Consider the following 144179-nt stretch of genomic DNA (forward strand, 5'->3'; position numbering starts at 1 on the left):
TGTGTCTTTTGTTGTTCATGGCTTCTTATGATGGACCCTTGGTTCTGTTACCCACCACAGAGCCTCCATTGACATTTGTTTCCCTTTTACCTCACATCATGCTTGCATTAGTGGCCACATCACCTTTTGTGCCTCTGGCTCCACCAGTCTCTGCCTCTGCACCTGTGGCTTAAGTCTCTGCCTCTGGACCCATAGCACTCGCTTTTGCACCCAGGGTTCTTTCTTAAAGAATAGCATCTTTTCAGCAAAGTAGATCTATCAACCTATTTTCTGCATATAGCATTTTGGGAATCCAAAAACCGTCTTTCATTTCATACTTTCTGTGCCTTTCAATCCAAACTAGCAGTGTTTCTGCTTATGTAATATTCTCAAAAAATTTACAGGCCTCCCATGCATGTCACAGATCTACACTATTAGACAAGAGGGTCCACCACAGATCTCTACTGATAATCCTATCTCTATCCCTTACTTCCGCTAAATTGGTTGACTGGATCCATGTGTCACACACCTAATATCTTCAACAAAAGGTTGTTCAGCCACACCCTTGGCGCTCTCTCTAGAACATGCCTTTTCAACCGTGAATGTCCTAATTTTATCATCCTTTTTAATCTGCATAGGATGAGAAACTCCCTAATCATCAAGTATTGATCCCTTTCTGTATAGCTATTCTTTTCTCAATTTATCTCTTTCCCCTCTCGTTTTTACTATAAGCAGCAAGGACAATCCAGGTTTTACCTTCAACACTTCGCTTAGAAATCTCAGCAAACTCTTCAAGTTCATTGAGTACAAGTCCTGCTTGGTTTGCCACAGCATAACTCCAATGTCTGACTCCATTTTCATGTGTCTCCTCTGTATTCTGTTTTGTTTCTTGTAAGGATATTTATCATTAGATTTAAGGTCCATCCTAATCCAGGATGATCCCAATTTGAGATTCTTACCTTAGTTGCTTCTCCAAAGATCCTGTTCCAAATAAATTCACATACTGAGGTTTCTGGATAACATGCTTTTGGGAACATACTGTTCAATCCACTACAGTTATTTTTAAGTAATGATTTTTAAAATGTATTTTGGGTAGATATAAACTCATTTTTATTGAAAAAAATCAAAATCAACCTTATCCATTGCCTTTACTTCTTTTCTTTCCCTCTAAAAGTATAAGAGAAAGATGAAAGATTAAAAATTGATAATAAACAATACATAAAAATTCAGGTCTGAGGATTAAAGCTAAATAAAGTAAAAGATAAGGGAGTTTTCTAGGTTTTCTCTTTCTAATATTGCAATAACATTTTAATTACATCCTAGTGGCACAGATAGAAAAATATTCTAACAATATGATAAGACACAGTGAACACAAATGATTATGGTCTAACAATGTGACTACCTGAGAATACTGAAAGCAACAAACACCATGCCACCTAGTCACACTAAGCTGCAACATTCTTGAAAATATATTTTTTTTAATGAGCTGCTACTACTTCAAGGTACTCAAAAGGGTGCCAGTATAAAAAAGGATATTGGTTGTTTTTTCCTTAAATAATGAAAAGTTAAATGGAACTTCCTTTTGCTCCCACTTCAGTGCCTACTTAATGTGAATGTGAAATGGATATCATAATGGCCTTCAACATTATGAACTCTTAAAGCTTTATTTGGCACATGTCCATGAAATTCTTATACTGTTGATAGACAGTGAATCCTAATGAGAATTGACTAGGTTGTGGTTGATTTGAGAATAGCACACAGTGTGAGGAGGGTGGAACTTGTGATGAATTAATTGTTTTCATCCTCATTAGCAACTCTAAAACATAGCAATTGAATGGCATGGAAAATAAATTATGACCGATGTTTCTCAATGGTAAACCCTGCCAGTTCCAATGAACTAATGCACATATCTAATTTTGACCACATCAATGTAGAGAAATTTACCGTCAGATCCAGTCCTAGGGAAATGGGGAGTTTATCTTTGATACCCAGTAATAGATGACACATTGTTTTCCCCACCTTGTGTTGATTTTACTGTATATGCCATTCTAACCTAGTCTTTTTATGCTATTCCTGAGCAATCCATGGGATATGGGACAGCACCCATTCAAACAGCTATTCTTCCTATTGGATTCCCATCATTATTATTCTCTTCTGTTACAGGTTTCTTTTATTTTTCCTTGAAATACAGAAACCACTTCTCCATCATCAATGTTCAAAAACTAATTTACACTATAAATTTTTAAATACTAGCTAATTTGATAAACAGTAGTTTTTCAAGTGTGGGTAGGTTCAGGAGGGAGGAATTACAAAGGGGAATGTGGAAACTTTGGAGGGTGATGGATATGTTCACTAAATTGATTGATGTGATGGTTTCACTAATGTGTGCATTATTTATGTTTGTCTATCTATCTGTATATCTATCTATCTATCAAGATAAAGAAAGATAATCTAAACTTAACAAATTTCACACATTAAATCTGTAGATTATTGAGAATATATTATATCCCAATAAAATGCAAAAATAAGTTTAAATTAAAATTCCATTCCTTTGTCACACTAGTCATATTTCAAGAGCTCAAAAATAACATAGTAGCTAGCATCTGCCATATTGGACAACACAGCTAGAGAACATTATCATCATTGCCAAAAGTTTTATTGGATCACACCGCTTTCAGTAAGACAGAGTCTCCATATAATTTATCAGCTTAGCATAGATCTGTCAGCTAAGAAATATGGGAAAGAATCTATGAAGGTAGCATGGAGAGATGAATGAGGATGGGGGATGGTCAGAAGACTGAGGCAGAAGAGAAGTCTAAAAGGAGACAGGTAAAGAAATATTATAAAGATAAGTCAAATCATAGTTAATACTACTTTCCTTCATTTGAAATCTCAGGACTGTATGTTTGCATATGTGTGAGTTTTTTGTAGACTATTTTGTTTCATAAGTCTTTGCACTTAATAATACTATGCAATTTTAATTACAATAGCTTTTACAATATATCTTGAAATTTGATAATGTAAATCTTCCATTTTTGTTTTTCTTCAAGATTGCCTTAGCTATTCTTGGCCATTTGCACTTCCATATAAATTTTAGGATAATCTTGAATTTCCACAAAACATCTGGGATTTTTTCCCAATATTGAATATTTGCATCTGTGAAAATGATATATCCCTCTATTTATGCCTTCTAATTTCTGTCAATATTTTGTACTTTTCATTCTAGAGGTTTTTTCACATATTTTGTTAGACTTCTTCCCAGGTATTTTTTGCTTTTATACTATCATAAGTTATTTCATTTAAGCTATATTTTCTATATTTATATAAAAATGCAATCAGTTTTTACATTAACTTTGAATCTAGAAACCTTGCCAAGATTATAGGCCATTCTACACACTCTTCTTCTTGACTAGAACTTCTGCAGATGTAGGAGACTTACCTCCTGGGGTGATCCAAACACTCTTCCTGTGAGAGGGGAGGGCTGAGTCCTTGCTTATCTAATCCTTGTTTAGCATACCCTTATCAAGATATGGTGGCTGCAGTTAAAACTTAGAACTTGTCACAGGAGTACTAAATATTTCTCTCAGTCCCTTTATGAAATAGCAGCCCTTCTTCCTCCTGAAAATTAGGATTACTTTAAGGTAACTCCTTTCTTTGCTTGCTGATCTACTGGCATTAGGAGCTCTAACTGACCAGTAGGCAGAAGTAGCTTTAAGTTTAATGGGCCCCTTACTTTGCCCCTTCTTGAAGCAGTCTTCCTCTAGGTACCAGGACCTCTAGAGCTACAGAGTCTAAAGTTACATGGAAAAGAAGCACACATTCCACAAATGGGTAACTTTGGAGTAATTGTGAGCTGTGCCTCTTCTACTTCCAGTCCTTGGTTCTAGCAGTTGTGGACACAAAACCACAGTAATGGGTTTTTGAAGGAGATTACTCTATATTCACAGGAATCTCCTCCAAGCTGGTTCCTAGTTGCACTTAAGAGAGGCCATTGCACCACTGCCTCAGGCAGATAGATTCTGGATAACACAGAATATTGTAGGAGCCATTGTCACCAACCCATGGGTACACCTCTTTTGCTATAAAATGTATCCCTTTATGTGATATAATATTAAGCAAGATTAAATGTCGGAATATCAGATACTCTGATATTAACACATAGTGTGGCTAAGGAAGGGGAGGAAATACAAAACCATATTGAAATACATGTCAGTCCAGGCATGGGTTTGCATAAGGGTAGAGTGTGTCTTATTACCAAGTATCTGGTTAGTGTTCATGTGGGTGGCATATCAAAGACTCAGTGTCAGTCTCTGTTGCTGGCAGGCTGGACATTCAGCAAGAGCAATGACTGGGTCATCCTTTACAGTCTCCGCTTGTGACACCGGCTATTCCAATCATGGGCTCATTCTTAGGCACAAAGAGAGAGGCTGGCTGACACCTACTGGCCAATTTATATTCTCTACTTGATTGCCTAATGTCTCTCCTGGAGGGTCTCATAATTTCCTGAAATTCTGGTTTGAAGGTACAGAAACATGTTCTTAAATATTTTGACAGGAAATAATGAGAGAATTTTAATTGCCCTTTCAGGAGATAATAGCTCCATCGTGGTATCAAATCAGAAGAGTATTTTTAGTAGTTAAAAATTGTACTCAGAACTGGGTTCCTGGCCAGTGGTGCTCTGTCGTGGTCCCTAGGGGAGCAGCGACAGTCTCCCAGGTACAGTGGCGGGGACCGGGAGGGAGTGAGGGTTCAACAGTGAGCCCCTGATGCTAATGACTATGCTTGTGAGCTGATAAACCCAAAATAAGAACAAGGCCTAGAACAACTTTGTGCCTGGGAATTTCCTCCTGTCAGCCTTCATGTTACTCAAATGTGGCCAGTCTCGAAGCCAAACTCAGCATGTAAATGCAATGCCTTCCCCCCAGCGTGGGACATGACACCCGGGGATGAGCCTCCCTGGCAACGAGGGACCACTATCAACTACCAACTGATGATGCAACTGGAAAATGACCTTATACGGAAGGTTCAATGCGGATCAGCAGAATATCCATGTCTACATAAAATACCATGACTTTAAAATGCTGTTTGACCTAAAGTAAGGGGGAAATGGAAAGGAGAAATGAGTTTATATGGCTACGAGTTTCTAAAAAAGAGTCTGGAGGCTGGCAGAAGTTTTGCCCTCATGCACAACTGAGCAGAGTCAGAGAGACAGATAAAGCAGATACAACCCCCAGATATTGGTTCCTTTGAGGGCTAAAGAGACCCACGGGAGTTATGGTCATGGCCGATGGGGTTAACTACCAGTGCAGATGGCCCCTCTATGGAAATGGTGTTTATGTGTGATGAATCTGGACTCAGATGGGATCTCCCTTCATAAGACTTTCATGCCAATGTGCTGGAGGTGCAGTTAATGTTGGGGTTTAAGATATATTTAGGGGATTTGAATCTCTGGACTGACAATGTGATAGCCAGATCCTGAGCCTCAACAGATTCCAGCACCTACAATCTGATTTATTGGACTTACCACACTCAGCTAAGATGGAGTTGAAGAAGGACAACCACCACACCATGGAGCCTAGAGTGATTACAACTGAAAATGGGAGGATTGCATCCAGCATCCAGGTGGAATCTGACCCTCCTCTTGACATAGAGGTGCAATGGACACAACCAATCCAATGTCCACATAGAAGAGGTGGCATTGGAATGGGAAAAGTGGACATAGTGGACGAAGGGTATGGGGAAAGGCAGGAAGAGATGAGAGGTGGAGGCGTCTTTGGGACATGGAGCTGCCCTGGATGGTACTTCAGAGGGAATCACCGGACATTGTAAATCCTCACAGGGCCCACTGGATGGAATGGAGGAGAGTATGGGCTATGATGTGAACCAATGTATATGAGGTGCAGAGGTGCCCAAAGATGTACTTACCAAATCCAATGGATGTGTCATGATGATGGGAACGAGTGTTGTTGGGGGGGGGGGAGAGGGGGGGTGGGGGGATGGGGTTGAATGGGACCTCACATATATATTTTTAATGTAATATTATTACAAAGTCAATAAAAAATAAAAAAATTAAAAAAAAAATTGTACTCAGAATGAGCAATGGAACCTAGTCGACCATATATTTTGGTTTCTTTGTGATTATCCCCTAAATTCTTAGCAGCACATGTGACTATGTAATGAAGTTAGATATAAATATCAAAAGACATGAAGCCTAAGTCATATGTCAAAGTAGTGCCTGTAAGAGTAACTACAATGCAGTGATCAAACATTTTTTGAAGGCAAAATCACAAGGCAATTAACATTGCAAATGAAAGCAAATATACTATAACTATCCAAGTAATTTACTTCACCCTGCCCTTGGTAATTGATAGCTGATTAGGAATGAAGAGAAGGATAACTTGTTTTGTTTTGTTTTAACAAGAATGGTTTTTTGTTTTTGTTTTTGTTTTTGTTTTTTTAGGTACCAGGGCCTAGGGATTGAACCCAGGACCTTGTATGTGTGAAGCTGGCGTTCAACCACTGAGACACATTGGCTTCTCTGAGTTGGTTTTTTTCAATTCTTTTGCTTGTTGTTTGTTTTTGTTTTTTTCAGGAGGCACCGGGAACCAAACCTGGGACCTTCCATATGGGAAACAGGTCTGCTCCCATTTTTTTTGTTGTTGTTCAGAAGATTTTGTGATTTCTAGAAAGTTAAGTATAGTTGCTTTTTTTTGTTTATTTTTGTTACTTTCTTTATACAAAAAACAAATCAATTTTATTGATATGTATTAATAAAGCATACAGTTCACCCAAAGTGCATAATCATTGGTTTTTGGTTTAATCACATAGTTGTGCATTCATCACTTCAATCATTAGTAGAGCATTTTCATTATTTCAATAATAATAATAAACAAAAACCAGACAATCAAACAAAAAAATTCCTCATCTTTCAATCTCTCTATGTATCCCTTGCTGTATATAACTATTTCTGCTATTCTTGCACAATTATTTATTTGTATATTAAACAATTTTATTGATATATATTCACATACCCTATGATCTATCTAATGTGAAGAATGAATGGCTTTTAGTATAATCATAGTGTTGTACATTCATCGCTAGAAAATTTTTAGAACAATTTTATTACTCAAAAAAAAAAAAAAGACTCCATACCCCATAGCATTCTTTTCTCAGCCCTTCAAAACCATGCATCTAATTTCAGATTTATAAATTGGTTTATAATTATATTTTATATAAATGGATTCATGCATTATGTAGTACTCTGTGTCTGGTCTTCACTTGGTATAATGCTTTTTTTTTTTTTTTTGTCAGATACTAACGTTTTGTAGTATTAACCTACACATTGTTCAACTTCAAAGTAAAAAGGTCTTATATATGCAAATTTACCCATATTCATATATCACATAATATATTTATGTTTCACATAATGTATTTAGTTCATAATAGGGTAGTCATACAGTATTTGTCCTTTTGTATCTTTCTTGCTCCACTCAACATAGTGTCCTCCAGGTTCATCCATGTTGTCATATGTTTCATGACATCATTTCTTCTTACTGCTGCATAATATTCCATTGTGTGTATAGTCCACAATTTGTTTATCCATTCATTAGTTGATGGACACCTGGGTTGTTTGCAACTTTTGGCTATTGTGAATAATGCTGCTGTGTGCAGGTGTCCATTCGTTTCCCTGCTCTGAGTTCTTCTGAGGATAGCAAAAGTATTTCTAGGTCCCATGGCAAGTCTTTATTCAACTTCCTTAGGAAATGCCAAACTCCTCCAGAGTGGCTATACCATTCTACATTCTACATTCCCACCAATAGTGAATAAATGTTCCTATCACTCCACATCCTCTCCAACATGTACAGTCTTATGACTTTTTAATAGCAGCCAGTCTAATATGTGTGAAATTATATCCCATTGTAGTTTTGACTTGCATTTCCTAATTGCTAGTGATGCTGAACATTTTTTATGTTTTTCTTCATCATTTGTATTTCTTCTTTGTACAGTTATCTTTTCAAGTCTTTTGCCCATTTTTAATTGGATAGTTGGTCTTTTTATTGTTGAGCTGTATGATCTCCTTATATATTTTGGGTATTAATCCCTTTTCAGATATGTAATTGCCGAAAATTTTCTCCCATTGAAACAGCTACCTTTTAACCCTTTTGACAAAGTCCACTGAGATACAAAAGTGTTGGATTTTGAGAAAGTTCCATTTGTTTATTTTTTCTTTTGTTGCTTGTGCTTTGGGTGTAAGGCTTAAGAAATTACCACCTACCAAAAGATCTTGAAGATGTTTTCCTTTATTTTTTTCTAGGAGTTTTATGGTTGTTTTTATATTTTGGTACTTGATCTATTTTGAGTTAATTTATTGTATAAGATGTGAGATAGGTGTCTTCTTTTCTTTCTTTTGAATATCGCTATCCAGTTCTCCCAGCACCATTTTTTGAATAGACTGTTCAGGCCCAGCTGGGTGGGCTTAAGAGCCTTATCAAAAATCACTTGACTGTAGATGTGAGGGTCAATTTCTGAGTTCTTGATTCAGATCCTTGGTCAATCTACCTGTCTTTATGCCAATACCATGCTGTATTTACCACAAAGGTAAGCAATATGCTTTAAAGTCAGGAAGTGAGAGTCCTCCAACTTCGTTCTTCTTTTTAAAGACATGTTTTACTATTCGGGGATGCTTTCCCTTCCAAATAAATTTGATAATTGACTTACCCATTTCTGTAAAAAAAGGCCATTGAGATTTTTTTTTTTGATTGCATTGAATTTGTAGACCAGTTTAGGTAGAATTGAAATTTTAACAATATTTAGGCTTCAGTTTGTGAACCTGGAATGTCCTTCCCTTTATTTAGGTCTTCTTTGGTTTCTTTTAGCAATGTTTGGTAGCTTTCCAAATTCAGGTCCCTTATATCCTTGGTTAAGTTTATTACTAAATATTTGATTATTTTAGTCAATATTATAAATGGAATTTTTTTTATGATTTCCTCCTCAGAATCCACATCAGTAGTGTATAGAAATGCTATTGGTTTTTGGATATTAATCTTGTATCCCGCCACTTTACTGAACTCATCTATTAATCCAAATAACTTTCTTGTGGATTTTTCAGGATTTTCTAGATATGGGAACATGTTATCAGCAAATAGTGAAGATTTTACTTCTTCCTTTCCTATTTGGGTGCCTTTTATTTCTTTGTCTAGCCTAATTGCTCTAGCTAGAATTTCTAGCACAATATTGAATAATAGTGATGACAGTGGGCATCTTCTCTTCTTCCTGATCTTAGTGGGAAAGCTTTCTGTCTTTTACCATTGAGTACAATGCTAGCTGTAGGTTTTTCATATATACACTTTACCATATTGATAAAGCTTCTTTCTATTCCTATCTTTGGAGTGTTTTTATCTAGAAAGGGTGCTATATTTTGTCTTGAGGTACTGAGGTTCGTTGCCTAAATATTTAGTATAGTTATTTCTTCTTGCTGAATTGTCCCTTTTATTAATATATAATGACCTTCTTCATCTCTTATAGCAGTTTTGCATTTAAAATCTATTTTTTCCATTATTGGTATCACTGCTCCAGCTCTTTTTTTGATTACTCATTGCATGAACTATCTTTTCCCAATCTTTTTCTTTTATCCTGGTTGTGTCCTTATGTTTGAGGTGAGTCTCTTGTAGACAACACATAGATGGTTCATATTTTTTAAATCTATTCTTATCAGTCTATGTCTTTTCATTGGGGAGTTCAAGCCTTAACATTCAGTGTCATTACTGTAAAGGTATTATTTACTTCATCTATTTTGACCTTTGGCTTTCTGTTGTCATATCGTACTATTGTCTATCTTTTTACCCTTTAATTTACCCTTTCAAATAATCTTCATTTCTGCATTCTTCTCAAGTCTCTTGTCCTTGCTTTTCCTCTCAGACTGCAGCACTCCCTTTAGTATCTTTTATAGTTCTTGTCTTTTGGTAACATATTCTGTCAGTTTTTGTGTGCCTGTGAAGACTTTGAACTCTCCTTCATTTTTGACAGGCAGCTTTGCCAGATACAGGATTCTCAACTGACAGTTTTTTTCTCTTTCAGTACCTTTAATACATCATGCCACATTTTTCTCTTCTCCATGATTTTAGATGACAGGCCAGCTCTTAATCTTACTGAATTTCACTTATATGTGATGCTTTGCTTTTTTCTTGCTGCTTTCAGAATCTTCTCTTTATCTCTGATATTTGTCATTCTGAATAGTAGGTGTCTCAGGGTATATCTATTTGGATTTATTCTGCTTGGGGTGCATTGTCCTCCTTGGATATTGATATTTATGTCTTTCATAAGGGAAGTGAAGAATTCAGTCATTATTTCCTCAGATATTCTTTCTGCACCACTTTTCCATTTTACTCTCCTTCTAGGACACCAATAATGCTTATGTTTTTAATTTTGTGTTGTCATTCAATTCCTTGAGACTGCACATTTTTCCCACTCTCTTCTCTCTGTTTTCTTGTCTTTTCCAGTTCATATGTTCTTTCTTCTAGATCCCTAATTCTGTCTTTGAGCATTTCATATATGCTCTTATGTGCCTCTAATGTAGTTTTAATCTCATCCAACATGTCTTTCATTCCCATAAGGTCTGTTACTTTTCTTTGCAGACTCTCAATTTGGTTTTTGTGCTCACCCAGTGTCTTCTTAATATGCCTTATCTCTTTAGTGATATTTCTTTGAATTCTCTAAATTGATTTAGGAGACATGTGTGATTATCATTGATTAATTGTTTTAAATCCTGCATCTCTTCAGGATACTTGGTTTGTTCCTTTGGCTGAGTCATCTCTTTCTGTTTCCTAGGATGACTCATAATTTTTTGCTGTTGCCTAGGCATCTAAATATGTTGGTGAATTTACTCTGATGGCCAATTACTCTGTCTTACCTTTTGCTAATATTTTTTCACAGCTCTTCTTTATTATTTCGTTCAATTTATAGTAAGTCTTTAAAATTGCTCAGCTTAAGTTATCAGAATCTTGCTAGGGACTCATTAGTCAGGCACAGATTTTCTCCCAGAAGTTAGAGAACAGAAAGACCCAAGTGCAGTTTTTGTCCATGCAATTTCCACACAGCCAGCAGATGGCACTCGCTGGCACAACTTTCCATGGAGATGTCAATTGCTCAGTTTTCCTTTGTTTGGTCTGGACAGAGCTGAGATTCAAAATAATATCTGCTAGCCAAATTCACTGAAGAAAAGCCTCCCAACCCCCCCATTTCCCTTTTCTCATGTAATAGCTGACAGTGAAGAAGACATCTCCTTCCCTCTCAGTCAGCTACAATGAGCTAGGGGTTTTACCCAGCCTAATATCTTGGGGGTGGGGCCAGGAGGTTTAATAACTCACAGGTTTTCATTTTGGGTTCATCATCTCTTTGTCCCTCACCCTCCTGGAAGTTGTGAAGCACTGTCCTGGTCTGCGGTCCCCCAAAACAAGTCCTTTGGATAAATTTGGTTCTTTCTCCATTGTTTTTGTGAGAAAGCTGAGCTTTGTCTGCCTAATCCAACAGCATCTTCTTACAATCTTTCCCCCCCGACCCTTTTTTTAAAATATTGAATTGATATAACCATTCTAGAAGAAGCTTACAAATTTCAGGTCTTTAAAAAGTTCTACGGGTCAGATATGCTATCTGTCCTTAGAATAAATCATACAAAATTTCTCAAAACTTCCAGCAGCTTGTAAAAAGAGCATAAGAGGTAATTTATGAATAAATGCTGAAAACTTAAAGAACAGGGATTTTAGTAGGAATGTGAAATGATAAAAATGAAAATTTTTGAAAAATAGTTTTGGTGATGGCACAGTGAGTTGAGACCAATGGTGGGAAACTAAATAGAAGTTATTACAAATATCCAGGAAGTTATTGCATATGTACTGATGTGTGAACTCTAATTATAGGTATATAAATGAGACAGGATAGATAGATGCAAGAGACATTGTGGAAGTTAAACCTGTGTGAGTACTAAGATTTAGCAACTGACTCAAACTGGAGAAGACAAAAAGTGAAAAATGTAAAGTGGTGTACTAAGCCTGAGAATATGGACTGATGACTTTGTAGTTATGGTAATAGGGAATTCTGGAGGAAGATACCATTTGGAGAGGAAAATTATGACTTTTGTTTCATTCTTATTAAGAAAAATACATGTATTAACACATATTTTAAATACATCATCTGGGGATATATGTTCCACTGCAGTTGGAGTTGTGGGACAAGACAAGAAGCAGGACCCTGGTTTTAAAATGAGTTTTGAAGTAACAAAAACCTAATGGGATACATATAGAAGATAGTATAGAGGAGGAGGAGAATGGAAACCAACTGGAAATTTTGGGAAATTCATTATTAGGGAAGAGAGTATGAAGAATCAGAAAAGGAGATGAAGAACATAAATTCACAGGAGAAAAAGTAAAATCCTGTGCCTCTAAGAAAAAAATTAAATAGCTTTTATCTTCTGGTAGTGATTACAGTTGAGTGAAGTATTTGTAAGCAAAATTTCAAGGATAATAAGGACATATACAGTAGTACAGGCTGAAATATAAAAGAAAAAAGAGAAAGATATAGTTTGAAGACAGTAGAAAAAAATGCATGGAAGAAAGTGAATAACTGAAGGAACAAGAGATAAATTGTATATATGAAAACAGGTAGAATAAATTTTGGCACTTGATACATCCAAAACATACCATTTTAAAAGTATATTTGTCCATATACAGAGACATGCTATAAATAAAATATTCAGCTAATTTTAGAGAAGCTTACAAAAACGTATAAGATATAGTTCCTGCCACAGAACTTAAAATTCAGCTGATGTAGATGTGAACATCTGAAAAGTTCTTTAATGGTATTTGAGTTAAAGAATTATTTTAGGATACATATATATATATATATAGCTGTCGTAAGACTGCAGACTATTAACGAACTAATTATATGAGCATTACCTGCTATAATTTTTAAAAATACAAACAATTTTAGACGTTCCTCCAAAATAACTCTTTATACCCTACCCTCCACCTTTTTTAATAGACCTTAATGTCTGAGTTTGAATCTTAGGTGGGCATTGTATTTTCCTGTCACAATATCTTTCTTACTATAGAATAAACATTAAAGTCACCTGATTTTCTAGGTGGATCAAGTAGACTTAAAAATTACCTTATAATAAATAAGCCAACTTAAAAGATTGAACTTATAATGCAAAAGATATCAGAAAAAGACAGAACAAGATTATAAAAATTAGCAGTGTATTGAAAACATCCTTCATTGGGGAAAGTTTTAGAACTATTTATCATAAGATTTAGCCATCTAAGATTAAAAATCAGAACCATTTTAGTGAGCATGTAATGCATTGGGACAAAAAGTATCATGTTTGAAATTGATGAGCTGATCAAATCCTCCCAGGATCATTCCCTAGTTATTTAGAAACCATTTAATGGAGATTCAATATTCACTGTACTGTAATGTCAGGTGTGTAAAAACAGTGGATAATTCTGGGTAAAAAAATATAAGAATTTAGATTCAGATAGCATTTTATAATATTCTAAGTAGTTTTATATATACTTTCATATATTAGTAAACTACCTTTTATAAAATTTGTCAATTTCCTTTTGTCCAGTCTTCTGCTCCCTCTTACTTCCCCTAATCTCCCCTAATTCTCAATCTCTCTCTTCTCTCTCTCTTTCTCTTCTTTTCACTCTCTCTATCTCAAACACACATGTGCACAAACACCCTCAAACAGACACATACACACACACGGATAGAGATCTAATATACAAACATATACTAAGGTATAATTATTTTCTTAACCATAATACCAAACTAGTATACTCATATGTGATTTCCTCTTTGATTGTTTTTGAGAACACTTGCATTATTATTAATTCTGATTTGTCTGTTTTGATAAGACTACCTGGAGAACTAGGCTACTGCCTGGAGGATTTCAGTTAAAAAAAAATGAAAGCAAAATATATCTTTGGGTTTATTCATTTCTCTATAAATAATTCAATAGCATTTATTAGATGCATATGGTGGCCAAATACTGTCTTTTTTCCCCAATGGGTGAAGAAAAGAGAAAGATGGACTTTGACCTCAAAACTTTCATAATCTAAGTCGATGAAATCATTAATATTGCTCTTCTGAACCAAAGCAAAGCCTTATTCAGAGCTATCGCATTTCTGACAGGTCAACAACACTGTTCTTTGAAAAATAAATATACATAGTTTTAGCATACAACAGAGTAATAAATGCATAAACAAATGTTTAAAAATATGGTAGCTTCCTTTACATTACAATAAAGTCCTGAACCACAGGAATGATTTGATAACAGTTTTCATAAAATCATTTTCTGAAAAAGAACTGAGCCTACTTGCTATTAGTAGATGTGGTTAAAAGATGTGTGCAGTGCATTTTCTGTAATATTTGAAAGAACAATAGAAGCAGAAGCAAAAATAATAATGACTGTTTAATGAGAAAGTATTAGGTGCTAGATAAGCATAATGCATGCATTATCTCACTTAGAGAAAAAGAGCAATGAGCTGAAATTGCTTTAATATTTCTGCTTTCAAATTTTTATGGTTTTTTGGTGAATTATCTTTCATATAACAACTAAGTCTATCAAGTAAGAAAGATGATTGACAGTTGATAGATGAAATATATAGAAATAGAGATAGGTATACACACAAATAATTTTTAAAAATAGTACTAGAAGAAAAAAATTCTTAAAGCATAATGGGACAAATTAAAAACTTAAGTACATATTGGATAGTTTTATTACATTTATCAGTTCTCGACTTATATTTGCATCTCCTGAGTTTGGCTTGAAGTAATAGGGACCAGATTTATCCTCAGGCTTAAACAACTAAAAAACTGAACAAATTATTTGAAACATTGGCTTTCAGATTCTTTACAACAGATAGAACAGGCTCATGGCCCCAGAAAGAAAGGAAACAAATGAAGTTAGCCGTACAGTTGAACCAATTTACTGCATGTACAAATTTCCCAGACCACAGAGCAGGAAGGGGAACCCAAACAGATCCTGGAAATTTCCTTGAATTGAACACAATGTTAAGAATTTGGTTAGGTACAGGCACCAAGAATTCACAAGACACTGGAGAGAAGAGAGATGTGTAAGACCAGGGCCTCAACGATGTACAGATTGTTCCCTTCAAGTCAGCAGCTGAATACTGACCGAGGCATGCATATAAGGAAACAAGGGCCAGGGAAATATAAAGGTAACAGCAGAACAATCTTCAGATCTCACAATGGGTTGGGATTAGTATATGCTCCCAATGTTCAGAGAGGAGAAACTTCATTATAAATAGTGTTTATGTGCATATTCGGGAGGGTATTGCTTCTTCAATGATAGGACTAAATTTACCCCAGAACAGGGGTTTTTAGCCAGGAGGGGCTCCATGGAAAGATTTCAGGGAGTCCGTGAGCTTGAATTGAAAAAAATCAACTTATTTTCTCTGCCCTCTAACTGAAATCTAGCATTTCCTTCACTTATGAATGTATGCAATGAATTACAGTAGTATTGATTTCATATCGCAATACAGTTGTTGCATTATCTCGAAAAATTGCTTATTCTCATCCATACTTTGAAATTATGGAAGTTGTTAGACCTGACGCTAGTTTAGTGTCATAAAATTATCTGCTGCTACATTCTGAGAAGGAATCCGTGGTTTTCACCAGACTGGCAAAGGAGCCAGTGAAACAAAAAAGGTTAAGAACACCTGCCCTAGAATAATGCCTTTTCTAGTGTCTGCTAACAAAGCTTAAAAGTAAACCTCAAAAGGATAAAACTATTTCCAAGTAACCTTACTGCATCTAGAACAAAGCTGAATCATATTCAAAGGAATACCAAAAAAAATCCAAATACAAAAACCTAAAATTAGCCATGTCTGGTATTCATTCAAAAATTAACAGTGTGCAACAAAGTAAGAAAATATGAGCAGTGATGAGAAGAAAAAAGCAACCAACAGAAAAACTCTCAGAAATGACAGAGATGATAACACAATTAGATAAAAACATTCAAACAGCTATTATGAACACTCCGTATTTCAAGAATATAGAGAAATGCATGAGCTCATTAAGGAGATATAGTAAATATATGTAGCAGTTTAATATTGATGAATTCCAAAAAGAAATATTGGATTATGATTGTAATCAAATCTATATCTGGGCATGATTGAGTTATGATTAGGGCATTCACTCCCCACCCCTTGGTGGGTGGGGACTCACAGATAAAAGGCATGGCAAAGGACAAAGTTGGAGCTTTTGATGAGAGGGCTTTTAATGTTGGAGTTTTGATTTTGGAGTTTGATGCTGAAAATTTAAAACTAGAGCCCTTGGAAGTCAGCACGCAGACAAAAGAGAAGCCAGCCCCAAGAAGGAAGGAACCTTGAAGCCAGAGTAAAGCAAGCGCCAGGAATGTAGGAACTCAGGAAGCCTGAACCCTCACAGCCTTGGGCAGCCACTTTGCTCTAAATAGACTTTGGTGAGGGAAGTAACTTATGCTTTATGGTCTGGTATCGGTAAGCTCCTACCCCAAATAAATATCCTTTATAAAAACCAACCAATTTCTGGTATTTTGCATCAGCACCCCTTTGGCTGACTAATACAATATATAGGAAGAAAAAACAAATTTATTTTCTACAGATGAAAACATACAATGTCTAGGATAAAAAATATACTGCATACAATTAACAGCAGATTAGTCCTACAGAAGAAAATATTCTTGTATTTAAATATTTAGCAGTAGACATTATCTTAAATGAAAATGACTGAAAAATGTGAACTGATAATGAGGGAACTTCATATAATTGGAATTAAAGAAAGTGAAGCAGGGGGAAAGAAAAAATTGTTTGAAAAAATAATCACAAAACTCCAAATTTGACAAAACCTTAGAATCCACCAGTGTAGTGAACTCCAAGAAGAAGCAACAATATACATCATAATCAAAAGAAAATCAGTGAGAGAAAATCTTAAAGTCAGTGGAGAAAAGATGCATTACATAGAGAGGTATGATGATAAGGATGACTGTAGACTTCATAAAGGAAACAAAGCAAACCCTAAGACAGTGGAGGAATATCTCTAAAATCTTGATAGAGAAAGGTGGTCAATCTAGAATTCTACACCTAATGCAAATATTTTATAAAACTGAAGGTGATGTCACAGTCACCCCAACCTTCAACAAACACCAACCTGATCAGTCAACAGTCATCAGCCTTGAATCAAACCCCTCCACCAGAAAAAAGAGTAGGACTCGCTGAAGGCGAGGTTAGCATTTTTTTAGCAATTATTTTTAAATTATAGTTTAAAAAAACCAAGCAACTGAAGGTGAGATAAGACTTAAAAAAAAAAAAAGCTGAAAATGTCAGCACCAAGAGAGCATACTAAAAAGAAATTTTAAAAGAAGTCCTTCAGGCAGAGGGGAATCTAGAACTAATCAAAGGAAAGAAGAATACTATATATGCTATATATGTGAGCAAATATAAAGAACTTTCCTCATAATTGCAAGATTTCTTTAAAAGGTAATTGTCTACTTAATGCAAGAATAATAATATATTGTGGCATTTATAACATATTTAGAAGTAAACTGTATGACAATAATAGGATAAAGGTTGGAAGGGGGAAATGAAAGTATATTCTTAGAAGATTCTTATACTGTATGTGAAATTGTATAATACTTGAAGGGAGACTGTAATTACTCCATCCAAAACATAGAATATACAAATGTTTCGAAAGCACAGAGAACACTTATTAAGATAGATCATAAGATACACCATAATATAAATTTACATAAGTTTAAAAAGATTTAAATCATGCTACTCAAACTAAAAAATCAGTAACAGAGTATCTGAAAATCCTTAATTATTTGAAAATTAAGCATACTTATTATGCTTCTAAATAAACTATAGGGCAAATAAGAAATTACAAGGGGAATTAGAAACTATTTTGAACTGAATGAAAATGAAGATATGACATATCAGTATTTTCAGAATGGAACTAATGTAGTGCTTAAAAGGAAATTTATAACAATAAACACATATGTTAGAAAATCCTCAGATAAATGAGCTCAGATTCCACCCTTGGAAACAAGAAAAAGAGATGAAAAATTAAATCCAAAGTAAGCAAAAAAAAAGTAATCAATATTAGAATAGAAGTCAATAAATAATCAGTACAAATAAATAGAAAATGGAAAAACAATTGAGAAAATCAATGAAACCAAAAATTGGTTCTTTGATAAGATCAATAATATTGATAAACCTTTAGCCAGACTAATCAAGAAAGGAGTAAAAACAAAAATTACCAATATCAGAAATAACAGAATATTTCTAGAGTTTATATAGACATTAAAATACTATAAGAATATATTATAAAGAGCTTTATGCCAGTAAATTTGAAAAGAGTTGGAATTCACAAATTTCTTTCAAAACATAACCATTAAAACTCACTCAAGAAAAATTAAATAACTTGATTAGCCCTATATGTTTTCAACAAATTGAATTTGTTGGTAAAAACCTTCCCAGAAAATATACTCTAGGAGCAGATGACTGCGTTGGTGATTTCTACCAATCACTTCAAGAAAATGAAACTATAGTATAATCCATAAACACACTTGCAAAATATTCTTAACAGAATTTTAGCCACTTTAATTTAGCAAATAAATAAAAAAGAAAATATGTCATGAATTTTCCTGATCCATAGTCTCTTAACCTGCAAAACTGATCTTGGAAAAAGAGAACATACTAAACACTCTAATCTGCTAGCTGAGAAATTTTTCTGATAAAATATTTCATGATTTTGTGTATCCTGAAGTCCTCAAGGTGTGAACTATTGTTCTAATTTTTTTCAGTTCCTAATTAGGAAAACAAACACATAAAAGTATATCAAGGATCTTTTAGATTTTTAGTTTGGTTTGAGGAGTTAGGGCTGACATAAACTGATTATATTTAAGTTCAGTGTTATTTAATTCATGTATACAACATTACTCCATCAAGTTGTCACATATTATAAATCTGGAATTGTGATCCAGGGTCAGCTTCTGGCCAAAAAGGGAAATTGGGAGGAAAAAATGGATGGCAAGAAACTCAAGGGGCCTTGTATCTGTAAAGAGATAAAAGTTAGCAAACATAATTTTTTTCTTTTTTCTCTTCTATTTTTAAACAACAGCAATGAATCGTGACATAGGGTTGCTGAAAGAAAGACAGTTTTCCTGATGAGTGAGTAATGCCTTTTCTGGAATTCTTCTCATTTATAAATATCTGAACAGAGTGAACCGGGTCATTGTATATCAGCTAATTATTTCTCATGGATTCCATCCTGCATGGGCTGCTATCCCAAACTAGACTACTTCCTGCTGTGTCTTGTTGCAGTCAGTTACTACACCAAGGCTTCAAAAAGATATTAACCATCCTCGCCTGTTCTGGACTAAATTGCTCCACACTTTATGCTTCTGAAAAAAACTGTTTATGGATGGTGATAAATGCAAATACAAGTCTCTGCACCTTTTTTAATTGGTATTTTGGCATTTGGAAATTTTTTTCATTTGAGATGCAGCAAAAACGTATTTTCTTCTCTTAATAAATATCAAACTCAAATAATCAAGTGAATTTTTAAAAATGCACTCCTATAATATGTTGCACTTTTAAATAAATCAAAGTCCGTACATGAGAGGCAAAAGTAATGGAATCTAAGGAAGTACAGTAGAAACTTAATTCCCAATTTTCTCCTATAATCATTAATATAATAACAGTATATATCTATTACATACTATTTATATTCTAGGCACTGGACTAAACAATCCATATGTAATGTTTCTTTTAATCCTCAGACAACACATTGAGGACGTTATTATTTCCATTTTGCATATAGCAAAATAGAGATTTAGTGAAGTTAAGTAGCTAGCCTATGGTTGCACAGCAAGTAAGTTAATATAACTGGAAAGCAGATTAGTGTCCGGTCTGTCTGGTTTCTAAGGCATGACTTTAACTAGTAGATTCTATTGTCTCTTCAGAAGACATCCGATACAAGTACATCAAATATGAAAAGTTCAAATATAAAGACAAAGACAAATTGTCATACCTAAGGACACATGGTTTCTGAATGGCTGCAATTAAAATGATTTCCACATATAATCAACTTTATATGTTCTTTCTTATCACATGCAGACAAATAATAAATCAGCGTTGAAAGTAAGTTGTACACAACTGATTTATAAAAATGGCATCATAAGAGTATTGGTGCTTTATTCTATTTTTTTATTACTTATATTTTATTCACTATCTAGTTTCTTCTCTCTAAGCATCTCTATTGAATTTTTTACACCACCACCTAATTTATTCACCTGAGGTAAACAACACTTCACATTCCATCAAGGATGAATATAATTTAAATAGAAACTTGCACTAGGCATCACCCCACATTTTTTGTGTCAAAATTAAATGTCCTGTTTGTGAGCTTTCCTGTTGTATTAATTCTCTTTTTCAAGTGATTCTGCATGTGTGTATGTGTGTTTGTGTGTGTATGTATTTTAGAGATTCTATCTTTAATACAGTTTATTAATGAATATTAAAAAACAAAGTTTCTCCATTCTACATATATGTGTACAGTTTATTTATCTTACTAATCCTACTGAATATGAAAAGAGATTATTTTTTAACAAAAAGGGTTTCTGTTTAACTGCATCTAACATAAGTCTGACAACAGTGCTGTAAGTAAAAAGATATTTATCTCGTTCAAAAAGAAGTCTGTGGATAGACAGGCAATGATGGTTCAATAGAGCCATCAAGAAAGCAAACCCTTTTAGCTTCCTGCTCTGCTGCCCTTAGCACTGCCTTCGACTTCTCAAAGCATGGCATTTGTTCTAGGAAACAAGGAATAAGCTAAAAGCAACATAAACTGCTTCCATTGCATTAGTCAAAAATAAGTAATATGACCATGGCCAGACCCGACTTCAAAGGAAACTGGGATATGTAATTTTTATTTTGTTTTGCTGAGCTTGTCAGCCATCAAGTAGAAGAAAGCAAGCAAGAAGGGAGAAGGATGCTAGATCTGTAAAAGCATCTTCATAAAATAATTAAAACAAAATGCTATGGCATGTAAGTTATTCTTGGTGCTATTATAATCTGATTAGTCAGTTAATGAGACAAAAATTTAGGTCATTTGGTTCATCACCCGCCTGATTTCACACCTTAAATTATAAATGCATGTATATATCTATATATTACTTATGTGTTTTTTGAGATGAGGCCAAAGGACTGAGTCTTGGAGCACTCTGATTTTAGAGGTCTGGAAAATAAGGAAGCATAAAAGGAAAATGAGACAAAATGGCCAGAATAAGACTTCAAGAAAATGCACGTCTGAAAGGTGTTCTGAAAGGAAGAATTGATAAACTTTGTCAGACATTACAGATAGATCAGGTAAGTTGTTGACTGAAAATTGCCTATCAGTTTGGCATCTTAGACATCATTGGTGAACTTGATAAAACTTTTCCAGTCAAAATACTGGAATGAAGCAGAGAGTGGAAGGAAGAAAATTGGAGTGAAAGCAAAGGGGTCCTGTTAAAAAGCCAAAACTTCCAAAGTACACTCCAAATTCTTCCTTTAGTGAAACTTGCCAAGTCTTTCCATAGCCCTAAGCTATGTTTGGAACCTCATTTCCTACAATTTCCCTCTCATTTTCAACCATAATTCAAACAAAAACACCAAGCAACTCATAGCATTTGCACTTGCTCTTCCCTCTTGGAAAGCTCATTTCCAAGATATCTTCATGGCTTCTCCCTTAATTCAGACAAGTCTCTGCTCATATCTCTCCTCATTAGTGGGAACTTTCTTGCCCACAGATACATAGTACTATACTTTTGACTACTTTCTGTGCCTTTCCCTGGCTTATTCTTTATAACCTATTATAATAAATGTGTATTTATTTTGCTAGTGTCTTTTATGCCTCCTCTGAATTGGAAGTGCCTTAAAGGCACTAATTTTTAGGCTTTCTTCAAGGATATTTATACCCCTACCTTGTCCAGTGACTAGTATATAGTTAGTAATTGATAAGCAGTAAGAGAAAAGCATGAAAGGGAAGGATGAACTGAAGGAGATAAACAGAAAGTTTCTGATAAGGCAGCTCAATTTTATTAGCATGCTCAATTTTATAGTCCTGTTGGTCATGGCAAATGCCACAAACCTAATGAAAATTTCCTTCAGTGGTAAATGTGGTCCACCAGAACAGTCCTGATATGAATTTCATTTTCCAAGGTCATTAAAAATGTTCAAGACATAGGAAATTTTATTGAAGGGTAACTAGAGAATGCTGCCCCCCATCATTTTAGAAAGAGCCATTTTGTGAATTCAGTAGACTCTTAACATCATTCTGGGCCACTGGGAAAGTTCACCATTAACCAAATAAAACTTAGCTTTATGCAAGCATGGATCTCTGTCCAACTGGAACAATGTTGGTGACTACAAAGCCATTCACCAGTAACCTACATGTGGCAGTGACAGGAAAATACCCTTGATTACAAAATTGCCCACATTTTCTCTCAAAGAATCTAGCAGTATAAATGTGTTTTATGTTTCCACTTCAGCAAACACTGTCAGGAAGACAAAAATGGAATTCCTCATTCTGAACCTGGTACTGTATGTTCTGGAAGGCATACTTCAGGGTTTTTTTTTGTTGGTTTTTTTTGGGTTTTTTTTAAAGATTTATTTTTATTTCTCTCCCCTTTCCCCCTGTTGTCTACTCTCTGTGTCCATTCGCTATGTGCTCTTCTGTGTCCACTTGCATTGTTAGGTGGCACCAGGAAACTGTCTCTTTTTTGTTGCATCATCTTGCTGTGTCAGCTCTCAATGTGGGCAGTGCCACTCCTGGGGGGGCTGTGCTTTTTTTTCACGTGGAGAGGCTCTCCTTGTGGAGCACATTCCTTCTGCATGGGGCTTCCCTACTTGGGGGTATCCCTGTGTGGCATGGCACTCCAGGTGGGTGGCAGCACTGTGCGTGGGCCAGCTCACCACATGGGTCAGGAGGCCCTGGGGATCGAACCCTGGACCCTCCATATTGTAGGCAGACACTCTATCAGTTGAGCCACGTCCACTTCTGTTTAATGCTCTAATGGCTTGTAGCCTAAATATTTAAGTCACCATCCAGCTACTTCTAAAGGAGATCAATTAGGTATTTTAAAAAATAATGCGCAAACTTATCTCTCCATTTCATCACCAATAAATCCTAATATGGGACTGTAAGCTGATTCACTTTTTTTTTCAATCTTTGGTCCAAAATTTAAAATGTACAGTCCACGAAATAAATAATACCCAGTAGAAAGAGAACTAATTTTGGAATCAGGATATTCAGGTTTATATCTCAGTCTTACAACTCTCTATAATTCCAGAATATGATCTGAGGAGGATTAACCTCTTTTGCTCAATGTAATAAATTAAGTACATATATACCTGGTAGGATGGTGGAGAGGATCAAATTAGTAAAATGACAAGCAAATTCCTGGCACAGTGCCAAGTACTTTGATTATATTAGTTAAATTTTCTTCTTTCATTACTTAACATCACATTCTAAATTATTCCATGGAGCCAGATGGTTTAAAAAAAATAGACAATAAGGAATCAAGCAAATTTAGCTCTCCTCTACCTCTTCAGGTCACCACTAGCAATGTGCTTTCTCTTCATTGATGTTTTATGTACTTGAAATTCACTGAGAACCCTGGTTTGTTTAAATGATCCATGATGAGTACAAATGCATTGTGAAATGACCTGTTGATAATACAATGGTATTCCCTGGGAGAGCTCTTCCCAAAGCATACTTTTTTTGTTCATCTGAAAAGGTCTGTTATGCAATTTATTATTTTTATTGCAAAAAAAAAGTGCTGGAAAATAATTCCCTCGCTTACTTCCTCAATTCTCTTTATATTTTCAAAAGTCATTAGAGTGAAATTATAAACCACTGGTAGTCTTTGGCTGATTTTGGAAGTGGCCTAGCTCTCTTTCTCAGTTTGCTTGGTGGTGATGTGCCAGAAAGGCTAAAGAATATTTTTATAATCACAAATATGCTCTATGTGGCAGAGACTTCTTCTGGCTGCTGTTATCTCAGAAGACATCTTAGAAGTCCACTCTCTAGGCTCATTGCACTTCAAGGCCATCCCTTTTCATATTAAAGCTGACATGAAATAATGATTATTAGTGAAATATACATAGATTGGCTCTACTTGCTATTTCCTAGGAAGTAATTTTTCTCATTAAAGAGAACCTTCTGCCCTTCAAAGGGAAATTCTACAGCTTCAGGTTCTCTGATCTCCACTCACCTTAGCCTCAGTCCATTTACTACCTTATCTTTACTCACAAGTTTCATCTCATAAGGGATAGTATCACCAGCAAGATCCCTCCTTTGGAAATTAACAATGATAGGTTAACTTCTATTTATGTTAATGGGTGTTCATACTTATATAGGTGTTAAAGATATATGCGGAATAAAATTTAACTGTATTTGTATGTTATACACCTATATGTTTATCATTCTATCCAACAGTAAATTATCAATAAATATCATCATCATAAGCTATACCACCGTATGCTAATCAATGGAGGAGAGACATAATTGTTTGAGGAACTCCAGAGGTTATGTGCAATTATGGTTTTATGCTTGCCAGGCTGCCACCAGTCCCTGTATATTCAGATGTATATATTACTACACCCTGTACTTTTCCCAGGTAATCTAAAGAGGCTTTGTTGATACATCCTTGAAAGTAAAGTTCATTCAGACATGTGTTTCCCTTGCTCAAATAAAGTACCCTTAAAAGACAAAATGTGCACATGGCTTGGCTGCTTGGAAAATGTTCTTGAAAATACTTATTCTTTACATATGCCAGGCCCACAGTCCTATGAAATTCCACTGGATGTAAGACTTAGTTTCCCATGATTAATCTTTAAATCATACGATTATTTGCAAAAATGTTGTGGTATTTAATATGAGGACCTGTTTCTAAAATATTATGGCATTTATAATTTTAAAACAATGTCAGTCCTTTCAGTGTATTCCATAGTTGTTTAAACTATACTTTATTTCAGAATTTTATTCTAACTCTGCTTGTATCATTTCTAATTTAACATTTTCAGTTGTTTAAACAGTATGTGCATGCTTTGTAACAAGTAAGGCATCAGGTATATAGAAAAGAATAAGGCATAGTTCTTGTTCACAAGGAATAAGTAGTCTGAGAAATGAAATAAAGAGTAACTTGTGTTAGGATAGGAATATTAAGAGTACATAGGAGAAAAAAAGAAGGGGCATTATATCAGAGAATTTTTGATAAAACATATAGGGAAACTATATTAATATATGAAGAATGGTGGGCGAAGTTTATTTAGCATAGAGAAACAAAAAGCACAATAGAAAAAAATCAAACTTCTCAGTTTGTGATTATTCAAAGAATATGCAAATATAAATGATGCAGACCTCATTCTGTCCAACTCAGGAATAAATGGCCATCTTTTCAGGCTTTATGCAAAGTCCACAAATTAAGTCTTTGGATTCCAAAGCTCAAAGACCATGCTCTAGAGATATCAAAGTTCTAATAAAGAAAGGTTGCATATGTTGTCTTTTTTTGTCAGTTTTTTCTGTTACCATAATCCATGCCTCCCCATTCTCTTCAGACAGTATCTATTTCCCACATCTTGTCCACTGCATTACTTAGGATGGAGGAAAGTTGTTTTGTTTTTTCTTAATTTCCCAGTCAAAATCAACCCTTGTTCTTTTATTCTCTGATACAATCTAATCTTTGCTAAAGTGAAAACAATTAATAAAGCGCTTAAACTGTTAAATTTCTTATACTTCCTAGTAGAATTTAATCTTAACTGAATCCCAAAGAATCTCTAAATGATGCAATTGTAGATAGACTGTGAAGCCAGTATAAAATGAACTTGCCAGGAATACTTTTGTTTTAGTTGGAACTGTTGAAATAACTATCATTTCCATTTTATTTGCAAGGCTTTCCTTTCATACCAGGTAAATAATGAGATTGTATCTAAACATTCTATCATTAACTATCACAGTCTATGTAAAACATTGAAATAGAGGTCCCAGATAGTATACTGAATGTTTAAAGAAATTAAAGTTAAAGTAGTAGAAAGAAAAATGTAAAAGTTATCTACAGTTAATGTAATTGTTTACATAGAAAATTCAAAAGAATCTCAAAACTTAACTGTATTACACCCACAAAAATAGTTGGAGATTATACTTAAAACAGCAACCAAAAATTTCCTAGAAATTTATCTACAAAATTTTTACAGTATCTTTATTGACACAAATTATAAATTGCATTGAGAGGTTTACAGAAGATATAAATAAATGAAAAGCTTGTGCTTTGTTCCTGGATAGGAAAACTCAGAAGTCATTTTTCCCAATTTATCTATAAACGCATTGCAATTCCAATCAAAATTCCAGCAGGTTTTTTATAGACTTTGACAAGCTGCATCTCAATGTTATGAATGAAGCATCAAAGAGCCAAACATTAACAAAGCTCTTCTAAAGAAGTGTTGTAAAGGGACTTGTTAAAATAATTACGAAGAAATTAAAAGCTGTAATAATATAATGTCTGACTTGTGCAGGGTTGGCCTGCTGGACATGCGGAAGAAAGAAATCACAAAAACAGATCAATATATATGAAACTTGACTTGTGACAAAGGTGGCATTGCAGATCACAGGGGAAATGACAGATGATAAAAGGTAATGATGCAATTAGTACCAATCCACAAAAATGAATCCATGTCTTACCAGCTACATGAAAATCAATTCCAAATATAGTAAAGACTGAAATGTGAAACAAAACTTTCAAAACTATAGAAATACCTTTAGAAGAATATTAGAGGAAATAATTTCTTAAGCACAATACAAAAAGCAATAAAGGAAAAAAATCTCTTCACTAAAAGACATGAAGAGAGTGAAAAGATAAGTCTCAACTGAGAGAAAATATCTACAATGTGTATAACCAAAAAAGTCTCACATTTTATGAATCAACAGGACTTCTCACATATGACCAGTGGGACTGTAAATTTTAGGTACCATCGATTAGACAATTTGGTCTTATCCACAAAATTCAGGCTGAACATATGCTATGATTCTTGTTTAAACTCAGGTAAATCTCCAAGGGCAAACCTTTCATATGTTCATGGCATCATATTTTTCCATTATTAAAAAAACACCTTGTTTTCATCTAAATATCAGTTAACAAGATAAAGAAATAATAAAATGAGTTGTATGCCTAAGTAGATAATTACTCTGAGGCATATTCATGGATGAAAGACAGTGACATCATGATGAATGAGAAAGCAAGATGAGGAAGAGTGCATAGACCATATCATTCACATAAGATAAAATAATATAGAAATAAATGCCAGATTGTTAAAGTTCCATATAAATGTAGAAAACTCTAATGACAAGCAAGGTAATAACAAAGATAAAGATGGGAAGCATGGAACTCCTAGGAGGGAATGAAAGTGATTAAATAAATAGGTACACAGGCAACCATATATAACTGTTCTACTCTATTGAACAGAGTAGATAGATGGTGGTGGGTACATGGGCTTAATTTTAGCAGTATTAGCACTATTTTCATGTCAGGTATGTTTATTTGTATTTATTAAGTGCTTCATCATAATAAAAAATTTTAAATTCTACAGTATTCTAAGTAAGGGCCTCAGAACATCTAGACATGATATGGAGGCAGTGGCCTCCAGAGGTTTTTAGGAGAGGGAGAGGGGAAAAATAGGTATATTGGGGGCATTTGCAACATTGGAATTGTCCTGAATGACCTTGCAATGACAGATACAGGCTATTATGTATCTTGTCATAGGTTACAAAATTATGCAGGAGAGAGTGTAAACTATCATGTAAACTATAATCCATCTTAGTGGCATGCTCCAATATGTGTTTGTCCATTGTAACAAACGTACCACACTAATGAAGAATATTATTAATGTGGGAAAGTATGGGAGGCATAAGGAGTGGGTTATATGGGAATCCCCTCCATTTTTCATGTAACATACATGCAATCTAAGCTTCTTTAAAAAAATAATTTTAAAAAATTATAAATAAATAAACATATAGATATAAGAACACTACAGCCTGTGTATTAGTCTGCCAAAGGGTGCTGATGAAAATTAACTAGAAATCTGTTTGCTTTATAAAGAGTATTTATTTGAAGTAAAATTTACAGTTCAAGGCCATGGAAAGTCCAACTCAAGGTATCCTAAGAGGTACTTTCTCACCAAAGTCAGCTGCCACATGTTGAATCAAGATGGCAGATGATGTCTGCCTTGTCTCTACATAAGTCTCTAGCATAGGGCTCATTTCTTTCCAGGCCTTCTCAGCAGCTCAGCTGCTCTGTTCAAACCATCAGGTAAATCACTCATCTCTCCCCAGGGCTCCAGGGTCAAACATGACAGAGCTCTCTTTTTGTGTCTCCTTGAGTGAGTGCCCATTTATATCAGCCCACCAAGGCAGCGGGGACTCAACCTGAATCACACCATACTGACAGGGTCAAATCAAGAGCCCTAAATTGATTTTATCAAGTAAACTTAAAACCTTTGAATTTAATACAATCAAAGCGTATCACACCCAAAAGGAATAGATTTGTTTAAAAACAATCTTTCTCTTTTTGGAATTCATGAATAATCTCAAACTGCCACAGCCTTTTTAAAAGTTAGTAACTCTCAACCCTATGTTGATTTTCATTTATACCACTTCCATTTCGTTGAACATATGCTATACAGAAAAGTAAGGGCCTTTAATAGGGCAGGCACATTATCTGGTAGATATTTTTACAGTTGGCAGTAAAATTTGAAAGAAAACAAAAACATTAATAGCAAAAACAATAAGAGGGAGACTGTCTGAAGGATTTTGCTTCATAGATTTCTCAATGTCACTCCCTTCACATGAACAATCACTTTTAAAATATTTTGTATTTTTCATAATTTCAGATGTTTTTATGTTGTTAAGACAATGTATAATTTCCTACTGAATAAGAGGATTTTGTTTATGCACACTTACAATTCTGAATACTAAGAGATATATTTAAATACAGAAGAGTCTCTTTCCTGATTAGAGTGACTTAGAAGCCACCCTACCTAAGAAGAAAGAATTAGACTAGATGATGTTTTAAGGTCACTTCTTAGAGCTTGACATTTTATGTCAAAGGGAATTTCATTTTGAGAAAAAGAAGATGTGTATAATGTAATGTTCTGTGAACTATGTGAAGGAAGAGCTACATGAGATACCTGTCAATGTCATTTATTAGTGCTGTAACTTGGGGCAAGTAGGTTCTTCCCTGAGCCTCAAATTCCTCTTCTGTGCAGTGGCTTTCAGAAATCAAATAAGGGAAGCAGATGTGCTCAACTGATAGAGTGTCCATCTACCATATAGGAGGTCCAGAGTTCAAACCCAGAGCCTTCTGGCCCATGAGGTGAGCTGGCCCACGTTCATGCTGCTGCGTGCAAGGATTGCCATGCCACACAGGGGTGTCCCCCATGTCAGGAAGCCCCATGCACAGTGAGTGTGCCCCACAAGGAGAACTGCCCCATGCATAAAAAGCACAGCCCTCCCAGGAGTGGTGTCGCACACACAGAGAGCTGATGCAGCAAGATGATTCAACAAAAAGATACAGATTCCCAGTGCCTCCGAGAATGCAAGTGAACACAGAAGAACACACAGCAAATGGTCACAAGAGAGCAGACAATGGGGGTGGGACAGGGATAAGGGCGGGAAGGGGAGAGAAATAAATAAAATAAATCTTAAAAAAAAATCAAATGAAATAACATTCACAAACTGTCATAAATTATCATGTTCCTATAGGAGTCAGGGATGGGCTAGGTTGTATTGTGGTAACAACAACCCCACAATATTAGGTCTTAGCATTATTAAGGTTTATTTCTCATATATACAAAGATCAGTATGGGCCTGGACAATTTTCCAAGGTAACTATTTCCCATGCAATGACTAAGGAATCCAGGTTGCTCTGATTTTCCAGCTCGCCATCTCAATACAAATCTCCTTATTTGCAGAGATAAGGGAAAATGAGGGCTGAAATATCAGCATATGACCAATGTCACTTCTGACAATAGTCCACTGGTCAGAACTGGTACACAGCCCTGCAGAACTGCAAAAGGGCTAGGAAATGTAAGGACGAGTGTGGAATTTTAGTAAACATCACTGCCTTTACCACAGTTCTAAAAAAATGCATTGTAGTGTTACTATTTCCCCTTGTTTCAGAAGTGAGATAATACATAGAATATCTAAAAATTCATTTCTGTTTTTTTCATTACACTTAAATTTAAATATTTGTTTCTTGCATTTGGGTCAATCAACACATTCCAAAGCCAATAATCAAACTAAAATATTTGATTGAGCCAAAGAACTGGCTGTAACCACAAATAAAAACTGTTTCTTGGGTAGTCAGTAGGCACCTTCCTCTCTTTGGATTTTGGAATGGTGTAGAAAAGAATATGAACAGTAAAATGATATTATAGAGATTGTTCTACAACAGTCTTCAAACCTTACTTCTGTTAGTACTTCTCTGCCCAGGAATCTTGTAGGCTTCCTTCTGTGATGAGAAGAGACAATATTTTCACCAAATGTCAGTGCTTGCCAAAAGGACACATCATGTTACATATCTATTGTCTTCCTGAATATGAGAAATACAGATTAGCAAATCCCCTCAGCAACAGTGAACAAATTTAAGTCAAAGGACAAAGCACACAGAAAGAAAACTCAGCTGAATCATTCTGAACAAATCAACAATGTTGTGTGTTAAACATGGTTTGTTATTGCCCTTGCTAGTGCTTCAGGGATGTCAGAAAGAGAGTAAATACTTCAAAGTACTCCAATCAGAAGGTCAGAGAAGTTGGAAACCTTTGCACTCTTGTCAAATTGAGGGATAATATTCATTATTGACTCTTGAGTAATAAAACCAAAATACCACATATGATTGGATTGATTCTCACAGGTTTGGTATAGCTTTAGTTAATAGCTTATGGATTGTTAGAGCTCCAGGCTCTTCTGGAAGAGCCTGTTAAGTTTGGCAGTGGAAACAGAAGATTAAAAGGCCAGGTCCAGGTGAATAGATTTCCTCATTCAGGTAGGGAAAGCACTTCCTAACAAGATATCCTACTTCTTGAAACCCAGATAAAAGCAGTCACACATGCAATGAGATCATAAAAAAGTACATGATGATTTCTTATAACTGGGCCTCTGTGACTAAGGAAGTTTGATGTCACAGGGTGCTGGTGGTGCTGCTTAGGGCACAAATAGGAAGACCTGCACCAGGGAGTCAGAGCAATCTTGCATGGACTACACAGAAGTGAGCCTCATACTTAATTCAGTGTGTTTCTGCCATCTCCCTGCAACTATTCAGCTGAGGGGGAAAGTTCTCTCTCTCTCTCTCTCTCATTCTCTCTCTCTCTCTCTCTCTCTCTCTCTCTTTCTCTCTCTCTCTGTAAGTATGTATTTTATTAATGGTTAAATGTAAAGGTAATAAAGAAAATAAGAAAAATGTAAAATTTGTGAATATTTTGTAAGGTCTTCTCAACTTACTAGCAGATATAATCCAGTAATTATAATATGTAGATGAAGAATTTGAATGACTATAGGATAAAAAGAGAACTTTTTTTCTCAAGGACACCCTAATAATATATTCAGAACTCTTGTTCAGCATTCTATACCTTATTCCATAAAGAGGATCTAAAAACAAATTGTTATGATTTTAAGTCATAGATAGAAGAGTTGATCCAAACATAGCAATGAAAAATCTCCATGATCATTCTGTGTCTATCTGTAACCATAAAGGGTTGGGAACACTATGAAATACACAAGATTCCCAGGTTATGAAATGCTGCTTTTGGATCTCTATCTTTGAGCTGTCCACATGATAAAAACTCTGGCTTGGTTTAAGAAAGAAAATTTCTTAGCTCAGAAAACTGTGATACCCAGGAAAAAAAGGGTACTAAATCAATAAAATACACAAAGCAATATATTGAATTAAGCCATATCTTACTAACATAAAACTGATATTTGCATGTTTATCGTCTGAATGCATAACTATATCATTTACTTAGGAAGGCCCGAGTAATATTAGTTAAGCACTTAGAAAAAATCGACTCCAATAAAAACATGTCGTACACCTAAAAAGTAAACAAATTGATGGAAAATTTATTTCTTGCGAATTCTTTCATGTTTTTATTGTATTGCAAAAATGTTCCAAACAAGCATAAGATATAGGTTTATGTAAAACTAGATGGCAAGTGATAACCCACTCTATTGCCTCTTAATGGTTTGGAATGATGTCTTGATGATCTTACAACTCATCTTTCCTCCTTTCAGGATTCATGAGAGGTTATATACAATCAAACAAGAAAAAATATACCATTTTATTGATAATGGGCAGATACTTAATATTCTCCAGTTTAGGGATTCAGTGGTAAACTGTGATCCACCAATAAATAAGAGTACTCTTCTTCCTTTCCTGAATAGTTTTGGAGAGATGAAGATGACTGGTTTGTTTCCAGTAATCAGTTATTTAAGAATAATTTATAAATTATGCTCTGTAAAATATAAGATAGAGAAAATAGTCTTACCCAATATATCTGGGTCAATAAAATAAACTTTTTATGGCTTAAAGAAATGAATAATTTGTAGAAATATTATGTAGACTTTGGCATGTGGCTTTGAAAGTGATGCTTACTAAATGAAGAGGACAAGAAATATGAAGGAAAACCAGTTATAATCTCAGAAATTGGTGTGATCTCACTTACAGTGAGGAACAATGCACAAGAGTGGTCGTCTATCGCTTTGGCACCACATCAGAAGATGGTACGTCTAAAAGACACTTTAAGATTTCTATCTCAATAACAAATTTTTTTATTGTACAGTAGGGCTTATTCTATTATAAATATAACCAGAGAAACATATTGGTTATATGAAAACATTGACCAAAATATTAATGAGAATAGGCCATTCTTGTACTTCCTCTGTCCATGTATCACACGCAGATAAAAGATAGACATTATCCTATAAGGTAGATGAAGTCTATACATGCTACAGTGTATAAAACTGATTAGCTGCCATTTTATATGAGTGTATAGTGAATATGAATTGGCATTCAAAAACTCTTTAAAATCTCCTTTCTCCGTCTCGTTAGTTCTGATTTAATAATTAACCGAAAAATATTTAAAATACCATGTAATTTATATTAAACATACAGTTTCTTTTAAATCAGGTACAAATATATAGATATTTGTTTGGAATCTAACATGTGTCCTATATTGATACAAGGTTCTAAGCAATTTTTTAAAATGTGAAACGTTTCTTACGCTTAGCCGCTTTCAAATACAGTTAATGAGGCTGTGTGAGAATGTAACAATCTCAACCATCAAAGAAGAGCGCTCAGAAAAGATAGATAACAGCAATTTAGAGAAGTAATGTGTCAGGTAGTAGGGGGAGCCCAAGTAAGTGAGCTGGCCAGTGGGAAACAATCTGCTATGACAGCAGGGAAAAAGGGAAGGAAGAGAATTAATACTCGGCTACGGGAGCACTTTTCAAACTGTTGCCTCAAAACGAAGTTCAGAGAACTGCTATTAGATGTTCCACAGAGAAAGTATTTAATTGGCAATGAATTTGGGAAATGCTACAGGTTCATCCACTCTTGATTCAGGTTTATTAAAATGTTAAAAGTTCTGAGATATACTAAAGTAAATAAATCTGTATACCCTTGACATAGTTTCCATATTATTTGACCATTTTTTTTCTCCCTCAGAACACTTACTAATATCTCAATGGATGTCTCAATGCACTCAATGTAAGAAATTCTCATCTAGGGTCTATAGAATGCTAAATGGTTTCATTTAATACTTTCACACCACATTTCATATACGAATAAAGAAAGCTCAGGGCTTTATTAATTTGTCCTAATTCACACAGCAGGTAGGCAAATGGGACATCATTTGGCAGGATCTCTGATTCAAGCACAAGATTATAATTTTTGAGAGAAGTATCAAAAGAAAAGGAAACAAACTAAAAGCAGGTTAGGATCCCACAAGCACTGAGTTATGGTGTAAGTCACAGAGAATAAGGCAGAAGCCCATTTATGGGAGGTGGGGCACATATTGGAGACCAATTCTTGTGAATAAGGTATAATGAACTCATCTGCCTGGAAACAAGATTAGGGATTACCTAGTAATTAGAACTGCAGTTCATTGCACTAGAGTCCTTTAAAAAAACTGCCTAAAATTCTGGATTGGTCCAAGAACCAATGGTCAGATCCAATTCTATGAGAGAGATAAATTTCTCTGGCTATTGGGAGATGAGGAATCCAAACTATCAGTAGGAATTAACATTGTGTTTGAAGACAAGCCGAGGACATTTATGAGGGGACTTGACAATTTATCAGAGATATCAGGACTTGCTTTAGGAGGTAGATGGTAAGGAAACACTGCATATTCTTAAGTAGAACTGACTTGATGAAGGATGGGTTATAGGAAGATTTTCAGGACCTAGTTCAGTAGAATGGAAGAAAGATTAGAATAAATGCAGAAGTAAAATACCTGAGAGATTGCAGGTTAGAAGATTTACCTAATGTTTTAGTTTGCTAAAAGCTGCTGGGAACAATACACCAAAAATAGGTTGACTTTTATAATGGGAATTTATTAGATTAAAAGCTTACAGTTTTGAAGCTGTGAAAATGTCAAAATCAAGGGATCCTCAGAGATGTTGTCTTACTGAAAGTCGGCTGCTAGCAATCCTGGACTCCTGCCACGTGGCATGACACAAGGGCGATTCTCCACTCTGGGTCTCTGCCTTCCCTTCCAGGCTTACTTTCCCCCTGAGATCAACTGTGGGCAATCAGGCATAAGACTCATCTGTCTCCTCTCCTCCAGGCCTCAACTCTTCCATCCTCACAGGGAACTCTTTCCATGCATCTGTGCTTTGCTGATTCCAGCCTCCAGCCTATAGGACCTCTTTCTCAGCCTCTTGTGGTTTCTCTGTTTCTGCAGCATATTTCTGTGTGTCTGCTGCTTTAGTCCTCCTTTTATAAAGGGCTCCAGTAAGAGAATTAAAACCCACCTGGGTCCCAAAATCTTATCAAAACCATTAACTGAAGTGATCTAATTAAAACGTCCCATGGATCCTTGGTAAAAAAGGACTTACAGGCACAGGAATGGATTTGTTTTAAAAACAGGATTTTCTGGGGTCCACAAAAGAATCAAACCTATGACAGAAGGGTGGGAATGAAGAGGGGTGAGTGAATCCTAGTGCATTTCAAAAGAACTGCCAAAACAGATATTAAATGAGTTAACTCCAAAATGTCCTACAAAAACTTCGAAATATTTCCAAAGCCAAGCCATAGAAAAACCAATATGAAGAAAAGAAGATAACAATTGAAGTTGATCTTGGACACAAATTTGAGGAAACACAAGATCTCCAAGTATTTTACGTTGTCTCCTGAGTGGTAAGAATTGAGTCTCTGAAAGTGGATGAATTTATAGTTAACTGAGAGAGAAATTGCAAAAATACAAGTGGCAAATTAATTTTTAATATTTTCAGTTATTTCACTAATAATTGTCAGATAAGTCAGATTTACTTAAGGATAACAGATACATTTAAAAGAAAGCAGTGTATATGGTGAAGACTAGCTCACAATTATATTAATAAAGCACATCAACATATTTTAGGATGTTATGTCTGAGAATAAATTTAAAAATACTGTTTCACACCAACATCATGTTATTTTTTTGTAAAAGAACTAGAGTTTTAAAAATTCTCCGAAAAACAACAAAAGGCAAAATAAAGGCAAAACACTTAAAGCCTCATACTTTGAATTAGGATTCAATGTACATTGCTTCTGTTATAATTTTCTTGTCTATCATTCACCAGATCCCAAATTAGACTTAATTGGCCCCATGCCAGAGGATGGGTCTTTAAATCATAATGACATTCAGCTTTTACATACAGCAGTTTTTGACAATCTGAGCAGCAAAACTGGGCAGTGTTAGAATGAAATGGGCAGCAGATGTAGTTCCAATTCTGGCAGAGTAACTTAAAAAAACACTCAATTTTAAATACTGCTTAAAGAAATTAGATATACACTAACCATTGGTAGGGGGAGTTGGCCGGTATGAGAAAGATAGATAACACCTAATTAAAATATTTTGAGAAAAGACATTTAAAATGGCATGCTTTTTTTATTCTGTATAATAAGATTTATGTAGTTAAATACTCAGAACAGTTTTTAGAAAGGTGATAAAACAGTTGACCTTAAAAATGTGAATATGTTTTATCTAATTGTGGGTTAGAGTTAGTACATGATTTTAGCTATAAAAATCTCATAGGACATCTCCACTTTCAGAAAAAGGATCTACCACTGTGCTCAAATTAAACCAGATGCCAGGAGTAAATAATATGACTTTAAAGAAAGAAAGCATTAATATGTGTTTGAAGTTTAAGAAAGCAACTGTGGAAAGGGAATATTAGAGACTGGTATCTCACTATTTTTAAAATGGAAAAAAAAAATCCATTTGGTTTAATGACTTTTACCAAAAAGAGAATTTCAGATTTCAGGACAGACTTGTAACTAAGAAGTAATTGAATAACATCCATACTTTGATTAGTATCCATTCAATTAAGAGCTTATTTAACACAAATATAACCTTCTTCTATGTTTTGGGATAAAAAAGGTAGTATGTATAAGTATGCATGTTTATGTTGCTATAAATACTCCCATAAATTATTTGGTAGCAGATTTTCTGTGATAGTGATAAACATATTCTTTGCTATTACTTATGTACACAAAATATAAGGACATTTACCATGAAACAACTGGTGAGGAGGAGTCCCACTTTGGATATGTCACCACATACCTTGATGACAAATAAGAAAGGGAAAAAATGCCTCTGCAGGCATACCAAGAATATTTATCATAATGATGAAGGTACTATGGGTATCTCTAGGAATTCCAGCACTGAGAAAGAGGAATGCTTTGGCCTTGTTTTAACCTCATTTTAGGGGACTCTTGACAGTGCAAACATGTACACCCTAATTTTGTCCAGAAAATGGACCTTTTCAGACTCAGTAGATGCTATTTAATTGTCATAATGATAAATTCCTTGGCCCCAAATACTTCCCATATATTTTATTATTTGCTGTTGAGAAAAGGATTAAGAAGTACAGAACAATATTCAATATAAAATAATAATATCAATATAACAATACCATGTGTACAAATATTTGACTTGTATGCAAACCACATTTTGGAGAATCGCTCAGGCTGAATTTCCCTGTGTACTATTCATATCTTGATTTGACATCTAAACTGTTTTGAAATTGTTTTCAAAATGTAAACAGGATTAACAGGGGAATGATCCTTTAAGAATAATCTATGTAGGACCCCTCCAAAGATTTTATTGAACATTATTCCAGAAAACAGAATAAATAAGATGCAATATACAATCCATATATCTTGGTTATGTAAACTGAATTTCTTTGAAACATTTGTAATATAAATGATTTATTAATCTTTTTATAATTTCTTGTGTATATATGTGTGTGTGCACATAAAAACTTCAAACAATAGCTCTGTTTTGATATGTTTTAATGTCTTGGTTTGGATTCTCCAAGAAGCTAGTGTAAGACAATGTTTCGAGTGAAAGTAGCTTATATGAGAAGTTCAAGTTATACCAGAAGAAAAGTGGACATGTGAAATAGGGAAGAAAAAGTAATCAATAAATACGTACTATTAAATCAGATATCACCCAGTGTGAACCCAGGGAAACTCTGGGTAACAGGGTAATATGTGTCTCAGATTTGTCCTACCAAGGGGTGAGGAAGCAACTCCTCAAATCATTTTTATAGCTTTGCTGGGAGGGGGTGTTGATTTTTCAGCACTTACAACTTGCCATGCACATGACAGTATGGCTTTCTGCAGCTGCTGTGGAAAAAGAGTCGCCAGACTTAGAGATACAGATAGTGGCAGTTAGAAGGTGGCTGGAATACTCTGAAAAGTCCAGGGGATACAGGTAGGGCACCTCTGCTAAATCTTCCTTCCAAAGAGAATTTCAAATCCCTATGCTTTTTTTCATGTCTTTGCCACTCTTTAATTCTTGAGAAAATCAGAAAATGTTTAGAAACCGCAACTGAAGTTAGTCAAATTTAATTGATCCAGTTTAAAGCATGAAATCCACAAAGTCAATTCTCCTCTATAGAATAGATAAGGAGATTATAACATAAATTTCCATGGTTTCTTCATGATGGGGCATAATATTCCATATTTAGGTTGATAACCCTTAGGCCCAATGTTTTTTAGTTTCCTAGCCTGCTCAACCAAATACCATGAAATGGATCAGGTTTAAAAATAAGAATGTATTTACTCATGGTTTTAGGCTGAGGAAACTTCCAAATCAAGAACTCTTCAAGGCAATGTTTTCTTCTGAAGACTGTGGCTTTCTGAGGCTGGCTGCCAGCAATTCTTGGTCCTTAGCTTGTCATGTGGCAAGGTATATGTGGTCTCCTGATTTCCACCTTCTTTCCTGGGTTCTGTTGATATTCAATTACTTGCTTCCTGTGGCTTTCTCTCTGTGTCTAAATTTCACTCCATTTATAAAGGACTCCAGTAATAAGAATAAGATCCATCCTGATTGAGCTGGAACACACTTTAACTGAAGTGACCTCTTTAAAAGGTCCTACATACTTTGGTTTCATACTCACAGGAATGATTACATTGAAGAACAAGTTTTTCTGGGGGTACGTGTAGCTTCAAACCACCACATTCAATAAATACCATTTTAATATATAGCAATTTTATCTCTTCCCAAGTCCTTGAAAGTACAGTTAATTTGAACAGAATGAAAAACGGAAAAACAATTCCCATAACTCATATTTTTATTATGTTTTCTAATTGAAAATACACAGACTTTAAGTATACAGTTTGTTGTTTAGACAAATTTCTCCACCACTCAGCCACTGTCAACGACGGCGTCTGGCCCGCAGACCCCCTCAGCCGGACGGGTAAGGACGGCAGAGCAAAGAAGCACACACAGTGACCCCTCTAGAGAGGCAGGCTGGTGACGCAGGTCTGGTTTATTGAGGAAATGCAACAGCTTTCATGGGCATCTAAAGGTAAGTTAGGCGGCATGCAAGTACCTGATTGGTTACGTTAATTCAGCGAGGCTGGTTGGCTCATGGGATCTTGTTGCTGAAGCCCAGGGAAGAAACGGGAGTGGCTTACAGTTGTTTACTGCGAGGCTTGGCACCATCTTTAAAGAGTGGCGCCTACAGCTCACTCACAAGCCACCACATAAATCAAGTTATAAAATATTTCTATCATCTCAAAAAGTTTTCTCATACTACTTGCTAATTAATGCTCCCCTTCCCTGCACCCATTGCTCTGATATCTATTACCTTATCTTAATTTTGCCTGTTCTAAGACTTGATATAAATAGAATTATATTGTATGTATTATTTTGTGTGTTACTTCTGTTACTCAATATTTTGAGACTTATTCATATTGTTGCATGTTTGTTCCTTTTTATTGCTCAGGAGAATTCAGTTAAGTAAATATATAACAATTTGTTTATTCATCATCCCGTTGATAGGCATTCAGGATATTTCCATGATTTGGCTATTAAAAATAAAAGCTGGTATGAACATCTTTGTCAAGTCCTTGGTCAACATGTGTTTTCATTCTCTTGTAATGAAATGGCTGAATCATAGTGTACGTCTGTTCAGTTCTGTTGATCCATTTATCTATCCTTATCAAATAGTGCTTTCTAGATTACCATAATATTAAGTGAGTATAACTCCTCAAACTTTGTTCTTTGTCAAGATTGCTTTGACTCTAAAAGTCATTTGCATTGCCATACAAATTTTTTAATGAAATTGCATATGCTGTAAAAAGACCTGCTGAGATTTTTATTTGATGACATTGAAATTGAGATAAGTTTAGGGGAATATTGCTATCTTAACAGTATTTAAAAAACAGTATTAAAAAACAGCTTTAAAGATGGTATTTGTGCTGGTTTGTTTTTTGTAGACCCCAGAAAATTATGTTTTTAGGCTAACCCATACCTGTACCCGTAAACAATTGCAGTGTTGATGGGGACTTTGATCCCATTACATTCAGTTAAGGCTCCTTTGATTAGATCCCTTGTTTAGATTGCTTTAGGACTTTTGATTAGACTATGTCAGTGAGGTGTGACCCACTTTTGGTCTCTGCCCACTTGGTTTTATATAAACTGAGACCCCAGAGAGAGAGATGAAGAAAAGAAACCACTGCCATTTTTACCAGCTATGAGAGAGAGAGGACTCCCATTTTACCTACAGCTGCAGAAAGACAGAGAAGCCCAGAAAGGCTCAAGGAGATGAGGCCCACGGAGAGATTCCTGGTCACCTAAAGCTGAGCTCTGGGAGAGAATCTAGACAAGACTGGCAGAGACTTGGCTTGCCCCCTGGCAGGACTCTAGGATCTACCAGCAGCTGACCTTTGATGAGAAAGCATCTCTGATGATGCCTTGATTTAGACATATTTTCTGTCTCAGAATTGTAAGCTTTTATCTCAATTAAATCACCTTTATAAAAGCCAACCCATTTCTGGTATTTAGCAAACCAAGACAGTATATATCTCATTTTATGTAGGTCTTCAATTTCTATTAACAGTGATTTGTAGTTTTCAGTACAGTGTTTGCAATGCTTGTAGTTAAGTAGTTTTCCAGACCACCTTAACTACATCCCCAAATTTTTAATATGATGCTTAAATTTGAATATCATTTTGTTACAAATATTTTCTAATTGTCTTGTGATTTTTGTCTTTGACCTGTGGATTTTTTAGAAGTGTGTTGTTTAATTTACAGAAATTTGGAATTTATTTTAGATATATTATTGAACTAATTTTAATTTCATTTCTATTGTGATCAGAGAACATATTCTATATAGTTTTAATACATTTAAATTTGAGACTAGTATAGCCCAGTACAGTCTATCTTGATGACTGTTCTAGGTCCACTTGAAAATGAGGTTCTTCCTATAGTTTCAGTTTTAGTGTTTTATAACAGTCAGTTAGGCAAAACTGGTCCCTAGTGATTGTTCAAATATGCCATTTACTTATTATTGGTTTGTTTTGTTTACTTGTTATATCAATTTCAGATGGAATGATACTAAAATCTTCTGTTTTCATGTTCTATGTATTTCTCTGTTTATTTCTAAGATTAATTTCATATAATTTGATGTTAATAGTTAGGTGTATATGTAGATATTCCTAATGAGCTGAACTTTTTATCATTATGAAATGTCCCTTTTTAACCCTAGTAATCCTCTATGTCTTGAATTCTACTAGGTTATTTGTACAGCCTCATCAACTTTCATATGCCTAGTATTTGCATTATATATTTTTTCTATTATTTTACTTCTGTCCATCTTGTTTTATATTTAAAACTGCCTATAGCACATACTTGGGTCTTGCTTTTTATCCAGTCTGACAAACTCTATCTATTAATAGAAGTGGTTTTTTTTTCCATTTGCTTTTAATGCAATAATTGATCAAGTTTGATTTAAAACTACTGTCTTGCTGTTTGTTTTTGTGTGATAAATATAGCATCTCTTACTTGATTTTCATCAAGTAAGGTCACCCCTGCCCTCTCCATTCCTCAGGCATCCCTCCTCATAACTCTTTGAAGGTTTGCCAGTCTTTAGGCTCCTATAACCTTCAGTGCTACCCTGCCCCAAGTTCATCTTGTTTTAAGAAATGAGCACATACCAAAATGTTTTCCCAAAATTTGCATGCAAGCCCCTGGCATTTAGTCACTTTTGTTCCCCACCCCTATAAAATCTACAGAATGGTTGCCACAGGCACAAACATACTCAAGTGAACAACTTACCATCTTGGTTGTCCATTGTGGGTAGCTGCAGCTCTCTGTAAGTTCTTCTTATAAATGGTTTTGGACTAATAACCCTGGCATTTAATACCCCTTTCTTGAGAATCACAATTAACTCCCAATGTAAGGTGATTTGAGGTAGTACCAGATAGGTCTTCCCCTGTTTCTTCTTTCAGGGTGAGTTATGCTGCTGGTTCAGTGGCAAGCAATAATTTTCTACTTGTCTCTTGTGCTGTTTGATCTTTTGGTCCCCTTTTCTCCTTTTCTTACTTTAGTATTTCTTCTCTCAGGCTTGGTTTATTTGAAAATGCCCTTATTTATGTTTCACTTTTTTTTAATATACTTTATTTTTTTTAAAAGATACTTAGATTACATGAATGTTACATTAAAAATATAGGGGATTCCCATATACCCCACTCTCTACCTCTCCCACATTTTCCCGTATTAACAACATCCTTCATTAGTGTGATACATTTGTTAGAACTGATTAGCACATTTTGGTGTATTGCCACTAAGTGTGGATTATAGTTTACATTGTACTTTATACTCTCTCCCACAATTTTGTATGTTATGGCAACATATATATTGGCCTGTATCTATTGTTGCAATGTCATTCAGGATAATTCCCAAGTCCCAAAAATGCCCCCATACTACACTTATTTTTCCCTCTCCCTTCTGTCAGAACCTCCAGTGGCCACTCCCTCAACATCAATAATATAAGTTCTTCTGTTGCTAGAATCACAACAAATCTATAGTAAAATACCAGTAAGTCTATTCTAGTCCATCATTCATTCCCCAGTCCTGAGGATTTTTGGATGGTGATGCCCACTCCACCTCTAATTGAGAAGGGACTTTGATCCCATGGGGCAGATGGATGGGACTATCTTGCTTGCAGTTGCAGACTCTGTTCCTTTGGATAGTTGTTATTCATCATCATCTCCTTCTGATTGTCCTGGGTGAGTCCAATAAACTGGAGAGTTCGTGTTATAACTCTGTTGAGATTCAGAGCCCAGCTGGCACTTGGAAAGCTCAAAGATTTAAGTCTCTTGGACATACACCTATCAACGCTAATACTAACTATAGGTTCATAAAGAAGGGGCAGAAGAGCCATGTGTAGGGAAAGCACAACTGAGTCCAACTCTGTCACACTGGGGATCATAAATTCCAAAGTAAGGTTCACTGGCAGGGCAGAAAACTCCTGAGCTGTCTGCCCTGCCTATAGTGTCTGGATGTCTCCAGAGCCCTCAGGGGCCCCGCTATTTGAGGTAGTATTTACTTTGGACGTCAATAAGATCCTGCTCAGACATGCATAAGCATAACTTCTGGAATCACCTCTGATTCATAATGGGTTGTATCAGTGGGTGGAGACCCACATAATGAGCGGGAAGGTGTTGGACTCCTGTCCTGGGAAGTTCTGCTATGTTCTCAAATAAAGGGAGAGGAATCTCTCAAGAGTATAGGCAGTGCCTAATAGAGGAAGACAGGCCAGTGTGTCAAGCCCTCAATGTTGTTGCAAGTGACTATGAATCTTGTTCTTTGAGGAGTAAAGCTTGGTGGTTGCCATGGGTCCTGAGTGGAGGGGGAGGGAAGAATAGAATAGATGGAACATGGAGCATTTTAGTGGCCATGGAATTGTATTACATGATCTTACAATGATGGATACAGGCCATGTTAAATTTCATCAAAATTTATAAAATATATGGTTCAAAATGTAAACCATAATGTAAATAATTGACCATGATTAGGAATAATGTTTCAGTATTTGTACATCAACTGTAATAAATGTACCATCCATATGTAAAATGTTATTAATAGGGGAAAAGAGGGAGGATGTTGGGTGTAAGTGAATCCCTTACATTCTGTGCATCACTTTTCTGTAACCTAAAGCTTCTTTGAAGACAAAATGAAAACACAAGGCACTGGGGGACTAAATGGAAGAAAATGTCACTGTACAGTGAAGACAACAGATCATTCAATGGTAAAAGACGTAATGCCAAAAAATTATTTTTAATTTTTTTCAGTATTTTTTATTCCACAATTTTTTAAAAAATTTAATTTTTGTTTCTTATTTTAAAAACTATCATTATTATTTCATTTCTTATTAATTGTATTTTATTTTGTTGGCTTCATTTTTTTTAGTTTTTTAAAAAAATAATGTCTTTTTTATTTTTTAAAGATCGTTAGATTACATAAATGTTACACAGAAAATATAGGGATTCCCATATGTCCCATTCCCCACACTCCCATACCCTCCCACATAAACAACATCCTTCTAGTGTGTTGCAATTGATAAACACATCCTGGGACATTGCCACTAACCATGGACCATAGTTTACATTGTAGTTTATACTCTCTCCCACACAATTCTGCATGTTATGGAAAGATATAAAATGGCCTATATCTGTTGTTGCAGTGTCATTCAAGATGATTCCCAAGTCCCTAAAGAGCCCCCATATTACACCTGTTTTTCCTTTTTCCTGCCCCCAGAGCCTCCAGTGGCCACTGCCTCCACATCAATGTTGTAATTTCTTTCACTGCTAGAATCACAATATATCTATAGTAGAATACCAGTAAGTCCACTCTAGCCCATAGTTCATTCCCCAATCCTGAGGATTCTGGGGTGATGATGTTCACTTCACCTGTAATTGAGAGGGGCTTTGTTCCCATATAGCCGATGGATGGGACTCTCAGGCTTGCAGTTGAAGGCTCTCTCATTTCCTTGGTATGATAGGTGTCAATCCCCACCTCCTTGTTAGTTGTCCTGGGTGAGTCCAGTGAACTGGAGAGTAGGTGTTGCAACTCTGCCAAGTCTCAAGGCCCAGTTGGCACATGGACAGCTCAAAGATTCCAGTCTCTTGGATATATACCTACAAACTTCAGCATGAAGTATAGGTTTAAATAAAAGGGACCAATGAGCCTAGTGTAGGGAAGCCATAACTGAGTCCAACTCTGTTGCTCTCAAGAGCACAAACTCCAAAGTAGGGCCCATTGGCAAGGCACCAAACTCCAGAGCTTTGGATCACAGAAGAGTTACAACTATGACAGGGGAGGATCATTGGTGTGGAGTGTCAGTGATGGGGGATGTTTGAGAGGAGATTCACCTGGGACATACCTATAAGGCTTATAAATGTATTCAAGTGTTCATGGGGCATTGTCATGGTGGATGGAAATCCACACAGTAACTGAAAGAATATCAAATTCCCATCATTGGCAGCTCTGTCACATTCTCTAATAAAACAGCAAGAATCCCCTGAATACAGGGACAGTGACTAGTGAAGGAGAATGGTCCATTGACAGGCCCTTGGTATTGGTGACTATACTTATGAACCTTTACTTTTGAAATTGAAACTTTGCCTAGTATTTTAGGATGCCTAAGAGTTACCTCCTGAGAGCCTCCTTGCTGTTCAAATGTGGCTTCACTCTAAGTCAAACTCAGGATATAAATGCATTACCTTCCCCCAGGATGGGACACAACTCATCAAGCACCAACTAGCAATGCACTTGAAAAAAGATCTTGACCAAAGGGGGGAAAAGGTAAGACAATTGAGTTTTTATTGCTAAGAGACTTCAATATCCTTCCCTTTTAATTTTGTTTTTTATTTATTTTTTCATTAAAGGTAAAATCCTGGGAGATATTTTTTCCTTTTCTTTTTGTTTGTTTCTTTCTTTTTTTCCCCATGAACCTCTATTGACACTGTTTATTGTCTCTTGACCACTATTGTTCCAAACTAAAAGTTAGCTGTTATCCGTATGTAATACGTCTTTCTTTCTCTGGTTACTTATAAGATTTTTTTCTCTATATTTGCTTTTCAATCGTGTGATGTGTTTAAATTTTATTTCCTTTGCATGAATTCACTCTTCTTGGAGTTAGTTGCACTTCTATATCTGTTAGTTCTTGTGTTTAATCAAATTGAAATTTATTTCCGTCAATATTTTTTCAAATCCTTTTTCTTCCACTCTGTTTTTCCTTTTCTGGACCTCCTAGTGCACATATTTCTTGAATTTCTTCATCTCTTAAACCATTATATCCATCTTTTTCCATATATGTTTTCATATATGTTTTATTACATTGTGATTGTTTGAAGCTGTATGGACCCCCTGAAAAGCATGTTCTTAAAGTTAATGAATTCATGTGGGCATGGACCTGTTTTAAGGAGGATCTTTTGGTGAATAGGAGCTTAAGTTAAGATGTAACACACCTTATTCAGGGTGAGTTTTTATCCTATTACTGGAATCCTTTATAAGAAAATGGAATTCAGTCAAAGAGGAAAGAAAGCCACAGAAGCAAGAGGATGGAAGCAACAAAACCCAGAAGAGAAGGGAGAGACCAGCAGATGCCACCATGTACCTTGTCATATTACAGAGGAGTCCAGGATTGCTGGCATCTAGTCTTCAGGAGGAAGGTATCATCTTGATGATGCCTTGATTTGGACATTTTCACTGTCTTAGAACTGTAAGTTTTTAAGCTGATAAATCCCCACTGTAAAAGCCAAGCCATTTCTGGTTACTTCTGACAGCCCAACAGACTGGAACAGACTTACAATAAAGCTGTATTTGTTAGGGTTCTTTCAAAATCTTTAAGTATTAAGAGAGTTTATAAAATTGCGTCATCTAACTGTGGAAATGTGCAAGTCCAAATTCCATAAGGCAGTTTGCAAACTCAGAATTCTGATGGAGATTTTCAATGAATTCCCTGGTAAAAACTGGCTGACTGAAGTAGAGATGGAAATTCTCTTTTTGGCTCCTGAAATCATCTCTTCCTCTTTTAAAGTCTTCAACTGATTGGATGAAACATCTCTCATTGTTGAAGACAGTCTCCTCAGTTGATTGTAGATGTAATTAGACATAGATTCAATCAACTTACTGATGATTTAAGCCCACTAAATGGTCTCACAATAATAATCAGACTAGTGCTTGTTTAACCAAACAATTGGGCACCATTACTGGACCAAGTTTTCACATGAACCTAACCATCCCATAGATGTATATTTTATTACATGCTTAACAGTTAATTTAAAGTCCATTCTGGATGATTCCAATATTGGGGTCATCTATATTTCTTTTCCTTCTGACCCATTTTTGGTTGTGGTATTTTAAAATATCTTTTAATATTGAATGATATTATGTAGAGCATCTGAATTCTGTCATCTTTCCCTAACGAGTATTGGCTTTTGTTTCATCAACCAATTACATTACTAGTCGATCATCCTGATCTAGCAAAGGTTTCGTTTCTGTGCTTTGTAAGGAAGGAATCTATTTTAGATTTTTCCTTAAGCCTAGGGTTCCTCTAACTTGCTGAGAGCCAAATGCCAATCTCTCTTTCATTTATAGAGAGCAGCTGCTGAAATTTCTGCTTAGGACTTTCATTTATTCAACTTTTGTTTTACACTGGGCAACTTGGAATCTATGCTATTCATGCACAGTTCAGTATCAACAAAATATTTGAGGTGTGTTTTATGCAGATTTGAGGGGTCCCCTTTCTGCAGCTTCCTCATTCTCTGATATAACCTACCAATTTCTAGTTGTTCTTCAGCCACAAGAGCCAATCATTGACTCTTCAGGTAATATAACTGCAGCTTTCTGTTTGAGCTCTACTCTTAGCTTGTCCTATCAATGCAACTATCACTTGGTGTGGTTTTTCTTGTCAATTATTAAATATTCTCCAGTTTCTGTCTGCTTTTGGTCAATCTGCAGTGCCTGCAAGGAACAATAACTGTATGTGTGTGTATGTGAGTGCACATACAGATCTTATATATTCTTTGTCCAGAGCATATAATTGTTTTTGACAGAAGAGTTACTTCAATACATGCTACTCCACCTTTACCAGAAGCCAAAATTTTGTTGTTGCTATTCTTTGTGGGTAACTTCTGTGTGTGTATTACAAAATATATAACAATGATAATATAATATCTAGACGATGCATTAGGAAAATTCTGTACAGATATGTGTTAATCCATCAACTGCTTATTCAAATTCACAGAAGAGGTTAGCTTTCCAATGAAATTTTTGTCACGATTTATAAGTAAGTGATTGCTGATGATAAATATAGCAAAAGAAGGTCCTACCAACGACGATTTTCTAATGAAAAAGACATAGAACTATTCATCCAGTTGGAGTCTATGAAAAGTAGATAGTAAGTGAATATAAATGATTGAATATCCATTTATTTCCTGAGCGCACACAAATGCCATGAGACATACAGGAATAGAGATAGGCGAGTTCACTGCAATCGAATTGTGTGGGTGGGTTAAACTACATGTGGTCAAAACATACCACATTTAGATAGAATATTGTATCTGATGCAGTGAAATATGAAGGTGAAATGAAGTAAAATAAAGTACTGGCTATGAAATTGTGGGTAATAAAAAGAAATGTGCTTCAAGAACAGAAATCACAAAATGACAAGCTGATGAGGGATCAAACATTGCTTAGGGAACCAATTAATCTGCATTAATTTCTCTTCTATAATCCAGAAGCCTCTAAATTAATGTCTTCTAAAAAATTACATCTTTTTTCCACAAGGCTTAGTCCTTAAAAGGAATTATTATTTTTATGATATACCATAAATAATTTAATTTTGGTTTTTATAGAATAAATGGTCCTGAAGCTCATTAAAAAATAATTATCAATGTAATGAATGTGCCACATTGATGAAAGAGGTTATTGATGTGGGAGGAATGGGGGTAGGGTGGAGAGTGGGCTATATGGAACCTTTTATATTTTTTAATGTAATATTTTGTGTGATCTATGTATCTTTAAAAAAAGACAAAAAAAATTTGCTAGAAAGAAAACACAAACATAAAAAACCAAACAGATAACTAAAATGCAGGCTTGAAGGAGTTAAGTAATTTAGCCCCAAATCACAAATCCTGGTAGAGTGAGAATTTGAACTCAGGTCAGTCTGACTCCCGGAGCTAACAGTTTTTATCACACTGTGAACAAGGCTTTGTCCTTAACTGGATGCCACTGAAAGAGTTATTTGGTTTTCTCTGCCATAATTTCCTTGTTGTAAAAGGGGAACAAAATAATTTCATGTAATTGAGGTAGTGTGGATTAAATTATATAATGGATATAAAAAAAGAATTACAATATGATTTTCTAATTATGTACTTAAGAGGAAAACAGTAGAAATATTTTGGAGGAAACAACATCAGAAATGTATGGTTCATTCATTGTTTTTTAAAAAAATATTTATTTATAAAAAATAAATAAAACCCTCTACTCTTACATCCATTACAAGCTTGATTTTTGCAGAGAAGTATGTAATGAAAATAGGAGAGACACTTTGGATCCACAACCGAATTTCATTGATATTTCAAGGTTCCTTTCAGAAAGGCCAATATTCCCAAAGCTTTAATTATAGTACTTTGCTTTCCCTCCATGTCAATTTAGATTTCAAGCAACAGTTATGCCATTAACATAAATTTGCATACAAGTAAAGATTGCATAAATGTCACTACAAAGCTATCGCAAAGCAAACAGAGAGAAATAGATGAACTTTTGGTTGAAATTCCTTTCAACATCCTTTTAAACAATAGCAGGTTCTAAACTGGCACATGAACTCCTTCGATGAGAATTTACAGCTAGCTTCACCTAGTTGGACATAGAATGTATTTATGAACTTGGAGCTCTTCTATGCACACTCCCTGCATTTTGGGGTCCCAAATACTTTGTTCTCCCCTCTATTTTCTCAACTAATAAGTAAAGGGAATGCAATAATATAAGTTCTGTTTATGACATTGTTCTAATTGCACAAATAATTCACAAAACCTTCATAGTAATGCCATGCCTGCCTTAGCATATCAGAATCTCCAGGATTTTTATTTATTAGTCTTGCCCAAAATGCTAATGCCATCCTTTGCTTTCCTTATCCTCAGCTTCTTCCTGAAGCCCTTGTATTTTTTGCTATGGTCTTGATTCCCATTGTGATAGAGAAGGCAACCATAATATATCAAATATATCTTTTCTTTTTCATTTATTCCCCACCCCCTCCCTTGTTTTTTGCACTTGCTGTCTGCTCTGTGTCCATTCATCTCCCTTTTTGTTGCACTGCTGTATCAAATCTCCCAGTGCAGCCATCAGCTATCCATGGCTTGAGCCAGCTTGCCTTCACCAGGAGGCCCTGGGAATTGAACCAGGGTCTCTCATAAGGTAGCCATGAACCCAATTGCTTGAGCCACATCCGTTTGCCTATCAAAACTCTTAACTTGCTTCTATACAAAATTATCTTAGGAGATCTATTAGTCTAGACTTTATCCATTAGGATTTTAAAGATTATTTCCTATATGTTGCTTTCACCATCCATTTTGTATTTTCATGGTACTGTTACATTTTAAAACTATATGTAAGCAAATTATTTAGCTTCCTTTCCACACTCCACTGAACCTACTTCTGTCAATATCACAAAAAAACCTCAATTCAATGGCCTCTTTTTTTGCTTGTTCAATTATTGGCAATATTCAATAGAGTTGGTATCTTTGACACTCTACACAACCATAGACAGTCTCCCTAGCCATTCTCCCAATTGTCTTTGCAGGTTTGACTTTCTAAGATCTACATTTCTGACAGCCAAAATCTCAGTGCTGAGTACGGTTCCATCTGTGCTCTTTGCTGAACAAATATCCTCTAGGCCCATGGAATTTAATAATACATTTTCTGATACTTCCAAATTTATATCACCAGCCCTGACCTCTCCCCTGAGCTCCAGAATACTGTATCTATTTTCCCTTATAACATCTCCACTTGAATATTTCATAAGCATCTCAATATTTATATGTTCAGAACCAAACTCTTGAATTCTCTCTGAAATCTATTTTTGCTGACTCTTTTTCAATTAAGTAAATTATGTCATTATCTACCCAGCTGCTCAGGCCAATAATCTAGAAATGACGTGTGATTCTTTTTTATTTTTACCTTTGCCCTTCTACTCTCCATCAGCAAGTCCTGATGGATCAACCTCTATAAATGGTCAAATCCATACATTTCTCAGCACTTTCACCACTCTCACCCTAGCCCAAGCCATTATTATTTCTCTTGTAGACTACTGTAATAGTGGCTTAGCCAGTATCTCTGCATTCTCTCTTGCTTCTTTTTAATCTATTCTTCATCATCAGATTTAATTTTATAAACATGTGCCAGGTCGATTAACCATCTTGATTAAAATACTTCATTAGTGGAATAAAATTTGTAGAATATTATAGAATAAGATTTCAAACACTTATAATGTTGCATAAGGCTATGGGTGATATGATACTTGTCTAGCTCTCTGAGTTCATTTTCACTCATTACTCTCTTGCCACACAGGCATGTCTTTCCATCAAATACATTCCTTCTTACCTCAGAGCATTTGTTCTCACTCTTCTTCCTTGAATAATATTCCACTAGATTTGCTCAGGGTTTGCTCTTTTACAATATGTGGATCCTATCTAAAATGTCAAGGAGTCTTGACATTTTATTGACTCTTATTTTTCAAATTACCTGGACAATCTGTATCAATACACCCTGATTTATGGTCTTCATGGAATGTATATACATATAAACCTAATGTGCTTATTTTATTTTTTAATTGCTTTATAGTTGCCTACCTCCACTAGAAAATAAACTACACAAAAAGCAGAGGTTTTGTGTTATCATTATAGTACCTAGAACTGATTGACAATCAGTAGATGCTTAATAAATACTTCATTAAATGGATGAATGCATTTTATGAATAAGAAAATTTACTGAAATTATATTTATTGAGATAGATATCTAGTAAATAGCAGAACCAGGACACTACCTATAGTGCATGCCATGACAATATTAATCTGGCAAAAATGTGTGATTACAATGCAGAGATCTAGAGGCTCAGGCATAAGATGAGAAGCAGTTTTGACAGGAAAGAAAAAATTCAATGATGCTTAAAACAGGGAGAAAGCAATAAGAATGTAAAGTGAAAATGTACACAAGAGACATAGGAGAAGCAGGTCTTACTAGAATTGTCAGTTTATCAAAGTTCACTCAAAGGTTTCTTATCTAAGTGAGAGTAAAAATCAGGAAAATCAGGATAAAGCCTAAACATGAGATATATATATATGGGATTTGGTATGGAGATATGTTTCCAGATTGATAGTATATACAGGTAGAGATGATCTGGAAGTACAGTTCTTGTGTACTAGAGAGAGAAAATATTTTTTTCTTTTTAGGTTGGGATTTGAATACAATTTATTTAAAATAAAATTCACCACCTTTAAATGCAAAAGTTAACTGTTTTGACAAATGTATCAATCATATAACTGCCATCCCAAGAAAGATATAGAACAGTTTTATCATCTCAAAAAGTTTTCTCCTTGGTCGTCAATCCCCTCCCTGCTATACCAAGCCCTGGCAACCACCAATCAGATATTAGTTCCTAGAATTTTGTCATGCAAATAGAAGCTAAAGCTTTATATTTGTAGTCTTGTGCTTAGTATAATACTTTCATGACTCATGTTGTTACATGTTTCAGTAGTTATTTTTGTTCATTGCTGAGTAATATGTAATGACATGGCCATATCACAATTTGTTATAGACATTTGGGTTGGTGGAATGTATGGGAAGTAAAATTTAACTTTACTAGAAACTTTCAAATTGTTTTCCAGCATAACTATATCATTGTGCATGTCCATCAATAACTTACGGAAGTTTAAGTTGCTCTACATCCTTGCCAGTATTTGATTTGTTCCATTTTTTTAAATATTCTGCCCATTCTAGTAGGTGTGTAGTTTAATTGTGGTTTTAATTTGCATTTACCTACTGGTTAATGATGTTGAACATCTTTACATGTGCTTAGTTGTTATGTGTGTATCGTTTTTTGCTTAAATGCGTCTTCAAATATTTTATCCATTCCTATGGCTGTGTTTTAAGAGTTCTTTTATGTATTATGGGTGCAAATCTTTCATTAGATATATGTTTAATAAATATTTCCCCAGTCAAAGCTTGCTTTTACAATATCTTAACAGTGTTTTTCAAAGGCAGACATTTTTCATCCTGAAGAAATCAGTTTATCAATTTTGCTTTTATGATTTATATTTTGTGTCCTTTTCTATGAAATATCACCCAATATCACATTGATTTTCTTATCTATTTTCTTCTTGAAATTTTATAATTTTAGCTCCTACACTAATGTCCTCTACTCCACTCCTTTAACTGTGCATGGTTGAAATTGAGATCCTTTTTTATTTCTTATAGTGATGTCCAGTTGATAAAATATGACTTACTGAAAAGAATATCCTTTCTCTGTTGAATTATACTGGAATCTTTGTATAAAATAAAGTGACTATGTATATGTACATACATCTATATCTATTCCCTACATCTGGGATCTATTTCAGACCTATGTTTCTATCTTTATGCTACTATTTTACTGCCATGATTTCTTTAGTTTTATAGTTAAGACTTAAATCTGGTAATGTAAGTTCTCCAACTTCTTTTCCTTGTGCATATGAAAAGAATTTGTATTCAATATTATTGGCTAAAGTGATCAGTAATGACAGTTATGACAAGTTGGTGGATGGTGCTCTTAAGATCTTCTTTAACCTTACTCTCTGCCTACTTTTTTATTAGTTTCTGAGAGAGATGTTGAAGATTCCAACTATAATAGCTTATTCATTCCATTTTTAGTTACAGTTCTATTTACTTTTAATTATGAATTTTGAAGTTCTCTATTGACTATTTATCCATTTATGTTTGTTATGCCTTCTTTATAAAGCAATGCCATATTGTTAATGTTCCCCTTTATCCCAGATAATATTCCTTGCTCTGAAGTCTACTTTGTTTGATAATTATATAGTCACTTCAGCTTCTTAAGTTAGTGTTGAATAGTATATATATTTCCAACCTCTTATGTTTGTCCTCTTATTTTTAACCTGTGAATATCTTTATATTTTAAGTGGATTTCCTGTAGAAAGTATATAATTGGACTTATACTTTTATCCAATCTCATAATCTCTGCCTTTGTATTGATGTGTTTAGACTACTTACATTTCATAAATTATTAACATAATTGAGTTTAAATCCATCATCTATTTAGTTGTATTGAATTGTCTCATCTGGTTTTTTGTTTGTTTAAATTTTTTCTCTAGGCTTCTTTTGAATTAATTGATTAACTTTTAAGAATCAATTCTACGTCTCTATTGATTTAGTAGGTATTTTTTTCTATTCTTTTTAGGTTTTCTTTAGAGTTTACAGTATATATCTATGAGGGATTGAATCAGGTCCCCCACAAACAGCATGTTCAGATCCTAACTCCTAGTTCCATGGGCATGAACTCATTTTTAAACAGTACCTTTGAAGATGTTGTTATTAGATGAGATGTGACCAAATATAATGAGTGTGGACCTTAATCCAATATAGCTGAAGTCCTTGTAAGCAAAGAAAATTGGATACAAAAAGAAAGCCTCAGGATGGAGCTGGAGACTTGAAGTCAACTGAACCCAGAAGAGAAATGAATGGACGTCACCATATGACAGGACAGCCAAGGAAAGCAAGAATTACCAACCAGACAGAACACTACCAATCATGGGAGGAAGCAAGCATTCTAGACTTGGAAACCATGAGCCAATAAAGTCCTACTATTTAAGCCAATCTATTGTATGGTATTTTTCACAGCAGCCTGGAAACTAAGACAATGCTTCAAATTTCATAGTCTTCCTTCAAATAATATACAACTTCATGCACATAATAAGAAACTTACAATATTATACTTATATTATATATATATATATATCTTTTTTACTATTATTGTCACATTTTTATTTCTATATACCTTATAAGACCCACAATACATTATTATTTTTTGCTTTGGAGAGCCCATTTTTAAGGCAGGTAAAAATAAGAAAAATGCATTTCTTATTTACCCTAATTTATTACCATTCAAGTTCCAGGTGTTTTTCATTTCTTTGTGTAGATAGACATTTCCATTCTGTATCATATTCCTTCTCCCTGGAGAACTTTCTTTGGTATTTCTTGTAGTGAAAGTCTGCTGGTAATGAATTTTTCAGTTTTACTTGTTTGAAATCGTTTTCTTTTCCACTTTCATTGTAAAACATATCTTTGCCAGGTATGTAATGCTGGGATAACAGTTTTGCTTTTTTCTCAGTATTTTAAGGATTCCTTACTCTCTTCTGGCTTATATAGTTTCTGACGTGAAGTGTGCAAAATTTTTTATCTTTATTCCTCTTTATGCAATGGTTTATTTTCTCTGACTGTCTTCAAAATTTTATATTTATCTTGAAAGCTCAGTACTTTGGATGTGTCTAGACATGTGATATATGTATATATTGCATTTTTCTTGCTTGTTGTTCCATGTATGCAGTTTACATTCCTTGATCCAAATAATCTGTGGATTATTGTATTTCACTATTTTTGGAAAATTATTGCACATTATCTCTTACAATATTTCTTCTGGCCTATTCTATCTCTTTTCCTTCTTGGAATCCAATTATATATGTCTATTAACTGTCTAATATTGGCAGGCTGCTTTGGTTTTTTTTCACTATTTTTCTTTTGGACATTCAGTTGGATATTGTCTGTTAATCTATATTTAAGAGCACTGATTTTTTTCTTTACCTCTGCCCCATCTGCTAATAAACCCTTTAATTTTCATTTCATGATTTTTATGCTAGAATTTTTATTTGAATATTTTAAAATATTCAAGTTCCTGCTTAAATTTTCTATCTGTTGATGCTTTTTCATTTTATTGATGGTTATTTGAAATGCTCTGGTTGATAGTTCCATCAACAATGTCATACTTGACTTGGGTTCTGCTCTTTCATCTATCGAAATTTTTATTCTTTTAATGTATTATTATTTTAAATATTTTAATTTTTTATTACATCTAGTGATACTTAACTGATAATGGGATGTGAAGTAACAGTAGAAACTGAGGTAACTAGGATTTATGGCTTCAAATGTACAGAACCCTTCTGTCAGGCTGCTAGCAGAAGTTGGAATCAATTTAATCAGTAGTTGAACAGATTTTTTTTTTGTTTGTTTCATTTCATTGGAGTAGTTCTGTCCATGTGTAAAAATTGTTTCCATTTATTTTGTCACTTACATGGCTGGTTAGTGAAATAAGAATGGCATAAAGCTGAATTTTTAGCACTTACATATGAGTGAGCATGTTTACATGGACGGAGTGATTTAATCTTGGTGAGGGATTTTTATTTTTTTTGAAAGATACTTAGATTATATGAAATGTTACATAAAAAATACGTAAGGGATTTCCCTATGCTCCACCCCCCTCCCACACCTTCCAACACCAACAACATCCTTCACTAGTATGGATTGTTACACTTTCACATTTGTTACACATTTGTAACAATTAATGAATATATATTGAAGCATTACTACCAACTGTGGACCATAGTTCACATTATACTTTACACTCTGTCTCACACAATTTTATAGATTATGACAAAATATACAATGGCCTGCATTTGTCATTGCAATGTAATGCAGGACAGTTCCAACATCCTGAAAATGCCCCTGTATTACAACTACTCTTCCCTCCCCCTCCTCTCAGAACCTCTAGTGGTCACTGCCTTTATATCAATGATACAAGTTTTCCCATTGGAAATGGGAAAATAAATAATATAAATAATATTATAAATAATAAGTCTATAACAGAATAATAGTAAGTCTACTTTAGTTCATTGTTTATTCCTCAATATTGAGGATTTGGAGGTGGCGATGCCCACTCTGCTTCTAATTGAGAAGGAACCTAGATCCCATGGAGCAGAGGGATGCATCTATCTTGTTGGCAGTTGCATACACTCTCTGTTTCTTGGGATAGACATTGCCCATCATCATTTCTTTAATACTTGTCCTGAGTGAATCGAGTGAACTAGAGAGTAGGTATTGCAACTCTGCTGAGATTCAGGGCCCAACCAGTATATGAACAGACTAAAGATCTAAGTTTCTAATACATACATTCAACAAATATAGTGCTAATTATAGATTCAAACAAAGCAGCAGAAGAACTATGTGTAGAGAAACTATAAATGAGTCTAACTCTGTTACACTGGGGAGCATAAATTCTACAGTAAGGTCCACTGACAGAGTGCTGAATTCCTGAGCTTGTCTGCCCTGCTTCTAGTGTCTCAAAGTCTCCAGAGCCCTCAGGATCCCCACTATTTGAGATACCATTCACAGTGGCAGTCAATGAGATCCTGATGAGATGTGCATAAGAGTAACTTCTGGAATGACCTCCCAACTCATTGTAAAGTCACTTAGCCGTAAAAATTTATTTGTTTTTACCATTTCCCCCTTTTGATCAAGGTCTATTTCCAGATGCATTGCTAGTTGGTGCTTGGTACCAATCCCTCAGTGCCAGGGAGGCTCATCCACCAGTCATGTCCCATGCCAGGGGAAGGTAGTATGCTTATATGCTATGTTTGACTTAGAGAGAGACCACATTTAAGCAACAAGGAGGCTTTCAGGAAGTAACTCAGGCATGCTATAATACTAGGCTAAGTTTCAATTTCACAAGAAAAAGTTAATAAGTACAATCATCAAATTCAAAAGCCTGGCATCATGATCTGTCTTCCTTCACTAGGTACCACCCTTGTACTCAGGAGAGTCTAGCCATCCTATTAGAAAATGTTGCAGAACTCCACAGGATGGGAATTCAATATTCTTTCAGTTATTGTGTAGGTCTCTACCTATTAAGACAGTGCCCCATGACCACTTGAACATATTTATATACCTTAGAGACATGCCTCAGGTGAATCCCTTGCCATGCATCCCCACATCACCAACACCCCACACCAGCAATCCTCCCCTACCACAATTGTGACCCTTCTGTGATGTAAAACCTCTCCAAAAATGAAGCCAACAAAATAACCAAATAAAGTTAATAAGAAAATGAAATAATAAGTTTTAAAAATAATAAAACAGAAAAAAAATCTTTAAAAATTGAAATGATAAAAAAAATTTAGGCTGTGTCTTTCATCACTGTAAGATCCATTGTCTTGTATATACAGTGACATTTTCTTTCATATATTTCCCTAGTGTCTTATTTTTTTTTTATCTTTAAAGAAGCTTTAGATTACAGAAAAATCACATAGAGAATATAGGGGATTCCCATATACCCAACACCCTCCCTCCATTCCCCTCTCTTCTATTTTAACATTTTACATGGGGATGGTATATTTGTTACATTAGTATTGCTCTTAACCATGGTCAATGGTTTACATTGTGGTTTACATTTTGAACTGTGCAATTTTATAGGTTTTGACAAAATTTAAAAAGGACTGTATCAATTGTTGCAAAATCATGTAGAACACTTCTAATGCCTTAAAAATACCCTATGTTCCGTTTATTCTAGTCTTTCCTACCTTTCCCCTCAAAATCTATGGTAACCCCTAAGTTTCCATTTTTGAAGAATAAAATTCATAGTTATTTGCAATAATATTGAGAGCTTAACATATTGGTCTGTTCTTTTATTAGGCACTGCCTATAGGTTCTCAAAGAAGTCTTGTCCCTCTAATTGAAAACACAGCAGGACTCTACAGGATGGGAGTTTAATATTTTCCTGCTTATTGTGTGGATCTCCACCCACTGAGATAACATACTATAAGATGAACACTTATATATTCCATAGAAGACTGCCCCAGGTGCACTCAGTCCCATATAACCCACACACACACATCTGACACCCTACAATAGTAACCCTCCCCTGCTATATTTACCTAAAGAACATTTGCTACATTGTAGTTTTAACCACCACCCTCAAGTCCCCAGTGTTCACCTGCTCCTTCCCCTATTCCCTGTGACTATGAACATTGATGGGCACATGTCTGCTCATGTCCCTGATTTCAATTCCTCTGGAATTGATCAGGTGGGATTGTTGGATCATATGGCAGTTCTATAGTTAACTTCCCGAGGAACTGCCCATCTGTCCTTCACACTGCCTCCACAATTCTACATTCCCAACTGCAGTGGAAAAGTGTTTCCTTTCTTCTGCATCCTCTCCAACACTTGTAGTCTTCTGCTTTTTTTTTTAATAACACCAGTCTAATGGGTATAAGATGATATCTCACTGTAATTTTGATTTGCATTTCCCTGAAAGCTGGTGATGTTGAGCATCTTTTCATGTGCTTTTTAGCCATTTGTATTTCTTCTTTGGAGAAGTGTCTATTCAAATCTATTGCCCATTTTTTAAATAGATTGTCTTTTTATTTTTGAGATGTAGGATTTCTTTATATATACTGGATATTAGGCCCCTATTGGATAGATGGTTACCAAATATTTTCTCCCATTGAGTAGGTTGCCTTTTCACTTTCTTTAACAAACTCCTTTAAAGTACAAATGTTTTTAATTTTGAGGAGTTCCCATTTATCTATTTTTTCTTTTGTTGCTTGTGCTTTGGGTGTAAAGTACATGAAACCATTTCCTACTACAAGTCCTTGTAGATCTCATAGATGTTTCCCTACATTATCTTCTAGAAGCTTTATGGTCTTGGCTCTTATATTAAGATCTTTGATCCATCGAGTTAATTTCTGTATAAGGTGTGAGATGAGTATCCTCTCTCATCCTTTTGGATATGGATACCCAGTTCTCCAAGCACCATTTGTTGAAGAAGCCATTCTCTTCTAGTTGGTGGCCTTGTTGAGTATCAGTTAACCATATATGTGAGTATCTATATCAGAACTCTCAGTTCTGCTACACTGATCAGTTTGTCTATCATTGTGCCAATATCATGTATTTTTGACTAATGTAGCTTTGTATCATGTTTTAAAGTCAGGTAGTGTGATCCCTCCAATTTTGTTTTTCTTTTTCAATATGTCTTTGGCTATTCAGAGCCACTTGCCATTCCAAATAAATTTCGTAGTTATCTTTTCCAATTCAGTAAAAATTCTGGTAATTTTTTGGGGATTTTGTGAAATTTGTAAATCAATTGGGTAGGACAGACACATTAAAGATGTTTATTCTTTCTATCCATGAACAGGGAATATTCTTCCATTTATTTAAGTCTTCTTTGATTTCTTTTAACAATGTTGTATAGTTTTCTGCATACCAGTCCTTTACATCTTTAGTTAGGTTTATTCCTAGGTATTTGATTCTTTTAGTTGCTATTGTAAATGGAATTTTTTCTTGATATTCTCCTCATGTTGATCATATTGGTGTTCAGAAATGCTACTGATTTTTAAATGTTGATCTTATATCCTGCCACTGTACTTGAACTCATTTATCAGGTCTAGAAACTTTGTTGTAGATTTCTCAGCACTTTCTATGTATAGGATCTTGTAATCTGCAAATATTGAAATTTTTACTTCTTCCTTTTGTATTTGGATTCCTTTTACATCTTTTTCTTGCCTAAGTGCTTGCACAAGTACTTCTAACACAATGTTAAATAAGAGCAGTGACAGTGAGCATCCTTGTCTTGTTCCAGATATTAGAGGGAAAGTTTTTAACATTTCACCAATGAATATAATGTTAGCTGTGGGTTGAGGATGTTTCCTTCTATTCCTATCTTTTGAAGTGTTTTCATCAGGAAAAGGGACTGTAGTTTGTCAAATGCTTTTTCTGCATGAATAGAAATAATCCTGTGATTTTCTTCTTTTGATCTGTTAATGTGGTATATTACATTGATTGATTTTCTTGTGTTGAACCAGACCAGGGATGAAATCCACTTGGTTGTGATGTACAATTCATTTGCTGTATTGTTGAATGTGATTAGAAAGTGTTTTGCTGAGGATTTTATCATCCAGGTTCATTAGAGAGATTGGTCTTTAGTTTTCTGTACTTATGGCATCTTTGTTTGGCTTTGGTATTAAGGTGATGTTGACCTCATAGAATGAGTTAGGTAATGTTTCCTACACTTCTACTTTTTGGAAGAGTTTAAGCAGGATTGGTGTTAGTTCTTCCTGGAATGATTGGTAGAATTCACCTGTGAAGCCAGCAGGCCCTGAGCTCTTCTTAGTTGGAAGGTTTTTGATGACTAATTCAATCTTGTTACTTGTGATTGGTCTGTTGAGTTCATCCATTTCTTCATTCATCAGTTTAGGCTGCTTATGCATTTCTAGATATTTGTCCATTTCATCTAAGTTATCCTTCTTGTTGGCATATGATTTTTCAAAGCATCCTCTTATAATACTCTTTATTTCTGTGGAGTCAGTGGTGATATCCCCTCCCTTATTTCTTATTTAATGTATTTGCATCTTCTCTCTTTTTTTCTTTGTTAGTCTAGCTAAGGGTTTGTCCATTTTATTAATCTTCTCAAAGAACCAGCTTTTGGTTTGGTTAATTTTTTCTAGTATTTTCTTATTTTCAATTTAATTTAGCTCTGCTCTAATTTTTGTTATTTCCTTCTTTCTACTTCTTTTGGGATTAGTTTGTTGCTCTTTTTCTAATTCCTCCAGGTGTGCAGTTAGCGTTTTGATTTTAGTTCTTTCTTCTTTTTTAATATAGGCATTTTTGGCTATAAATTTCCCTCTCAGCACTGGTTTTGCCCATAGGTTTTTGATATGTTGTGTTGTCATTTTCATTAATTTCAAGGTAGTTAATTATTTTACAGTTTCCTCCTTGACTCACTGATTGTCTGAGAGTGTGTTGTTTGACTTCCATATCTTTGTACTTAATATGGTTCACTGTCTCTTATTGATTTCCAGCTTCATTCCATTGTCGTCAGAGAAGTTACTTTGTCTAATTTCAATCTTTCCAAATCCATTGAGAGTTTTTCTATGACCTAGCATGTGTTCTATCCTGGGGAATGACAATATGTGCTTGAGAAGAATGTATATTCTGCAGTATTTTGGTGTAATATTCTGTATGTCTACTAAGTCTCAATCATTGGAAAATTTAAGAAGTTTTTGTCTTGGGGTAGACCTGTAGGATTTATACTGTTTAGGATGTGCTGCATTTCCTGGACATGTATGTCCATGTCCCTCAAAAGAGTTAGGAAATTTTTATCCATTATTTCCTCCAACACTTCTTCTGCCCCCTTTCCCTACTCCTCTCTCTCTGGGATGCCTATAATATCTATGTTTGTGTATTTTGAATTGTCATTCAAATCTCTAAGTCCCTGTTGGTGTTTTCTTTCTTTTTATCTGTCTGTTCTACAAACTGTGTGATTTCAGATGTACTGTCTTCAACATCACTGATTCTTTCCTCTGCCTGTTCAAATCTGCTGTTATGTGCTTCCAGTGTATTTTTGATTTCTTGGATGTGCCATTCATCACCATCAGATCTATTATCTTTTTATGTATGTTTACAATTTCTTCACTACATTTCCCAGTGTCTTCTTAATATCCTTTATCTCTTCCTTCACTTCATTAAGTTGATTCATGATATTTGTTTGGACATCCCTGATAACTATTCCACATTCTGCATCTCCTCCTGTTTTTGTTTGTTCATTTGACTGGGCCATGTCTTCCAGTTTCTTAGTACAGCTTGTAATTTTTTTGTTGGTGTCCAGGCACCTGTTTATCTTGATGGGCTTATTTGGTTGGTTATCTTCTGTTTCTACTCTAGGGGTTTATTTTGCTCTGTGTGTGTGTGTGTGTATGGTAAGACTCCTTTTTGACACTTGGTTCCTCTTATTCTATTTCCTTGCAGTTGTCTGTGTTCTCTTGAAAAAAAATAATTAAGACCATGGAAAAGGAAAGAGATGAGAAGAGTGAATTGAGCTTCTAACAGTTTTCCTGAGTCAGACTAGGCTGGTTATGTGCCTGTTTCTGCCTCCTCAAAAAAAGACCCCAACCAACACTGAAATGGATGCAGGGAGAGTGGAGGGGCTATTTGATCAGGCAGGCTGTGACACCCAGCTGCCCAGGGCATCCATTTCAGTGTTGGTTGGTTTTTTTGTTTTGTTTTGTTTTGTTTTGTTTTTGTTTTTGTTTTTTTTTTGAGATTAAAAGGAGATTGGTTGGCCATACTCACTGAAAAGAAACCACTTTCCACCCTCTTCTAGATCCCTTTTTCCTCTCAGGGAATTCTCCCTCTCACTCAGTTGGCTGCAGTAAGGCAGGGGTTTTACCAAGGCTGTTTGCCTTGAGGGTGGAGTATATGTGACATTTCCAATCACAAGGGCAAGTAAATCATGGTTTTCCTTTGGCCTTTTTATCTCTTTGTCTCACTTTCTCCTGGATGATGCACAGCACTTTCCTGTTCTATAGATCCCCCAAAACAGCTCACTTGGGTAGGTTTTTGCCTTTCTCCTTTCTTGTGTGTGTGTGTGTGTGTGTTGAGCTCTGCCTACCTACTTTGATGCCATCTTCCCAGAAGTACATTCATACTTTGTTTTTAATATTGCTGAAGTTAGCTTCAGTGCTCCTCAGGCTACAAGTGTCTCTAATGGTAGACTGCCATTACCTTTTGTTTAATGGGCAGCTTGTGGCACTGATAGGTTTTTCTCAATGTTCCTCCTCCACCCTTTGCTTTTAACAATACCTTTAAATGGGTGCCCCAGAAAGAGGGCATCTTTCCACAATGATACCCCTTCTCCAGTAGGAGACCATTGTTGTTTCTCAGTGCTAGATGACACATGGTGGGAGTAAGGCATTTCATCCTTCTCCTGATCCAACCATTACTGTAGATAGCCCCTTGCATCCTGCCTACGGGGATGGATATTACCCAATGTTCTTACCTCTTTACCCCAGTAACAGGCAATCTCTGCCTTGTATCTGAGGGTTTCTTGCACGGGAAACTATTTCCTGTCCTTTCCCCTCTGTAGCAGACCCGTGCAATGGAGTCCAATCTTTTCTGCCCCTGCCTCAGGAGCATGCATATTTTGCTTCTCCCCTTTACTCCAACAGGTTTTAACCTAGTCCTGGCAGCTGAAGATTTTTCTATCCCATTTTCTGAGTCAGTTGGGTTTTGCTACTACTTCTCCAAAAGCTGTGGTTCTTCCCCTGGGTCCTAAGGATGGGGGAATTTCCTGCCCTTCCCCAGAGGATACTGTTTTGCTTCATTTGAAAGAAATTTTAGAAGAATTAGACAGGGTTTGAGCCCAGTTCCAAAATTCACCACATGTGTATCTGCACCATCTTGGGAAGGTGAGAGAATGGAGGAGAGTCATGAGAATGGAGGAAGAAGCTCTCCCAAGTCTCCTGCCCTGACCCCAGTCTTTCACCAGAGAGGGCTCTGTTGAAGGCATGTGGAAAAAGACCTGGAATGCATATAAGTCCTCTTGCATCTGGAGTTCCCAATTATTTTAAACTTTAACACTAATGCATATTTGACCTTTAAAATTTTGTTAAAATTTTAGCTGCTTTTAGAGTAATCACAACTTTTTCCTTGCTTTGTCAAAGGCAAAACAGATTTTTTTTTTTAATTCAGCAGTCTCTCTCAGAAGAGATTTTTTTTTCACTCTTTGAATTTATTTCACTTGTTTGCTTTGAAATCTCTGATGGGCTTAAGATGCTATGAGCTTGTAGATTATCACAGCTTTTTGTCACTATTAGGGTGAGCAGGATATTCTCTTAGAGCTTTTTATATCCTAAGTGGAAGTAGAACTCTCAGAGATGATATTGTTAGGCAAAATTTTATGCTTCTCTAGAAAAAGTTGAACATTAAAGGAGTTGGAATAATTAAATCACCAGTCAAGAGAAAATGAGCAGAGGAGATGTAAATTTTGATGATAAAATTTTAAAGAACACTTAAATTTAGTGACAACAATACAGAGGAAAGATGAAGAAATGTATTGATGATGATTAGTATGAAAATCAGAGTGGAACACTGCTGTGTGAAGTTGTTGTAAAGTTTCATTATGGGCAAGAGTGTTCTGGTTGTTAAATATTCCAGGGAGTTCAAAAAGCATAAGAACTTAAAAAGGGCTTTAGAATATAGGTCACTGGTGGTTTTTGAAAGTCATGTGGAGACAAAAGCCAAAATAGAAGAAAATGAATGGATTGTAAGGCAGAGAAAACTTTGTAAATAGTTCATTTTTTAAAATGCCTTATGGTAGAAGAAAGATTCAGTAGCTTTATGGATTAAATATCAGGAACAATTTTACCAGGATGAAGGAAGAACTAATTGTAATGTCAAAGGATAGGAAATGTTTTAGCTTGCAAAAGGGCAGCCAATGCAAAATACCAGAAATGGGTTGTCTTTTATAAAGGGGATTTATTTAGTGTAAAAGTTTACTGTTCCAAGGTCATGAAAATTCCAGTGAAAAGTCCAAACCGAGGCACCATCAAAGATGCTTTCCCACCAAAGTCAGCTACTGTTGATTCTGTTGTCCAGGGATGTTTGCAAAGCAAGATGGCTGCTAATCTCTGCTGAAGTCTCCACTTTTCTGCAGTTGTGGGCAAACCTGCCGTAGTTCTTTCTCTACTAGGCCTTCACTCTCTCTTTCTGTCTCTGGGCCTCAATTCCTTGAATCTCTTGGGGGCTTCTTTCTTTGCAGCTCAGCTGAGAGTGAAACCTCTCTAACATGGCAACATCAAACATGGCTGTTGATTTTTCCTGGGTCTGTCTCTCTGTCTGTCCATTTATATCAGACCTAGCAAGGGGTCAGAGACTCAACCTGAGTCAAACCTCACTGGTGTAATCAATTCAAGAGACAACTTGAGTCACACACACCTCACTGGTGTAATCCAATCAAAAGCCCTAAGAGTGAGCTTATAAAGTAATCTAATCAAAGGGCCCTCAACCCAATTTAATGCAATCAAATGGTGTTACAGCCACAGAAATAGATTTATTTACAATCTTTTGCTTTTTGGGATTCACAAAATTCATACTGCCACAGGAAACAAACTAAAATTCTGTCTTAAAAGATATTTACATAAGGGATTAATTCAGTGCAGAGAAAATACAAGTGAAAAAGTTAAACAGCATTATCTCAGTATTTTCCTATAGCAAGAGCATGTCTGTGTTCAAATAAAACTTTATTTACAAAAACAGTTTGTAAGCAAGATTTGTCTTGTGGGTGGTAATTTGCCAACTTATGTCAGAAAATTCAGGAAGGTATGAGATAAAATTCTGGGGCAGAAGGATGAGAGCAGAAGAGTTACCTAATGCTCTTTGCCACTTGTTCTTTTCCTGTTTGCAAAGACTTTTCCCACCTTCCCCAATCATCCTACAAAATTTTTTATCAAAATCAAACTACATCAGAAAGTAATCCTTTTTTGAATCATGAATTCCTATATTGACATTTACTGCACTGTTTTGTCATATATGTATACATATCCATCTTTCCTAGCATAACATGAGCTCTTTAAGAGTAGGTGATATGTCATAGTCATCTTTGTCTAGATACTTTAGAGAATGTAATTATAAGACTGGAAAAAATGAAAAAAATCATATGAACAATAATAATGTATCAAATGTTAAACAGTATTCATTTATTTGTAAGCAAATTAGCCTCATTTTATTATTTTCTTGAGCAGTGATGGGCTGTGAGAAAAATGTAAGAATTTTTTAGTTGATGGTGTGAGAAGAACCTAAAGGAAGTAACTTGGAGTTCAAAAGATTGGACCTCAAGTGGTAGGTGTCCTGGGCTGGCAACAGTGGTAAAGACAAGAGGAACTAATAATGCTGTGGAGATAATTCTGTTATCTACTGTGGAGATAATTCTGTTTTATGTGTAGCTCTTAAGGAAAAGTAAGATTAAGTTACTGTATGAGAAGAAAAGAAAATTACTAATTTCTCAGAGGTGGAGAATGTTGTCTCTACTGAACAGTGATAGTTATTTAGGAGATCTTCAATAAAAGTGTTTATTGATGGGCAAAGAGTCTCCTCCCTCCAGGAATTTCCAATTGTTTTATCTAGATTGTGCCAACAGAAGGGATAAAACAGCAGGGAAAGCAAAGACAGCATTTTCAGCTACAATAACAATTGTCAACACTGTTGCTACTGACAGAAGAAAAAAATTCGGGTGATACCTGTCAGGTTCTTCAAATTTAGGAAATGTGTTCAATATAAAGTGAGATACATATTTCACAAGGTGTTTTTTATTTCCTTTGAGCAATTCAAGGTAAATAGATCTAAACTTTTTTTGGGTTTTTTCTCACCATTCCAATTCTGACATGTTTTTTTGTATTCCCAAGTGTTGCCCTGTTTCCAGACCTTTCATTTTTCTTCCATCTTATCTCAAGGCTGAAAGAAGTTTATCATATTATCAGATATCAAAGGAGAACAAAATAATATATCAAGCCCAGCATTCGATATTATTTTGCAGAAAACACCAGGTGAATTTTCTTATTGTGTCATTGTAGAAACAAAAGGGGATGTCCCAGGTATCATATTTCCAAAAGAGAAAAGAATTGATGTGCCTGATTAATGGCAAAGGAAACAAACAGATCTTATAGCAAGTTGATTAGAAAGCAAGTAATTAAAACAAATATTCAAAGCTTAAGTCCTTAGAGCAGATATTTATTAAACCAACTTCAGGAATATGTAGGGGAGAAAGGAATTCTAACATGATGTATGAATTGGACACATAATAGAAAATTGTTTTCAATGATACAAAATGGGATTCATTTCTTTTATATATAATAAATACTGTCACTCCACTAACATAAATTCATGTTAAAATTTAATTCCAGCAACCTCACCTATTTTGATCATTAACTAGCTCTATTAATTTATGAAGTTAAGTTCTCTCTGAAAAAAGTAGATACCTGAAATTTCCATAACCACATCTTTCCAAGGAAAGGTAAAAAATAAAATTAAAAAAAATTAAACTTTGTTATCATAAAGCCTTTTCGGATGAACACTAACATGAAGAAAATTATTTGTTGTTATTAACCAAATAAAGTTTTAAGAAAAATTAGTATCAATATTATTAAAGCTTGGGAAATGAATATTGGTCTTGTTTCATATTCAATTTTAGAAATGAATTCATTTTTACTATCATTTGTGAGACTAATCTGAACTAAATTTCTCACATTGGGCTTAAAATATGTGAGAAAGTTTGTCTTGGATATTTATGGTTATAAAACACAATTGCCGGGATCATTCAGCAACATATTTTGGACAATTATTACATGCCACAAGTGGGTATTATAAGGCACAAGAGACACAACCCACATGAGAAATGTAGTCATTTTCTCCACACACAAGACCTGAAGCATCATCTGATTATAAAATTCAATGAAGCCACAATCATGAGGTAGGACTCTGGGCATGAGCCAACCACCACAGCAAGAGGTTCTACCAAACACAGTGATGAGCTCTGTGGCAACCTGACTGCCTTCAATTTTTACCTTTAAGCTTATGTTTTTGGTCAGGTGATAATAATGCTCCTGCTTGTAGGCCTTTTTTTTCTTTTTTACATGGCAAGGAAATTATTTACTGGAGGGCACAAGTTTAGTGAGGGCAGTGCCAGCAAAGCCTTCACAAGTGCAGGGCCTGCCACTTATCCAGGGTGCCACAATTGGGGATGTTTTCACCACATAGCCATCTGAAATGAGGCCCTTCTTGGACACCATGTCTTTGAACTCATCAGCATTGAACTTGGTAAAGATCCACTTCTTGGAGACATGGATTTTTCTGACTTGAACTTTGCCCTGCTCAGCGCCTTGATTGCATGCCCCTTGTTCTGAAACTTGGTACAGATGGACAGTATAATTGGTCAATGTGGACCCGGGCCGCTGAACCCTGGGGCTTCCCAGAGGCACCTCACATACTTTTCTGTAGCCTGGATTGGGGATGGCAGAAGGTCAGACAGGACCATCAACAGGCAAGTGCCATCTTCAAGGTTCTTTCAAGAAACAGGCCACGCACACTACCAAGGAAGTTGCTGTCCAAAGCCACAATAAACTGGGCCCCCATGGGGATAGTCTAATGCTTTTTAAATTGTCATAATTCTTTAAGCATGCTTCTTTTTCCTTAGCAAGTTTTGTCATATATGTTATTATATATACAAAAGACTTGCTTATAAAATAAAGAAGACTAACACTTTAAATGGACAACTCTTGCCTCAATTATTTCTGTTGATTGAATGTGTTAAATTCTGTCCAAAGTTACTCTCATGGAGTTTGTTATCTAATAAGGAAAATTGAGTGAATTATAATATTTACAGTAAAGTGAAATTCAGATTAGCCATTGAAAATTCTGAGTCACTGAAATGACAGAATTTTAAACTTTTAAAATGTAAAATGCTGTACTGTTACTCTGAACCATAGGTAATGAAAAGAGGAAAATTCCATTGTTTCATGGGTGTTGGTTTAATAGAGATTATTTCTTACATTAAGACTACTAATTTTTAACTTACAAAATTAAATGTTTCTGAAATACTTAAGCCTTTTTAAAAGTTTATTCTGTTTACCTTACTAACATTAAACATTTAGCAAATAGAAGTTACCTGAGAAATTGTATTCACATTGCTAATCTACATAACCATCATTTTCTATCTCTTGAATCTGTGTATTTCTTAGGTAGGATAAAAGAAGACGCCAGCACGTATAAATGGGAAAATATTTGGAATTTTCTGAGACCAACAAGTTATTTTCAATTTAGCTGGGGTTAAGAATTTTTGAAAGAGAGGCAGGGTTAGGCTACCTGGAAACCTCACAAAGTTACAAAGATATAAGACCTGTTCATTGGGAATAGAGAAGACTGAAATGACTGGAAAATTTTGAGTACTGTGTGACAACTTAAATATTTTTTCCCAGTGATGCAAAATTTAGTCCCAATTTGTTTGTTTGACACAAAGCATACAGAGTCAAGCCAAACTGCTCAAAATAAGAAGAAAAGCTTTGTGACACTGAAAGAAGCTAAAGTCCTTTAAAATCCTTTCAGCGTGTAAAATATATTTCAGGGCTGCTTCTCCTGGAGTAAGCTAGCTTATGCATGCTAAAATTGTCCAGTCTTATTTTCCACACTAAATGAATTTGAAATCCTTGACCATACTGTGCACAATATTAAAGTAGAATAGAACTCCAGAAGTAGCTTTATATTTTCATTCATAGTGTCCTTGCAGTTGAAATGACAAAAGTAAATGGAAAGTTTAAATCAATTTTTCATAAAAGAATTTTCGAAGCTACAAATTTCCATTGTTCCGTGGTATAGTCCATATGTTAGTGCTTTCAATGGGCCAACCGGAAAACAGTGGAATAGAAAGCCATATATTATTTTCTTCCTCAATATCAAGCTACTTATTACTGTGTTGTCTCCATTAGCCACATCTATTATAGGAAATAAATCATCCTTACTGTTCATCTTACTTTCTTGTTGAATTTCATGTGGAAGTTTCAGTCTATGGAAAGTACAGTGCTACTAAACTCAGAATCTTCATTGTAGCTGTATCAAGATTTACCACATAATCAGAGTTGAAATATTAGTACTCCTGTTCCACTTAATCCTGCCATATATTTAATTATTACATGCTTTAAAATTAATATAACAAGAGACATGTCCAAAAGGAATGTATTTTTACCTCAAATGTTTAACTTGGGACCTTTGAATTGGAGTTATATTTTATTGACTCCTCAGATTTTCAGAGCAAAGATATCTGCTATGGAATATTTCAACTTTAGTAGAATGCAAAAGTCAAACCACATTGCTGGAATTTCTGTAAGGCTAACTAACTTCATCATGGAGAAAAGTTAATAAGTGTCCTTTTCATTGGTCCTAAAAATAGACATACAAACCTTTTCAGAAATTTCTACTAGATATACCGAAAGGTGTTAACTTTCAGTAGAGTCTTCCTATAGGATACCAATGTAGAGTACAATCGTTTCCATAGGAAAATCTTCTATCACTCCAACCATTGAATAAACTGGTTTTACAAAGTAAAAACCTATAGTTCTATCTCCTTTAATACCATTTTTTGGTTCAAGGGGAAGAAGTCAAATTTGAGAAGTTCCTTTCCCTCAAAACTATAGCTCTCCCTATGGTAATTTTACATTGTTGAGACGGTCTCTTTCCCAGAGACGTCTTTTAATTGCTAAAATTTTGTTTAGAATTTTGCATCTATATATGTGAAGGTTAGTGGTCTGTAGTTTTCCTTTTATGTAATGTCTTTGTCTAGATTGGTATCATGGTAATATTGACCTCATGGAATAAGTTGGGCAGTATTCACTTCCTTTTCTATTTTCTGGAAGAGACTGTGCATCAATGATGTTATTTCTTCCTTAAAAGTTTTGGTGTAATTCATTAGTGAAGACGAAGGATCTGGAGTTTTCTTTGTGGAAAGTTTTCTAACTGCAAATTCAATGTCTTTAATAGCTATGGGCCAGTCCAGGTTTGTGTCTCTAAGGAATTAAGTTGCTTATAACAATCCCTTAATATTCTTTTAATACCTATGATATTGTGTTACCTTTCTCATTCTTTATATGGGTAATTTTTTTTGTCTTTATTTTTTTTTTAATGTTACATTCAGAAAATATGAGGTCCCCATATACCCCTCACCCCCCTCACCCCACTCCTCCCATAACAACAACCTCCTCCATCATCATTGGACATTCATTGCACTTGGTTAATACCTCTCTGAGCACTGCTGCACCACATGGTCAATGGTCTTAATATGGGTAATTTATCTCATTCTTGATCAGTCTGGCAAGAGGTTTATCAATTTGTTGATCACCTGAAATAATCAACATTTGGATCAATTGATTTTCTGATTTTTTTTTTTGCTTTCTATTTTACTGATTTCTGCTCTTTCTTCATTATTTCTTTTCCTCTAATTATTTTGGATTTAATATGTTTTTATTTTCCCAGTGTGTTAAAGTAGAAGTTGAGATAATTGATTTCAAACTTTTCTTCTTTTCTAATGTAGGGCATAATTGCTAACAATTTCCCACTGGTTCAGTTAGCTCTGTCCCACAAATTTGATATGGTTTGTTTTAAGTTTTACTCAAAATTCTTTCAAAGAGATGCTTTGAGTTCTCATTTGATCTTTGGTAATATAAAAATAAGTTATTAAGTTTCCAAAATTTTGAGTATTTTCCAGATTTCTCTTGGCTATTGATTTCTAATTTAATTCTAGTATGGTTAGAGAAAATATCTTATATTATTTGAATCCTTTTAAATTTATTGTGAATTATTTCATGGCCCAGAATATAGTTTATTTTGTTCAATGTCTTGTGTATACTTTTAAAAAAATGTGTATTTTCTTGTATTTTTAGGAAGTATTCTATAAAAATATTAATTTAGTAATTTTGGTTGTGAGTTTATTTCTATATATTAATAGATTTTCTGTCAATTACATAAATAGGCATATTAAAATAAATGATTCATTTGTGGATTTTTATATATTTTTAAATTGCAGTTTTGTCATTTTTGTTTCATCAGTTTTGAAGCTCTCTTAAATGCATACATGTTGAGGATTGTTCTGTCCTTTTAACACTTCTAAGAATGTTGGGATGATGGCCACACTTTACCCAATCGATGGAGTAGAGTCTCAACCCTCTTATTACAGTGAGGTAGTTGCAAAATTCTCCCTGATCTCTGGTATATGGGTCCAATCCCCTCAGAACAGTGAGTTGGTGACCTGGACTTTCCTAATCTATGGGAACCAGATCTAGTCCTATCAGAGCACTAGAATGTTGCTCTCACTCTCCCCAACCCTTGAAAAATGTGCTCCACCCTCTCTGTAGCCTGGGGTGGCAAAACTCTCCCTGAACAGCAGTCTGGAACATCCCACCTCTTAAAATGTCAGAGCAAACCTACCCTTTCCATACACATGGTTGGGGTCCCTCTCTTGGTCCAAGGAGATGTCTTAATTCCAGACCTCAGCATCAATATTTTTCTTTTTAAAGCTGTTTTCCCTTCCATCTCTCCCCTCCATGTCCCTTTTAGTCCAGGATGACAGTGGTTTTGTTCATACAGTTCTCTAAAAAAACTTGTTGGTTTAGTATGCAGGAAGCAAGAGTCCAAGCCATCAGACAGTAAAACTTTCCACAAGTCTCCATGGGAAAACTGCATCTTCAATCCTGGTCTACAAGTTCCAAAGTTTAGTTAATTCCTCAAATGGAGAACTATCATCTGGGTGCTTGATTTTCAGAAGCTTAGAATTTCTGGAATCAGTTTATAGTTTCTTTGTGCCCAACAACTCAGTTCTCAGCTTATCTCTTTCCTCTAAGATTTCGCTATAAGCTGCAGGGAGAAGCCAGGTGGCAGTTTCCACATTTAGCTTGGAAATCTCCTTGGTAAAATGTCCAAGTTCATCATTTTCAAATTCTGCCTTCCAGATAATATCAGGAGTCAATCTTGTTAAGTTCTCTGCAAGTTTGAAACATGATCACCTTTCCTCCAGTTTCCAATAATAATTTCATTTTTTTTCCTTTAAGCCCTTATTAGAAATAACTTTAGGCTCTATATTCCTACCAACGGTCTCTTCAAAGAAGTCTAGGCCTTTTCCATTAATCATCTGAAATTTCTCTGAAAAACACCCCTTACTCATTTGTAAAACTGTTCCAGAATTTTTGGTAATTGCAACAGACTATACCCCACTCTCCTGGTACCAAATTCTGTATTCTTCAGGCAAAGAAGAGCTGATGCAAAATAAAAGAATTCTCTTGGCTTTTATAAAGGACATTTATTTGGGGTATGAGCTTACAGTTACAAGGCCCTAAAGAGTCCAACTCAAAATACCATAAGAGGTACTTCTTCACCAAGTCTGTTGCCACATGTTGAAGCAAGATGATGGGTGGTCTCTACCTTGTCTCTCAGGCCATAGCTGTCCTGCTGCTCTGTTCTTTTAGCTACAAGCTCTCAGACAAATGACTTATGTCTCTCCAGGGCCACAGGATCAAAGTTCTCTCCTCTTCTGTGTCACGACAAAGTTCTCTCCTCTGGCATCTATGGGGCTCTTTCTCTTTTCTCATGTATCTTCTTCTGTGTGTCTTCTTGAATGAGTGTCTGTTTATATAGCCCACCAAGGGGGACCGTGACTCAACCCTAAGTTATACCTACAGACATGGTCTAATCAAAGCCCTAAATTTAACATAATTTAATCAATGACTTCTCAGCTGAATCTAATACAATCAAAGGGTGTATCACCCAGAGGAACAAACCAGTTTACAAACATAATCTTTCTGTTTGGAATTCATAAATAATCTCAAACTACCACAGTAGATATTTTAATGTTGTCCCAGGGTTGAACCATGTACAATTATTGTTCCTGGAAATAAAATTAAAATGATAATGTAAAAGATGATAATACTGAATACAAACTTAGATGTATATCCTGTTACTTCTGTTTCTCTGGAAAGCTCTTACCAATAGATATTATAATCATGTAACCAATGTGGTTATGTGTGAATAGTGGATTTGGGGGTTACTTTTATTTATTCTTCCTATTTTTCTATATAATCCGAATTTTTATATTGAGCATGCATTATATTTTAAAAGTTTAATGGAATTATGTTTTAAATAAGAAGATATTTGTCCTAAACAAGAAGTGTAAATAGGTATATATGTTACCAGTCTCACACTCACACTCAGTCTACCCATAAATTGGTCATGTAAGATCAACAACAGAGTCATGATACAGTTGAGTGGTTGATAGAGATTTACTCACCAAGAGTAACACTGCTTAAGTTCAGAAAATATGGCATGGATGGCAAAAATCACTATGTGTTTCTCAAAGTTTAAACATATAGTTGACCAATTACGCATAGTAATGGCAGTTCATATCTATGATATATATGTATATATATATCAGCTCACTGAACATAGTTTACAGAACTGAAATCACCCATTTAAAAAATTTTTAGTCATTCATTTAATCATTCATTTTTTCATTTTTTAAAATATTCTTGATAAAAAGGATATAGTTTATTATCTATATTTTATGTAAGAAACTATAGCATTAAAAATCCAAAGACAAAACAGTAATGAGTTCACAATGCAAACCAGCATTTTTCATATCTGAACCAATTTTCTGCTCCCAATATGAATAAAAACAATGCATCAGCAATGCAAAAAAACCCTTCTATTTTCCCAATGTGTGTGAAAAGCAAGGGACTGAGGGTGGATATTTGCAAGAATTTTTGGCTATTCTAGATAATGTCCAAACAGGGTCTAATTACAGGAAACAATATTTGCCAATTTTGGAATATAAAGCTCTATACTGTCATATTAGGAAGAATATTCAGCAATTTCAAAAAAGACTTTCTCATTCATAAAAATCATTGTGTAAAGTGTGACTAAAACTGATCTTCATTATAAGAGATAATCAAATCCTGTCATATTTCAAAATATTTGTTGAGTTTCAAGCACTTTAACATTAACTGAGAGGCACTACTTATTTTAATGAATGTAGAACGGAATTTAAATGATTATTGTCAAAAGAAAAGTCCCTCAAAGTTCTAATTAATTAAGTCAGATTAGCCTATGTTTTTTTAAAAGATTTATTTTATTGATTTATTTATCTCCCCCCCCACACACACTTGCTCAAGCTGTCTGCTCTCTGTGCCCATTTGCTGCACATTCCTCTGTCTGCTTGTCTTCTCATCTTCTCTTTAAGAGGCACCAGGAACTGATCCCAGGAGCTTCTGACATGGGAGAAAGGCCCTCAATTGCTTGAGTCACATTAGCTCCCTTTCATTGCCTTTATCAGTGTCTCTTTTTTGTTGCACTATCTTGTTGTGTCAGCACTTTGTGCAGGCCTGCTTGCCTTCACCAGGAGTCCTCAGGAACTGAACCCAGGACTCTACTATGGTAGACGGGAGCTTGAACCACATCCACTTCCTTAGCCTATGTTTTAATCATAACATGTATTTTAAAAGTTATAACACAGTGTCAGCTCAAATGACTCTTAGGTGCTTTAGTAAGGGTTCTGCAGTTTTGATGAACATAATTTAAGACTTTTAGCAACTGAGGTTCATTGAGTAGTCAAAGCGTATGCCTTATGTCTTCAATTTGAGTGTGCCAGCCTATAGACACAAACTTTCTTTTGTAAGTGATTGTAATTTGCATATCACTATACCCTTAGTTGCCCAGAAATCTCCAAGTCACCCTAAAATTACTGAATCAAATGTAGGGGTCTTCTGAAGAATTCGAAGGACCCAACCCATTGCCTTGGGCAGACAAGTATTTAAATTTTCCAAGTAACTCAGATCTGTTTCTCCCTTTAGTCATCTGTAGATACGCCCTCATGCTTTCTTTGCTTCAAACAGAGAGAATATTTTTGCATTTTCACTTATAAAATGAATGATGCCTTGAATATTTGAATCAACCTTTACCTTTTCTCTTTTCATTTGCTTCCCAAACTGTTAAAATTTTAAACCAATAGCATGTACCATTTTCCTCTATCACAAAAGGAGAATAGTTTCTTTATGCATTTAATGTTTTTTTCTCCTTTACACATTTCAAAATCTCGATTATTTTTCTCTATAGTTAAATTGCTATTGTCATTCATTATTTTTAACCAGCTTAGGAAAATAAAAGTGTTTTTTACATTCATTTATGTTTTGCCATTTCATAAATCTTGAACAGAAAAAATATGCAATCTGTGGTAACATTTTTTTAGGCTAGTGAAAAGAGGTAACCTCCATTTCATCTATTAAATGATCACAGTTTATAGTTTACATTATGAGGTTTAATGAGACTACCTATGTATGACGCACATTGTTAAATTATGTAAATCTCATAAGTTTATCTGGTAATATGATCAGAACAACAGACAATGGTTTGCTTGAAGACCATGATAAACACCACAAAATGCTGGAAGGAACATAGCTTTAAATCTTCTTTTTTACAGTAGGAAAATTAAAGGGAACATTTTATATATAACTTGTGTGCACAACTCTTACACTGGGCTTTAATCTCCTTGATGCACTAAAGGAGTTGTTGGCTTCACATTCTATAGAACTCGAAAATTAAGAAACTTTACATCACAACAGCAAAGGTTATATGGGGGTGGGGGGGAGGAGGAGGGAGAGGGCAGAAGAGAATGGTCCAAAAACTGAGCTCAACCCACAGCCAGATGTTACAGTTCTCATGAGAATAGAAAAATCCACCGTCTTTGCAGAGTGAACACTTGAAAACATTAATGCTTTAAGCCAACTGAGAGCTGTATTATTTAGGTCAAGCACCTTTCATGTGGGCAGCTAAGATGACTGAGACAACTACCTTAGTGGTACTATTTGAAGGGTGCCGAAATGTAGTCCCCACTCCTCTGTACTAAATTTTATCTTCCCACCAGTGCACCATAATGTCTAACATTAACTGTAATTATTACAAATAAAGAGGAAATCTGGAAAGTGTAACACATTCGTTAGAATGGTAAGCTGAATATGGCCCCCAGAGATATCCAGACCCTAATTTCTGGAAACTATGAACTTCATATGGTAAAATGGACTTTGCAAATGTGGTTAAGGATTTTGAGATGGATAGAGTATTCTAGATTACCCTGGAGGGCCCTAAATGTTATCACAAGTGTCCTTAAAAGGGGAAGCAGGGGGAGATTCGACAAAAGACGAAGACAGCAAAGTGATGATTGAAATAAGGTTCTATGTTTCTGGTTTTGAAGGTGGAGGAAGAGGCCATGTGTCAAGGGATGCAAGGAATGAGACTCTAGAAGAAGGAAAATGCAAGGAAACAAATGCTACCTATTACCTCTGGAGAGAACATGAAACTAATTTCAGATTTCTGACTTTAAAACCATGAAAGAATAGATTTGTGTTGTTTTAAGCCATCAGATTTGTGGCAATCTGTTAAAGAAGCAATGGGAAATTATGTTTCCCATTTCCCATAGGAGCCAGATGGAAAATTTTGTCATTTGAATCCCACCTTTGCTGCTTTAAATAAGATGGAACTTCAAGACACAATGGACAGGTGGCACTTGAGAGGTATCACAATTCTTATCTCACATTTCAGTTTTGTATACCTTATTTTATTCTGACCTAATGAGTATTATGGCACTTGGTCATATAATCTTAATTAAGTAAACAACTTCTGACTTGATAGTGAAATGGAATTTCACTCTCTTGTTCCTCCTAGAGGATCCACAGAGAACAGTCTCTATAATATTAATGCAAAAAATAAATGCCATAACACTTCCTTTTCAGAGAGGTGGAAAATCAACCTACCCAATTCAGGTATTCAGGGGTTTTCATAGTTTTTCCTTTTCTTTTTATTTATGTCATCCTCAGTGCCCCTTTCCTCACATGTACCCACACAAAAGGGCTTGTCCCATGACTTTTTGTACAATGAATACAGAATAATGACATAATGCTTATGGAGATACACAAAAGAAGTTAGACAATAATGATTTCGGTATGAAGGTAATTATATTCTTACTCTAATCTAAATAAATGTGACATTACAATCCATACTGAGTTTGAAAGGTAAAGATACATGTACCTATATATCTTAAACATCCTTTCAGACCAGCCTATCATAAATACAATTTAACTTGGTGCTTACAAAGGTAACACATTGAAGGGAAATAATTGAATACAATTAATCAGGAAAGAATCCTGCAAGAAGTGAATTTTAAGGTACGTTTTAAATAAAAGACTCATCAATTGGCAAAAGGGAAAATAGAAATTACTGCAACTGCTGAATCCAGAACCAAGAGGAAAAGCACTCACATCATGAAAGAAGAGGGATTTGCCCACAAACCAAAAGGAGGTAATAATGCAAGTGACACCTCTTTGGTTTGAGCTGGATAGAGCAAGTAGAATCTGAGTACATTTTACACCCCATTATGGTACTTTGTTTAATGGCAAGTGTGAAGCTCCTCTGCTAAATCATTCCTGGCATAATCAATGTAGTCACTGCCGTGTCTAACTGCATTTTCATAGGTTTGCTGCCTTAGCACATTTCCAGAGTTATTCCTTCCTCTCCTTCACCAGCTCGCTACTTAAATGCTCTGGTAATCATCCTTTACTGAACTTGAAGGCTGTGTCCTCTTCAGAATGCTCATCTACCCCGATGGCCTTCTGAGTTTAATGGCATGTAATTACTGTTCCCTCCTTAAAAACTGTGTAACTTCTGTAACTGTAAAAGTAAGCAGTATTCTGCCAAAATTTCCTCCCTCTAGGAGAAGCAAGAAAGTGAAGCAAGGTTATTGGTATCCATGCCAAACAGAAAGGAACTGACAAAGCCAATTCATCCCCTTGTCTGCAGGATCATATTAAAGACACAAGCCAAGGCTTTCCTGGAGCCTTGACCTGGCTAGGGCAGTGTAAAATAACCTTATTTCTCATCTGTGTCAGTTGAAACAGGGTCGTTTTGAGAGTGAGCCAAATTTGGGCTATTTATTTCTTTTAATACAATCAATTATTATGACAGTTCATCAGGGTTGGGAGTGAGTGAAATTTCTAAGGATGTTAGGTCTATAAGAATTCTGTTACAAGCATTTCTTTAGATTAGTGTCAGCACACATATATTCAAACATCCTTGACCTCATCGCATATAAATAAATCCAAGTGTAAATATCAGTCAGTCAATATATATAATATGTCAAGTTCCCATGCAATGTTCATAACATTTATGTAGCTTGTCTACTAACAAAGCAAAAAAATTAAAGTATTTGTAGAAACATTGACAAATATGAGTAGTGTTTTAGGTAGAGGTTGAACAAAAAATAAAAATGCTGATGAATATCCACAGAGCAAATATCACTAAAATATTTCTAAAGTGAATAAAATCTGTATAGAAGAGTAAAATTTTAGTCTAAATATTTACATTTGAATATTAATTTTGATAATATATGACATAAGCAAAGAATAAACAAATAACAATTATTACTTTGGCACCCTCAGGGTATCCTACATATTTTTGTTTATGTGTCTGACATAAATAAGACAATAAAACCTTCTGCTTCCCTGCTATACATCAAACCACAACCTTCACAAAGGAGGAGGAATTAGAATTTCCAAGATTAGAATTTTCCCATAATTTGAATGTATCTCATGTTGTCCCTTTCCCTCTGTCAGTTGAACTAGATGTATTCCAGCCCATTTTTCCCTCTCCTGGGTTCACTTAAATATCTTTTGTGGCAGCCATGGAGGCACCCTGCTCAGATCTCCCTTAAAGAGAGCCTGCCGTGGGAAACATACCTAATTAAGGGCTTCCAGAAGCTATACCTCTGAATCTCTGAATTTACCCCAGAGTTCACACTCCGCTTCTCTTCCTGGGCTGCATCCGGCCAGTGACTGAGCATGGCAGGGAGAGGGAGGGTGTATTAGAACCTGGCCATTCCTACCCGGTATGAGATTCCCTTAATGGGCAACTTTGACTCAGGGTCTTCTCATTGGCCTGACTAGAACTTCCACAGGTTTCTACTGTGTTCTGAGGCTCTCTATCTGGCACTTCCTTTCCTCACTTGCAACTGAGATGTGGAGCCTCCCCCTGACTACTCTTGCTTCCGCTTCCTTTATTTTCCACAGGCATTTACTCTAATAAATTTCTTGCACTCTCGTCCAGTCTTGGCTTTTTAGAGGATACAAATGACACAGATGGTTCCAAGATTGGAATGATGGAAAGAATGATCCTTACACATTATCACGCTCAGTGATCCACCTGGAACTTTGGACTAGATTCCTTATGCCTAGGAACCAGCAGGCAAGGAAGAGTCATCAACTTGGCAGAGTAAATTGACTGAACAGCAAGACGGTGTAGGTCTGCTTTTACACATGAGGGGAATGGAGGAATACATGTGAAACCCAAGGGATCCACTTGGGTGCCTGTACTGGGTTGATTAGACTCCCCTAAAATTTACGTCCTCTCCGAACCTCAGAATGTGACTTTATTTGGACATGGGGTCTTTGCAGATATAATTTGTTAAAATGAGCTCATATGGGATTAGTGTGGACCCTAAATTCTGTGATTGGTGTCCTAAAAAGAAGACCATGTATAGATACATAGATACAGAGAAGGCAGAGATTGGAGTGATGCAACAACAGTGAAGGAACTCCAAAAATTTCTAGCAATCACCAGAATATAGGAGAGATTCTTACCTAGAGCCTCAGAGGGAATATGACCCTGCCAACAACTTGATTTCAAATTTCATGTCCTCTAGAACAATGAAAGAATGAATCTATTTTTTCTAAGTTACCCGCGTTATGGTACTGTGTGATGGCATCCCTAGGAAACTAATACAGTATCTCTTAGTATTCCCTTACCCAAAAGTAACTGTAAATAGTCACATGAAGCAACCAGGGACGGGAATGATATGGTTGCCAAAGGCTCAGATTCCTCAGGAGTGAAGGTTGGGTCATACCTGCAGGCAAGCTATCATGATTTAATAGTGGAGGGCAAGGGGAATTTACAACAGGAGGGGGTCAAAAAGCCTCTGCAAAGATTTCTTCCACCAGAAAGGTCCACCAAAACCAAGGAATGACTGTTCTGGCCTATGTAGAAAGTGAATCTCTGCAGTGCAAGCAGGTTGTGGTAGCCACGGAAACGCTCTCTCGGAACTCCCTTCAACAAGAAAACCTGCTGCAGGAGGAGAGCAGGTTGAGAGTATTAAGCTGCCACAAGTTTGGATCTACTACACCACTCATGTCTGGCCATTCTTCCGTTTGTCTGTTCCCAGCTAATGACTGCCCAGTAGTATGTACTAGTACCTGGTTCTTCCCACCTGATATGGATTATTCTAAAGAGCAACTTTGATTTAGGGATTCTTGATCAGCTTAGACAAAACTTTCTCAAAACTGCACTTCACTTCCAATATCCTTACATGATAAATTCATCATTGAACAAGCTCTTCTTGTCAAAAACACTTGCTGTTTCAACGTGTCTCGTCTTCTCTCCAGCACTAATTGGGCATGCACAAGTGTTCTTCACGAATCTCCATAATCCCCCCTATGTTTTCTGTAAATGTAAATCTTAATCTTTTCCTTGAAATATTGACCGATATTTCTAAAAATAAAACATTTTTCCTTTTCCAGACTTTCAAACCAGTTAAAAGTTTATGTTATAAAATATGACAGTAATGTAACTTTTGGTTTGTGTATTATGTCTATATTTATTTTACAAAATTGTTTAGAGACAAAATTGATTCCAAATTTTATCACTGTGTCCTAAACTTCTTTATAAATTGGCTTTTAAATATATATATGTAAAAGATTTGCTTTAATTAAAAGGTAACTTATTTTTACCTTAGACAAATTCAGAAATTCATAAAGCACAAAATAGAAAATAACTTGTAATCACACTGCCCATGGTTAATCACTATTGATATATATTACATAACTATCTAGCATTTTTCTGTATATGCATATACATAAAAATTTGGCATCTACATACAGAAAATTGGAATCATACAATATAGGCTATTCTATTTTCTGATATTTTTGCTAAACAAAATTGTATTACTATTCATTGAGATCTAATGATTATTAAGTATCAGAAGTACTATGACTCATTTAACCATCTCTATGATATTGAAAGTTCAAGTTGTTTTCAGTTTTTCCAAATAACAAATAACGCTGCAAATTCTATTCTAATACAAAAGTTTTGATATTTTCCTCAGGGTGAATTTCTAGAATTCTGGATCAAATTTCTTCGTACTTCTTCTGTACTTTTGATATATGTTACCAGAAAATGTAATTACTGTAAAAGTTATGACAATTTAAATCCTTTCAGTATTATCCCAACATTTAGTAATGTCTTAATATTTTTTTGGTTTTATAGACAATGAGTTTTTGTCTTTTAATTTACATGGACTAAGCCCTTTAAAACTGTATTTTTCTAGCTTATATTGCTTCCAATATGGGGGACTAAAGGAGTCATTCAGAACTAGGCATGGGTTCTGATAATGACATTTACTAGCTATATGAGTCAGAGTGCATCACTTAAACTTTATAAAACTCAGGTGTTCTTTATAAAACAGAGATAATATTATATAATCAGTGGCAGTGAGAATAACAGGAGATCATGAAAATTACTGAAATATTTTCTAGCACATAGTAAAGGCTCTTGAATGCTAGTTATTATTAGTATATACATCTAGAATTATTATTTTTGTCATTTCTATTCATATTCTTCTTCATTATTCTCTCTGAATTCTTGAAATTACACAAAAAAAGATGATTACCAAATGAGATAAAAATCAAAGATCTTATACAGCATCAAATTTTACCAATACCAAAAATATAGGTAATTTTCAGACACCGGCAAAGCAAGAAGTCTAGGACCATTGATGCCAGTCCTCAGTCCTTTCCCACATTGGGATGCATCCTCACCCAGATTTAATACATGAGTTCTCTAAGTTATGCATTCAGTACATCATTAACACAACGGAAGCTATTTTTGCGATGAAACACCATCAACTTCTGCTCAACTACATAACTTATGTGACATTTTCCAAAGATCTATGACCCATAAATCCCTAGATTCCAGGTTTGATTACCCTAAGTATTCCTACACAGAGGAAGGATATCCTGCAAAACCATTCCATAGTTATGTAATATCACAATAGTAAATATTACTGTGTTTGCCAGGAGGTCTGCCATTAGCATGTTTACAAAGAGATCACACAAGTTTCTCTATATCTTTCTCTATTGGGCATCCCTGGAACATGTAAAAATAGACTACAGGCCTGTTGCTAACATTTTTCATTAAAGTTTATTGTTGCTCTTCTAATTTGCCAGAATTATTGCTTTAATAGAATAGGAAAAAACAAAAATTATTTTTCATATAAGTTACAAATGGTTTTCCTCCAGGATTATTATTTTCCTTCAAATATTGTTAGTGTTATTTTCTGACCAATGCAAGTACTTTTTGTATAGTACTATATTTTTTCTTTAAACAAATATATTCTTCCTTTTCTTTTTTTTCTTTCTTTAAGGAATTCAGCCTTGTGGGTTATGGATTAGATAGCTATAGCACTTCTCAAGACTAAATGACTATAATCTATTCTTTTAGAACTTGTAATATTAAGGCATCTGGAATTAATCTTGTTATGAGACTAGGATGCTTTCTAAAAAATTACTTTCCCAAAAATTAACCAGTTATTTCAGCATCATTTAACATTCTATCTATTCTTTATATCTCATTTATTTGAAATAACGGGACTATTGGATCATAAAAAATTACTCCAAATATATAATTTCTTTCTTGACTTTTTAAAATATATTTTTATTGAAGTATATCATTCATACATGAACATGCACAAACAATGAGTAGTAAATGTTGTGAACTTACAAAACAAACATGCATAACATCACATACCCCCACACCAACACCTTGCATTATTGTAAAACATTTGTTGCAAACTATGCAAAAACATTGTCAAAATATTACTATAATACTAACTAAAGTCCATATCTTACATTTGTATATTTTTCCACAACCCACCCTACTTTTTTAAAATATATTTTTATCACAGAGGTTGCGAACTTACAAAACAATCATGCACATGTGTAAAATCCCCATACAACACCCCTTCATCAACACATCACACTGTGGTGGAATATTTGTTACAGATTTTGTGATGATATCATCAGACTATTACCACTAACCATGGACTATAGCATACATTTGGCACACTTTTTCCATACTCCCCTATTATCAACACAGTACATCTTTGGCATTGATTCAAGAATATTATAGTATTGCTGTTAACCACATTCCATAGATCACACCAATTGTATTTTTCCCAAGCTTCTCCACATTCCCATCACCCTGCAATAGTGATATACATGTGTTCTAGCTTACAGAAGGACACTCTTGGCATCTGTACCATTAGCCACAGTTCTCATCCACCTCTGGGTTCACTGTGTTATTCAGTCCCTAGATTATTCTCTAGCTTTCTTTTAATTGACAATTATTTCCCCAGACCATTTTCAGTCACAATCCCATTTATAAACCAGCTTCTACTCACTATAATTCATTACCTTTAACTCTATCCATTTCCACTTTTACAGTCAAGATAATTAAAATTCTACATACATTAAGGATCAGTAGTTCTTCTCAACCCTCCTCTTATCTCCTAATAACCTCTTTTCTAGGTTTTAATTCCATGCATTTATTTTTTGTATTTAATTCATATTAATGAGACCATGCCAGTGTCCTTAACTTCTCTTAACATAATAGCTTCAAGATTCATCATGTTCTCATATGTGTTCCATTCTCTTTTTTAAGAATGTGTTACATTTCTTCTTACTGGAGAATATACCACATTTTGTTTACCCCTTAAGTGGTTGATGGGCATGGGTTGTTTCTATCTTCTGGCAATTGTGGATAATATCACTGGGAGCATTGGTATGCAGATGTCTGTTCCTATCATAACTTTTAGTTCTTCTGAATATATCCCTAGCACAGGAATTGCAGCACTATATGGCCATTCTACATTTAGCTTCCTGAGGGACTGCCAACCTGTCTTCCACAGAGGCTGCACCATTTTACAATCCCACCAAGAGTGAAGGTTTGTTCCTATTTCTCCACATCCTCTCCAGCATTTACTGCCGGCTGTTTTTTCAATAATGGCCTTTCTATGTGGTGTTAGATGATATCTCTTTGCTGTTTTGATTTGCATTTCCCTAATAGCTAGTGATATGGAATATTTTTTCATGTGCTTTTTGGCCATTTATATTTCCTTTTTGGAGAAATGTCTATTTAAATCTTTTCCCACTTTTTAATTAGATTACTTGCTCTTTTATTTTTGAGTTGTATGATCACTTTATTTAGAATGGCAATCAAACCCTATCAGATATGTGGTTTCCAAATATTTTCTCCCATTGAGTGAGCTGCCTTTTCACCTTCTTGAAGTCCTTTGAATCACAGGTTTAAGTTTAAGCAGATCCCATTTATCCATGTTTTCTTCTGTTGCTAATGCTTTCAGTGTAAGGTTTAAGAATCCACCACCTACTACTAGGTCTTGACGATTTTTCCTTATATTTTCTTCTAGGATATTTATGGTTCTTGCTTTTATATTTAGGTCTTTGATTCATTTTGAGCTAATTTTTGTATAAGGTATGAGATAGGGGTCTTCTTTCTTTTTTTGGCTATGTATATCCAGTTCTCCCAGCACCACTTGTTGAATAGACTGTTCTGCACCAGCTGGGTAGGTTTGACACCCCAGTTGCCATAGATGTGAGGGTCAATTTCTGAAACATCAGTTAAGTTCCATTAATCTATGTGTCTATCCTGATGCCAATACCATGCTTTTTTTTTTTTACCACTGTAGCTAAGTAAAAGGATTTGAAGTCCAGATAAATTTGATAATTGTGTTTCTCATTTGTTTAAAAAAACGCTGGTGGAATTTTTATTGGGATTGCCTTGAATCTATATATCAATGCATTGCATTGAATCTGTATATTTGAGTAGAATTGATATCTTAATGATATTTAGTCTTCCAATCCATGAGCAAGCATGGAATGTTCTTCCAATTATTTAGGTCTTTTTAAATTTCTTTTAGCAATGCATTGTAGTTTTCTGAATACAAGTGCTTTACATCCTTGATTATGATTATTCTTAAATATTTGATTCTTTCAGTTGCTATTGTAAATGGAATTTTTTTCCTGACTTTGTCCTCAAATTGCACGTTACAATTGTACAGAAACACCACTGCTTTTCATGTTGATCTTGTATCCTGGCACACTACTAAAATCATTTATTAGCTCTAGCAGCTTTGTTATATATTTTTCAGGTCTTTCTAGATATAGGACAATATCACCTGTGAAAAGTGAAAGTTTTACTTCTTCCTTTCTGATTTGGATGCCTTTTATTTCTTGTTCTTGCCTGATTGCTCTAGCTAGAACCTTTAGCAGTATATTGAACAAACAGTGGTCACAGTGGGCATCCTTATATTGCCCAGATCTCAATATAAAAGCTTTCAGTCTTTCATCATGGAGTACAATGTTAACCATGGGTTTTTCATATATGGCCTTTATCATGTTGAGAAAGTATCCTTCAATTCCTATCTTTTGTAGTATTTTTATCAAGAAAGGATGCTGTATTTTGTCAAATGTCTTTTCAGCATCAGTAGATAATATCAGGTGATTTTTTCTTCTTTGATTTATTAATGTGGAGTATTATGTTGATTGATTTTCTTGTGTTAAACCTCCCTTGCATTCCTAGTATGAAACCAACTTGATCATGATGAATAATTTTTCTAATGTGTTGGATCCAGTTAGCATTTTTATATATAGTATAGTATTTTATTGAGAATTTTTGCATTCATATTCATTAGAGAAATGGGTTTGTAATTTTCTTTTTTCTTAATATCTTTATCTGGCTTAGGTATGAAGGTGATGTTGGCTTCATAAAATGGGTTTGGCAGTATTTCTTCTTATTCAATCTTTTGGAAGAGTTTGAGTAAGATTTATATTAAATCTTCTTTGAACACTTGGTAAAACTCACCTGTGAAACTGTCTGGTCCTAGGCTTTTCATTTTGGGTAACTTTTTTTCTTTTTTTTTTAAATTAAAGTTAATAGATCACAAGGAATGTTACATTAAAAAAACATTAAAAAAACAAAAACATAAGAGGTTCCCATATAACCCACTCTCCACCCCCACCACATCATTTTTGTAAATTGTGGTTTTTGAAGATATATACATCACACAAAAAAAGTTACACTAAAAAATATAAGAGGTTCCTGTATACCGCCCACCCACCCTCACTTCTCCCACACCAACAGCCTCCCTCATCATTGCGACACACTCATCACACTCGGTGAACACATTTTGGGGCACTGCTGCATGACACAGATAATTGTTTACCTTGTAGTTCTCACTCTCCCCCAGTACATTCAGTGGGTTAGGGCAGGATATATAAAGTCCAGCCTCTGACCCTGCAATATGATTAAGGACAGCTCAAAATCCCAAGAATGCCCCATATCACATCTCTTCTACCCTCTCCCTGTCCTCAGCAACTACTGTGGCCACTTTCTCCACCTCAACGCTAAAATTTCTTCTATTACTCATCACAATAGTTTTATAGTAGAATATCAGTAAGTCCACTCTAGTCCGTATTTTATTCCTCCATTCTGTGGATCCTGGGATGGTGATGTCCTCTCCACCTCTAGATCAAGAGGGGACTTAGATTCCACATGGATGATGGATGCAATTCCTCTACTTACAGTTGTAGGCACTCTTGATTCCCTGGTGTGGTGGTTGACCATCTCCACCTCCCTGTTAGTTGGCCTCCAGCTTATCATTTGATAAGTTGGGGAACTTTTTGATGACTGTTTCAATCTCTTTACTTGTGATTGTTTTGTTGATGTCTTCTATTTCTTCTAAGGTCAGTGTAGGTTGTTTGTACATTCCTAGGAATCTTTCCATTTACTCTACATAGTCTAGTTTTTTTGACATAAAGTTGTTCATAGTATCCTCTTATGATCTCTCTTTTTTTTTAAATTATTTATTTATTTTTAAAAATTACATTAAAAAAATATGAGGTCCCATTCAACCCCACTGCCCCCATCCCCCATTCCCCCCACAGCAACACTCTCTCCCATCATCATGACACATCCATTGCACCTGGTAAGTACATCTCTGAGCATCACTGCACCCCATAGTCAATGGTCCACATCATAGCCCACACTCTCCCACTTTCCATCCAGTGGGCCCTGGGGGGATCTACAATGTCCCATAATTGTTCTTGAAGCACCACCCAGGACATCTCCTCATCCCGAAAACTCCTCCACATCTCATCTCTTCCTCCCATTCCCCAAACCCAGCAGCCACCATGGCTACCCTTCCCACACCCATTCCACATTTTCTCTGTGGACATTGGATTGGTTGTGTCCATTGCACATCTATGTCAAGTGGGGCCTTAGATTCCACATGGATACTGGATGCACTCCTCCTGCTTTCAGTTGTAGACACTCTAGGCTCCATGGTGTGGTGGTTGACCTTCTTCAACTCCATGTTAGCTGAGTGGGGTCAGTCCAATAAATCAAAGTGTAGGAGCTGAAGTCTGTTGAGGCTCTGGGCCTGGGTGTCATATTATCAGTCCGAGATTCAAATCCCCTAAATATATCTAAAACCCCAGCACCAACTACAATTCCAATAAAGTAGCATGCAAGTCTTGTGAAAAGAGATCCCCTCTGAGTCCAATTCCATCACGCAGAAACACCAGCTCCAAAGAAGGGCCATCTGCCATGGCAGTGAACCCCATCTACCATGACCATAGAACCCGTGGGTCTCTTTATTCCTCAAAAGAACCAATACCTGGGGTTGTATCTACTTTATCTGTCTCTCAGACTCTGCTCAGTTGTGCATAAGGGCATTCCTTCTGACAACCTCCAGACTCTTTTTTAGAGACTCACAGCCTTATATTCTCATTTCTCCTTTCCATTTCCCCCTTACATTAGGTCAAACAGCATTTTGAAGTCATGTTATTATATGTAGACAGGGATATTCTGCTGATCCATGTTGAACCTTTAATTCAAGGTCCTTTTCTAGTTGCATCTTCAGCTGGTATGTGGTAGTGATCCCTTGGTGCCAGGGAGGCTCATCCCCAGGTGTCATGTCCCACGCTGAGGGGAATGCACTGCATCTACATGCTGAGTTTGGCTGTGAGAGTGGCCACATTTGAGTAACATGAAGGCTGTCAGGAGGAAACTCCCAGGCACAGTGCTACTCTAGGCCTTATTCTTATTGCAGGTGTATAGGCTCAAAAGCATAGCCATTAGTATCAGGAGCCCACTGTTGGGCCCTCCTTCCTTCCTGGTTCTTGCCGTTGCACCTGGGGGACTGCCGCTGCTCCCTCAGGGTCCACAACAGTGAACCCCTGGCCAGGGGTCCAGTACCCCCCCAGCTGTTGTTTTTAATTGTTTCCACTATGAGTATATCTAGACATTACTATATACCCTGGGCATATGCCCTGTATAACTCCCTGTCAACCATATATATCCTGTCAATAACATCCTATATCAGTATTCCTCCGCTGCCATTGTTGAACCACTCTGTGATCCAAAACTTCCTGTAAAGTGAATCCCAACATAATGTCAGCTTCACAAGAGTCTTAGATCACCGAAATTCATATATACAATATACAGTACTTCCCCAGATTCACCATAAAACCTTGTCCCTTCCACAGCGATAATCTCTTAACTTGTTCATATCATATTTCCTGAAACTGATGTACAGATTCCGAGACAATAGCTTTCAAACAAGATGACATCTGTGCTTACTATGTCGTCCATACTTTAGGTTGTACAGTTTTCTAAATTTTTTAGTTATCCTATGTTTTGCCTTATGGTTTACATTATTAGTCTGTCGTCCCCTATATGTTTTTGGTGTAATATTACATGTTTTATATTCATCTTATGATCTCTCTTATCTCTGTAGGGTCAGTAGTAATGTTTCCGTTTTCATTTTTTAGTTCATTTATTTGAATCTTCTCTCTTTTTTTCTTAGTCAGTCTAGCTAAGGGTTTGTTGATTTTGTTAATCTTCTTGAAGAACCAACTTTTGGTTTTTTTAATTCTCTCTATTGTTCTTTTGTTGCAATTTAATTTATTTCTGCTCTGTTCTTTGTTATTTCATCCCTTCTACTTGCTTTGGGCTTAGCTTGGTGTTCTTTTTCTAGTTCTTCCAGCTGTGTAGTTAGGTCATTGATTTTAGCTCTTTCTTCTTTTTTAATGTAAGCATTGAGGGCTATAAATTTTTCTCTCAACACTGTCTTCACTGCATCCCATAAGTTCTGATATGTTGCGATCTCATTATCACTTGTCTTGAGATACTTAATGGTTTCTCTTGAAATTTCTTCTTTGACCCACTGATTATTTAAGAGTGTGTTGTTTAATCTTTATGTATATGTGAATTTTCCCTTCTGCCACTTGTTGATTTTCTTATTCCATTATGACCAGAGAATTTGTATAATTTCGATTTTGTTGAATTTATTGAGTTATGCTGTGACCCAACATGTGGTCTATCCTGGAAAAAGATCCATGAGCACTTGAAAAGAATGCATACCTTGCTGTTTGGGGGCACAATGCTCTGTATATATCTATTAGGTTTAGTACATTTAATATATTATTCAAGCTTTCTGTTTCTTTATTGATCCTCTGCCCAGATTTCTATCCAATGCTGAGAGTGGTGTTTTGAAGCCTCCAACTGTTATTGTAGAGATCTTTATTTCTCCCTTCAGTATTGCCAGTGTTTGCCTCATGTATCTTGGGGCATCCTGGTTAGGTGCATGTATATTTATGACTGTTATTTCTTCCTGGTGAGTCATTCCTCTTAGTAATACATAGTGTCCTTCCTTGTCTCTAATAACTGTTTTGTTTTTAATGCCCATATCATCTGATATAAATATAGCTACCCCAGCTTTGTTGTTGTTGTTGTTGTTGTTGTTTGCTGCATGCATGGAATATCTTTTTCCAGCTTTTCACTTTCAATCTATTGGTATCCTTGGGTCTAAGGTGAGTCTCTTGCAGATAGCATATAGATGGTTCATATTTTCTTATCCATCCCACCAGTCTTTCTCTTTTGATTGGGGAGTTTAATCCATTAACATTCAAAGTTATTACTGTAAAAGCAGTTCTTATTTCATCCATTTTGACCTTTGGTTTTTATTTGTCGTTTTATTTTCTTCACTTTTTTGACATTTTTAGTTACTGTTACTGATACAGTCATCATGTCTAGATTCTCTTCCAAGCCTTTCTCTCCTGTCTTTTCTTTTCAGGCTGTAACACTCCCTTTAGTATTTCCTGCAAGCCTAGCTTTTCTTATAAACTCTCTCAGTTTCTGTTTATCTGTGAATATTCTAATCTTGCCCTCATTTTTGACAGGTAATCTTGAGGGAATAAAATTCATGGCTAGCATCTTTTCTTTTCCAATATCTTAAATACAGCATACCACTGCCTTCTTCCCTCCATGGTTTCTGATGAGAAATCAGCACTTAATATTATTGGTTATCCCTTACATATTATGCACTGCTTTTCTCTTGCTGGTCTCAGATTTCTCTTTTTGTCTTTGGCATTTGACATTCTGATTAGTATGTATCTTGGAGCTGATCTATTCAGATTTATTCAGATGGGAGTATGCTGTGCTTCTTGGATACAGATATCTATGTCCTTCAATTGGGTTGGGAAATTTTCTACTATTATTTCTTCAAATATTCCTTCTGCCCCTTTTCCTTTCTCTTCTCCTTCTGGAATACCCATTACATATATATTTGCACATCTCTTACTGTCATGTAGTTCCCTGATACCTTGTTCAATTTTCCATTTTTTTCTTCATTTCTTCTTTTGTATGCTTGCTTTCAGAGTCCATGTCTTCACGCTCACTCATCCTTTCTTCTTCCTCCTAAAATCTGCTGTTATATTCCTCCAGTGTATTTTTAATTTCATTTATTGCATCTTTTATTCCCATAAGGTCTGCTATTTTTCTATGTATGCTTTCAAATTCTTCTTTGTGCTCACCCAGTATCTTCTTAAATCTTTAATCTCTTTAGCCATCTCATTGACTTTATTAAGAAGATTTGTTTGAATATATATGATTATTTGTCTCAACTCCTTTATATCATCTGGAGGCTTATCTTGTTCCTTTAACTGGACCATATCTTCCTGTTTTGTGGTACGGATTGTAACTTTTTGTTGATGTTTCACATCTGGCTTGTAGATGTATTTATTCTGGGTGCAATTTCTCCCTTCAGTTTAGGGCTTTCTTGTCTTTTCTCCCTTGCTTATTGTGTAGTAGGAGTCGAGGAATTAGTTGGTGCTGTAAGCTATGGAGACTGAAGCTGCCCAAGTTGCCCCTGGAATTGATGAAGCTTCTCCCATCTTTCTCCTCTGTCAGGGGCAGGGACATAGCTTCAGCTGTATATAATATTCCAAGTTGTGGAGGACAAGACTGTCTGTAGTTGCCCAGAGAGACTGATGAAGCTTTACACTCCTCCCTCCTCTACCTTGGGTAGGATAGAGCTATAATTGTGGGCAGCAATCTATGCTGTGTGGGTCCAAAATGACCATATTTTCCCAGGTAAACTGACATAGCTCCAGATCCCCTCTCTGCTGGGGGTGGGAATGGACCCACTGGAGTGCACAACAATCTAATCGATGTGGGCTGAATGGACCCTCTGCAGTGGCCCTGAAAGGCTGAGGGAGTACTGTCCCTTCTGCCCCTTAGGAAGTGGGAATGGAACTACTAACACCCAATAGTTCAGTCCCTGTAGGCCAAAAGTACCTGCCTTTGCCTGGAGAGGCTGAGGCAACACCAGCCCCCTCCTATCCTCTTAGCACATGGGGTTGGATCCACAGGCATCCAATAGTTCAGTCATTGTAGGCTCAAAGTGCCCGCTATTGTCTGGAGAAGCTGTGGAGATACCAGACTCCTCCTATCCTATTGGGGTTGGTGGTGGACCATAGGCATTCAACAGTCCAGCCCATGCAGGCCAAAAGTGTCTGCTATTGCCTGGAAAGGCTATAGAAACACCAGCACCTTCCTTCCCTATTGGGGGGCGAGGGTGGATCCACAAGTATCCACCAGTCCTGGCTGTATGGGCCCAAATCACCTGCATTTACCCAGAAAGGCTGGGCAAACACAGTTTGTCTCTTGCCTTATTGGGGATGGGGATGAAGCCACAGGTGCCCAAAGGCTGGGGGGTTCGTGCAGGCCAAAAGCACCTGCAATTGCCCTGAGAGGCTGAGGGAAACACCATCCTCCTCTTATCCTATGGGAGGACAGAGATGAAGATGAATTTGATGACATTCAACAAACCAGATCCTGTGGGCTGAAAATGCCTGCCATTGCCCAGAGAGGTTGAGGATACCAACCTCCTCTCCCTTCCTATTGGAATGTGGGGATGCACTGCACTATGCACTACAGGGTGTCCAACTATTCAGACTGTGCCAGCAGAGAGCACCTTCAATTGCCTGGAGAGCCTGGAGAAGGCCCCACCAGCTTCTTCTCTGTTGGAGGTGGGGCTGGAGTCTAGGCTAGGGCTGCAATCTGTTCTTGGTGGAAAGAAGCCAGTCCCTAACTTCACTGGATTTTCAGTAAGTCTGGCTTCCCCTCATGCTGGGGTGGAGTAAAAATGGCAGCTACTGGACTCTTTCCAACTTCGACAGGCTCAAATCCTAGTAATTTCTAGGATTATACTTTAGCCAGCTGAGTCCACCAATTAGTAGTTGAAATGTCGGACAATTGTCTCTTTCTCCACCATTTATGGGAAATGTAGCTTCTAACTTCAGCCACAGAATAACTCCTGAGGTGGCTTGTACCACTAGAGTAGAATGGTCACCAGCCTCTGCAGCATGGCTTGCAGTTGCCCAGAGAGATGGTGCAGGTTCTCCCAGCCTCCTCCCTGTCAGCGATGGGCTGAGGTTTAGGCTAGAGCTGCAATCTGATCTAAGTGTAAAAAGCTGGTCCCTATCAGCTGTGTGATTTTCAGTCATCCTCACTTCCCCTCATGCTGGGAGCAAAGTCAAAATGGAAGCTACCAGCATCCTTCTGACCTGGACAGGTTCAAAGTTTAGTGCCTAGGATTATACTTTTGCCCACCATATATTAATCAGTTGCTGAAGTTGGTGCCACACCATGTCCTTCTTCCTCTGTTTTTAAGAAATGGGCTTCCAACTCCTGTCACAGAATAGCTCCTGAGGTAGCTTGCACCACACACACTGGCCTCCAAGGCTTGGAGGGCTCTACTCACAAATCTTTTCTGCAGATGGGCAGTCTTCTCCTTCCATACTCTCATGGGTGTTGCAGGATGCTCTTCTGATCCCCTGGGGCCCCCAAACAGGTGCTTTAGATAGCTCTGGGTGATTATTAACTGCCTTGTAGGATGAGCTGACTGTTAGATTGCCTTATTCTGACACCATCTTGGTTTACCCCCCCCACCCCACCCCTTTCTTGACTTTTTATCCTGTTTCCGTTACTTGTCTTTTTCTACACCAGTTTCTCATACCCTCTTATACTTTCATTTAATATCTAGCAAAGCAATTGCCTCTCTCCCTCATTTCATTATTTTTCAGCTGCTAGATTCCTTTTGTCTTTCTTTCCTGTTCATACTTAGGTTGTTGAGTAACACAAAATTCTATTGGTATTTTTATTGGGATTGTACCAGATAAATATATCATTTGGAGATGAAGGAGTAATTTTTCCATTTTTCTGCTCTAGTATCCAAGACATGGAATATTTCCATTTCTTCAACTCATTTTTATTCCTCAGAAAAGTTTTGAAATAGTCTTATATCCTATTTTCATCTTACTCAATTTTCTCCTGTGGTTTTTGTACTTTGTTACTGATTATTGATGATATTTACCCATTATATTTCCTAAATGGTTATTGCTAGCATTTTATTTAGCATAACTGCATCAATTTTGAAGATTTTCTTAGATTCGTTCTTTGTCTTGTTTTTATTCCAGAATAATGATAACTTTGTAGAATGAATAGGGAAGTTTCCTTATTTTTCTGTGCTCGAGATAAGTATAACCACATAAATATTTTTCATGACTTGGAAGTTTTTAATAAACTCATGTATACAAATAAGTGAATATGTTAAATTTTAAAAGTAATTACTCAACAGCTTTTACTATGCTTATTGTTCCTCTTGTATTTCTGACAAATTTTATTTTAAATAAAATTTAAATTATTTTTACACTTGTACAAAAGGCTAATTATTAAACAGATTTCCATGAAATACACATTATAACTGACACTAAGTTTTACTAATAATTAGCAAAAAGATACAAGAAAGAAGCAACAGCTACCAGTATAGCATTAGTGTCTGCACCAGAAGATGCAGCTTCCTAGAAGTTCCCTTTTCCACACTGAACTATACTTCAGTTTTAGAGTGATAGATGATCATTAATTATGTGTATGGTATAAGTGAACCTAAGGACCAGTTATTGATTGGTTTTGTGATACCTCAGTTTCCATACATCACAAATAACTAAAAGGCTGCATGAGTAAAATCCATTATCCTGTGCAAATATTGCTCATAAATTCTTAAATTGTAAATTTGTTTAGAGTAAATATAGAAAGACCAGGTACATACTGCTGAAATCATTGTTAAATAAAAATTTACAATGTGACCACAATAGTTCTTCTATTATTTCTAGCTACTGTATCTATCACCAGGCTTATTTAAAAATCTAGTTCAAGTCTAGACTTGAATCTCGTTCAAGTAAAGACCACAATAACTCTTTCTGGTGCAGCTGACATAAAGTGTAGTATTTGATGATAAGTATCACAGTTTCCCCTATATTAATGGTTATGTCATACCCCACATTCTTATTTTTCTCTCTATGTATGCTGTTTCTTATTTCTTGCTTGGAATAGAGAGTCTATTAATATTTTTTATTGTAAGTTCAAGAACCAGAACTTTTCAATTCTGAATTTCACCAATTCTATTATAATTTAAGATATTATATTCCATATAGATACATTTACTAACAAATATTTATTGAGTGAATGTTATGTGCCATGGACTACTCAACTTCCTCTAAATATATCAATGAAACAGACAGATATCTTTAATTTGTTGAAAATTATTTTATAGCCCAGACTATGCTCTATTCTAATTAAAAATTATTTTATAGCCCAGACTATGCTCTATTCTAATGAATTTTCCATGAGCACCTGAGAATAATAAACATTCTGCTGTCTTCGATGGAGCACTCTATAAATTTCAGGTTGGGTAAAATTGGCTATTAGTATTATTCAAGTCATCCATATTCTTACTGATTTTCATCTTATTTGTTCAATCAATTGCTTGAGAAGAGGTATTGAATCTTTTACTAAAATTGTGCAGTTTTAAAATGTATTTCTCACTTTAGTTCTCTTAGATTTTGCTTCATGGATTTAGAATCTCTGTTATTAGGTCCATAAAAATTAAGAATTGTCCTGTATTCTTGAAGACCCCTTTATAATTATGTAATATTCCATCATCGACTATTAATAATATTTCTTGTTTGAAGTAGACTTTATTATTAACATAGCAAATTCAAATTTCTTTTGTTTAATGTCTTCATGGTATATCTTTTTTCATACTTGTAACTTATATTTGTCTTTTTATTTAAAGTGGAATTTTTGTAAACAGCATATATTTAGGTCTTGTTCTTTTATCCAATCTAGCAATATCTGTCTTTTTAACTGGTGTGTTTAGCCCTATCTCATTTATAGTGAACATTCATTGGTAATATTAAAATATCTTGTTAGCTAGCTGAATCTATTGGTTCTTTGTTGCTTTCTCTTGAGTTAATTTGGAATATTTTATGATTCCTTTTTATCACCTCTACTGACATATTTATACCTCTTTTTTTTTTAGAAATTTTAAGTGGATGCACTAGGACTTACAATACACATTTTTAAGGAATAAGAATCTATGTGTAGGGAAGCAGAAGTTGCTCAACTGATAGAGAGTCCGTCTACCATATGGAGGGTCCAGGGTTCGATCCCAGGGCCTCCTGACCCATGTGGTAAGCTGGCCCCCATGCAGTACTGCTGCTGCACGCAAGGAGTGCCATGCCTAGCAAGGGCATCCCTGCTTAGGAGTCCCCCATGCGCTAGGAGTGTACCCCGCAAGGAGAGCCACCCTGCATGAAAAAAGCTCAGCCCACCCAGGAGTGGCACCACACACATGAAAAGCTGGCACAGCAAGATGACACAACAAAAAAGAGATGCAGTCTCCCAGTGCCGCAGGATAATGCAAGCAGACGCAGAACACACAGTGAATAGACACAGCAGACAATAGGGGGGAAGGAGAGGAATAAATAAAATAAATCTTTAAAAAAAAAGAATCTATCAGTAAGTAACAATATATTGCTTCATGTGTACTCTAAGAATCATATACAATATGTGCCCAATTTTTCCCTCCCATCGTCATGCCTTTTAAAAAATATATCGCTTTTATCTATGTATAAATCATATAATACATTCCTACTATTTTTTATTTAGGCAGTCTCTTACCTTTTTGTACAATTAGAAATAGTAAAAATATTATTTTTTTTTACTAAATTCAATCCATTTTCAGTACTTCTCAATTCTTTGTAGAGATTCAAGTTTCCCTCTGGTATCATATTTCTCCTAGAAGAATACATTTGCTGGTGTTAAGTTCCCACAACCTTTGTCTTAGAAAGTAATTCTACTTTATTTTAGAAACAAATTTTGCTGAGTACAAAATGTTGGATTATTGTCATTTCTTTTTCTTTTAGCACTTTATTTATTTATTTTTTTAAAGATTTATTTATTTATTGAATTCCCCCCCAGTTGTCTGTTCTCTGTGTCTATTTGCTGTGTCTTGTTTCTTTGTCCGCTTCTGTTGTCGTCAGCGGCACGGGAAGTGTGGGCGGTGCCATTCCTGGGCAGGCTGCACTTTCTTTCCCGCTGGGCGGCTCTCCTTACGGTGTGCACTCCTTGCGTGTGGGGCTCCCCTACGCGGGGGACAACCCTGCATGGCAGGGCACTCCTTGCTCACATCAGCACTGTGCATGGGCCAGCTCCACACGCGTCAAGGAGACCCAGGGTTTGAACCGCGGACCTCCCATGTGGTAGATGGACGCCCTAACCACTGGGCCAAGTCCGTTTCCCTTTCTTTTAGCACTTTAAAGATGTTTCTTCGTTTATCTTCCAACTTGCATGATTTATGAAAAAAAAATCTGTTTTAACTCCCATCTTTGTTTCTCTGTATATATTGTGACTTTCATCTCTGGCTTCCTTCAAGATTTTCCCTGTGTTTTGTTTCCATATGTGGATCTTATCCTCTTCTTTCCTCTCCTATCCTATCTTACCCAACACGATCCGATCCAATCCAATCCTATCTGATCCTAATTATGGTATTTATCCTGATTGGTGTTCCCGAAACTTCATTAATCTAATTTTGATTAATCAGAAATTAACTAAAAATTTTCAAAAATTAAAATCCTTAGTTTTTGAATATTTTTAGCCAGTGGTTTTTCATGTATTTCTTCTGCTTATTAACATGATGTTCAAAGAAGGTTTCCATTTATATGCATTTTATGTCATTTATACTGTTTCAAGGCTCTTAGATGCTCTTTTGTTGTTTTGTTTTTCACTCTTTTTTTCCTTTGTGTTTCAATGTGATTTCCATAGACTTATCTTCATGATCATAGATCTTTTCCTTGCTATGTTGAATCTGTTGGTGCACATTTATTTCAAAGTCACTCTTCATCCTCTGCTACCATATTTCTCATTTCTAATATTTCATTTAATTTTTTTATTTAAATTTTACTTTCTATTTCTCTGTTGACCTTGCTTATTGCCTATTCTCTCCATTTGGGACTTTACCATATTAATGACAGCTAGCCATAGTTATTTTATATTCCCTGTCAGAAAGTTCTAGTATCTTTTATACGTAAGTCTAGTTCTCTTGGATTATGCAGTTTTATTCTTGCCTTTTTGCAGGTCTCATAATTTTTTATTGATAGCTGAGTATCTTGTGTAGAACAGTAAAGACAGATATGAGAATGTATTTTCTGGGTAGTGGGCACCCCTTTCCTTCAGTTAGACCCTTAATATAGGGATTTGGTTCATCTAATTAGGAGGTAGGCTGGGTTGGCCACATGTTGTTGCTGTTTACCTTCAGTGCAACACAGGTTTTAAATTCCTCTTACCAATACCTTTTTTAGGGTGATGACTTCTTTGCTAAAGGGTTTGTGTTTTGTTTTAGTCTGTTTGTTTTTAAAATAGCTGCTGCACACTAAATTTAATCTTCATTTTCTCTACACCTTAGGGAGAGCCTTTATCTTGCAAATTACTTGTTACTTGATGTTTGTTAGCCTGGCAGTAAGCAGTGGAGTGGGTGGTGGTCATTCTCACGTGTTCTGATAAAATCTTAGGAAAACGTTGTATCTCTGGGTTTTGAGAATTTCGTTTTCCCAGTGCCCTTTTCCTCCTTAGTATAGAAGGTATTTCTACCTTTCCTCTATGAATGGAGATTTTTTTCCTACCATTCCCTTCCTCTAGCTGTAATAAGCTTTGTCTGATGAATTTAGGGCAACAGTATTTGTGGCTCCTACCCTACCTTGTCCCTGAAGGTAGATCAGGATGAATGGTCCCTTTGAAGTTTTATGTACTTCTCACAGCTGCTCCCTTCCCTTAGTTTTTCACTAACAGAATTTTTCTCAGAACCCAGTCTTCTCTGTAAGTACACAGTGATGTTCATGGAAGAAAATGCTGCCAGAGACTGAAGATGATTCTTATATGTGCAGCCCCTAGGTCTTCACATTCTTTTCTGTGCACAATGAACTGCTATCCATCAATTTGCTAATCTTCCCACCCAAAACCTTACCAATGTCTGAATTCATCTTGCACAAGTCAGATTTATGCCTCACCTTTCCCTGCAGTTGCTTCTTTCTTGGATTTTGAGTCAAATGTTTGCTCTATGACTTCAGCATTACCATGAATCCAAGAAAAGTCATGAATTTGCTTTTGTCAGGTTATTTTTTTATTATACAGTTGTGAGCAAAGCTTTTTCCAAGTCTCAACATCTCCAAATGGAAACCAGAAATTCCTGATATATTAATTTTAATTGTCATATCAAATTCTAAATATCTCTTTCCAGATATAAATTATATATTGTATTATATATATACACATATATGAGCAAAATATTCAGTATCTCCAGTATTAGAAAGACAACACTCTATGAGCCCAGAGATATGCTTGTTTGCTGTTGTGCACCTGTCCACTTCATCTGCTCAAATGAGGTAGAAAAATAATGAGGCAATGATTAGGTGTCACTCAAACTATCATTTTCCCCCAAAATAGATGTTAAAAGAGGTAAAAACACTTTCTCTCTTTTGTGCAATATCTCAGTTGTATCCATAGAACTTGGTGTTGGGCTACTGGCAAATATGACCGTCTGTTCACAACGCCATGTAATTATGAGAACTGTGGGTCTAAAAATGTTCCAACATTTCATGAAAAATTCAAACTTTACCAGATGTTTGAAAAACTTGCAATCAAAATATAAATGTTGCTTAGCTTTGGGAATAAAGCAAAGTCTAGTAAAGCACAGAGAGAATCTCTAATTTGGGAAAGGTTATAAAAAATACACACTCATGTTCACTTGTTAGTTTGATAAATCAGTCAGCCAGTCACCAAATATTTCTTTAGTGCCTGAACCAGATTTATCCTCAACAAGTCAATAAGCCATATAAAATACTTCCTATAAATCTGATATGATTTGTATGAAAATATTTTAAGAGCTATAAAGAAAGAGCAAAATAAGAACCTCAACATTATTTCTATTATGAAAGCATGGACTTATATGTACAAAATGGTTCATTTAATTCAAATTGATGTTTCGTAAAGCAAAACTCCATCAGTAACATCCCACACCAGTATTCCTCCCCTGCCATTGTTGAACCTCTCTGTGATCTAAAACTTCTTCAGAAATGAAGCCCAATAAACTGCCAGGTTCCATTAATAGTAAAATGGAATATAGTGATGAGTTTAAAGGTTAAATATAGAATACATATTAATTTAGAAAAATTCAGGTAAAAATAAATTGGGCTATCAAAAAATTTAAAAATGCAAAAGCTTTGTTTTTGATGTTTTGATGGCCAGGCCCTGAGCCTCAACAGACTTGCAAACTCCTACACTCTGGTTTATTGGACTTACCCCACTCAGCTAACATGGAGGTGAAGAAGGTCAACCACCACACCAGGAAGCCAAGAATGCCTACAACTGAAAGCAGGAGAATTGCATTCAGCATCCATGTGGAATCTAAGCCCCCTCTTGACATAGATGTGGAGTGGACACAACCATTCTAAGGTCCACAGGATGGAGGAATAGAGTATGGATTCGAGTGAACTTACTGATATTCTATACATGAACTATTGTGATTAGTAATCGAAGAAAATGTGGCATTGGTGTGGAAAAAGTGGTCATGGTAGCTGTTGAGGGTAGGGAGTGGGAGGAAGAGATGTGTTGTGGGGGCATTTTCGGGGGTTGGAGTTGTCCTGGGTGGTGCTGCAGGGATAGTTACTGGACATCGTATGTCCTCCCATGGCCCACTGGGTGGACTGTGGGAGAGTGTAGGCTATGGTGTGGACCATTGACCACGAGGTGCAGCAGTGCTCAGAGATGTATTCACCAAGTTCAATGAATGTCTCATGATGATGGAGGAGGATGTTGTTATGGGGGAAGGAGAGAGGTATATAGGGACCTCATATTTTTTTAATGTAACATTAAAAAAATAAAGGCAAAAAAATTTTAAATAAAGCAAAACCCTAGAAATTAGGTATTAATTAAGTTTTATAAACTAACTTTCTCTGAAATGTTAGTAAGAACAGACTTTGGGTTCTACTAACCATTATTTAAATGATACTTTGAAGAATTAAAAGTAATAGCTTCTGGAAATTTGAGAATGGTTAAAAATTAGTTTAATTGTATTTCATAAATAGATTTGATACTGAATGACAAAGGGAGAGTTGCTCAAAGTTTCTTGCTGAATGGATCTGTTCCCATTTCAATCATTAAACTTCTTTGAATTTTTAAGGCCAAGGTAGCTGAGCAAAGATGGAGCATCCAATGAATCAAGAAATAAAGGCAAATGCCGCTGGATGTTGTTTAGTATGTGAAAGAAAGAAAAGAAATGGAGAGAAAAAGTACAAAGTTATCAGCCCATATTTTATCTGAGTGAAGTGGAAGTATCATATATATGTGTGTGTGTGTGTGTGTGTATTTAGCAGGAAGTGAAAAGTTTTCCAAAAGCTGCTAGCACACATCAAAATAAGTAAATAGACTACACACAGAGAAAAAGAAATTAGGCATGAGTATTTTATCATGCTATTTTATCCTAAATAAATGCTAATTTTAATGCATAAAGGAGATCAAATATTCTCTAACTTACAAGCAAAACTAAGCCTAAGCTCAGCCTATAATCAACCATCATTTGGTCAAACCAAGAACAGAATGTGGTTTTATGTCTAAGCAGTATATTTAATTCTGACAGCCCAACTCCTTAGGCCTTCACTCATCAAAAGCTCAGCACATAAACACACTGCCTGCAGCCTTGCATTGATTGTCAGCACAATTAATTGCCAGGAAAACTGCAGGTTTATTAAGTGTATGGGTACTAACAATAAAAACATCACTATTTATAGCATAGAGCAGGACGGGATATCTATACAAGTAAAATATAACAATAATAAACAAAAGGCCAGCCTGTAGTCACACAGAAGATTATCAATGAATTTGTTTTAATGCCAAGCCACAACAGGATACTCCACTGTCCCTGGGCATAAGATACTGCAATCTCTACTAAAAGACACGTCTTTTCTGATCTCTGCAGTGTGAAAAGAAAAGTAGATGTCAACCAGTGCTTTCAGAATTATTTCTTATAGTTTCAAATCTCCATTGTCCCTATGCTGCCTGGGCAGGAAAGAAAAGTATAACATGACAGGGTCCAGTCATATTCAATATTGAAGCATAACCTAGACTATAATCAGTGGTGGCATTTGGAAAGTTGATATAACTTGGGAAACAGCAATGTGTATATTGGAAACTTCAGCTGGTATTAAAGATTCAGTAGTCTGCATTACAACTTCAGATCAGGGTTTTGAAACAAAGGGAGATTGAGTAGTTTTTTTTCTCTATCTCTTCACTTATAAAGATAATCACTATTGCAAGTTTGCAGTGTAGAATTGCATGAATCTTAGAGAAGCCAATGCGTTCAAGGAAAAGGGGGAAGAGGAAAAATTTAGATAATAACATATATTAGGGAAGGGAACATGGCTCAACTGATAGAGTGTCCTCCTATCATATGGGAGGTTCAGGGTTCAAACCCAGTGCCTACTGGCCCATGTGGTGAGCTGGCCCACATGAGGCACTGCCGTGCAAAGAGTGCCATGCCATAATAAACTTTGGTTTCCAAAGTTTATTAAAAATCAAAGAATAGAAAACTTTACATAAAAATATGTCAATTTTAGCTTCCACATTGTTGTCCACACACAAAAATATCGAAACATGATCTCTTCTGCTGAGCCTGCAGCACGTGGCCATAGAGGGGGCCAATTCATCTGGTTCACCATGACAGAAACGAGCACGCACCCTGGGGACGTGCCTCGCGGTGGTTTCCTTAATGTGGGTTTACAGTCAATATTGCTAACACGTAGAGATTAGTACAGGTCTACGTATCAGTTTTTATAAATATTTCTTTATGGATAGGTTCACAATTTAAATATTTTTAAATATTTTTGATAAACTTTCGATTATCTAGAACTGCAGACAAAATATGCGCAAGAAGTGCACCCTGCATTGAACCACCCCACACGAAAAAAGCACAGCCTGCCCAGGAGCGGCGCAGCACACACAGAGAGCTGACACAGCAAGATGATGCAACAAAAAGAGACACAGATTCCCGTGACTCTGACAACAACAGAAGCAGACAAAGAAGAGCACGCAGCAAAATAGACACAGAAAACAGACAACTGGGGGAGGAGGGGGAGAAATAAATAAATAAATAAATCTTAAAAAAACAACAACACAGATTCCCAGTGCTGCCGAGAATGCAATCGGACACAGAAGAACACAAAGTGAATGGACACAGAAAGCAGACAAAGGGGTGGGGAATAAATAATAAAATAAATCTTTAAAAAGAAAACATATTTAACATTATATGAAACATGTGAGGACCAATGGTTACTTCCAAAATGACAATGGTTTATGCCATCAAAACCAGAGATATGGTGATTATTGTGACCAAGAATTCTATGCAATAAAGCATGTCTGCAGTAGGAAACCTTTAAAAATGACAAGTTGAGATTATCTTCATCAGAAGAAAAATAGAATTAGTTTTATTAAACACCCATAATACTACTTTTTTCTTAACATTCTTTAGATAGAGGTTATGAGGCACAGAGCAGTAACATGTGCAAGGCCGTTCATCTTGGCAGGAGGGTTTCTGAGGCTCAAATCCCACTCTGATGTATCAGGTCCCAACTACCACCTCTCTTGTGTAATACACAAAAAGGCAGATGGTTTACATAAGGATATTTAATGTGAAAGAGGTTAACTGAATTGAAAACCAAGCATATATTTCCTTTATTGTGTATGTAATAAGTATTAAGCAATTTGCTAAGTGTAATATCTGCATTGTGTACTTTAATGCAGAGCTCCTGGTTCATGTGCAGAAGCCATTACAAATGTCATTGGTAACAAACTATTTAATATGAGAAATCTGAGACTGAGTAAGGTCAAAATGACTTATTCATGGTCCCCTGCTGATTAATACAGAAGCAGCACAGAATGGCCCTTATCTCTTTTCCTTAAGCTCTGTTGAACACAATAAAGCATTACTGAACAAGTAATTATTATATTTGACTTCATTACAAACTTTAAGAGTAGAGAAATTTTACAGGAAAAAAAACAGGATCTCTAAAATGCAATACTAAATTGAGGTTCAAAATATTAAAATATTCTTTAACTTGTCACATCACAATAAACCAAAACTCCTTAAATTCAGAAAGTCATATCTTATTCAACTTTGTAATTTCAGAACATACTACAATGAGAAATGTAGTTCTTTATGGTAGCCTAAAGTCACTTACCAATCATTTATTCATTTATTCATCCTTTCAAAATGAGAAATTTTCACTCTCTCATCTCAAAATAAATCCTCTAGATTAAAGATTTCCTTTAAAAGATTTTGGAATGTCATATTGCAGTTAATATCTTGCTTGTTTAGAAGGTGGAGGAGGTGAGAAGAAGGGGAATTTGTCCATAGCTTCTATGAGAAAGGTTTAGCAACTTGCTTTTAGTAATACTAAGTCACTCTCAGTCATTAAAAAAAAAAAAAAAAGCATACCTTTGACAAAAGGGAAACAAAATTTGAGACAAACTAACACACATATATTACCTGTCACCAAGGACATGATTCATTAAGTCATCTTCATTCAGGGCCCTAATCTAGTTCCCCAGTCTTGACAGAGAATAGGGACAGTATGTAAGGCAGGTGTACATAGAGCCATTTCTGAATATATTCTTATTTACCCATCAAATTCCATGTTTACATTAGGGTAGAATCCATCTGAGATATTTCTTAAAATGTGGATTTACTACCAAGTTCTAGCACAACATGTCCTGGCTGAACATGAAACAACATGTTAATCAATGAGAAATTTGATTTCCAAGCATTTTCCATTCAACTAGTCAATGTCTATAATTGAGGGTCAAATATTTTCCTGGCACTGGGCTAAATAATAGGGTTACAAAGAAGCCAGGCTCCATGCCCTTAAGGAATCTAAACCTTCTGTCAGAAAAACTAATTCATGCTAAATTTAAATGCTAGCTTGGCATGAATATTATATATGTATATAAAAGTATACCTATGTATAGGTATAATTATATATTATATAATGTAGTTATAATTTCTGAGTTTGGAGTAAAATTCAGGAGTACGACCATATCCCTATTGTGTGACATCATAGCTGTGTGATCCTGATAGAATATTTAATTGCTTTTAACCTCAATTTTCTTTGTAAATTGTGACTATGTATTTCATAAAACTTTTGCAAAAATTAAAGGAAATAACATATTTTAAAGTGTCAGTCGTATAGAGAATACTCAATAAGTTCTAGTACACGTCTTGATAATTACAATTTTGAATGTGGTAAACTCTCCAGAATCAACAAGATGCTCAGTAAGCTATTGATTCAATTGATGAAATTTTAAAATCTTTTAAAAATGACTCCATTCAGGGTAAGAAAGATACTTACATTAAGTTCACAACTTAAATGAAATTTCTTAAGGTACAGAAAATAGTGTATCTATTATAGGGTCTCAGGCTGTTGAAAGAGTAACACATTTCAGGGCTCTCTCTTTTTTTTCCCTTAAGACAGAGTTTTTAAGACAAAAATTCCACAACATAAGAAATCCTGGGAAGCAATATGCTCCTGGTAGCCACTTTAACAAAGAACTACTCAAGTTCTAGGTAGGAGACCATATCTAACAACATATAGGAAGCAAATGTTTTTCTGACTACAGTGTTGAGCTTTTTCAACACAATCAAATTCTTTTTTTCAGGAAGGGTATAGAATTGAGAAATAAGAAGCAAACAGAACTGACCTTTCACAGGGTGGCCTTTATTGTTGCAAAATTATTCTCAACTAATCCCTTGCTTTCTTAAATTATTATGAAAGGCAACTACAGAACCAAAATAGAATAAAATGCTGTCATTATGAAACTGTAATGTCTGGCAGCAATTCATCATATCATCTTTAGGAAAAACAGATAAATACTAGCTTGTACATGCTATTTTCTCGTTTCAGAAATAAAAAATAATGTACTTCTTTTTAATTCAAATAACATATCTGTAGCTTTGCAACCAATAATGGATACTCCATACTAATTTACAGGACCTGGGAAGTTCAAAATATATACAACAGACAGATGACTTGTATTATAATCCCATTAAAGAAAAGTACAGGAATTATCTGTGACTGTGAGCCTCCAAAAGTTGAATTTTTCATTCCCTTGGTTGGAATACTGTAATGGCTTTCATTTATCTATATTGCCCCCTTTTACTCTGTGCTGAGACGATATCCTCATTTTTGGACTATCCTTGGTAGATGTTTTGGCAGATTTCTAAAGTTGGTGTTGAGAGTCACACTTTCCTTAAGGCTGGATCACATCCAAGTTGTACATCTGCTGCTCATTTATGCTGCTGAGCCAGAAGCTAAGTGAGGAGGCTGGGAGAAGGAAAACCAAATGCCTCAGACTTTACTCCTTCTCTCTTCTCCATTGTCACAGTGAGCAGGTTTTCAACTACAAAATGGCAAAAATCATTAGCCACAACCACTACTGAGATTATATTTGCCAAATATTTCCCCTTAATCTTTAAATAATTTTGTCTTTCTACATTTTTATAATTTTTAAAAGAAAAAAAAATCTTTAGAACATTTTTAGAGTTTCAAGATGTTGTGAAGGCAGCACCCAGATTTCCCATATAACCCACATCCAATTCCCCCTATTATTATCTTTTATACAGTTTGCACATTTGTTAAAATTAATGAAGTAATATTGATACCTTATTATTAACAAAAATCTATTCTTCATTTAGATTTCCTTAGTTTCTACCTAGGATCTTTTATTTTATTTTATTTCTGCTTTAGGGTTTCAACCAGAAAACTGTATTGTATTTAGCAGTCATGTTTCTTAAGGCTCCTCTTGGCTGTGACAATTTCTCATTCCTTAATTTTTGATGAGCTTGACAGTTTTTTGGGGAGGGACCAGTCAGATATTTTGTAGAACGGATCTTAATTGTGGTTTATCTGATGGTTTTCAGGTGACGAGACTTGGGATAAGGATTTTGGGGAGGAAGCTACGGTGGTAAAGGAGCATTTTTATCACATCATATCAAAGGTACATACTCAACATGACATAAACGTTAGTGTTAATCTTGATCACTTGGCTTAGGTAGTCTTTATCAGGTTTCTCATGTGTGAAGTGATTGTTCCACTTTGTTTCCATACTGTACTCTTTGGAAGGAAATCACTATATGCAGATCACACTTAAGTGGGAAGTTATGCTCGATCTCCTTGAAGGAAGAGTAACTCCATAAACAATTTAGAATTACTCTGCACAAAGGATTTGTCAATTCTTCCCCATTTTTATTTATTTATATCAGTACCAACTCATATTTTATGTTTTGAGACATAATCCAATATAACTTTATTTTCTTGCTCAAATTGTTCCAGTATCAGCCATTGGGTGCTCTTTCAGTTGTGTCCCCGTCATCGTACCTCCATCATTTTAGGGCTGGTTTTTTAAAATTATTTTTATTAGCTCTTCCTTGCTTTCTGGCCCTATAAGATGCTAAGGACTCATGTCACATATTTCCTGCCCTTGTCTTAGTCTCAGCCATTTTTCCAAGGAATGCTAGTACTGGAGAATGGTATTAGAAATCATGATTTTGGTGCTACAGGGACCCCATATCTTCTAGACTCTGTCTGCTGACGGAGCAAGGAAATATCTCTGTATACTAACCAGTGTATGTAGGCATATCTATAAATATTTCTATAGGTAACCATCTGTATCTATAATAAACTAAACATGAATTCATATTTGAGTCTCCATTTCTAATCTATTATCTCCTCTAACTGTAACAAATCACTCCAATAGTAAAAAAAAACCTGGCTTCTGACATCTAATATCCATTTATTTAAGCATTAAATTCCCATATACATGTATACTGGTATCAAAATTGTTAACCTATATCACCATGGAATACAGAACTTATATAAAGACTCTTCTGCCTTAAGTCTTCTAGACTGTACTTAGTTCCGAAGTTCCTTAGGTCAGTATCTCCCGCACTCTCTCCACCCTCTTCAGTGAAGTTCTTTTATACTTTTGTCATATAATTAGATTGTTTTGCCACATTCTGCATTTTAGCCTGGGATCCTCTGACATCCTGCTTGACTTTTTAAACATTTTCATACATTAAAGTTCACTCTCTGTGCTGTAAATTTCTACTGGCTTTCTCAAATGCATAGCATCATGTAACCACCATTACAATATTTCAGACAGTAAAACCCCTGTGCTTTACCTTTTCAGTCCTCCTAACGTTCCCCCAAACCTGTGACAACCACTGATGTTTTTACCATTTCTATTTTGTCTTTTCCATAATTGGTATCATTCAATATATAGCCTTTACCAACTGGCTTCTTTTATTTAGGAACATGTCTGTAAGGTTTAATGCTGAATAATATTCTACTGTACAAATGTACCATAGTTTGTTTAACCATTCCATTCACCTATTGAAGGACATATAGGTTGCTTTTACTTTTTTTGCCAGTTATGAATAAAGGTCTGCAAACATTTCTATGCAGGTTTTTATGCTAATAAATTTTGCAAGCTATTTGGTAACATTTGAGTATAGTTGCTGGATTGAACAGTAAGACTATGGTTACCTTTATAAGAAATTTCCAAGCTGTTTTGCAAAATGGCTGCACAATTTGACATTACCACCAGCAATGAATGAGAACTCCTCTTGTTCCACCTTTTCAATAGCAAATGGTTTTCTCAATTTTTGAATTTTAGAGATTCCAAGAGGTATATATGTAGTAGTATATCATTGCTATTTTAATTTTAAATTCCCTAATAACAAATGATGTTGAGTATCCTTTCATATAGCTTATTTGCCAAATGTATATCTTTTTTGGTGAAATATCTGTTCAGATCTTTTGCCCATTTTTTTTTCCAAATTGGGTTGTCTATTTTCTATGCATTGAATTTTAAGAGTTGTTTATATATTTTGGATATAAGTTCTTTATCAGATACGTATTTTGAAAATATGTTCTCCTCATCTGTGGCCTGTCTTTTCCTCATCTTAACAGAGGCTTTAGCAAAGCAGTTTTTAACTTCAATACAGTCAAGCTTATCAATTTTTTTCACAGATTATATTTAATGTGTTATATCTAAAAATCATCAGTAGACCTAAGGACTAAGATTTCCTTCTGTTTTCTTCTCAAAGTTTTACATTTTAGATTTAGGACTATGATCCATTTTGAGTTAGTTTTTATTCCATTTTATACCCTCTAAATGTATCAATTATTTTACTTGAAAAAAATTTTAATGGTTGCCTTGAGTTTCTCATATACATTTTTAAGGAATCCAAGTCCACTTACAAATATCACTCTACCACATTACATGTAGTTCCCATAACAGTATTCTCAATTCCTCTTTCTCTTTCCTACCTTTCTAATTTTTATTGGATACTGCCTTTCTTGAAATGTTTCTCATCAGCTGTCTCTATGTTCTATTCTCTCCACTTAAACTCAGAAAGACACAGGCTCTTAATACAATTGTGATAAATATATAATAATACAAATAGATATTCTAAGTTCATAGCAAAAATATGAAGACTTCAATGAGTTGTATGTTGTTTAATCGAGACTGAGAAATTATCAGCACTCAGGGTGTGTCTCAGATGGATCACAGTTTTCTTATTTCTCTTCAGGAGGCTACAGATTGGACTTATTATGGTACCTGAATTTAGAGCACCAAGGGTATTTCCAATTTGACGCTGCCAACTCACACCATCTTTGCATATGGTAACATACTGAAAAACCTGCTATAGCCAATTACACACATTGAAAGAACACATTGCACAATAAGTATTTGAATATATGAGAGTTCCTGGAAGAATTACTTCTTTGGCAAATGCCCTGTAATTTTCTCAACATTGTTGACGGGGTATAAGATAAATATCTAGTCTAAGACAACACAGTGAAAACAATTGTCTTCACAGACACCTGGTTCATCTCCACTCTTTTTTATTTTTGAAATGAAATTTCCTGACAGCCAGGAAATAGTAACTTCCTTTTGTATACCTACAATTTGGTCAGCTCTGTTCTCCTGTCTTATCTTTTATTTCATTTCACCCTCCACTTTCTCCCAAACAGGCTTTAGATATGTAAACGTATGTAAGAGGAATTATGCTGTATAATTCCTCTTCATAAAAGAACAGCTTTTAATTAAATTCAAAAAAATACTGCCACAGGCAACACTTAGACTGACAAGAAATGCATTCTGTTAATCTTCACAGAAAGGCACTATACACTGCACTTAATTTAATTAGGTAGAGAAGGCTTGTTCCAGTCCTTGAGGGTTTAACAATGTCCTTTTAAATTGAGGACACAGCATTTATATAAAGTCATTTTAATATCAGACAATACATTTCTAAATAGTAATTTAAAAATATTACTTGCTGTTATTAAATGATACCTTGTTGCAACTTCACATTTCATGAGACTACTTTCATTTCACAGAGAAATTTTACCTACAACAAGCCTTCAGCTTCCCTCCAATAATTTATTGACTTTGAAAGTATTAAATAATTAGGACTTGGTTCCCTGGAAAACAGCTGCACTAGGGAAATACATGCCAAACCTATGGATAATGTATTTGGATTATGTTTCACTTCTGGGCTACGGTGGTGAGTGATAACAAATAACTTTTATATTAAAAATTATATTACAGTTGAGAAGTATGTTATATTCTGATGTCACTCCCGGCACTACAAACACAGAGGGAAAACTTTAGGAAATATTAGTAATCTCTTTTTATTTCAAATCTTTCTCTCTGGCTCTTCAGAAGCTTCATTGAACATTTCCTCCCATATCACCACCTCAAGAAACTGGACAGGTTATCAATCGGCAACACACACAAATTATAATAGAAAATCACCTGAAGATCCTATTAGGCAGCCAAATAAACAGCAATTACAATTCAAAGGCATCTTAGATAGTAAAAAAACTTTCCATTTCACAGAGCTTTATCTAGAACTTCAGAGAACACTATTGTAGAGTCCCCAGAGCATTATAAATCAAAGTCAAGATGCATTTAAAAAAATTTCCTTGGATCTTATTCATTAATTTATCCATTCCTGAGAGTAGTTGAGTGCTTATTGCAGATAGGGTCAAACCCAGTTGTCAGTGATATCCCATTGAATTAGTCAAACTATATGAGTCCAATTGTCCTGGGGATTATTTCTGTGTGTAGGTTCAGGAGTAGAAGGTTGTTGGAGTTTCCAAGCAAAAAGGACTACTAAATAAAGGACTGATTAGAGATATATTAATCTCTTATTTGGTCATCTATCAGTGTAACAAAATACATTTTTCATTTATGGAAATAATTATATGATGACAAAACCAATTCACAACAAGCACAGCAAATTCACTTTCAGCAATACATAAAAAGCATCTTATTTTCAGTTCTGGTCTGAAAGTACAAGCAAACCTCTCATTCAAAATTACTCTTTGGGGACATATTAAAGATTCCAATTTCAGGCAGAATTGTTCTTGGCACTTATTTGCACAGAGACTTGCATAACTGGTCTAAATCAGGCCCACCATTTATATTTGGAGTATTCATTGTTAAGTGCTTAGCACAGAATCAGGATAGGAGGAAGTCTCACAAATGTGGTCTATTGTAATACTTTGGACAGACTGTCAGGATTAGGAGCATATGCTTTCTGCCTTTTTGACCTGGATTTGAACCCTGGTTTTGTTATTTATTAACTAAAACATTATTAATAAACCTTTCAGTGCTCATATTTTTATGTTTAAAATGATAACATCTTGCAAGATTGTTAAAATGCATTCAATATAGTCATTACTAAGCTTGCATACAGAAAGTATTAAATAAATGTTGGATGTCACTGCATTTGATAGTAGTTAACAGATCTTCATTGTTCTGCATTCCTTTATGTTTTAGATGGAGTGCCACAGAAAGCTGACTCAAGTGATTTAAGAGATAAAAAAAGTGCATTATCTCTGCTAACATGAATCTAAAGGCAGAATAGTTCCAAAGGTGGTTATTATAGGCTTAACAACATTTCCAATAATGCAGGTTCTCACCATAATTTTTTTCTCTGCCACCCAAAGTATTGACTTTTGCCCTCAGGCTTGTACCTTCATGGTCATAAGATGGCTGGCATGACTCGCCTCGCACATTTTCACGAAACTGTGTCCACTGCCCAGAAGTGAGAAAGGTAGAATAATGAACTCTGAAGGATCTGAGATTTATTACTACTTGCAAACAAATCAGTCTGTCATAGTTTCATACTTGTTGACAGAAAACAGGAGAGTCCCATGTCAGAGATGGGCAGTTTATTACTCAGAATGACAGCAGTATCAGAGTATCATTTTCTTGAGCCCATTCAATGAGTCACAAGTTCCACAAGACAAAGTGACAAGGAGTGATTTCTGTTACAAGACTGGAACCCTGATATTAGAGAACCCTAACCATTTACAATGGGCTTCAAGGAAAGCTGCTCAACTTTCATCCTGACAGAGAGACAGTATCTTTACCACACAGGACAGTAAACAAAATACTCTTTACTCCAAAACTTCCTCAGTCTTTGAAGTCTGTTTGCTATACAGAATCTTTGAGATGATGGGCTGGAACAAAAGGGCAGTGAGTAAGAAATGCAAGAGCTCCAAGCAGAGACAATATCTCATCCTCATCTTCCTTGTTAAAAGTAGCAAAACCTTTCCCAGAAGTTTCCTAAAAGTCCATGTTTCATTCAATATATTTAAGTCTCATTGCATCCTTAACTCCAGCTCTACCAAGGGAAATGGAAATGCCATAATCGACTTTTATAAACCATGATTTAACTCCTTGGGCTAAGGAGAGAACTAGACTCCCCTATAGCATGGCTCCTCTACATCTGGAAGAGTATTGGAATTTTCTTTAAATGGAAAATGGGAGATCATTACTAGACAGTTAACCAACCAACAGTTTCTCTATTTCTAAAATCCTACAGAGGAACAGGGCCATACATTTCACAAATACAGAACATCCAGACCACTCCAGATAAATTTTCCTTTGAAGAAAACCATCCATGTTATGAAGTGCAGACACACCAATGTAGCCTACACTATTACAAACTCAGTGAGTAGAGAGGGAACTTTCTTTACTTTGGGTTCTTGGGAAATTTTGATTATCAATCAATCTATCTATCTATCTATCTACATGTATATCTATAACTAAATCTATATTTATATATGTGTACATATGTACAGAGAGAGATCATAGTTTTAACAGGGGACAGTGGTTATCTATGAGTAATGGTATTATTTGCTTTTCTGTTTTTTATCTGTATTTTCTCATTGTATACAATGAATATGTACTTCATTCTTAGTAGGTATTCATTAAAGACTGATTAAGTGGAATAATATGTAATTTTTAGCTTTGTTTTTATAAATATATATATACATAAAATTTCTATTGGAATACTCTCCCCAAAATCTTCAAGTATTAATTATGTCACCACTTGATTTTGGTTATTTTTTTGTTCAGCTTAATTATTTTCTAAAAGTATATATGGTATAGTTTTGAAAACGAAAATATATGTTTCATTCATCACTAAAAAAAAAAGTATATGTGTTTTCTTAAAAGTCTGAGGAAACAGTATCTACTTTAGATACCCTGTGCCATATGCTATTTCTACCATTTATTTTGGTGTTTTATCTACATCTTCTCAAGTCATTTTTAGGAGAAGAATGGGCAAAATCCAATGGACAAGACTATTGATAGATCAGGGTCTCAGTGTGGTTCCACTAAGGAAACTACCTTAGGAGGTTTAAAATTCCAATTATAAGTCATGAATCTCCATCAGCTGTGTTTAAAAGAAGTCTTTTTTTTTTAATCACAGAAAATGGTGAATGGATTTTCTCAGTTATTTCATATGCTGAAACTAAAGAATTTTACCCATGAAAGAGTCAGCTGGAAGCTACCCTGGTGGCCTGGATGATTGTGATATTAAAAATTTTGGGAAGAATGATATAGTATATGCCAAGTTAATAGGCTCTTTTGGTATATTTCTTTCTCTATGAAATGACCAAGAAACCATGGTCAGGAAGCAACCTGATTTGGCTCAAATTACTTCTGGATTGTAGAGACTCCTTAAAATGATAAAAACCACAGTTCTATATCAAATCCCTGCTAGAAGAATCATAAGCCTGTGCAGATTTATTTTACTACTATTTTTTAACATATAAATTTTATTGATACATATTAATAAAGCATAAATCCATCCAAAGTGTACAATCAATGGTATTCAGTGTAATCACGTTTATGCATTCATCACTTCAGCCATTCTTAAAGCACTTTCATTATTCCAATAATAATAATAATAATAATAATAATAAACAAAAAGCAAGCAAAACTAATCACCTCTCAATCTCTCCCTGCTTCCCTGCTGTATATAGCTGCTATTCTTTTTCATTCTCTCTAGTATATTTGTATTTATACTTTGTAAAAAAGGCTTTTATATATGCGATATCACCCAAATTTGTGTTTTACATGAGGTTTTACTACCTTATACAGTCCCATTTTACCGTTTTTAGCTTTCCTTCTAGTAATATACATGACTCTAGACTTTCCCTTTCAACCACTGTCATGCCCATACAATAGCACCACTAGTTATAAACACCTTGATATGCTTTAACCATTTTCATTCATCTCCAAAGATTTACAAACAACCTTTTTACCAATTCTGCACAGATTAACACTCATCTTTCCATTCTGTACCCTCATTCTATTTTGTGATGACCTATATTCTAATTATTCATGCCCATGACTTACACAATATATTTACTTCATAATAGCTCAGTCACACAGTATCTGTCTCCATGCCTCACTTACCTCACTCAACATAATGTCCTTCAGTTTCATCCATGTTGTCATATGTTTCATTTCTTCTTACCACTGTGTAGTACTCCATTGTGTATATAAACCACAATTTGTTTATGAATTCATCAGTTTACGGTCACCTGGATTGTTTCCAACTTTTGGCAATCATGAATAATACTGCTATGAACATCAGTGTGCAGATGGTTGTTCATATCTCTGCCCCCTTCTGTGTATTTACCTAGTAATGGTATTGCTGTGTCACATGGCAAGTCTATTAGGCAACTTTCTTAAGAACTGCCAAACAATCCTCCACAGTGGCTGTACCATTCTACATTCCCACCAACAGTGAAAAAGTGTTCCTCTCTCTTCATATCCTCTCCAACATTACAGTTTTCTGACTTTTTAATAGCAGCCAGTCTAACAGGTGTGAAATTATTTCTCAGTGTAGTTTTGATTTACATTTCCCTAATCACTAGTGATGTTGAAGATTTTTTTCATGTGTTCCTTTGCCATTTGTATTTCTTTTTTGGACAATTGTCTTTTCAAGTCTTTTTCCCATTTTTTTTTAATAGGGTAGTTTGTCTTTTCAATGTTGAGTTGTATATATCATGTATATTAAACCCTTACAGATATGTGATAGCCACGTATTTTCTCCCATTGAGTTAGCTGCCTTTTCACCTTTTTGACAAAGTCCTTTGAAGTGTAAAAGGTTTTGATTTTAAGGATGTCCCACTTATCTATTTTTTTTCTTTTATTGCTCGTGCTTTAAGAATCTACCACCTACCACAAGATCTTGAAGATGTTTTACTACATTTTCTTCTACAAGTTTTATAGTTGTTGTTTTTATATTTAGGTCATTGATCCATTTTGAGTTAATTTTTGTATAAGGTGTGAGACAGGAGTCCTCTTCTTTCTTTTGGATATGGATATCCAGTTCTCCCAGCACCATGTGTTGAATAGACTGCTCTGGGCCAGCTGGGAGGGCTTGATCTCCTTGTTAAAAATCACTTGACTATAGATATGAGGGTCTATTTCTGAGTTCTCACTTTGGTTCCATTTGTCCATGTGTCTGTCTTTATGCCAGTACCATGCTGTTTTTACCACTATAGCTAATTAATATGCATTAAATTTTGGAAGTGAGAGTCCTCCAACTTCCTTCTTTTTTAAGATCTTTTTGCCTATTCAGGGCCCCTTACCCTTCCAAACTAATTTGATAATTGGTTGCTCCAATTCTGCAGAAGAAGGCTGTTGGGATTTTTATTGGGATTGCATTGTGTGGCAATTTGATATTGTTTATGAATTCTGAAAAGAGATATAGATTACATTTGTAAACTGGCTTGTTCCTCTGGGCATAATACCTTTTGAATGTATTAGATTCAGCTGAGATGCCTTTAATTAATTATGTTAAGATTAGGGCTTTGATTTGACCATGCCATTAGGGTGACTCAGTTTGAGTCTGGGCCCTCTTTGTGGTCTATGTTGACAGACATTTAGTCAAGGAGACACAAGAGGTAGATAAACAGAAAAGACACACAGAGGAAGAAAGACATCTCCATACACATGGCAGAGGCTCCAGGGAAAGAGATGAGCCACTTGACTGATAGTTTATAGCTGACCTTGTAGAGAGAACAGAGCAGCTAAGCCTAGAAAGAAATCAACCCTGGGAAGAGAGAGGAGCCCTATGCCATTCTACAGCTGAAATCAGAAGTAGCTGGACCCATGGAGCCTTAAGAGAAAAGAGGAAGGCTGAACCCTCACAGAGAGTGCCCTCCATCTTGCTTCAACACATGGCAACAGATTTTTGGTGAGAAAGTACCTCTTATGGTACCTTGAGTTGGACTCTTCAGGGCCTTGTTTCTGTAAGCTTTTACTCTAATAAATACCCTGTATAAAAGCAACATATTTCTGGTACTTTGCATCAGTACCCCTTTGGCTGACTAATACACATTGAATCTGTAAATATGTTCGGGTAGAATTGACATCTTAATAATATTAACTTTCCAATCCATGAACATGGAATGACCTTCCATCTATTTAAGTCTTCTTCCATTTCTTTCAGCAGTGTTTTGTAGTTTTCTGACACAGGTCCTTTATGTCCTTGGTCAAGTTTGTTTCTAACTATTTGATTGTTGTAGTTGCTATTATAAATGGATTTTCTTTTTCTGATTTCCTCCTCATATTACATTTCGGTAGTACATAGAAATGCTATTGATATTTGCATATTAATCTTGTATCCTGCCATGTTGCTGAACTCATCTATTCTAGTAGCTTTGTGGTGGATTTTTCAGGAGAGTCTAGATATAGGATCTTATCATCAGTGGATAGCGAAAATTTTACTTCTTCCTTTCCTATTTGGGTGCCTTTTATTTAAGACTAAGTGCTCCATCTAGAAGCTCTAGCAAAATATGAATAAAAAAGGTGACATTGGGCATCCTTCTCTTATTCCTGAACTTAGCAAGTCAACTTTCAGTCTTTCACCATTGAGTATAATGCTGGTTGTAGGTTTTTCATAAAGGCACTTTACCCTATTGAGAAAACTTCCTTATATTCCTTTCTGTTGGAGGTATTTATTTAAAAAAGGGTGCTATATTTTGTCAAATGTCTTTTCTGCATCATTTGAGAGGATCATATGATTTTCTTCTTCAATTTATCAATGTAGTTTTTCATACAAATTGATTGTCTTGGGTTGAACTATCCTTGCATACTTGTGGATTCTGTTTGCAAGTATTTTGTTGAGGATTTTTGCATCTATATTCATTAGAGATATTGGTCTATAATTTTCTTTTTTGTAGTATCTTTATCTGGTTTTGGCATTAGGGTGATGCTGGCTTCATAGAATGAGTTTGGTAGTGTTTCTTCTTGTTCAATGTTTTGGAAGAACTTGAGCAAGATTGGTATTAATGGTATTTAAAAGATTGGTAAAATTTACCAGTGAAGCTATCTGGTCCCAGGATTTTCATCATTGGAGACTTTTGATGACTGTTTCAATCTCTTCACTTGTGATTGTTTTGTTGAGGTCTTCTATTTCCTTTAGGATCAGTGTAGGTGGTTTGTGTTTCTAGGAATTTATCCATCTCCTATACACTGTCTATTTTTTGGCATACAGTTGTTCATAGTATCTTCTTCTGATCTCTCTGTTTTTGCAGGGTCAGTGGTAGTCTTCCTCATTTCTGAGTTATTTATCTAAGTCTTCTCTCATTTTTTTCTTTGTTAATCTAGCTAAGGGTTTGTTGATTTTGTTGATCTCAAAGAACCAACTTTTGGTTTTGTTGATTCTATTTTTTGTTGTTGTTGTTTTTCTCAATTTCATTTGTTTCTGCTCTGTTCTTTACTATTTCTTTCCTTCATCTTGGTTTGGGATTAGTTTGCTGTTCTTTTCCTCGTGGCAGGTGTGCAGTTGGATCTTCAATTTTAGTTCTTTCTTTTTTTTTAATGTAAGCATTGGGGACTATAAATTTCCTTCTCAGCACTGACTTTTCAGTGCCCCATAGGTTTTGATCTGATGTTTTCTTATTTTCATTTGTATCAAGATATTTGCTGGATTCTCTTGCACTTTTTTTCTTTAATTCACTGATTATTTAAGAGTGTGTTGTTTAATCTCAATGTATTTACGAATTTTTCCTTTTTCTGTCCATTACTTATTTCCAGCTTCATTCCATTATGAGCAGAGAAAGTGTTTTGTATAATTTCAATCTTTTTAAATTTATTGAGACTTGTTTTGTGACCCAATATATGGTCTGTATTGAAGAAGGATCCATGAGAACTTGAAAAGAAAGTATATCCTACTTTTGGTGGTACAATGTTCTAAAGAGGTCTGTTAGGTCTAGTTCATTTATCACATTATTGAAATTCTGTTTGCTTATTTATCTTCTGTCCAGATGTTCTAGCCAATACTAAAAGTGGTGTATTGAAGTCCCCAGTTCTTACTATAGAGACATCTATTTCTCCTTTCACTTTTGCCAGTGTGTGCCTCATGTAACTTGGGGCACTCAGGTTACAAGCATAAATATTTAGTATAGTTATTTCTTCTTGTTGAATTGCACCTTTCATTAATATTAATGACCTTCTTCATCCCTTTTAATAATCTTTATGTGTGAAATCTATTTTGTCTGATATTAGTATTGCTACTCAAGCTCTTTTTTGGGTACTATTTGAATGGGATATCTTTTTCCAACCTTTCACTTTGAACCCGATTGTGTCTTTCATCTGAAGTGAGTCTCTTATAGACAACACATAGATGGCTTATATTTTTTATCCATTCCATCAGTCTATGTCTTTTGATTGGGGATTTCAAGCAGTTAACATTCAATGTTATTACTGTAAAGGCATTACTTACTTCATTCATTTTGTCTGACAGCTTTCCATTGTCATATCTTATAATTGCCTGTCTTTTTACCCTTTAATTTACCTTTCCTAATAGTCTTCATTTCTACACTCTTCTCCAGGTCTCTTGCCTTTGTTTCTTCCTCTCAGATTACAGCACTCTCTTTAGTATCTTTTGTAATTTTGGTAACATCAAAAAATCAGTTTTTGTTTGTCTGTGAAGACTTTGAACTCACCATCATTTTGGAAGGACACTTTTGCTGGATATAGAATTCTTGGCAGGCAGTTTTTCTTTCAGTACCTTAAATGCACCATATCACTTTCTTCTTGCAGTGAAGGTTTCTGATGAGAGGTTGACAATCTTATTGAGGTTCCCTTGTATATGATGTTTTCTTTGCCTCTCCCTTGCTGCTTTCAGAATCCTTTTTAACTTTAATATTTGTCATTCTGAATAGTAATTTTCTCAGAGTAGGTCTATTGTGATTTATTCTGTTTGGGGTGCATTGTCCTTCTTGGATATTGATATGTATGTCTTTCATAAGGTTTGGTAAGTTTTCAGTCATTATTTCCCCATGTATTCTGTCTGCCCTTTTTCTATTCTCTTCTCCTTCTTGAATGCCAGTAATGCAAATGTTTATGCATTTTGCATTGTCATTCAATTTCTTGTGACTCTGTTTCATTTTTTCCATTCTCTTTCTGTTCTCTTGTATTTTCCAGTTCATATGTTCTGTGTACAAAATCACTAATTCTGTCTCCCAGGATTTCAAATCTGCTCTCATGTGCCTTTTGTTGTTGTTGTTGTTGTTGTTTGTTTTTTGTTTTGTTTTTGAGGTACTGGGCCAAGGGATTGTAAGTGGGAAGCCAGCATTCAACCACTGAGACACATTGGCTCCCGTGAGTTGGTTTATTCATTTGTTTGCCTTTCTTGTTTGTTTTTTAGGAGGCACCAGGGATTGAACCTGGGACCTCCCATGTGGGAAGCAGGCACTTCACCTCTTGAGCCATATTCTTGAGCCATATCCTCTCCCCTCTAATGTATTTTTAATCTCATCCATTTTTTCTTTCATTCCCATAAGGTCTGTTACTTTTGTTTGCAGACTTTCAAATTGTTCTTTATGCTCACCTAGTGTCTTCTTAATATCTGTTATTTCTTTAGTCATATTTTCTTTAAATTCTTTGAAATTATTTAATAGAGTTACATGATTATCACTGATTAATTGTCTTAAACTCTGTATCTCTCCAGGATATCTTGTTAGTTCCTTTGGCTGAGCCATCTCTTCCTGTTTCCTACTATGGCTTATAATTTTTTGTTAGTGTCTAGGCATCCAAATTGGTGAATTTACTCTGATGGCCAATATATATCCCTTTCCTGTTGTTGCTGTTTTTTCCCCTCCACAGTCTTTCTTTGATATTTTGGTCAACTTCTTCTAAATCTTTAAAATTGCCTGGCTTAAGTTATCAAAATCATGCCAGGGTCTCACTAGTGGGTACAGATTTTCTCCCAGAGGTAAGGATAGAGAGAGAACTGAGAAGAGTTTTTGTCCATGCAGTTTCCATACAGGCCAGCAAATTATGCTCATCAGCATACCTTTCCACAGAGGTGTTTTAATCTCTGCTTTCCTATGGTCATGTGTTGAATTTCTAGAACAAAGATTCAAAGCAGGCCCTGCTAGTCGAATTCACTGCAGAAAAGCCCCCAGATCTCTCTCCCTTTTCCCTTGAAACAGTTGACATAGAGAAAATGTCTGTTCCCTTCTCAGTCAGCTGCAGCGAGTCAGGGGTTTTACTCCAGCTTAGTACCTTGCGGGTGGGGAAGCATAGCTCTTTCCAGCCTCTCTCGGGGCTTGGTAACTCACATTTCTGGTTTCAGCTTCTTCACCTCTCTGCCCCCCACCCTTCTTGTAGTTTTGTAACATTCTTCTGGCCTGCTGACCCCCAAAGCAGGTCCCTCAGACAGCTTTTGGTTATTTCTCCATTGTTTGTGTGAGAGCATTGTGCTCTGCCTGTTAATTCGATGTCATCATCCCACAATCCTTCCCACTAATTTTTACTACAATGCTCATATTCCACATGCATAGAAGGAGAGTACTTATAATGTCTTGCAGATACAAAGATGAATAAGGCATAGTTTCTGACCTGAAGAAGTTAACACTAAGTGAATAGATATGTGCATTCACACACAAAACTGCTATCAAGTCAGATTCCTATAAAAAAAGTATTCACAGAGTTCAAGAAGGAGATTTAAATGCCTGATAATGAAGGAAATTTTCCAAAGTCAGTGTGGTGAAAGTGCAAAGAGGGAACTTCCTAGCATAGAACATTATAAACCAAAGTGTGGAAACTTGAGAAAATATGGCGGTGGCTTATCTACTTGGAGACAACTGAGAGGGTACCCTATAGAAATTTAGAAATAGAGGAAATATATTGTCCTTTGAGGGTCAAACTATAAAATCAAAACTTAAAGAACCACAAAAAGGCAAAGTATACAAAAGAAGCTAGATGACTTCCAGGTAAAACTCTGTTTTGCCTGAAATTGACATATATTTTTAAAAGAAGGGAGGATTTTCTTTATGCTAGAGATTTAGGGCAATAAACAAAGAAGGAAAGTGTGTACTTCTTAGTTAAGCGGTCAGTTTCATCAATGGACTTTGTGAATTACAGTCTGTTTGAAAAGTAACTGCATCAGGCTGTCATAATGTTATACCTCTCAATTCCTTTTATTCTCCTTGTTTTGATGCCATTCCTGAAAATCATTTGACCTTGATTTGGTCTCTCATTTAGATTTGCCTATAGTGAAAGAACACACTGATCTTTTCAACCTCAAGTTTTCTGTTCCATTTATAAATTAACATATATTGCATCATATAGTAAGATACTGCCTTCGAATAAAGAATGTACTGACCATGTGAAGTTTAGTTTGATCCCTGTGTTGAATATATTGTTTATAGAAAAATATTGTATTGTATTTTTTCAATATAATAAAATAGAGGTGCATAGTAAAAATAAATATAAATAGAAGACTATAAAGTGAAGAATGAAAGACACCCTCTGTCTTGACCTAGACTTCTCATTTCGTCTCATCTAATGCCAATGGAATGCCAAAATTAATCCATTTTTAAAATGGGCAAATGACTTGAATAGCCATTTTCCATGTAAGATATACACATGGCCAATAAACACATGAAAAGATGCTCAATATCATTTGCCATTAGGGAAATTCAAGTCCAAACCACAATAAGATACCATTTCACTGCCATTAGAATGGATATTAATTTTAAAAGGAAGTGTTCTGGAAGATATGGAGAAATTGGAACTCTAGTGTATTTTTGGTGGAAATGTAAAATCACATAGCCACTACGGACACAATAGGACAGTCAGTCAAAAAGTTAAATATAGAATTACCACATAACCTGGCAATTTCATTTCTAGGCATATGTAAAAGAGTCTCAAACAGTTATTTGTACACCAACTTTTACAGCAGCATTATTCACAACAGCCCAAACCTGGAAACAACATAAGTATCCATCAACAAATGACTGTACAAACAAAATAAATAATATACACATACTAAAGTTATGACATATTGCAACATGGAAGAATCTTGAAGATATTATGATCAGTAAAATAGGCAAGATACATAAGGACAGCTATTGTGTGATGTTACGCATAAGAGATAAGTAGAAATAGCAAATATAGTAAATTCACAGAGACAAAAAGTTAGAGGTTACCAGAGGGTGGGGAAGGAGAGAAGAAGGAATGGATGTTTGGTATAGTTATAGAATATGTGTAAATAAAATTAAGTTTTTAAAAGTATACCAGCTATCCAGTATTATAATTTTTTCCAAATATGATCTGTTGTAATAGTTTACCTGCAAATGCAGGCATGCATGCATGCACTCCCTCACACATACAAACACTTGAAAGACTGGGTATATCTTGGTTTGAAATTTGTAAATTGAATTCCTAAGATAGTCAGGAGAAAGGGTTATCTGAGGGGATTTTCAAAGTAGGAGTCATGATGGCCTATGGAATTTATTCTAGTTAAACAGAGTAAGATGATTGGGTGAGGCTAATGCAACTAAAAGAGAGGGGGTCCTGTGTGAACTACGGTAATGGAAAGAATTTTAACAAGTAAGCAGTAAGGATGGGATGTTGTAGTTAGGAGTAAACATTTTCATTTGAGATGTAAAAAGTGGTAAAATTGAGGGAAATGATGAAGTCCAGGGTGAGAGCATGGGAGGTGATAATGAATGCACACAAAAATGTGAGATTGGCAGTGCAGAAATGTAACACTTGACTAAAACTTTTCTTATATTGACATAATTATAGTTTTATGCTTAAAAGGCTATGAGACAAAATTAACTCAAAATGAGTCATAAATACAAATATAAGAACCAAGTTTATATAGTTCCTAGAAGAAAATTTGGGAAGCATCTTCAGGATCTTGTGTGAGGCAATGGTTTCTTAGACTTTACACTTGAAGCACAAGCAACAAAAGGAAAAATAAATAAATAAGACCTCATCAAAATTAAAAACTTATATTCCTCAAAAGACTTTATCATGAAAGTCTGAAAAAGACAAAACACACAAGGGAAGAAAATATTTGGAAACCACATACTTGATAAAGGATTAATATTCTGTATATAATGAAATTCTTCCACTTAACAATAAAAAGAAACAGCCAAATTAAATATTGGGCAAAAATTTTACAGAAATGGAAAAGCCAATAATCAAATTTATTTGGAAGGGTAAGGGAACTTGAATAGCCAAAAATGTCTTTTAAAGGAAGTATGAAGCTGGAAGACTCTCACTTCCAGACTCTAATGCATATTACTTAGCTATGGTGGTAAAAAGAGTATGATACTGGCACAAAGACAGACACATTGACCAATGGAACCCAATTGAGAACTCAGAAATAGACTCTCACATCTACCGTCATGTGATTTTTGACAAGGCTGTCAAGCCTTTCCAGGTGGCCCAAAGCAGTCTATTCAACACTTGGTGTAGGGAGAACTGGATATCCCTGTCCAAAAGAGAGAGGACCCCTTTCTTACACCTTATACAAAATTTAACTCAAAATGGATCAATAACCTAAATATAAAAACAGCAACCATAAAACTTCTAGAAGAAAATGTAGGAAAACATCTTCAGCATCTTGTGGTAGGTAGTAGTTTCTTAAGCCTTACACCCAAAGCATGAGAAACAAAAGAAAAAAAAATAGGTAAATGGGAACTCCTTAAAATTAAACATTTTTACACCTCAAAGGACTTTGTCAAAAGGGTAAAAAGGCAGCTGCCTTAATATGAAAGAATATTTGGTGATCACATATCTGATAAGGGATAAATATCCATGATATATAAAGATATCATACAACTCAACAATGAAAAGACAAATTACTCTATTAAAAAATAGGCAAAAGACTTGAAAAAACAATTGTCTGACAACCCAAGTGTCTATGATGAATGGATAAACAAAATGTGGTATATACATACACTGGAATATTACCTAGCTGTAAAAAGTAATGAAGTCCTGTTACATGTGACAGTTTAGACGAACCTTGAAGATACTGTTTTGTGAAATGGCAAACACAAAAGGATAAATATTGAATCATCTCACTGATTTGAAAAATCAGAATAAGCAAATTCATAGAGTTGATCTAGAATAGAGCTTATCAGGGGACAGGTGGGGTTAGGGAATGGGAAGTTAAAGCTTAAAAGGTGTAGGGTTCCTATTTGAAATGATAGGAACAATTGGTGGTGATAGTAGCACAACACTGTGAATACAATTAACAGCACTGAAATATATATATATAAATGAGTTTGATGAAAAGGGAATTTGTTAGAGTGTATATATGGAAATAGAATAAAAGTGTTTTTAAAAAGTCCATGGAATTGAGGCAATCAACAAGATGGCAGCAGAGTAAGGAGCTCCTAGGTCAGTTCTTGCTACAGGACAGTTAGTAAACATGCAGAGCTAGCTGAAGCTAGCTGAAGCACCTGTTTGGGGGCTCCAGGAGGCCAGAAGAGCATCCTGTAACACACTCGAAGGAATGGAAGAAGGAGACTGCCCATCTGTAGAGAAGATTCATAAGTAGAATGCTCCACACCATGGAAGCCAGTCCCATCCTCTGCTGGAGGCATAAGCTGTTCTGTGGCTGGAATTGAAAGCTCCACTTCCCAAAATTGGGGGAGGAAGAGACGATTGAGCACCAACTTAAGCTACTGATGAGTAAATTCAGCGGGCTAAAATATAAACTGAGAACAGCTAAAGTTTGAGACTGTCCATCTCAGAAAGAGGCCAGGAACCACCATCTTAACTCTGTGCCTGGCACAAGGGGAAGCAGGGAGGACTGAAAATTACAGTGCTGGTAGGGATTGGCTTCTTTCCATCCACATTAGATTGCAGCTGCAGCCTAGGTCCCAACACCACCTCCAGCAGGAAAGAAGCTGACGGGACCTCTGTGAACCTCTCTGGGAAATTACCAACCAAGCATGGAGGCCAGTGATTATCCTACCCTTGTGGCATGAGCTGCCCCAGGAGCTATTCTGTAGCTGGAATTGGAAGCTCCATTTCCCAAAAACAGGGGAGGGGGAGACAGTTGGCTGCTGATTTCAGCTACTGATTGGTAGACTCAGCTGGCTAAGATATAACCCTGGGAACAGCTGGGGTGTGAATCTGTCCAGGTTGGAAGGAGCCTGGTGGCCACCATTTTGGCTCCAACCCCAGCCTGAGGGGAAACCAGGACTGAAAATCACAGTGATGATAGGAACCAGTTTCTTTCACCCAGATTGGCCTGCAGCCCTAGCCTAGGCTTCAGCCCCACCTCTGGCAGGGAGGAGGCTGGCAGGCCCTGAACCAGCCTATCCAGGTAACTGTGGGTACATTTGACTGGCACAGACTCAAAACCGGAAGTCTACTGGAGCAACTGCAGTCATCTTGGACCCACACTGCATAGATTGCTGCCCATGCCTGCAAATTCATCCCCACCCCAGGCAGGGGAGAAAGGGGCGTGAAGCTTCATCAGTATCTCTGGCCAACTACAGTCTAGGCCTGCATGACTTGGATTATTCCACACAGCTGTGATTCTCTCCCTACCCTTGGCAAAGGAGAAAGTTGGGAGAAGCTTCATTGATCCCTGGTATAATGAGGGCAGCTTGAGCCTCCACAGTTTATAGTACCAGTTACAACCTTGGCTCCTACTGCACAACCAGCAAAGGGAGAAAGGGCAGGAGCCCTAACCTAAAGAGAAAAACTGCACCCAGAATAAATATTCAAGTAAGCCAGTTGCAAAGACACCAACCAAAAATTACAATCCACACCAAGAAACAGGATGCTATGGCCCAATTAAAGGAACAAGCTAAGCCTTCAGATGACATTAAGGAGTTGAGACAACTAATCATAGATATTCAAACTAATCTCCTTAATAAATTCAATGAGATGGCTAAAGAGATTAAGGCTATTAAGAAGACACTGGAAGAACACAAAGAAGAATTTGAGAGCATACATTGAAAAATAGCAGATCTTATGGGAATGAAAGGTACAATCAATGAAATTTAAAGAACATTGGAATCATATAATACCAGATTTGAGGAGGCAGAAGAAAGGATTGGTGACCTTGAAGAAATGGCCTCTGAAAGTGAACATACAAAAGAACAGATGAAGAAAAGAATGGAAAAATTGAACAAGGTCTCAGGGAACTAAATGACAGCAAAAGGCATGCAAACATACATGTCATGTGTGTCCCAGAAGGAGAAGAGAAGGGAAAAGAGGCAGAAGGAATATATGAAGAAATAATGGTGGAAAATTTCCCATCCCTATTGAAGGACATAGACATCCTGGTCCAAGAAGCACAAGGTACTCCCATCCAAAAAAAAAAAAAATCCGAATAGACCAATTCTGAGATACATACTAATCAGAATGTCAAATGCCATCAAATGCCAAAGACAAAGAGAGAATTCTGAGAACAGCAAGAGAAAAGCAATGCATAATATATAAGGGAAACCCAATAAGATTAAGTGCTGATTTCTCACCAGAAATCGTGGAGGCAAGAAGACAGTGGTCTGATATATTTAAGATACTACAAGAGAAAAACTTCCAGCTAAGAATCTTATATCCAGCAAGACTGTCTTTCAAAAATGAGGGCTAGATTAGAATATTCACAGATAAACAGAAATTGAGGTAATTTCTAAGCAAGAGATCAGGTTTTCAGGAAATACTAGGGGGTATGCTAGAGCCTGAAGAGAAAAGACAGGAGAGAGAGGCCTGGAAGAGAGTCTAGAAATGAAGATTATATCAATAAAATAACTAAAAGTGTCAAAAGAGTGGTGAAAATAATATGACAGATAAAACTCAAATAGTCAGGAATAAACTTAACCAATGATGTAAAGCACTCATATTCAGAAAACTGCAACTCAATGTTAAAAGAAATTTTAAAATGCCTAAATAACTGAAAGAACATTCCATGCTCATGGATTGGAAGACTAAATATCATTAAGATGTCAATTCTACTCAAATTAATATACAGATTTATTGAATTCCTGATAAAAATTCCACTAGCATTAAAAAAAAATGAAAACATGATCATCAAATTTATGTGGAAGGGTAAGGGGTCCTGAAGTCAGAAACATTATAAAAAGGAAAAGTGAATCCTCATTTCCAGACTTTAAATCATATTACCTAGCTATAGTGGTAAAAACAGCATGGTACTGGCATAAAGACAAACACATAGACCATTGGAACCAAATTTATGGTTCAGAAACAGACTTTCACAGGTATGGTCAAGTGATTTTTGACTAGCCTTTCAAACCCACACAGCTCAGGCAGAACAATCCATTTAACAGATGTTGCTGAAAAAATTGGCTATCCATAGCAGAAAGAAGGAAAGAGGACCACTATCTCACACCTTACCCAAAAATTAATTCAAAATGCATCAAAAACCTAAAAATAAGAGCAAGAACCATAAAACTTCTAGAAGAAACTGTAGGAAAATATTTTCAAGACCTGGTGGTAGGTGGTGATGTTTAATGTATGCAGAAGTTTTAATTACCTTTACTGTAAAAGTGTGGAAATGTATAGAGTGGATAGTAACACATAGTGAGTAACAGCTAGTTTATAAATAAAGATGCAGCTGATAATGGTAGTCTAGGTATGTAAATGCCAATTGAAAGAAAGGTAGAGAATAATCTAGGGACTGAACAACACAGTAAACCCAAAGGTGGATGAGAATTGTTGATGGTACAGATGCAAGAGTGTCCTTTGTGAGCGAGAGCAAATGCACCTCACTACTGCAGTGTGTTGGGAATGTAGAGAAGCAGGGGAAAATACAGCTGGAATGACCTGTAGACTGTGGTTAGCAGTAATAATATATTTTTGCATCCATATGAAAGAATTATTGTGTTGATAATGAGGCAGTATGGAAAATGTGAGCCAAACGTACACTGTGGACATGGTAACCATCAGAAAATATTATCTTATCTGTAGCAAATGTTCCACCACAGTGTGATGTGTTGATGGAGGAGTGTTGTTTGGGAATTCTGCCGATGTGCATGATTCTCTAATACGTTTACAACTTCTGTCATAAAAAATATATTTTAAAAATAGCAATAGAGTGGGTTGGAGGAAAAACACACCAAATGTAAGATAAAGACTATGAATAGTAGTAATATTTTGACAATATTCTTTTGTAATTTGTAACAAATGTCTCACGACAATGCAAGGTGTTGGTGAAGGGTTGATGTATGGGGCCCTGTATGATGTTATGCATGTTTGCATTGTAAATTCACAACTTTTACTGTACACTTAATTGTTTATGTATGTTCATAAATAAATGATATAAAGATAGTAATAATAGGGTTGGTTTGGGGAAAAATACTCTGGTTAGTAGTAATTTTTAACAATGCTCTTTAATCATGAGTTAAAAAGGTTTAACAACAAAGCAAGTTATTGGTGGTAGGATGAGTATGAGAGTCCCATATGATGTTATATATGTTTGTTTTGTAAATTCACAACTATTATTATGCACTTATTGTTTATGTATGTTTATACATGAGTGATATACTTCAATAAATTAATTTTTAAAAAGTCATTGAAATGACAAAAAAAGTCCCTGGAACTATAAACCACACAAACAGTTAACCCTAGGTTAAACCATGGATTTAATTAATAGTAAAATTATAAAAATGTGCTATCATCAATTGTAACAAATTTTCCATACCAGTGAGAGGTGGTGGTATAGTGGTATATGGGAATTCTGTATTTTATGCATGATTGTTCCATGAACCCACAGTTTCTCTAATAAAGAAAATCAGATTCCATGTGATGCTTTTTGCTTTGGTCTGATATACACTTTGAATATCAATAGCCCAGAGTATTTTAGGATGGTCTCATCTGCTCCATAGATGAGTACTCAAAAGCAAATAAAAATGTATTATAAATCTTGCTCTGCCCTTATCCATGCTTTATCTACTTTACGTTACAAAATTATCTTTTAGAGTACATGCAGTTGAAGCAAAAATATTTCCTGCCAGTCTAGTTAAAATCATGGGCCTGCATTAATAAAAATTCTAGGACACAGAGTAGCTCTGAAGCATTACAACTTTCACAGCATAAGATATTTCAGGTTGAATTGACAATAACAGAACTAATTTTTTTTAAAGACTTTATTTTTCATTCATTTCTCTCCCCTCCCTCCTCCCACCTCTTGTCTGCTCTCTCCGTCCATTCGCTACGTGTCCTTTGTCTGCTTGCGTTCTTGTCAGCAGCACCAGAAATCTGTGTCTCTTTTTGTTCCGTCATCTCGCTGTGTCAGTTTTCCATGTGTGTGGTTCCACTCCTGGGCAGGCTGTGCTTTTTTCACCTGGGGTGGTTCTCCTTGAGAGGCATAATCCTTGCATGTGGGGCTCCGCTACGCGGGGGACACCCCTGTGTGGCACAGCACTCCTTGCGTGCATCAGCACTGCACATGGGCCAGCTCACCACATGGGTCAGGAAGCCCTGGGTTTGAATCCAGGAATTCCTATGTGGTAGGTGGACGCTCTATCAGTTGAGCCAAATCTACTTCCCATAACTATTTTTAAACAAAAAAAAATTTTTCTTTGCACTTATTCTGACAGGAATGCGTCAGCATCTGTTTTTCTTTAGCACTTTAAAATCAGTATTTCATTGATCATTTTTTAGCAATTTTATTGAGACATATCATATTCCATACAATCCATCCAAGGTGTACATTCAATAGGTTTTGGTATAATCACAAAGTTGTGCATTCTTTACCACAATCAATATTAGAGCATTTTCATTACTACAAAAAGAAGACCTCCCCCACACCCCTTAGCAGTTAAATATATCATTGTAGTTATGATTTGCTTTTCTCTAATAGCTTATGATGTTGAACATCTTTTTATGTGCTTTTTGCCATTTGTATTCTTCTTTGGAAAAACATCTATTCATATCTGTTGCCATTTTTTAATTGGACCATTTGTCTTTTTATTGTTTAATTGTAAGATCAATTAATATATCATGGATACTAAACTTTTATCAGATATGTGGTTTCCAAGCTTTTTCTCCCATTAAGTATGCTGCCTTTTCCATTCTTGATGAAGTCTTTTGAAGTACAAAAGCATTTAATTTTGAGAAATTTCCATTCATATATTTTTCTTTCATTGCTCATGCTCTGGGTATAAAGTTTAAGAAACTATCTCCTACCACAAGATCTTAAAGATGTTTTCCAACATTTTCTTCTAGGATTTTTATGGTTGTTGCTTTTATATTTAGGTCCTTGATCCATTTTGAGTTAATTTTTGTATAAAGTGTGAGATAGGGGTCCTCTTTCATTCTTTTGGCTATGTTTATCCAGTTCTCCCTATGCCATTTGTTGAAGAGACTATTCTGTCACAGTTGAGTGGTCTTGGTAGCCCTGTCAAAAATCTGTTGACTGTAGAGCTAAGGGTCTATTTCTGAACTCTCAGTTTAATTTTATTGATCTATTTTTGGTGACTCAGGTTCCCTTTGCCTTCCAAATAAATTTGGTAATTGACTTTTCCATTTTTGCAAAGAAGGCTATTGAAATTTTGATTGGGAGTGCATTGAATTTGTAAATAAATTTCTGTGGAATTGATATCTTAATGATATTTAGTCTTCCCAATCCATGAACACAGAAAATCCTTTCATTTGTTTAGATCTTATTTAATTTCTTTGCAATGTTTGGTAGTTTTCTGAGTACAGATCCTTTATATCCCTATTTAAATTTATTCTTAATATTTGATTATCTTAGTTGCTATAATAATGGAGTTGTTTCCTGATTTCCTCCTCAGATTGTTCACTTCTAGTGTATAGCAACACTACAATTTTTCACGTCTATCTTGAATCTGATCATTTTTATTAATCATTTATTAGCTCTCATAGTTTCATTGTCAATTTTTTGGTTTTCTAAATATAGGATCATGTCATAAGCAAATAGTGAAAGTTTTACTTCTTTCTAATATGGATTCTTTTATTTCTTTTTCTTGTCTAATTGCTCTAATTCAAATATCTAATAAAGTTGAATAACAGTGGTGACAGAGGGCATCTTTGTCTTTTTCTTTATCTTAGAAGGAAAGCTTTCACCCTTCCACCATTGAGTACAAAGGTGGCTGAGGTTTTACATATATACCCAGTAAAATGTTGAGGAAGTTTCTGTCTATTCCTATCTTTGGAGTGTTTTTTATCAAAAATGGGTGCTGGATTTTGCCAAATGCCTTTTCTGCATCAATAGGGATGATAATGTGTTTTTCCCCTTTGATTTGTTAATGTTGTATATTAAAATTACTTTAATGGATTTTCTTGTGTTGAATCACCCTTGTATACCTGGGATAAAATACATTTGATTCTGGTGTATGATTCTTTTAATGTACTGTTGGATCCAATTTGCAAGTATTTTATTGGGGATTTTTGCATCTATATTCATTAGAGAGATTGGATTATAGTTTTATTTTCTTGAAGTATTTTATCTGACTTTGACTTAGGGTGATATTGGCTTCATAGAATGAGTTAGGTAGTGGTCTCTCCTCTTCGATATTTTGGAAGAGTTTGAACAAGACTGGTATTAAGTCTTCTTGAAATGATTAATAGGATTCATCTGTGATGCCATCTAATCTTGACCTTTTTTTACTAGGAGGTTTTTGATGACTGATTCAATCTTTACTCACAATGGTTTGTTCAGGTCCTCAATTTCTTCTCACACTAGCGTGGGTAGTTTGCATGTTTCTAGGAAGTTGTCCATTTCATCTAAGTTGCCTAATTTGTTGTTGTCGCAGTGTAAAGTTTCTTTTGAAAAGCAGAAAAGATCATATTCTTAAACAAATCCCTTCCTGTGGCTGTAGGGCCCTTTGATTACATTTGATTCAGTTAAGGGACCTTTTGATTAGATCATTTAATCAGATTGCTTTAGGACCTATGGTGGGTCTCTCCTCTCTTGCTGTGGTCTTATATAAACTGAGAAGTGGAAACAGAAACACACAGAGAAAGACAGTCACCATTTTGACCCTGCCATGTGAGATAGAGGACTGCAGAAAGACAGAGAAATCCTGAGAGGCTGAGAGAGAGGCTGGAGACTGGAATCACTGGGGCAGGCCTGAAGTAAGGGGAAGCAGCCATTTTGCCTTGCTGCATGGCAGGAATCAGTATCTAACCAGCAGCCAACCTTTGGTGAGAAAGCATCTCCAGTTTCGACATTTTCACAGCCTAAAAACTGTAGGCTTTTACCCTAATATATCCCCATTCTAAAAACCAGTGCATTTCTGGTGTTTTTCCATTGGCAGCCTTTGACAAATTGAAAAAGAAACTGCTACCAGGACAGTGGGGTGCTGCAAATGAAAATGCCAAAAATGTAAGGTTTTGTAAATGGCTAAGGGGAAGATTCTGGAGTAATTGTGAGAAGCTTGATAGAAAAGGCCTAGATTGTCTTGATGAGATTGTCTGTAGGAATAGAGACCCTAAAATTACTTCTGATGTATCCTTAGGCAGATATGATGACTGGAAAGAAGGCATTTCTTGCTTTAAAGTGCCAGAGAACTTAGCAAAATTGACTCCTGTTATCAGATGGAAGACAGAATTTTAAATTGATGAGCTTGAATATGTAGCTGAGGAGATTTCCAATTATATGTGGAAAATGCAACCTGGCTTCTTCTTGCAGCTTATAAAGTGAGAGAGGAAAGGGATAAACTGAGAACTGAGATCCTGGGCACAGAGTAATCAGAAGTTGATGGTTTTGGAAATTTCAAACTTCCAGAAAGCAAATCCTCCAAGAATAGTGACCCCATATGAGGACTTAACTAAACTTAGAATTGGGCAGCCATTTCTTTGCAAATTAGAATTTGCAATTCCACTAAGGATTTGTGGAAAATCTTACTGTCTGGCAGCTTGAAACCCTGTGAACTGCATTCAGTACTAAAGAGTTATTTGTGAGATCTGAATGAACAAAACCACTGTCAGCCTCAGCTAAAAGGGACAGGAAAATATGAAATAAAAGGAAAAACAACTTCAAGAAAAAAACTATGGAAGATTTGGTCTGGGTTTAAGACATCTTCTAGTGCCAAGATAGGGGCTTCACCCATATGTGTGGAGGGGGTGAGTCCTGGAGAGGGTGGGCCTGCCACCTCATTGTTCAGAAAGAGGCTACAGAGAGTGTAGGGCACATTTCCCAGAGACTGAGGAGAGTTAGGTAGCCACACTAGTGTTCTGAAGGGGTTGGGCCTGTGTGCCAGAAATTAGAGAGAGTATGGTTGCCACCCCATTGCACTAAAAGGGTTAAGCCTGCCACATAGATCGGATAGAGTATGACCATCACTTGGAGGGTGTTCTTGGAGGGTGAAGTCAAGAGGTTGTTTACTATCCAAAAGCTTGATGAGGATGGAGCTGAGAAGATGGCCACCAGGTAAGTCTTTGAAAGGTGTGGGACTCCTGCTCCAAGCCCCAATGAGAAACCATCATTCTATAGGTGACTTTCAGACTTTAAAATCTAATGGGGTATAACCTGCTGGTTTTTGGAACAGTTTGGGATCTGTTTTTCTCTTCGAATTTCCCCTATGGCAATGGAAATGTTTGTCCTATGCCTGTTCCACCTTTGCATATTGAAAGCAGATAACTTGTTTTCTAAGTTTCACATGTGTACTGCCAGAGGAGAATTTTGACCCAAGTCAGAATGCCTGCCTATAACTGATTTTGATGTTATTATGTAGTTAGCTTTGTTGCTGAAATTATTTAAGGATTTTGAAATATTTTAATGTAATGAATGGATTTTGCATATGGAAAGAACATGTCTTTTGGGGATTTAGAGGGTGGACTGTGACAGTTTGAAGATTTTTTGTGTATTCAAGAAAAGATCATGTTCTTAAACTAATCCATTTCTGTGGGTGTCAGGCTCTTTGATTGCATTGGATTCAGTTAAAGGACTTTTTTATTTGATCTGATCACTTTAGGGCCTTTGATTGGACTATGTCAGTGAGATGTGACCCAGAGTACTGAAAGCAGAAGCACACAGAAAGAAAGTCTCTATTTTGACGCTTCCCTTGAGAGAGAAGATACAGGAAGACAGAGAAACCCCAAGAAACTGAGAAGAAGCTGAGAGAAAGTTTGAGAGCCTGGAGAATGGCATCACTGGAGCAGGTCTGAAGTGAGAAGAAGCAGTCCTTTTGCCTTCCCATGCAGCAGGAGCCCAGTATCCGACCAACAACCAACCTTTGTTGAGATAGCATTTCTGATAATTCCGTGATTTGGATATCTTTGCAGGCCTCAGATCTGTAGACTTTTACCCTAATAAATCTTCAGTATAAAAGCAAATGTGTTTCTGTCACTTTTGCATTGGCAGCCTTTGGCAAACTAAAATAGATGGCATACAGTTGTTCATTGTATCTTCTTGTGATCTTTTCTTATTTCTGTGGGATCAGTAGTAATGTTCTCCCTCATTTCTGATTTTATTTACTTGCATCTTCTCTTTTTTCATAGTCAGTCTAGCTAAAGATTTGTTGATTTTGTTGATCTCAGAATACCAAATTAGGGTATTGTTGATTCTTTCTCTCTATTGTTATTTTGTTATCAATTTCATTTATAACTGATTTAATCTTTGTTATTTCTTTTCTTCTGCTTCCTTTGGGATTAGTTTGCTGTGTTTTTTTTTTTTTTTCTAGTTTCTCTAGCTATGCAGTTCAGTCTTTGAGTTTAGCTCTTTCTTCTGTTTTAATATAAGTATTTAGGGCTATCAATTTCCCTTTCATCACTGCCTTCACTGTATCCCATATGTTTTGATATACTGTGTTCTCATTTTCATTCACCTCAAGATATTTACTGATTTCTCTTGCAATTTCTTCTTTGACCCACTGATATTTAAGAATATGTTGTTTAACCTCCATATATTTGTGATTTTTTTCTGTTATCCATTTGTTTTGATTTTTGCTTCATTTCACTATGATCAGAGAAAGTGGCTTTATAATTTTTATCTTTTAAAATTTATTGAGACTTGTTTTGTGTCCCAATATGTGTTCTATTCTGGAGAAAGATCCATGAGCACTTGAGAAGCTTGTATAACCTGCTGTTTTGGGGTGCAATTTTCTGTATATGTTTATTAAGTCTAGATCTTGTATCACATTATTCAAGCTTTCTTTTTCCTTATTGATCTTCTGTCCAGATGTTCTATCCAATGATGAAAGTGGTGTATTGAATTCTCCAACTGTTATTATAGACACCTATTTTTCCCTTCATTTTAGCAGGGTCTGCCTCATGTATTTAGGATCACCCTGATTAGATGCATAAACATTTATGACTATTATATCTTCTTAGTGAATTTACCCTTTTATTAATATATAATATCCTTCTTTGTCTCTTATAAAAATTTTGCATTTAAAATCTATTATCATTAGATATTAATGTAGCTACTCCAGCTCCTTTTTGCACAGAATATTTTTTCCAACCTTTCACATTCATCCTATCTGTGTCCTTGCTTCTAAGATCAGTATCTTGTAGGTGGTATATAGGTGACTAGGTTTTTTAATCCATTCTTCCAATCTGTGTCTTTTGATTAGTGAGTTCAATCTATTAACATTCAAAGTTATTATTGTAAAGGCATTACTTACTTTGATCGCTATATCCTTAGGTTTTCCTTTGTCATATCTTACTCTTGTCTGACTTTTTATCCTTTAATTACCCTCACTAATAATCTTCATTTCTACACTCTTCTCCAAGCCTCTCTCTCCTGTCTTTTCCTTACAGGCTGCAGGACTCCCTTTAGTATTTCTTGTAAAGCCTGTTTCTCAATGACAAACTCTCTGAATTTCTGTTTATCTGTGAAAACTTTAAACTCATTCTCATTTTTGAAGGACAGTTTTACTGAATAAAGAATATTTGGCTGGCAATCTTCTTTCAGTATCTTAAATATATCATACCACTGCCTTCTTTCCTCCATGGTTTCTGATGAGAAATTGGCACTTATTCTTAGTGAGCATTGCTTGTATGTGATAAATTGCTTTTCTCTTCCTACTTTCAAAATTCCCTATTTATGGCATTTGGCATTCTGAATAGCATGCATCTCAGAGTAAATCTATTCAGATTTTTTCTGTTTGAAGTACATTGTCTTTCTTGGATATTAATACTTATGCCTTCCATAGGGCTGGAAAAAATTTGATCAATGTTTCCTCAAATATTTTTTCTGCCCCTTTTCCATTTTCTTCTCCTTCCAGGACACTATTAAGAAATATGTTTGTGTGTTTCATGCTGTCATTCGGCTCCCTGAGGCCCTGTTCAATTTTTTTCATTCTTTTCTTTCCTGTTCTTTTTTTTTCAAAGTTCAGCTGTTCTGTCTTCTAATTTGCTTATTTGTTCTTCTGCACTAAAAATCTGCTGTTAATGCATCTAATATATTTTAATCTCATCCATTTTGTCTCTCATTCCCATAAAATCTGTTACTTTTCTTTGCAAGCTTTCAAATTCTTCTTTAGCCTCATCCATTATCCTTTTAATATCCTTTATCTCTTTAGCTGTATTTTCCTCCAACTCCTTGAATTAATGTAGAATATTTGTGTGAGCTTCATTGATTAGTTGTTTTAAATCCTGTGTCTTGTCAGGATTTTTATTATTTTCCTTCAGCTGGGCCATATCTTCCTGTTTTTTAATATGGCTTATAATTTTTTGCTGATGACTAGGCATCTGCTTATGTTGGTGAGTTTATTCTGGTGGTCAATTTCTCTCTCTTGCCTAGTTGTTTTGTTTCATGGCTCTTCTTTGGTTCTGGGTTCAACTTACTCTAAATATTTTAAATTGCTCTGTTTAAGTTATCAAATCAGGGCCAGGCACCCACTAAGAGGCGTAGACCACTTGCAAGAAGGCTGGGGTATAGGGACAGGAGACACTACAAAAGCCTTTTTTTCCTTTACTTTCCTGGCCTTCCAGCAGAAGATGCTTTCAACAAACCTCACCACAGAGGTGACTCTTCCAACCTTCACTGGCTGGTGCTTCTAGGCCTATTAGTACCTGGATTTAAAGTCAGGCCCTGCTGGTTAACCTCACTGAAGAGAAACCACACTCAGCCCTCTGCCACACCATCCTTCTTCCTAGGAAGGAAAACTACCATTTCCCTCTCAGCAGCAGTAAACCATGGGTTTTACCAAGAATGTTTGACTTGAGGGTGGGGGATAGGTGTTCTTCCCTGCTGTGGACCTACTCCCTCTTGGAGGATGCAGGCAGCTCTCCCTTGTTCTGTAGATCTTCAACAGCTGCTTTGAGCAGCTTCTGCCCTTCCTGCACTGTTTTTGTAAGAAAGGTAAGCATTGCCAACCAACTCTGATGCCATTTTCCCAGAACTCCCCAGAATACTTCTTACAGGATAACAAAATAAAGGAAGTTAATCTCTGGTAATCTCAATTGCTTAAATGAATTTACAGAGTATTTCTATGCCAAAAATTAATTACTTAAGTCCATGAATGTTAGATCTAAAACTTGAGAAATATCCAATGTCATTATTGGGATGCATAGAACACAGAGGCTGCTTTAGAAAAAAATAAATAAATAGAATGGACCTCATCTTGTTTAAAAACCAAAATAACAAAGAAAGAAATTACTTTAGCTAGGCTGGGCAGCTTAATTCAATGACATACTCTTTACTTTTTTCTTTTGCCTAAATGCCTGTTGGTTTCACTAATGATTTTAGGAGTCAAGGAGATTGATGAGGATAAATTTCCTTCATTAAAATATTGTTGTGATTTCCAATTCAAGATATGTATATTATATGATGTTCCAACGCCTTTTTAAAAATCCCCAAAACATATATAAATAGGAACAATTGTTTCTACTCTAAAAACAAGGATTCCAAGGAATCAGCAAGATATGGTTCAAGTGGAATTAATTTAAAGAATGCCTGAATGTTTCACAAGGCGTCAAGGAAATGTCCACTGGAATTGTTAATACAAATGGCCTCACAGAAACTAATCCTCTGTCTTGGAGGAGCAGGGGTAAAAACACCCAAATTCACACAGTAGGTCAGCTGATTAAAAGGCAAATCCTAACCCATAAGTGCTTTAAGAAAACATACCAAAACCCTAGAGTCATCACTGAATGGGAGAACTACTGGCAAGAAACTTACACCAGGATTTGGTGTCTACAGGTTCCCATATCTACCTTAATCTGACATTTAAGAAAGGGGTACTCTGGTTCAAAGTTGGTAGACTGAGTACATGCCTCAAATTCCCTACCATAATATATATATATATGTATGTATGTATGTATGTATGTATGTATTACCCTAGATTTGGTGGTAGGCAATTTGAAGCATATACTCATATATTTATGGAGAGAGTGAGAGAGAGAGAGAATGTGTGCTTGTTGGACCATAAATTGTGAGCAATCCCAAAAAGACAGAAATAGATGAGAAATGAGCAGAGAAAAGCAGCATCTAAAAAAATTCATGGGAAAATAATGTCACAGAAGGTAGGAACAACAGTTTAGGTGCTACTGATGTCAGAGAAGCAGAAGGAAAGAATAGAGAGAGATTCAGAGGCAACTAATAGAGTAGGTGGTTGTGTTACTGCTGTAAGAGTCGCTTTGTAGTTCTCAACATTTCCAGCTAATCATTAAGCAGGAGTTGCAATGAAAACTCTAGATGTTAAAACCTGTGAAATGTAGTCAAAGCCTCATTCAGAGGGAAATGTTCAATCTTAAATGCACTTACTAATAAAAAAAGGTAAATTGAATGTAAATGAATTGGAGGGTGCAAAGCAAAAATTAACCAAGAATAATTCTCCAGTAGCCCCCCAACTCCAGATGTACTTATGTGCAACATGGGCAGTGTTTAAAATGAATGTTATATTACCACATGGCCCTTCTGGTTATAAATTTCAAGATCCTAGGCAGTCAAAATTCCCTCATTGATTAGGATTGATTAGGTTGAGGAAGATGTACAACAGTGTGTCTATAAGTTAAATAATATGATTAATTCCTATTTATCCATTTAAATATTGACCTTCATTCTATATGACTACCCACTCTTTTATGGGATCTTGGATCCAGCCGCAATCCAAAAAACTGCCTGAGGCAGGATAGTCTCTTTTTTTTTTAAAGATTTATTTCTCTTCCCTCCCCTCCTCCACCCTGCCCCAGTTGTCTGTTTTCTGTGTCCATTTGCTGCGTGTTCTTCTCTTTGTCTGCTTCTGTTGTTGTCAGCGGCACAGGAATCTGTTTCTTTTTGTTGCGTCATCTTGTTATGTCAGCTCTCCGTGTGTGCAGTGCCATTCCTGGGCAGGCTGCATTTTCTTTCGCACTGGGTGGCTCTCCATATGGGGCACACTCCTTGCTCATGGGACTCCCCTACATGGCACGGCACTCCTTGCCCGCATTAACACTGCACGTGGGCCAGCTCCACACAGGTCAGGAAGGCCCGGGGTTTGAACTACAGACCTCCCATGTGGTAGGCGGACGCCCTATCCCCTGGGCCAAATCTGCTTCCCGAGTCTGTCTTGAGAAGAATGTTTTTCTGATGTCATAAACTGTCTTCCTATATGGGTACAACTTTCTAATATTACTCTTTCCTTCACTTAAACTTATCCTCCTTCCTAAAAATGCATTTTTTATGCAACTTATTTTATTTTATTATTATTCTTACTGGTGTCTCCAGCTTGTCAAATTTTTTACCTGTATTATAAAGAAGATTTTCCTTGAGGCTCAATTTAATGTATGATTTATGTAATGAATACTTAGTATTAACCACATGCCAAATGGAAGAATCTTAAAATATATTATAAAATTTGATTATACAAACACACTGATATTCTGTGAAAGAAGGCTGAAGTTTAAGAGAGGACAAAGATAAGGTAATTTTTAAAATAAACTCTAATCATCCAATAAAAGAAGAGCTTTGAAATACTCTGTGGTAATTCTCTACTGAAACATCTCTGATGTCTTCTTCCATTAATGGTCCATTTACAACAAAATATTTTGAAAAGTACCTTAGATATTCATCATTTCAGGTAAAGCTACCTAGGCGCCCATGATATAGTCAATAACAGTCAAGAAAGAAAATATTAACAGAATAGGGTCTTTTTATTCAACTTGAATATGGGTATTCCTGCCTCGGAATATGTTTTTGAAAAGCATTAGAAACAATTTAATTGCAATGCTACATTCTGAGAATCAGTGAACAGGTACTTGTGAGCTCCATCTTAGATGAAAATAATTAGAAAACAAGTTCTTAATAAATTCCTTTTTTAATTGACAGCTTATCATAGTTTTAAAATATCAGCGGTTCTTGGTTCAAAGGAAATGAAGAATTATTACAGGGCATTATTTAGGGAAACACAGACCTGTAAGCCTTCCCATACTACTTTGGTTATATAGCCATGAAAGGATAATTTTTTTGAGATATTGATTTGTCCATTGTATCTGCTTTAACCTCTTTTCCTCCTTTCTTGATCCAATAAGACAGCCAGGCCCTTCTTGAAGAAGTTTGTGTTGAATAGCTTAGTGAAAAGATTATGCATGTAGGTGTGTCACAGTCAGATTGGAAGGGAAGAAGGTAAAGGTGTTTATGCGTGATGAATCTGGACTCAGATGGGATCTCTCTTCATAAGACTTTCATGCTACTGTGCTGGAGTTGTAGTTGGTGTTGGGGTTTAAGATATACTTAGGGGATCTGAATCTCTGGACTGACAATGTGATAGCCAGGCCCTGAGCCTCAACAGACTCCAGCACCTACAATCTGATTTATTGGACTCATCTCACTCAGCTAAGATGGAGTTGAAGAAGGACTACCACCACACCCTGGAGCCTAGAGTGCCTACAACTGAAAGCGGGAGGATTGCATCCAGTATCCATGTGGAATCTGAGCCTCCTCTTGACAAAAAGGTGCAATGGACACAACCAATCCAATGTCCACAGAGAAAAGGTGGCATTGGAGTGGGAAAAGTGGACATGGTGGCTAATGGGTATGGGGAATGGCAGGAAGAGATGAGATATGAGGTGCCTTTGGGACTTAGAGTTGCCCTGGATGGTGCTGCAGGGGCAATCACCGGACATTGTAAATCCTCACAGGGCCCACTGGATGGAATGGGGGAGAGTATGGGCCATGATGTGGACCACTGACCAGGAGGTGCAGAGGTGCCCAGAGATGTACTTACCAAATGCAATGGATGTGTCATGATGATGGGAATGAGTGTTGCTGGGGGGGGGGGGGGGGAGTGGTGGGGTGGGGGTGGTGGGGTTGAATGGGTCCTCATATATATTTTTTAATGTAATATTTTTACAGAATAAATAAAAATAAATAAATAAATAAAAATAAAGAAAGGAAGAGAGAATGTGAAAGAAATGAGAAGATTCCCAAGTCTGAGGAATGAACAAAGTTGGGTGGCTAGAAACATACATGTCTTGTAACCTGGTATTGTCAGCCTTGAGAAAGTCTCAGGGCCTCATAAGGACATGGTTACATACAGCATTTTGATAAGCATGACTGTTGTCCCAAGGTCCTCAATGTCTGAAAAGATGCTTGTGCTGGAGTGTGGCATACATGAAGCAGAATTCCATGAGACCACAGAGGCTTAGAGAATAAAGATGTCATGAGCTACCAGGATACACTGAATATCAAGGAGATCTTGCCCTGTATATTAGTCATCATATTAGACTCTTGAATTCTGGTGTAATCTCAGGGCATGGGAGTACCTCAAACAGAAACCCCAACCAATAAAGAAATGTGACATTATTTAAGTACTTGAGTTTGGCAAGTAAAGCTCATGATTTCTTCACATGTTTCTATGATCAAATATTAAGTCTCCAGGTTTTTTCTGTTTCATCTTGTTCCCCATTGATTGGCATTTTATACCTCAGATAAAACCATTATAGGTCTGTTGAACTTCAGATTTTGTCTTATTGTCTATGAATTTATCAACTTGTTTTCTAAAACTGTAAGGACTTCCATCTCTAGCACACATACACACAAAAACGTACACACAAACACACATACACAGACTCCTAAGCTCTTTATCCTATTACTTCTGCACATGAGCTGTTGGGATTCATTCCCTTTCAAATCAATGGAAGCTGACAATAAGTTGGTTTATGTCTTTGCACTTTCCTTTTCATGTTATAGTAATTGCTGTGTCTTCCAAGGATGCCTTCCTTGTACTAGCACTTTTATACTAGTTTAATAAACCAAATCACTATTTATAACATTAAGGGCACTGCTACTTTCAAGAAGAAATTTCTCAGTGGAGGAAATTCCTCTTAGAAAAAGATTAAAGAGCTTTACTCTGTGTGACTGCCAGGAAAGGGAACACATGGCTTCCCTCCAAGCAGAAATCTTTGGCTTATATTCTTGGCTAAGATATTTTTTAATAGTTCTTTGGGATTGAAAGAAAGCCTTGGAGACCATCTAATATTGTATCTGTCTCTAGGAAAGATACACTTGATATAGTAGTTAACAAGTGCTTCACAATCGATTCCCTGTAGTTGCATACTCTGATTTCTGAAAAACATTTCTCATTTTAGGATGTTAGGCAGTAATATATTTGTGCCCTCAAATAAGGATTTTTACTTGGCTATGCACCAGGATCACTTGTGGAACTTCTTAAAAATCCATATGGCCTGGCCCTA

This window comes from Dasypus novemcinctus, chromosome 7 (assembly GCF_030445035.2).
Source record: "Dasypus novemcinctus isolate mDasNov1 chromosome 7, mDasNov1.1.hap2, whole genome shotgun sequence".
Classification (NCBI taxonomy): domain Eukaryota; kingdom Metazoa; phylum Chordata; class Mammalia; order Cingulata; family Dasypodidae; genus Dasypus; species Dasypus novemcinctus.